The sequence below is a fragment of the Coffea arabica genome, chromosome 6e (genome assembly GCF_036785885.1).
Source record: "Coffea arabica cultivar ET-39 chromosome 6e, Coffea Arabica ET-39 HiFi, whole genome shotgun sequence".
Lineage (NCBI taxonomy): Eukaryota > Viridiplantae > Streptophyta > Magnoliopsida > Gentianales > Rubiaceae > Coffea > Coffea arabica.
Genome location: NC_092321.1, coordinates 7,735,843 through 7,875,485, shown reverse-complemented (window position 1 = coordinate 7,875,485; position 139,643 = coordinate 7,735,843). Strand labels below are relative to the sequence as shown.

Sequence of the window (139,643 nt, the reverse complement as noted above, 5' to 3'; positions counted from 1 at the left end):
CTTTCAAACCTTCACCCAGAAATACAATTACAAACTCAAAATAAAAATTTCTGTTGAGATGGAGTTTTCTATTGGGAAGCATGAAAGAGAGAAGAAAGAGAAAAAGAAATAAAAGAGAGGAAAAGAGGTAAATGAAAAGTTAAAATAATAGAAGGGTAATTTTGTCTTATAGGGGATAAAGTGAGAAATGAGTTATTATACTTAAGGGGATTAATTGTAATTAACCCTACAATATATTATATCAAGGTAATGTCACAGCCTGTTTGAGGGTATTTTGGACATGAAAACGCCGAAAAAAATTTTGTGTGAGTCGCGAAATCTCTTTCAAGTTACAAAACTGTAAAATAAATCGCCAAAACGAACCAGAGCTAAATCCGCTTGCTGAAACCCGCCATCCCCAAAAAATATATATATGGAAAAAGGGTCTGAGCAGCTGAAGATTTCGGCTGGCAGCTTAGCATACGACATGGATTTTGTTGTCCAACTTGAATTGGCCCAATACAGAAAAGCCTTTCTCAAACACGCATAAGAAGTTAGCGTATGTACCAATATAACGTAGGCCCATTCTCCCTTTTTGTATGTGGGGAGGCAGTAGTTGAGAAGTTGGATTCAACAAATGTTATATTCAGGCAAACTCTTGTTGACCTTGGGCATTTTTCTTGGGAATCATCAACTATAACGAGAAACTCTTCATCATCTCGCGAGAGGTATCACTACAAGATCACTTTTTGATAAAAAAAAAACAACTGCTAACGAGAATTTCACGTGCTTTGATTTTCTAGCCTCTTTATAAGCTTGATAGAACGATTGTTTTGGTCGGTCTAGTCTATCTTCTCTGGACATTATTAGGGGTCTTATCAATTGGACCCATTGAAGCAACATGCATGACGCTTTCTTAGAAGTATATTTCTACACACGTATGCTAACTCAATAAAAACATAATCAAAAGAACTTAATTACAATTAAAATTTTAGGATCAAGTACTAGTGTGTTTAACATAATTAAAATAATTTAATTCATGTTTTTGACTTTCTGTTGTTTAAGGTTAATGGGCTCTAATTACAAATCCAACAGCCGAACTTCGACTGGATGCGAGTGTGAAAAATATATAGGTGCTGCCTGTGTGATCTTGTGACAGACGCCTTCTGGTCGGGAAGGGAAAGAGCCCGCAGGGCCGCACAAGCTGCCCTTTCGATTTTTGATTTGGTCCCTTGAAAAGCCATAAAGCAAAAGATGCTTTATTGGACAAGGCCACGGGACCCATGGGGTTTCTCTCCACAAATCATTTAAGCCCGTCCATTATGTGGGGACCACGCGATCCTCGCTCATGAATATCCATCGTTATCAAGGATCAACCCTCCTGACCCACCTCCAATAAAGATGATTTGCTTATTAGCAAGTACTCCCTCAGTATACTTTTTATTTTTGAATGTCCCAAAATAATTGTCATATTAAAAAAATCAAATCATTTTTTAGTCTCTCTTTTCAATATAACTCTTCTTCCTAACCATATACATCTTATCATTCAAGTTTAAATTTTGAATTTGTGGGTTAAATTTGGAAAAAGAATCACAAACATCACAATCAAACCATTATTCTTAAAAAGTTAGATTCGCCGAACATAACTAAATAAATGGAATGGAGGGAGTTGTAGGCATTTTAATATTTAGGACTTTCTGGAATATTTCGCTAGCAGGTATGTAGGAATGTTATCGGAATGTCTAGCCGAGTTTTACCTTGACCTCCCATCCCCCTAATATAGAGTAGGAGTACATGTAATATAGAATGTATCGTGTCCGACAAAAAAAAAAAAAAAAAAAAAAAGTAATAGGAGCATTAGCCTGCCGGGAAAATGTTTGAAAATTATATATAAGGAATATTCATGAAAAATGCAAAAAATTTTCTACAAAAAATCACAAACCAAACAAGGCTGATTTTGTAATTCGACATTTGCTTTTTGGCTAAGTAATCATTTTTTTTTTTTTGGCCTAACACATTAAAAGCTCATCCACTCCTACACCATGACTGGATCACACAGGATTCAAAGGGAACTGAACTGAATCCCTCCAAATTAGAACAATGCCATGGGTTTTTTATTTGCTGCTCAAATCTTCCATCAAAATGAAGTCCGGAGAACTCCTCTTTTTGTGTGATTTTTTTTTTTCAGATTTTAAACTTTCTATTGTTGAGAAGTTTTGCTGCAGAATTAATAAATCGGGTATTAGCTAGCTGCATCTAAGACTTCCAAGTTATTGTTAGATTAATCTCTATCACGTGCAGTTTGTCACTTAAACAATGATAAGTCAAAAAGTTCTTCCCAAGTAAAATGAGCATGGCAGCCGGCAGGTGAGTTTCATTTACATAAGCACTTAGTTCCGACCTTTTCTGGACCCATATAAGATATGCGTCTACGTACGTGCAAATAAATGAAGTGCATATTACTTCATGTGAAAATTTATTTGTTGTGTTTATGATACATATTGTACTTGTTAATTGCTAAGATTTATAGACTTATTATGTCTGTAATTTTTAATGTCTAAAGATTGAAAGTTCGGAATCAGAATGCTAGAATGATTTTCTTTGTAAATCTAACGTTCTAGTGACAAGTTTTTGAGTAGACATAAAGGTTGGAAAGATCGAATTCTATTGTTTGGATAGGGTATTATTTGAAATACTATTTGGAATAATTACTGTAACACTTTTTGTGATGTGATGTATGTGAGATAAAAAGGTGATTGGAAATATAAAAAGGTGGGTTGGAAAATATGTTTATGATGCAAGCGAAATAATATTTGGAATAAGTTTACTATCCAAACAAACCGAAATCGGAACTAGGGATGGATTTACATACCTAGAATCAGTTTTCGGTTTGTTTGGCTTGGGCTTTATTTCCCCAAATTTATTTAATTATATCATCATTACAATTTCCAATACTCCTTTTTACCTTCTCAATTACCTTTTTATCTCACATACATCACATCACAAAAAGTGCTACAGTAAAAATATTTCTAATAATTCACAATCCAAACAGAACTTCGAATCACCAATTCAGAACTTTGAATCCATGTTCAACTTGATCATAGCATTATGTGGGGGCAAACTTAACATATTAAATAATAAGTATAAAAAAACTATCGAAACGATATAAGTTTAAATGCAAGATAATCAATATATACATCAAAACTTGCATACATAACCACCCTACAATTGTTCCCAATATGTCTTCATATTCTAATATCATTTCATAAATTTCTCAATTTTTCCCACTACCTTTTTAGACCGATTGTGCTATTTTATTTGAAAAATCTACTAATAAAGGGTATCTTTGCAACAACTTTCAAATTTCAAAGTTCTAATAGAGTTATTCTCACTTTTCTCAAATCCCTGGCAAAATGAAGAAAGATATAGAATTTTTTTTTTTGAGTTTCAATGTATGGAGAAAAAAAATATGAATGATTTTCAAATGGGTTTGTGTGAGAGTACATTGAGAAATGAGAAAAAGAGCAAAAGTAAAGTTGAACATTTTTTGGTTGATTTTGATCAACTATGAGAGATGAAATGAGTTTTTCTATTATTTTTAAATGTGTTGACCTAGTGCGGATAAAGTAATAAACAAAGTAGCACATTAGAGATGGAAAAGTTCTATGTTTTCAGACTCGGACCGGGTATCGACTCGGTCGAGTTCAGGGGTAAATGGGTTCGATCGAATTCAATCGGGTTGAACTGGACGACATCATAAATAAAAATTATTTAAAATTAAAATATCGTATGTAAAATAGCTAAGAGCATATTAATATTAATAAAGGTATATTCTATATATATTTATATATATTTGATGTTTCAAATATATTTAACAAGAAAATACAAAGAAATTAGAACGATCAAGTAGCAATTTATATTATTCAATGAACATTAACAAGTTTAGAATTAAAATTATGAGCTTGATTGAAAAATAACACCAAACTTTAAGACAGCATTTATAAAGTATGAAATATTTGAGGTATATTAATAATTTTTAACAACTTAAGGGTCAAAACATATATTGAAAATGCTTTGACCTTTTCAAAAAAATACTTTGACACCAAATCGATTCTTCCTTTTTTCGGTCAAACACAGTTTTTGACCTGGTTTGATCGAGTTTCTATCTATCCAGTTTTTTAGGATAACTCGGATCGAACACTTGGCCAGTTTTCGGTTCGACCGACCGATCCGATCCAAGTTTAAAAATATAGGTTGGGTAGTATGATGGGACGGATCGTAAGTAGGAGATTCTGAATTCAACACGTCCCATTTATTTTAAATAAAAAAAAGAAACACATTAGATAAATATTTTATTGAGAGGTTGTAGGAAACAATGTTCTCTGAGAATGGAGTAAAATCAAAATTTATATATGTAATTTTTAGAATTTAGTGTGGTTAATTAGGGAAAGCTCATTGTAGCTCCGTCCTTGATTACAACCCTATTGCGCAAGCTCAGCTTGTAATGGTATTATGGATACAATTTTCAGTAAATTCGAACCTCAAATATAGAAGTGCTAATGAAGGAACAAACATTAATATTGTTTATTTACGAAGTTTGTAAAGAGCAAATCGTACCTTTTTCTTGGTCAATTATCAATGAGAGGTTGATGGTAGAAAGCCAAAAAAAAAAAAAAAAGAGAGAGAGTCTCGTTTAGAGGTTGACTAAGTCAGCTCCATAGTTTTTCGAGACATCAATAAAAATTTAAGGTGGTTTTTAATAAATGAGTACGAGGGGCAAGAAGGAATGTTAAAATTAATTATACTCATATTTATTGCTTGGTAGATCATCATGAGAATCAGTCAATAAGAATGAAAGTGTAAGATCTTGCCTTTTACCACTCCTCAGTTATAGCTTGAACTTCCAAATTGATTAAATAATTTTATAATGAAATGAACTCGTTTAGCTCCCAAACCATATTAACATGTAAGGATCAAAGACCAAAATCTAACACCGAAGTTCATGATTCCAATTTTCAATTCAGATTCCGGAATCCGAACCAAACACGTCTTTAAAATCTAGTTTCCAGGCTTGCACTACTATATATAATCTACTAACAAAGCAGTGAGCAGGATTCGAAATTTAAACAAAATATTATTGCTTTACAATTTTTTAGACGCCGGCAAGACAAAGAACTAGCGGTAGCGGATACTCCTGCCGTTCACTTTAACATAGGGCATCGAAAGGGAAGTTCGCAGACGCACAAAGTAAAACCATCTCCCAATACAGGGCCTGATCACATGGGAGCAGGATAATCAGATGGGAGGGATGGTGGTGGGAGTAGGCGACTGGGTGTGGGGACTCTCTTCAGCTGGACCTTGTCGGGAGCTGCCTATCATAACCTGCCAAATTGAACCAGAATGGGAAAGTGGGCAAATCCATTTATGGCTTTAATTCATTGGCTAACAAAATCACCCCTTGCTTGCGTTCCAATTCATTTGTGGGCTCATCGTCTCTTTACTTTTCCAACCCTACAATGCCAGAAATGAGCAAACTCCTTTGCCATTCCGCTTAGGGAACGGGGACTGGTAATTTTTTATATTTGCACGCTTGATTTAGAAGCAAAAAGAAAAATGAATGTATTATCACTAAACTTTAAATGCATAATTTGTGGTAGATATAGTTTAGGTGAATGTCTCCTGCTAATCATGCAACTGCAGTCGGTCCTAATGTAAGCAACCCTGGCATTGTCAGGTTTGGCATTTGACTTTGAGCTATACTTTGTAGTGTAAACAGATAGTACTCGTACAATAATTGGAAAATGAGAGGGAACGGAAAGATCGGTTACTTGAAGTCGCGATTAGTTGAAATTTTGGTCATGACGTTCAAAACATTCTATTAACATTTTCAAAACCGTATTCCTTTCTTTTACCACTTAAATTGAAGTCTAGCATTAAGGAAAAAACGCAATTTTAGTTCTCAATATGAAGTACTTGTGCAATTTTAGTCTTTCAAATTTCGACAAAAATAAATAGTCCTCAATGTTTAGTACATATGTAGTTTTAGGTTCTAAATTTCGGCAAGATCAAATTTGGTCCCTAGCGTATCCAATTTAAAGCATATTTAGGTTATTTGAAAATATTTTTCAATTAGTGATAGAAGTTAGTCACGTATAGTTATGTGTCAGGTAAATTGAATTTCAAAATAAATAAGCAAAATAGCAATTGATTTTAAACAACAAGATTAAGGACAAAAAAATTCATGGACTAACTAATTAACTAGTTTAAAATGAATTTGTTAAACAACAAAACTGAAACTAGTCGCAGTACCTAATTCATCGATTTACAATCCATTTTCACCACTGCCCCGAACAAAAAACCTTGACACTTACTTTTTGCGTATGGTTTAACAATTTCATTTTTGTTTCTTGGTTAATTAGTTACTCATCTGATAATTACATTAGTTATTCTTATTGTTCAAAGTTAGTCATTATTATGCTTATTTTTTAAGATGTTTAATGTAACAAACATGAGACTATACGTGACTGATTTGGGGGATAATTTCAGAAACCTCTCCTAAGGTTTCTAACAATTTTACTGAACTCTTCTGAGATTTGAAAAATTACACATATCTCTCTTGATTTGATAGTTTTAGTAACAAAACTTTAAAATAATATTGACTTGGTCAAATTTTTAAATGAATACCCAAAAATGCCCTTGGATAATGAGTTTTAATTTATTTTTCTATACAATTATAAAATTATCTAGTATAATTATAAGGAAAATGTGTCAAATTTTTCATGTCCATACCTACTATTTGATATACAACTATAATAATAATTTTATTACTATGATAGGATACTTTTAATGGTATTTTATTATGAATTTAGATTTATATGATAGAAAAGAAAATGTTGAAATAATTTATTTAGAATTTGTGAATTTTTTGACTAGTAGGATTATTATAATTTAGTAATGATTTTGGACCATTTATTTTTTATTTTTTATTAATTTTAATACCACAAAATAGAAAACAAAGATCAACAAAAACATTGGATTACATATAAGTTAACTGATATAAAAAAAATCACTAGTTTGACATTTAGTTATAATTGAAACTAGATGTAATAGTGGTAGCTCTACAATTTTATTAGCAAATAATTTTTAAAAAAGGAATACGAAAGAAAAAAGAATGAGAAATAATTTTAAAAGTTATTCTAAGAATATGCACACCAAACAAGGGAATTTCATTAAATTATTTAAGGACAAGAATTTTCAAAGGGAAATATGCGTAATTTTTAAAACCTTGAGAGAGCTAAATGAAATTATTAAAACCTCAAGGGTGGTTTCTGAAATTATACTCTGATTTGGTCAATAATTGAAAAATCCACTGAATTGTCCCAAATCTATTTTGAATTGATAACAATGGTGATCAAATTTGTTTTTGCCAAAATTTTAAATACTAAAATCGCATCAAGTGTCAAACATTTGGGGTTAGATTTGTTTTTGTCTAAATTTTAGGAATAAAATTGCACAAATATATATAAAAAAAAAAAATTGGAGACCAAAATTGCATTTCTTTCACAATATTAAACTTATCTACCTTTTTTTTAAAAATGGATTTCCTACTTACAACCCCTCCCACTTTACCATCCAATCCAACCCTTCCCTCCTTATCTTTCTAGATTTTCTTTCCAATCTAGACAGCTAACCAAACATGAAGGCCTAATCAACCACAGTAAAAATTGGCAGCATATTGTTCCAACCCTTTTTATAAGCAATGTTCTAATTTTAACTCATATAAGAAACTATGTAACTTTTTCTTTTCCTCAGTTACCCAACCCAAGTGACTAAGTAAGTCTTGCCCATCTCCGAATTCATCATCAAGCCTACCAAGTTTATTGAGGAGAAAAGCCGCTGTTGTAACAGCCTGTTTGGATTGTTATTTTTAAAAATTTTTATTAAAAAAATATATTATAATAATGTGATATATGTAAAGTAAAAAGATGATTGAAAAATACATTCAAATGAATTTTGTAGATAAAAAAATATTTTAGTCTTTTGGAATAAAAAATGGTGGTAAGAGTAATTATAACATATTCTATGATATATGTGCATAAATACCATAGTCGCCAATTGGATATTTCGGCCACAAAAACGACCAAAAGCAAAGAACCGTAGGTACGCAACTTAAGTTTCATCCTTGCACTTTGCACTCCTTTGAAACTTGCATTATCATTCAAATTTGTTTGGATACAATATTATTTGAAAAATTATTTAGAATAACTATTTGTAGTATAATATTTTATTTAGAATAATTATTCGTGTTTGGATAGAATATCATTTGAAAAATTATTCAAATGTGTTTGGATAGAATATTATTTGTAGTATATATATATATTTTAATATGACATGCATGAGGTGAAAAGGTGATAAAAAAATATAAAAAATGTCAAAACACATATTTATAATACAAACAAAATAATTTTCAAAAAACTCAATATCCAACCAATGGAAAACTAAACATCTCCACCTCAATCCGTATTATTTGAAATAATTATTATAGTATTTTTTGTGATGAAATGTATGTGAGATAAAAAGATGATTAAAAATATAAAAAAGTGAATTAAAAAATATATTTATGATGCAAGCGAAATATTATTTGGAAAAAATTGCTCTCCAAACTAATTATAATACCAGCATTGTCAGAGAATATGTATGTAAGAATGCACCCGATAAATTAAGTAGGGAAAATCATACAAAACGTCCCTCACATTTTGTAAAATGACTTTTTTCGTCCCTCACTTTTAAAAGTGTAATTTTATGTCCCTTACATATTCATATCGGTCAAATTTAGTCCCTAACTAGGTTTCCGATCATTTTTTGGTCGGAATCCATCACGTGCAAGGCACGTGATCATTTTTTAAGGGTAAATTTGTCAAATTGTATTTTACATAATCTAATCTATAGTCCTCCACATTTTATAAAACAAATTTTTTCGTTCCTCACATTTTATAAAATGATTTTTTCATCCCTCACATTTCACAAAATTAATTTCTCCATCCCTCACATTTCAAAAAATGAATATTTCCATCTCTCGCTAATTATGTGTGTGAATACATTTTTTTTAAACACATGTATATGTCTAGTTATGGACTAAATTTGACCTATGTGAATATATAAGGGATATAAAATTACACTTTTAAAAGTGAGGGACGAAAAAAAATCATTTTACAAAATATGAAGGACGTTTTGGACAATTTTCCCAATTAAGTAAGCTAAGGACCAAATACGAAATGTACACAACTGACCCTATGTTTGGATTTTTTATTTTTTATTTTTTTGGCTTTTCTTGGTATCACCATTTTATCATCTTATAAAGAATGGTATCGGGTCCTAATCCTATAAGGCTCTGATGTAAGGCACATGTTTGAAGAATTACATGATCAAAATAGCTCGATAATAGTAATTTTACCACCAAAAAAAAAAAAACCCTTAAAATCTATGAAAGTGTTCAATTAGAAACCGCCTCCTAAAAGTGAGAATGGATAAGGCGGTTGTGGACTAACAGCCTCCCCGACCGCAGCTCGTCCTACATAACTTATATCACCACCAAACGTAGCATCACATACCGGAACACCATCCAATGGCGGAGCAACAGTAGAACCACTACTTCCGGCGGAGGAACCCGATGACAGAGAGCTTGAAATATTGCCGCCACTGTTACTAGATTCTTGGGCAATCACGGACCGACCCAGGACTTGTCTTTGGCTGAACCATGCAGAGGAAGGTGTCTCCGGCGAAGAGGAAAAGTGACAATATTTATCAACGTCGAGATTGGCATCATCCTCTTCCTCCTCGCTCTTTACTGAAGAGCTTGTCAAAGGCATTCCTGATGAGGAGGGAGGAGAAGAAACAGAAGCCGAAGGCGAAGTTGAGGAAATCATCATTATCCTTCTCTTTTTATCCCCACTAGCAATATTTAACCTTTTAGTTCTTTCTTTTTCAAGCATCATACGGGGTAATATTTCAGGGTCTTGAGCAACTTTACTCAAGAAAGCCATCATTTGTTGGGGTCTCCTCTCGGTTGCTTCAAGTCTCTTGTTCATCCTTGAGAGCTGTAGATCTAATTCCTTTTGCTCTTGCTTTAACCTAGCTAACTCCATTATTATTCCCTCATCATCTTCATCATCTTCAGCTCTACTGTTACTTGAGTTTCTACTACAGTGCTTCCTCCTAGAAATATTCTTGAGCAAATGCGTTTGCCCTCTCAAAAACCATTCATTGGCGAAAGCCCATCTATCTGGATCCACTTTTCTGAAACCCTGAAATTTCCATAATCAAGTTTACACACATATATTAGTAGCACTTTTCTTTTTAACTTTGTGGAAAGGTAAAAGCAGAAAGGGGACAGCCAGGATAAAAATGGAATCCACTTGTACTATGACCAAAAAAAAAAAGGACCCTTAACTACTAACTACTAAGCCACACCAGATTCTCATGGCACGTAACTGTTTAACAACATAACACAACCCTCAATTATAGAGACGAGGATATACAAGTACAAAACAAAGAACTTTCTTCCGCCCCCCCCCCCCCCACACCCACTCTTCAAAACAGAGAAAGAGTGGGATTTAATGAGTAGGAAAGTAGAAGGAGAAACTTGAACCCTCTTTATCCACTAAACTAAACTCTCTTTACTCTACTCTTAAGCCAAGAATGTTCATTTTTACGAATAGAATAAAGATTCTTGAAATTATGTAGGACTTTGACCGCATCAACAAAAATCTAAATTAACTATGACGACATCTAAATATTTACTTACATAAGTATTGAGCTGACGAACAAAGCTGGAGAAATTGTTGTGCTTGAAGTAAGCAGGAAGAATTTTTTGAGAGAAGTCCAAAGGGTCGATAACAATGAAACTATTGTTAGCTTTACCCCAGGCAATAAGTCCATCAGTGGAAGGATCGTTCACCATTTGATACGTCTTCATAACAAACGGGGCAATTATATTGTTGTTAGCAGCCTCCATCCCATATACCGATATTTTAACTGTTACCCCTCCAGAAGGGGTTAAAAAAGAAAAAAGAGGCGGTCGCCGGTGACGGAGGAGGTTGATAGCGGTGGCGGTGAGGAGTGAGGATGCAAAATTTGCATTGAATTTGAGAGAGGTGAATGGTGGAGGGTATATAAGTGGGGAAGGTGGCAAAACAGTGAACAAGTGGTAACGTGGAGGTCATTTGGGTTTGACGACGATATTTCTTGGGCTCAAGAATGGGGGCCCACTTGGGGTATCATCTTTTGATACACGTCAGAGTCCCGGCCGTTTAGATATTTTCCAAGCTTTTATGACTTCTGTTCTAAGGTCACGCGCGGGGAGTGAAGGTGGTGGACTTTTTGAAAAAATTGGCTTGGTCCCTTACAGAATATGCAACGTGTCCTAAGAACATGGCGTGATGCCAGAATTGCTAACCTGGAAAGAACACCTAGCTGAATCACCTTCATCATCTTAATTTAATTCTGGCATGGGGTATTAATTTCAAGGTTTAAGATTAGCCCATAGGCTTGCTTCAAAACGAAGATTGGCCAATAGGCTCTTGGGTACATACACCAGGGACCACAGTAACTCCCTGTTGTGTTTCTCCGAATATAAAAAAGAAAGATTTTATTTTTAAAAAAAATCCGTGATGATATGGTCAAAAAAAGTTTTTTTTTTTTTTTGGTTGATGTCATACTACATAAGAAAGAGATAAGTTTTAAATAGGGTTAACACTTTGTCCCATAAACCGCAAATATACACACTTTACGCTTTAATATTATTATAATGATTAAGGCGAGGTTATATTTTACAAGACCAAAATACTCTTGGCTAATTCTTGAATACATAACAATTGTAACCTAATAAATAACTATTTCTTTAACAATTGCTAAATTGATTTAAATACAACTATACATGCACTAAAACTTTTAGTAATAAAAGGCCTAAAAATTTACAAAAAATATATATTCTAAGCAATTGAAAGTGTTTATCGTAATACTGACAGCAATACTTATATTTACTTAAAAAATTAACGAGTGCATTGGAATTTTTTAATTATAACATATATTTATAATTTATGTCGGATAAAATGGTGATTGTAAAAATAAATATGTAGCGAAAAAAAATCTTAAAAATCTCAATTATTTCCCAAGTAATGTAGAACTCAAACGAAATGTGAAGCAAGGTACAAATGCAACATAAAAATAACAATTTGGAACTTATTAGCTTGAAAAATATGAATTTTCAACTATTTTGTGTTTGGTCATCTTTTGTTTTCTAATTTTTTTTTAGTATCATATGATGTAGTGTTCTTCTTTTTCTATTAAAGTGCTCTATATTTCAGCTTAAAAAGAAAAACATTATCAAACAACCACTCTGTATGGACATTATTATCTTTTTATCAAAATTTTGGTATGAAAAATTTATCATTAACATTTGACTAATCAATATAGGGGGCAAAGCGTATATATTTGAAATTGAGAGAGGTAAAGTGTTCAAGGCGTCAAGTTCAAGAGGGCAAATCGTAATTAATCCATTTAAATAAACGACATCATAATTGGGCAGGTGATTCAAAATTTAACACCTTATGCTTTTTTTTTTTTTACCCTCCCACCTCTCTCTACACTCTTTCCACCATCAACCGTCGAGACGGAATTTGAACCCTAAATTTAACCGCGGGAAAGACGCTAAAAAGCCCTCCATTGGCCAACACCGTATGCACTTGCCAAATCAACTTAAGAGGGATAAACTTCTTTATAAGACGCGCCGAACAGACAAGAAAGCAAGGCAGTGGGCAGGGAGGCACGAGTTGACGAGCCTTTTTGAGTAAGAAGAAAACAGAAATTGAGAGCGGGGGGCCAAACAGGCGCTGGGAATCCGATTTGCTTTCCGCTTTTCATTTTTTTTATTATTGTTTCTCTTTTGGGCCGATAAACACAGCGCTCTCACTCGTGCACCGGCGGATAAAGTGACATATTAGTATGTGGCACATTTTCCATCGGACACTTGTCCGCTTTTTTCTCCATATATAATTTGGGGTGTTTCTGTTTTTAGTGGGTGTTTGAGTCCTGGGAAACATATCCCTAAATTTAAATTGCGCTCCAAAGTCCAAATCTAATAATCTATTATGCTTGTCTTACGCTAAACAACCATTAAAACAATCTCTGCATACTAAATAAAGATAGGTTTTGCTTAAAATAGTGGATCCTATAATTCCATGGAGCGTGACGTTGTGGAGGCCAACGATTTGTCCTAATATTGGTTTTATATGTCCAAACGTACGATTTGGTGGGCAGAGCATTTCGACTATGACAGCGAAAGTTTGCGACTTGCGTATGTGTGGAAATGCAGGATTGGCAACCGGCCCATGAGCTGATTCACCTAATATATGGAACAACGATGTCAGATAAGTTAAAAATTATTATTAAGGAAACATTTCTCCTGTTTTGGTTGGTAGATTATCGTGGACGAAGCTATTTAATTAGTTGTGTCGTTAGCCAAAATCGTCCTTACACATGTAATCGTCTTAATTTAGGTACTAGCTTTTGTACCTTTAAAGTGGATTTAATATATATATATATTTCTTGATGCCGGTGGAGAGGAGGAGGTCTCCAAATCAAATCCCTTACTCACATTCCCTTTTTTTAGTACTATTCAACCCTAAATGAATTTGATAGTTTGATTACCATTGACATCAACTTTGTGTTATTGTTTCTTTTTTTTTTTTTTGTGGATAACATATCGGATATCCATGAACGTCATTTACACATGAAGAATAACGGGCAATCATTAAAATTGAGTTCAGTTGTTAATTGTTTAAAACCCCTAAACAAATTGTCGAACAGAGAACAAATCCAAAATTCTTGTCGTACTATTCAAAGCACAAATTCTTGTTTAAAACTTTCTTCTCATGCCATTAATTTTAGTATATTGGAGTAAGCAAAATATAGGTTAAATTACATATAATTCTTTTGTATTTTCATTTATTGCCACGTGACCCCCCTAACGTTTCAATATATTCACTTCACCCCTTATCATCTTATGTAAAGTGAAAACTTAATAGAAAATAATCTATACAACGTTGTTAATTGAAATACCAATAGTATCTTTATTCAAATGGTAAATGAATCAATGACTTAAATATCTTATGTCAAAGTATAAGGGAATTATGTAGGTAATCACATGAAGTAAAGTGGATATTTATACAAACTATAAGGAGGTTTTATAGAGATTAATATTTTATCACATGCATTTTTAGAGCATGTTTGGTATAAACATCATAACTAATTGTACATTCCGTCCATTTTCTACTTTACATAAAATTATAAAAGGGTTATGTGACCATTTTAAAGTTTTAGGAGATCATCTGGCATTATGTAAAATCATAGAGAGATTGTAAGTAATTTACCCAAAAACAAATCATCATCAACACCGGTCATAATGAATCAAATAAGATAATTAAGCTAATTGGTATTGAGTAAGCAATAGCCACGTGTTTTCATTAAAATTCTTGTACCCATCTTAAAAAAAAAAAAAAAGAATCATCACTTTATGGCGACTCCTCCCATGGAACCATTAAAAAAAAGAATAGTACTGTTCCGAAAGAGTCAGAGACCTGTTTGATAATTCAATTTAACACTTAAATTTAATGGAATCAAATCTTAATATATTCAAACTGTTTGATAATCAAAAGTTGAACATCTGAATTAATTAAGTGACACTGAATTTTCTAGGCAAAACTTGCTTTAAAAATTTAGTGATAAAATATTCATTTATTGTTGAATGTGATACACACTTAAATATATTATATTTAATATTTAATAATTTCAAATTTCAAATTTTAAATTTTAATTTTATCAAACGCATCTAGAGTCAGGCAAGGCTATGTCTATTTGTTTTTTTTTTTGGTGAAAAGGCTATGTCTATTTGTGATCCACATAATTAAAATGTAAATACAGCCAATGCAGGTAAGGAACTAATTGTCAGTGACTTGACTTGAGACAATTTTCTCGGTATGCTGCCCAAAGTGTCGGGGGCCAAGCTTCTGAAGCAACTTCCGCTGCAACCATGTTAGTCGACATAACCCCGCGTAATCCCCATGCTAAATCCCAACAGCTACCTACGCTATTTATTACCAGTCCATATTCCAAGTTTCATTTTCATCAACTTTGTGGTCTTCTCTCTCTTTTATTATTAGACTAAAAGCGAGTTTGATAAAATTGAAATCTAAAAGTTAAAATTTAAAATTTGGATATATTAAATTGTTAAATATTAAATTTAATATATTTGAGTGTATATCACATTAAGGGATAAGTAAAAAGATTATCACTTGTTTTTTGGATCAATTTTTGTCTAAAAAATTCAGTACTACTTAATTAATTCAAATATTCTATTTTTATTATTAAATGCAACTAAATATATTAAAATCTAAATTTATTAAATTGAAGTGTTAAAATTGAATTATCAAATAGGACCCAAGTCCTCATCTTCTCGCTCATGCCTACGACCAAGCATTGGCCATTCAACTGATGACACCTCTAGAGCAAAATCAAGCTGAATGAGGAAAGAAGTATGTGCTAATTACCTGATTACAATGAAACGGGTGGATTTTTGTTGGGTTGAGGCTTCACTAACTTATCAAAACTTGTTTAAGAGTTATTACGTGGCTAAAAAACTAGGGTTGTCTTGTCTGGTAGTCCAGTGGATGTGCTTGGCGTCTAAGTTTGATTAACAATTCATTTGCAAATGTTGCTAAACATATGATTCACTTTTCATTGGTTTTGCCCAATTCTAACAGCCCATTTGGCCGATTAATTGTACTAGTGAATATGAGGCTGTTAGGCTTTATTTGGATTGGGAGTTTTTACACTAAAAAAAAAAAAAAGAGAATGCTCGATATATATTTTTTAATAATTTTTTTATCTTACATATATCATATCGTTATAAAATATTTTCTATAACAAAAAAATTTAAAAACTTGCAATCCAAATGAAAAATCAATGGTTCCTTGAAATTATGAGAATACTAGTGGACACAAATAGTAAAATCCAACAAAAGATCAAAAAAAAAAAAAAAAAAAGCTGAAATTCATTACTTTAAGAGCTGATAAATTATGTGCTCCACAGAGACGCACATTGAAAGCGAATTTGAGGAAATGTCATACGATGAAAAGCCTAAAATTTGCGATGAAAAAAGTGGCCGTTTCATGAAAGGGACGCAAGGGAAACCAGATTTGTACAATAAACACAAGATTACGTTTGTCTTTTCGGTCCCATAGCAACGACGACATATTTTGTTGTTTTGTAGAATTTCAATTACTAAGAGTCCATCTAGATTGCTATTTTTTTAATTTTTATAAAAGATATATTGTAGCGATTTTATGTGTACGAGGCAAAAAGAATTTTTGTAGAAAAATGTATTATAACGATTTCGTATATATAAGACGAAAAAATGATTGAGAAATGTATAGGAGTCCATCTGGATTGCCATTTTTTTAGTTTTTTTTTTAAAAAATATATTGTAACGATTTCAGATATGTGAGGTAAAAAAAAAATTCATAGAAAAATGTACTAAAGCGATTTCATGTATATAACATAAAAAGATGATTGAGAAATATATTCACGAAAAATGTTCAAATTTTTTGAAGAAAAATAGCAATCCAAACGAGAGGCTCTCAACACTTTCTTGTAGACCTCGCTACACGTTAAAATAGGGAGTTTAACACAAAAATTGTAGTAGGGGATCCAAAGACGTAGTCATTATAAGTATTATTATAGGTGAGATTAAAGAAATAGAAGAGGAATTAGAATTCACGACCTCTAATTTGGAAACTTTAATATTAACAACTTGATCAAGACCCCTTTGGTAGCCACTGCTACATAACCATTAAAGTTAATTAAAGTCTTCCATCAAATTAGAAGAAAAGACACATTAATTGTCTGCAGAAAGAAATTCACAAGGTGACAAGATCATATATATACGTGAAAACAAAATTTCTATTTGAACTTTTAGAGCTACAACTTTTAGTCCAACCTTTATCGCAAATGCTCCTTTCACAGTTTCATGGTGACGACTTTGCTAAAGGCAAATAATCAAAAACAAGTATTTGGATAAAAAGGATAATTGTGGATGTGATAGAATACGAGGTAACATAAAGCAGCCCTTGGATTAGAAGCGAGAGCAGCTCCACAATTTTCTCTAGAATTTTTTCCCTTCCCGATCAACATACATACGTGGTAAAACCACCACCTAGTATTTATCACCTACGTCTTGGGTAGTGTTAAACTTATGTATGGCACTTGGTAAATTCTCAGCTTTCTTCAAGTACCCAATGGGGGATGAAACGAAGAGCATCCATAGAGCAACAATTGGTTAAACTAGAGATAAGAGATTCTCAGTTGGATGAAAGAGGAATCAAAGAAAATACGTAGTAAAATATAAACAAACAGGGCAACATCGACTGTAAATTAAAGTGCAGTTATGGTGGGAGCAGGGAGACGTTAAATTTCAACCCAAAGAAGTAGTAGAGAATGATGAAAAAGCACCTTTCGGACAAAAAAGGGATGGGGAATCATTGAATAGTCAAGATCACCCTGAATATATGCATTGCAAAGTTGATTAAGAAATTATACGTTTCCAAATTTGTATTGAAAATCCAGTGACACATCACTTGTGAATTCGATTGTGACCTGTGTGGAACCAGCAGTGCCCTTCTGGATCTAAATCTAATCCGCATTGATGCGTCCACCTATCTGCAGCAGCCAGCGGGGGGAGGTTTTGTGATGCGTTGTATATAACACAGCCTTTGTCAAGGGACGGGTGTGGGTTTGTGCGTGGCGTGGGTGCTGTTTATTTATTTATTTTTTTTTAAACTCGGTTGTACTGTATATATCTTCTTCTCATCTTGGTTGGTAATGAGACGGCATGGGTCTTTGCCATTTTCTGTCGTTTACCAATTGCCCTATGGCCGTCGTCTGGCTCTCCCTTCAAACTTTACAGACGTCGTCTTCTTCCTGAGGATTACTTTCCCTTTCGCTGACCCTCCACGACACCCGCAGACAAAAATGAGGCTGTGAGGCCAGAAAATGACCGTTCAACAAGTTTTAGTTCTTTTGTACTTGGACAAATCTTTTCTTTACTACTGGTCAGTCTAGCATACAATTTGTTCAAAACACAAGTCTTTACTTTTAGCATGGCGACTTGCATTTCTTTGCAAAAAAAAAAAAAAAAAAGAAAGAAAACCGAAAAACAGATTGGAGATCGAACCCTGTGGCCTCCTTGCAATTTGATCTCGCTGATTCCTCATCTTTTTGTTATATATAACCCGTTGATTTATAGATTTGTGTTCTGCCGAATTAATGGCCTCCTTAAAGAACTTCAATATTTGTGTAAATATTTTCCTGCAGATTCATCATGAGGGGGATGAAAACAAGTTGCCATAATCTCTCTTCTGAAAAACTACTTTGGCTATCCATAGGGACAAGTGAGATACGGTGCTTGCGATCAAAATTCGTTACTTCTGTGAGTCTAGAAATAACATACGGATATCTAGCGATTACCTCATGCACTCAAATGAAAATACACTTTAGGTTGAGTTGTAGTTTTATCTTAGGAGTCGGTGTAATAACATTGGCAAACTCCAAGGAACAGTGCCCATTATATGCACACAAAGCAGATGACAGGCATTTTCTCATACCGTCACCCATACAACATAACCAACTAATGGGGTGAAAACTTTCACCAGCACAAGCCCAAACCAAGGTTTCTTACAATATCTTTCAACATGCTGAGACTTCTGAGGCTTCAAGATACACTGCCAATAGTTGCATAACCCGTCCCATATAGCTATTGGCTAGCATTTCGATTGAACATCTAATTACTGCATTTCTGCATCGTTTGATGAGTCTTCCATAATCCACTCGGTAAGTCGGTACATCTAGTAGTATTGTCCCCCGGAAGTAGATCTCAAAGCAACCAACCTAAAATTTGCACACCAGGCAGGACCAAGAAGTCATAGTATCACCAATTTGAGCCTAACTCTGTACAAGTGGTAGTTTCTGTCGAATCTCAACAGTTGACTCAATGACCAGAAGGAAATAAGAAAACCTCATGGTCTTTAAGATGCTTTTGAAATTCTACCAAGCGATTTTGCAATTGCAGAATTCCAGCAGCCTTCTGGGATAGAATGGCATTCAGTCTAGAAATATAGTCATCAAGCTGATTACCGGGTTCATGAACTTCAACTAATAGACTCATCTCCTGCACAGAGAAACACAGTAAACAAGAGATGCAGCTTAATACTACACTGTATTTTAAAACTTATTGTACGCAGATAGGCAAAAAGCACTGAATAACCAACCTCCTTGACAATTTCCATAGTTTCCTCAACTTGTTTTCTATGAGCATTTATAAGATCTCCCTCTTCCTGACATCAAACAAGTAGAATTTTAACTTAGCAGTTGTTTATTTTATCTTTTGACAAGTAAACCAAGATCAAATATTGCTTTTACCTTTAATAAAGCAGTAAGATCATCTTCTGCGATCAAGCTACTTGGCTCAAGTTCAGATGGGTCCCCATACTTTACGTTTCCAGTCTTATCATCTATATTTCGTAGCTGATGGCTATCCAATTTTGGATTTATAGACCAAGATGCATGGTCAGAGATCCCTTTAGAGCCATCAAAATTATCTTCATTTGTGTGAACCAGACTACTCCATTGGGCGCGTCCACTAGGAACACGATCAATACTTGGACCAAATTGCTTGTGATTCTCTATATGCACTGTGGCAGCCAGATTGCTCTGTGCTTGACTGCTAGGAACACGCTCAATGTTGGAAGATAGTGAGGATTCCCTTTCTTGTTGTTTAGGCCATCCAAGTTTGCTGAGCTCTTGGTTCTGCAGCCCACCAAATACATTATCCTCAGAGCCTGACACAACTTGACTGATTGAGGACAAAGCCACTGGAGTTGAACTACGAAGATTTAATGTGGAAAGTGGTTCCCTCTTTGAGCTGTTCCCCTTAGATAGACTCTTAACCCTGATATGCAATTGAACCTTAGACCTTTCTAAAGCAAAGTACATTTTAACTTCATGAAACTTCTCTTACATGATGCTTTACCTGTCAGCATATCTTAGAGTGTTCAAAGTATGTTCACATGACCCTGAATTTGGTGAAACGCAGGATATCATCACTGTACGGGAGTCACCAACAAATGAATCTCTCAGAACTTCAGTCAGTTTACTCCCCCTGAATGGAATGTGACCCTGGTCATTGTCAAGAGCTCTAATGCATTCTTTTAGAGCAAGTAAGCTCTTGTTAATTTCAGCACCTTCCATTCTGCAAAAGAAGGTAAGATTCAGTGATCCTCAAATAAGTAGACAATATCTTGCAATTCTTACTCATACACATAGCAGATCTATCTAATCTAATGCTACCTAGTTTGTTTGTCATTATCAGTTGTATCAGCCCCACGTTCGCTTCCAGCAAGATCAATGAAAGATAGCTTGCCAACTAGTCGAGCTGGTTTTGAATCATTGTCATCAACCTTTCTTTTGATGGCGAGCTGAAGTATGGCATGCGAACGGGAGGATTCCTCATTTGCACCAGTGGTTCCAGTACTCCTTGTTGCATTTCCTTTCTCAATCAACTCCCTGACTGTCTCCACAGTGGATACCTTGTATTCTTGCAAACCTACAATACAGACCTGCTGCTTCCCGTCCTCCCTCATGCATAGCTTGCTGACACAAAGAAAGTTTCTCTTTAATGAAAAGCAAATTTAGTAAAACCTCTGCCTAGTCAAAATGTTATACAAAGTCAGAGGCTCACTTTCTATCATTTAGCAGGTCAAAAACCTTGCCTCCATATATCTCAAAGAAACTGACAAAAAGTTGAAATCCTTGATTTCGATAATTGTTTTGCATTGACTTCAGTATATCCTGAGAAGCTTTCAGCGGCAATGGCTGCATAGTGTAAGTCTTCCCACTGCCTGAGAAAAGCTCATGAACAACTTAACCTCAGCAATTAAACATGACCAATGAGCTGAAAGATTGAAAAGACCCAAAAACAGGACGGTTTGATAAAATATATGCTTATCTAAGAAACCAAGGTTGACCAAATAAAGAGCTGAATCAGCATCCTTAGCCAACACAGCAGCATAAACTATCACGTTTAACTGAACAAAGAGTTTATGTAAGTACAATATATTCAGCTAAACTTACATGTTTAACAGAACAAAGAGTTCATGTAAGAGTAGCTACAATATCAATACATCAGATCTCTGAACACCAAATATCAGGCTTTGGTTCTTACTCTTCTGCTTGATGAGAAAAGGCTTTGGCAAAACATTGAGGAACATTCCATGCTGGCAACCGGAGTAAATTTTTAATATCTTCAAGACAAACTTATCCAATATTGCCAAAGATATAATTATCAAAGGCATAATTATCTTAAGAATAAAAAGCTGAGGTCATTAAAACAAGAAACAGTTAATCTTCACTTTGAAAAGTGCAACGCTGTTTTAGTTTCAATATATAGAATGATAACTTGTTAGAGGGAGATCAAAAATCGTTCTTCAGAATCTGCGGGACATTTTAAAATTTAAGGATCTCCTGTGGAGTCTAGTTAATGATATATGCGTCAAAATAACTTTCTATGTTAAGTCATGTTATAGACACAAGCCAAGGAACTGCACTTCCAAAAAATTTGGAAAAAAAAAAAGAGTCAACTACTTGCCTGTTTGGCCGTACGCAAAGCAAGTTGCTTTTGTTCTTTGAAATATAATTGGGACTATGGGCTCAACAGTTTCAGCATAAACCTGTCACATTAAGAAAGGTCATTAACAGATTTACTTTTTAGAAGAGATAATAAGTCCTGTGAAGTACTCACCTCATCATTAGAGACTTCCTCATTCATCACAGCGTCAAAAAGAAATTCATGCTTCTCAACATACTCAGTCAGGTCAACCTGCCAAATGAGGTAACGAGAATTCCAGGAACTAAGATCGAGAAGACAGCAGCATTTACGAGAGGAAGGCTAACATCTGAACAGGTAAACTTGTGCAAGAAAATAGCTGTAGCAAAGACGAGCCAACAGAAACTTACTTTGAGCTTTGTCTCATAGACAGTGAGTGAATTAGCATTTGGATCTATTGTTATGATGTCTTCTTCTTTCTTTGCAATTTCTTTTTTATTGAGCGGCCTCTTACGCACCTGCATTTGCAGTTGCAATTTTTCACTGGTACTATAAGTCAAAGTATGGGACCCAAATAAAGCTATATTGTAAACTTAGCCACGATTACATAAGTCCTCTAAATGTAATCTCTCAACTAGAAAAGACCAGGTTACGAGTTTCTTTCAAAGAAAGAAAAAGAAGAAGGGCATACCACAACTTTGATCTTAGCAACATTATTAGCTTTCTCTTTATCTGCGGAGAAGCTTTTGAGAAGATCATTATCAGATAAACCTCGAGGATTCTTACTATATTTAGCTGAGATGCACGGCCCAGAATCATCAAAACTTCTACCACAAAGGGGTTGATTGAGTAAATATCCATCATTCTGGGAAGGAAACTGCAAAGTAGAGATTGCTAATATGTTAAAACCCACGAAATGTCAAATTACACGTAAGCCATGGCTCTGATGCAAATTTAATTTCCGACATAGAACTTGTCACATTCGTCTACCATTATGTCATACAGAACTTTTAATAGCTCTCAAGAACACAATAACTTTTAGGATTCCAAATGGTAGAATTCCTAATTTATGCTTCTCAGCAGCATAGACAAAAAACAGCCCACATCAGTTCACATAGACTTCATCCACTGGACAAGTTCATTCAGAAATGACAGGAAAGATAAGAACATGAGGGGCTTGAAAGAAGAAAAGTTTACAAACCTCAGGTATAAGTTCTGTATCGAATGAATGCAAATCAAGCAATCCAGGGCTGAGTTCACCTGGCAACACTTCAACTCCATTTCCATTCTTCCTCATGCTAGATGACCTGGAAGAAGCCGTGGGAGAGGATGGGTCCTCATCTCCTCCTCCACCATTTACACCTCTCTGCCCATTCTTTCCCCATTTTGAACCCTGGCCTCCCCCATTAGCGCCAAAAAACCCAAAATCCTGCAACATTACCAATTCAAATGCCAGCATTTAGGAATTACCAATTAACAAGGGGAGGGGTCAGAAGGGGATGGTGACAGGAAGAATCAAACGCTAGTCGCAAGATGATGAAAAGAGACCCCGAACTACAGGGCTATAGTCAGATTCTCGAGATGAGGGAGTTGCATGACACAAACATAACTATATAAATAAGTGATGATAGTCGGTTTGAGTAAAAACTGCTCAGAGAGCGGCAATTTATGCATATGAAAAACAAATGTAACTATAATTGCAATCATCAACCTTAAAGAAAAGGAAAAGGAGTATGGTATCGACGTCGATAAAAAAAAAAAAAAGGAACAATGTTTAACCTGAAGGGGAGGAATGGAGGAGTTGGAGGAGTGAAGATGATGAAGACCAACTGATCGAAGCCATTTGTTGTTGAAGGCAGTATCAATGAAGTTGTCGGAGTACTGACGCTGGTGGTGACCTCCGGTTGAACTAGATCTCTGCATTTGCCTCCCCACCACGTTCATCTTCTTGCGGATTCTCAGCTGCTGCTTCTTCACTGATCGAGTCGATTAGAATGGTTTTCTTTGCTTGAGTATTTCTCTATTGGGCTTTGACTGCAATAAGAAAACGGTAAGGTGAGGCAGGAAAACTGATTTTCAAGAGAAGTGGAGAACAGAAGCGTTAATGTCGGTCCTGCAAAGCAAAGGAGGGGCCGAGGGGAGGGGGGCAGGGTGGAAGACAGAGAGAGAGCTTTGGATGAAAAAGGAGAAACAAAATGGAGATGGTGGTGGTTGTCGAAAAGACAGAAAATTTGTTCAAGAGCAGCCTGGCTGAGCCTGGTCACTCATGTGAAAGCGTGAAAGAAAGAACAGGTGGAATCAAAGATGGAAGAGAGGAGGTTACTGGTTAGGCGTGCTGGGAAATGGAGGTGTTAAGGCCAAGAGGGGGTTCACAATTCAGTTTGGAGGCTTTTTTGAAAGGAAGGTATCATCATTGAAATTGAGTAGCTTTGAAACTTTTGAAAACAAAGACCGGGCGCTTCTCTCCCTCTCCCTCTCTCTCTCTCGCTCTCTCTCTCTTTCAATGGAGGAGATTGGGGACACCTGGGACCCTGGCCATGTATCGAGAAATCGCTTCTTCTTTTTTTTTTTTTTCCAGTCCGTTTGGATGCTAACGTGTTTGGATTATAATTTTCTGAAATTTTTGAAGAATATATACTAACGATCAAATATATATATGAAATAAAAAATAATTAAAAAATATATCTAAAAAAAGGAAGAAATTTTTTTTTTTATGAAAAATCCCCCTTCCAAGCGAGGTTGTAATAGTAGCAGTGGTATCTGGTATGTAAATTTAGTTGTACTATGATACTTACTGGTGATTCTCCAGACGTGGTAGGAGGAGCGTCTAATTTGACTTTAAAGCAAATGGAAGACGATAGCAATTCGCGCGCCTGCACAACACCCCCCCCCCCGCCCCTCTCCCTCGCTCTCCAACCCATACAAAAAAACATATACTCCAATTCAATATTAAAATTAATTTTAACTTTACTTGGAGGATCTAAGGATGCATAGAAAATTATGTAAATTGAGTTTAAAAAGGATAAAACTGGTATTGATACTCAAATAGTTGAGGGATAGGATGCTATATTGATGTGGTTATTAAAAAATTTTTAGTTTAACATTACAAATTTTTTAAATTTCGATTGAGGTTTTAGAATTTAGGAATTATTGAGGTTTTACAACTTCATAGCTTTTGAATAATTTTATAAAAAAAAGGTAAAATAAACTTCACAATTTTATGAGGGCATTTTGGGTTATTCGTTCAAAATTTTGATCATTAAATAGTTTTTGTTACGGAAACGATAAACTCGGGGGAGGTATAAGTAATTTTTCAAACCTCAAGGGAAGTTTTCTGAATTATGCCTATTGCTTATTCTATTCCCGACGGTGCAGTGGGTTGTACATCAAAGTCCAACGTTTTTTTTTAATTATTTCTCAAAATTCTGAGGAGCAAATTCTAGTAATCAGGTCTTGCAGGAGATTGGAATACATACACTTGACAACAATTCCCGTTTGATTAGGAATTTTTGTATTAAAAATATACTATAACGATTTGATATATGTAAAGTAAAAATATACTATAATTTAATTTAACTTATCCGAAGATCCATCAATTTTAACATGTTACTCTGCTTTCTTAATCGCCGCTGTTACCATTTTTTCCCTCTAATCTTTCGAGATTATATTTTATAGCACTGGAGCAGTGAAAGTATCGTATAGCGCTAAAATAAGTAAGTCAAAGAGATGTAGATCATACACAATATACATTCAAGAGTCAATAGACTTTAACCAACAACTAATTCATGCTAATTGCAGAGAAAGTGCTTGCAGAGTAAGTGCACCATATTTTAATTGCACAGCAAGTGCTTCACCCCGAAATGAATGAAATGCCAATTTTGTTTCTTTCTCCTCGCATCATCGATGAGTTTTTTCCTTTTTCTTTTGAAGAATAAAGACGAAGCAAGAGGAAAACGGAAAAGAAAAAGATAGAAGCGAAAAAAAAAAACAAACTACAAAACATAGTGCACGAAGTGGAAATTAAAAGAGATGGTTCAGAGTACACATTGAAGCACGCTTAAACTTTAATCCACACATACACAATCGAAGTGACCAATTGACATTCAACCTACATCACATGGACGTTTTAATTAATACTAGTAGTAAAACTGGATGATATACTTCTTGCCTCTACTGCGTGGACTTGTGCCCCAAGTCTCAACCATTAATTATCAACAGAGATTCATTTATTTATTTCTTGCTGCGTACAGATTAAGAGACTAAAGCACAGGCTATACAGTAAAAACTAGTGTGAATACCCGTGCTACGCACGGTGCTGACATTATTGAAAAAAATAATAATAAAATGGTGAACAAATAAATGTGAAAAAATTGTACCAACAAAATTAAAATGTAATATATATTTAACAATAGTTTGAAATATAATAGAATGTGTATATCATTCAAGAATTGTCTTTTTTCGGAAGATGTATCGTGAAAAAAAAATAAAAATTTATATTAAAAAAGGGAATGATATATTTCTACAAATAAATGTAATTGAATATTGTTAAAATGAAATACTTACAAATACTAAACATTCGATTTGATAATCTTGCTTGAAAGTGCGAACACTCTTCACACCAATCCACTTTTAGTATGAATGCCAAAATTGGTCATTTAATTAACTTTGTTAAATTTTGTGGAGTGCGTACTACAAATGAAAATGCATGATCTTTGCATTTTTGTAATAATGACTTGTACTTCAATTGCACTTGAAAATTTTTAGTCCAATGAAACTACTGAAAATTTTCCATTACTGAACCTTCCCATCCCACGTGTCCGATTATGAGCATCGAAGCGAGGAGACTGTAAAGTAGCTCACTTTTTCCCTCTAATTGCTTTTGTATTTTTAGATTTTTTCACATGTCGCTAACTGCTTCATTCCCTCTGCTATCACTTGTATATTTAAAATCAATTTTTAATATTAAATAAAAAGGAATCCATTAGTCTATAAAATGTTCATAATGTAGATAAATTATTAAATTTGGAAAAGGGCGTATGTTCTTATAGGCTTCTTTTCTTTTCTTTTTTTGGAGAAAATGAGTTTGTTCTTGTAGGTTTTTTTTTTTGATATAGAATTGTTTTTCAAAGATTTTGGTTCTTAGTCCCTGCTATGTTTAAATCATCTTTTAATATCCAATTCAATATAGTCTTTTAATTTGGCAGCCTCTATAATTTTTAATTTATTCTTTTGGTTTAAATTCAGTTAGAATTCAGAATTTTTCAAATACCAAGAGAAACCATATATTTTTTTAGTCACCGTCTTCAATTCCCCATCTAATGACCCTTGTGGATTTACCGATTATGAATAGGATAGATGATGTGATTATTAGAATTTAAAAGCTACCGCCATAGTGTTCCTATTCCGTTTTTCTTTATTTCTTTTGGGTCAAGGTAATCTCTAATCCTTCCAAGTGAAGTTTAAATATGATTGAAAAAACAGGGCCTTCAAGTACATTGCCAAGTAGCTTTAATGAGCGAGGCTATTGCAGGCCTAAAAATTGAGATTCTAGAAGATCACGTTGGTTAATTATTAGAGGTTTAACAGGCCCTACTCTGATGGTTCGAGTTTGTGTCTTATCATGAACAATAAGTGCAACTAAACTTTACAATTTTGTTATTCACACACGTTGTTTCCACTTTCCATTTTCGCTGAATTGCTGCTATTTGAGTAGCAACAACACGGTCGGTGCATAAATCATGCCTTTAATGGGTATTTTTTGAGCATGTGCTTGTGATTTTGTGTTTATACTTTATCCCACTGTTGAGTATCTTTACTTTACGGTGTAACAATAAGCAAACAACCGTGCATAGGATTTTGTAAAAAAATTTCAGAAATAATGGATGATTAGAAATTCAATGCAATATCATTCATGACAAAAAGCAAATCAAAAGCAAAACATACTTAAAAGACAGAGGGACAGAGGGGCAGAGGGGACAGACCTGGAAAATTAAGCTGGCAAGAATATACTTCCAATTCTCTGCAAGAAGGTTGATTTCCGCTGAAGTCCCTGCACATAATCTCTTTCATAACTGCTCACAAAAGAAACAAAATCAATATATTTACAAAATCAATAGAGAACAAAAAACAAATAAGAAACTGAGAGATATGGTGAGGGGAATTGGGGGTGGAATTCTTTGGAGGAGTTTTAATTGGGGTGGAATTCTTAAATTGGAGGACTCTTAATTGGAGTGGGAAACGTGGGATGATGATTAGAGGATTTGTAGGAGCGGTTGTATGATGAATTAAGAGATAGTTGGAGTGGACTCTTAATTGGAGTGGGGAACGTGGGATGAAATGTAGGGAGAAACTTGGGATGATGATTAGAGAATTTGTAGGAGTGGTTATAGGATGAGTTAAGAGATAGTGGGAATATTTTAAATTTAAATTTGATTGGTGATAAGGTGGGTTATGACCCACTACTTTTTATGTATTAAAATAAATACAAAAATTTAGAAAAAAGAATGAGAAGTTTAGAAACCATTGAGAGGTTTATGCTAAAATCCCTTATTGAATACATATAGATATAGATTTTGTGCGACTAGTCATGTGAGGGTTAAAATTTGGGTGCAGATTCTAAAAAAGCGAGCCTTAACGGTTACCATATAGTTTGAAATGATGACCCCATGCTTCACCTTTGTGTGATGGACGCGGGGCTGGACAACCGCTCCGGAAGGTGTAACACCATTTGTACATGGTGTAACATCATCTGTACAAGGTGTAACAATAGAACAACAGCGAGTAACAATAGAACAACATTTTTGTGGGTCCCACACGGCGTGAAAATCGAGTTACAAGACGTGATTTGAGCCGCACAAATTTTTGAAGCCTCATCCAGGCCGTGAACTGCCTGGGACCAGGCCCCTCGTCCTTGTGTGATCTAGTTAAATAAATAAGTTGACAGAGAGTGTTTTTATTGGCATTGAACCGGACTGCATTGCAATTAAATTATTGAAATGTTGCTCGTCAATTGCTGAACTTGTATTTTAAAGTTAAAATGTTTTTAATCTTCTTTTCTTTTCTTTTCTTTTTGTTGCTGCCATTCAATTTATCAAATGTGGGAAAACCAAGTTATAAAAGCTCCATTGTGGAGGCAATGGAATGATTTTGAGGCACGGTAGTGATTTCTGGCAGATGTGAATCGCATAAAAAATATGTGGCTCATACAATTGAAATATTTTTTTCTTAATTTTTTTTTTGTCAAAAAATTTGAAATACATACAGATACAATCATTGAAAACGAATAGCATATAATCTTTTACTACCATTTTTTCGTTGAAGTTTCCTACTTGATGCTGGTAAAAAACAATTTTAGAACAGTTGAAGTTCGAATTTTCTTTTTGAAGGTTAGTTCCAAGTTTCGGCTGGCCTCAAAACAGCATAATGGGCTCGATTTTGCCCGAAGTTTTGTAATTACTACTTTGTCTTCAAAATTCTCAACGGACTTCGAGCAGATTTATAGTCAGATTAAGCACTTTATCGTAAAAAATTTAGGGATTACCTGGCACATAATATTTTTGATTGGAAACCGGAAATAAGCAAATGCTTTATTAGCTATATTTATTCTCTTGCAACCACAGCGCAACGAGTTGAGATGGCCGAGTTGGTCTAAGGCGCCAGATTAAGGTTCTGGTCCGAAAGGGCGTGGGTTCAAATCCCACTCTCAACAAAATATATATTACTGTTGTTTTCTTTTTCTGCTTGGATTGGATTGGACTAGACATTTAATTCTCATTTTCGTTTGGGTCGAAATGCATTTTTTATAACAGTTGCTTTCTTTTTCTACTTGGATTGGATTGGACTGGACATCTGACCTTCATTTTCGTTTGGGTCCACATGCACAGTTGAGATGGCCGAGTTGGTCTAAGGCGCCAGATTAAGGTTCTGGTCCGAAAGGGCGTGGGTTCAAATCCCACTCTCAACAAACTTTTTATAGCAGTTGCTTTCTTTTTCTCCTTGGATTGGATTGGATTGGATTGGATTGGACTGGACATCTGACCTTCATTTTCGTTTGGGTCCACATGCACAGTTCAGATGGCCGAGTTGGTCTAAGGCGCCAGATTAAGGTTCTGGTCCGAAAGGGCGTGGGTTCAAATCCCACTCTCAACAAAATATATATTAATGTTGTTTTCTTTTTCCGGTTGGATTGGATTGGATTGGACTGGACATTTGGCTCTCATTTTCGTTCGGGTCCAAATGCACAGTGTCGCTCTTTTTGGGTTTAAATTTCGGGCAAACCGCGCGCTTTTCACCTCCCCATTCCCCTCTCAGCAGTTTGCGGTTTTACTTTTACACCCTTTCCTCTTCAATCATCTTCTATGGCATTGGTAATTGCCAGAAAGATCAAACCATACCCATAGGAAACAATAATAAGCAGGGAAGGACTCATTCCAAAAAAAAATCGAGAAAAGGAATGGCACAAGTACAAGCAGCAAGACTCAATCTCCGGATGCAGAAAGAGCTCAAGTTACTCCTCACCGACCCACCTCCCAGCGCCTCTTTCCCTTCCCTCTCCTCCTCCTCCGCCCCTTCTCTTACATCCATCGATGCCCGCAAGTCTTCCGCAATTGTGTCTTTATGCATACTATCATTGCTTCTTTCACTTACATCTACGTTTGCATTAATCCACTTAACATGGTGTATTTGTACAGAGATTGAAGGTCCAGAAGGGACTGTTTATGCTAAAGGGGTCTTTAGGTTAAAGATTCAAATACCTGATAGGTATTACTTTTCTTACTTTTATCCCCCTTCTTTTAGGTGGATTGTGATATTCTTTCTCTTTTATATATGGATAAATTCCGTCACCGGCGATAATTTAGATTGAGACTATTCCTTGTCGTGCCTAGGTACCCATTTCAGCCTCCTATGGTGACCTTTGCCACCCCAATATATCATCCCAACATTGACAACGGAGGCCGCATTTGCCTGGATATCCTCAATCTTCCTCCCAAGGTTTTTCCAGTTTTATTTGCATCCCTCAGTTCTTTAAAGATATCTCAATTCTCGACTTCTGCATAGAGTTCTAAAAATTGAAATGATGCCAGAATGCGTGGGTCACAAAAACTGGACACCAATTTTATAGCCCTATTCATTTCTTAATGCTTAATTTTCCCGTTCTATGTCGGAATAATTCATTTCCTCAAAAAGTACTCAAACGTATTGTTTCATTAGGTTGACCAATGTTTGCATCCAAAGGTTCCTCAGGCACAATCATGGAGATGTCCAAATTATAGCACCTGACTTTTTGTGTATTAGCACCAATTGACAATATTCTCATGTTTCCTCACATCATTTTAACTACAACTTGAGGAATAGCATCTTAAAAAAAGGCAATATGTATTATCTGGCTCTTCGGGAGGGATCTTTGTTAGCAGCCTAATTGATGATACTAGATGCTTCTTAGACCCTGCCCTCTGTTTGCTGACTTTGGTGGACCATGTGCCCTTAGTTTTCTCTCCTACAGGCAGATTTTTTAAAAGCATTATAGTTTAATTTGCTTGGCTGGTGATGTGGCTTTCAATTTTGCAGGGTGCATGGCAACCATCTCTGAACATCTCAACTGTCTTAACAAGCATCGGGTTGTTATTGAGTGAACCAAATCCTGATGATGGCCTGATGCATGAAGCTGTGAGTAATCACACTTTCAATTGCTGTGGAAAATGCTCGTTGTGAGCAGGTTACCTAGTTCTGTAATTTGTTCTGATTAACGTACAGAGCCAGGAGTACAAATATAATAGACAAGCTTTTGATCAGAAGGCAAGATCCTTGACTGAAAAGTATGCCAGGATTGGTGAAAGTGAAATTGCTGGTAGAGGGCAAGGTTCTCAGGCTGTCCTGAAGCCAAGCATTCAACTAGTAAGTTTTCTGCTCTAGCATCTCCATATCTGTGAGTTTCTGATTAGGTACTCATACACGCTTTATGCAGGCAGAAGTTAATGAAGGAATGGATACATCAGTCAAGGAAAAAAGAGTTGATGAGTATGAAGTCGGGCACAAGAGATTATGTGGAATCAGCAGGAAGTTGTCATTGGAGTCTTCAGAGTTAGATCAAAGAAGTAATGAAGGAAAGGGTGTAAATAAGGCCCCAAGTAGCCATCTCAATGAAAAACTGATGGAACTTAAAGGATTGCAACAAGATTCAATGATAACATCCAATGATCATAACCAAACTCATCAAGAGCCACCTAGAACGAGGAAGAAACTGTCACTCGAACCTTCTGTTGTGAAGCATGATAATCTCGTGGTCCATGTGGTATCAAATGAGTGTTCAGCCACTTCAGAATGCAAAAGCTTGATAACATCTTCTTCGAAATCTGGGCCCTTGGAGCAGCCTGATTTGTATTCTCAGAATAAAAATAAAGATGGTGATGGTATTTCAAAAAGTAACAGCACAGAAACCAAGTTGGAGAAGAAGCAATTCCTAGATTCTCTTGACTCAAACCAAGGAACTGGGGATGATGATGAGAAGCTACTTTCTGTTCCTCAGCAGTCTGACATTCAGTTTCACTCTCGTGAGTTGCACAAAAACTTTGCATTGGCCCAAACGATTAAACATGATGGCAGAGAACAACATGGTCAAATTGTTAATGGAGATGCTAATGACTTCACCAGGATAAAACAAAGGAAGCTAGGGTTGGCCGGCAGGAAGTCTGCTCTCTGGAAGTTAAGTTCGTATCAAGGTCAGCAAAAGGATAACATAGAGAACCTGGATCCAAATTCAAGCTTCCACATTGCGTGGGAAAGCAAGAATCGTACAATATCCTCCAGTTTGTCAGAGGCATCAGAAACTGGTCATTGTAATGAGAGGGGCATAGAGAACCACACCACATACTTACCTAACAAGTTGTCCAGGACAGTGCAGGGACAGCCATTGAAACCTCTTGGTGACTCGAGCATTAATATCAATAACCAGTTTGAAATGCAGTCTTCGAGACCATCTAAGATTCCTTCTGAGCAACCTGAGAGCTGCTATGATGAGAAGCAGCAGCTTGAGCGACCCAAGCAAGATTGTAGAGCAATGTTCTTGGGGGAGATGAATAGACAGGAAGAAACTTCTCCATCATGTAACACATACTCAGTGATTGTGTTAGATAGCGAGGATAGTGATGAGGAGCAGGGCAGAGTCGCTAGATCTAGGCTATCAATAGCACGGAGGCGCTTTTTAGGGAAGTCAAAACCATAAGTCCAAAGGCTGACAAACGATTGCTGTTCCTATTTTAGCTGGTGTAATTGCTCATGTTGCCTTGCACCTTCTAGCTTGTAATGCCTATTAAAGTTTTTCAAATTTTCTCTTGCCATGATTCTCAATGGGTAATATATCTCAGCTAACTTGCTCTGACTTTCAGCACTTCTGGGAAAATCCCGTGCACTTCCATCTTGGAGCCATCCACAGCATAACTGACATTCGTACTTCCTGCCAGTTCCCTTGTTCAAGGGCAACTACCATTTGTAATTCGCATTTACTGGCCTTAATAGGCTTCTCGCGGTATTACAGCATTACTTTTCCAATGCCTTGAATAGCTTCATCTGTCAGCATTTACTAAGGCAAAGCATGGACCGGTAGGTCTGAATGTCCGCTGAAAACCCATTTGAACAGAATAAAATCCATTAAACACCAAACTCCATACTTAGTTTTGGCGCTGTTCCTTACTATGGTATGCTTGCTTTTTCAACGTCTAGTCGTCTTTTTCCTGTAGATTAGTATCTGCTCTCCTGACGGATAAAAGTTTGTGCTTTTAAAATTTCTAATTTGAAACTTTTTTGCTCCTTACTGCAGTTTCTTGCAGCGCTGATGTTCCGGTCGCTGGTTAGACTCGTGAAATCAATGGTGGCGCAGCCGGCCGCTTCAATTACAACCATGCTCTATTACGGCGATCTTCTTCCTGATAACGACTCGCTGAATAGATTGGTTAGGCAAGAGTTGTTTGATCGTGACAATCTTCTGTTTAATGTACTAATTAATTTCTTGAGATGTTTGGCGTAACCGGATTGTCGATGGTAGTATTTCCACCTTCTCTAGCTTCGCAAATCCTTCTTTTTTGCTTTTAGTCTCTCATACTTTGTGAGAATAAAATAAATCCCGGGAAGGGAACTGGGACACTGCTGATTTTACAAGTCGCTTCAATTATTCTGCCCGCCGCTTTCCTGGGGTTCAATGTGAAAATTGGTTACTGAGGTTGCATCTATTTTGTTAGTTCATAATTATTATCTTTTTGAGATATTTTGAGCCCACTATGTATTCTTCTAATTAGTAGTGTAAACTGTAAAGCTCCATTTGATAATTTTGAGTGCTTCCCGAATTTCATCCGTCTATTTGCCAGCAGAAGATGAAGGAAAGCAGGTTCTCTGTGTTTATTTCAGAAAAAGTTTTAACTACTCTGCATCCTGTTAGTTCTGCTAGAATCTCCTTCCGTTTTCTAGTTCGTTTGTGCATTCACACTCTTTCGAGTCTCCTGGATTCGAATGCGAATGCGAATGCGAATGCAAATGCAAATGCAAATGCAAATGCTGCTGTACGGATTCAAATGCGAAGATGGTAAATTAATTATTAGGTTTAATTTTAGCTAGAGGTTATTGATCCACGTGTAACAATACTGTCCTCCTAATGAATCAAGTAGGGATCAAGAATTTCCCAATAAGGTTTTTGGATCAAGAACCCTTAGCACTTGCACGAATTTCATTGAGTTTGTTTGGACAAAGGAAATTTAGAAAAAAAAATTTTGCCTCACAAATTCCAATCACCTTTTTATCTTTCCAATCACCTTTTTATCTCACATACATCACATCACAAAAGTGCTACAATAAATATCACAAATAAATCATCCAAATAAACTCATTCTTTCGAACGAATAAAAAATGGCACGCGTTCTATTTATGTCAATGCTTCTCTCATTTATCAGCCTGTAGCGTGGTCAACGCCAATGGAACAGCAGGTAAATGTAGATTAATGTATCATAAGTGGATTAAGTTCCGCATACACATTGGTGTTAGATTATTACCTAACCAACCAGTTTTGTCAGAGTCTTCGCATCTAATCATAGCATAGCCAAAGTTTTGGGACAAAGGGTGAGAAGGTATACCTAACTGGACGCTTCCCAGCTGAAGTCAGTTGCCAGTAATATCCATTATTGAACCATTCCATTTCAGTTAGTGGTTCAGTCACAAATAAAACCATTTGTTTAAGAACATTTGTCTTTTCGGTCTGGTTGAAAGGGAATTATTCTGCTTTGAGCATAAAATGAACAGCATTCTGCTTTGAGCATAAAATGAACAGCACTTCACAAACAATTCGGATGTGGTAATATTCCCTTTGGATACCATAATTTGAAAAAAAAAAAAAAATTTCAAATGTTATTATGTTCGTATTATAAATGTAATTTTTAATTATATTTTTATTTTATATACATTACATCACAAAAAAAAATGCTATAATGTTATTTTAAATCATTTTTTCCCAAATAATCTCCCCTGGACAATCAAGAATGAAATTTTGAACTTGGCAAAAAGATGAAGCATCAAAACAGTTGTATTCGAGTATGGTGCATTTTGTTTGCTCTAGTGGCCCTCCTTTTTCTCATTATGTTCAAATTCTTTGTATTGCCACTATCCCTTTACTGTGTTTTTATGTTTTGAGTTAAAAAAAAAAATTATGTCAGCTTAGGGAAAAAAAAAAGTTACATCAACTTTCACAAGCAAAACAATTTCCTATAGTATTAAAAAAAATCAAATTAGTTTGTCAATTCTCTGTTTTTTTCCTTTGTCATAAATCTAAGATAACCAACACATTTCACGATTTTATACATTTTCGTCTTTATCAAGTTCAATTGTTTAAAGTTCAAATTAGGATATTTATTTTCAATCCTGAGGATAATTCAGCATATATCTTCTTATTGAAATCTTCTCCCTTTATCTTTTACTTTTCGAAAAGAATTCTACTATATTTATTTGACAACGAGTCGTGGGATGAGACAGGGGCGGGGATGTGGTAAGGGATAAGAGAAATTATTTGACAATGGAACGGGAGTAGGGAATTTTTCTTCCACCTCAACTCTGTTCCATTGCCACCCTTAAAAAGATCTCTATGAAAATGATATAAGGAAATGTGAAATAGATTCAGACTCGTTTGAATTGCTATTTTTAAAAGTTTTTATAAAAAAATATACCATAACATTTTTTGAGATAAAAAGAGTTGATTGAGAAACGTGCATCCAAACTCTCTCTATATGAATCTTCTTCGCAAAAAAAAAAAGAGAAACAGAAATAGAATAAGGGAAATTTGCCAAATTGATCCCTAACATTATCATAAAAAACTTTTTTAGTCCTTAACATTTAAAATTTGTCAGAATAGTTCCTAACATATAAATTATGAGCCAGTTTGGCCCTAATGCTCGTATTTGTTCTTTTTTCCGGCTAAAAATAGCACACCGACATAATTTCAAGGACAAAATTGGAAACATTCGGTAATCCATAATTTTCCACCATTCTCTTTCTTTCTGATGGCAGCTTGCATAGCCAGATTCCTGGAATTGGCTCAAAGGTTTTTGAGTTGGGATCTGACACACACGACCAAAAATATTGAGGATGAAAAGAAACGTACTGGTAGTGACTCTGATAGCATTGGTGTTTGTCAATTCATCATTTGCAGAATATTCCAGAAATCATCCCAAGGATAACCATACAAAATCGAGTCAACAAGAAGAGGATCAAGAACTAAGAAGTGCTCGAAGAAGAAATAGAGTTGGCAGTAGAAGAGGCCGCAGCGGAGGAAGAAGATCAGGAGGATCATCAAATTGTGACCCTCTTTATTCATATTTATTTGGAAGCTGCGGGCATGGCCTTTCTCAAGGTCTTCTGGAAACAACCCTTTCCTGCCTAGGCCAACTCCCTCTCCCCGCCCGACTCCACTGTGGCCGCCAATTGTGCAGCCTTTTCCTCCTCTTCCTCCACTCATTCCTTTACTGCCACCGCTACTTCCTTCCCCTCCACCTGCAGTGCTACCACCACTGCTCATACCTCCACCACCACCCATATCGCTGCCTCCACCCGTAGTCCCTTCACCGCCACCGGTTCAACCATCACCGCCGCCTGTATCACCTTCACCTTCACCCCCACCACCTGCAATTCCTTCCTCGCCCCACCATCCCCATCCCCTCCACCACCTTCACCATCACCACCTCTGCCCTTACCACCACCACCACCCTTGGTCCCATCGCCACCCCCACCTTCACCATCCCCTCCTCCGCCTGACCTCCCCATTATTTCCCCCCACCACCACTAGTTCCTTCCCTATTATAAGCTTCCAGATTCTCAAAAACCTTTGAGCCAATTCTAGGAATCTGGCTATGCAAGCTGCCATCAGAAAGAAAGAGAATGGTGGAAAATTATGGATTACCAAATGTTTCCAATTTTGCCCTTGAAATTATGTCGATGTGGTATTTTTAGCCGGAAAAAAGAGCAAATACGAGCATTAGGATCAAATTGGCTCATAATTTATATGTTAGGAACTATTCTGACAAATTTTAAATGTTAAGGACTAAAAAAGTTTTTTGTGATAATGTTAGGGACTAATTTGGCAAATTTCCCATAGAATAATAACGGAAACATGAGAATTTGAAATGGGTTGACTCTCTTGACCACGTTGTCATGTGGAAAAAGCCATCCGTCCATCATCCAGCATCCATGTGACTTTCCCTCGCTGTCCTGCCCCACCCGACTCACTACCATTACTCTTTTCTTATGCTCTCTGTTGAGGAAAAAACACAAAACGAAGAACCACAGAGAGGAATTTAAAAAAAAAAAAGAGTTCACTTTTTCATACAGCTAGTAATACTACTGACTACTGAACCATAATGGCGGATCTGCTTACTACTATTAGTACTTGATTTTCCTTATACGTTAAAACTCAAAAACCGCTGGTTCTTCTATTGCACCTATTCAGTTTAAATACTACTGCCAATTGCTAAATCACTTCTCATTTCCCATTCTCAGAAAAAAAAAAGTTGAAATTAATCGTATAATCGATTTGAAGATGCTTGACGGTTTACTAAACCGTGGCTTCAGCTCCAAATGGTATGTGCTCCCTTACCTTCAATCCGATCTCTATCCGTATTCATAGCAATGAGCTGAGGTTTCAGAAAATGTTTTATGTTTTTTTAGGTGACGTTTATCGATTTTTTATTAATGCGTGTTTTAGTTAAGTATTTTTTATTTGTTTTTTTTTTCTTTTTGTGTGTGAAGTAAATCGCTATTGAAGGCAACTCGGATGAGGATCGAAGTGGTGAGGAAGAGAGCGGAGGCGAAGCAGAGGTTTTTGAAGGAGGATCTTGCCAAGCTGCTTGCTAACGGTCTCGATATCAATGCCTATGGACGGGTAATACTTTTTTGTACCTTTTATTCTCATGTTTACTTATTTTCGTAATAGCATAAATTTGGTTGATTATTTTTTCTTTTATTGGAACTTCATTTGTTGTTTGATCAAGCATTAGTTTGAAAGATGATTTATGAATTTGGAGCCTTAATAGAGGGATTAGTTGATGTTGGAAATCTGAAATTGCTCTTTGTTTATTATCAGGGTATATTCAGATTGACTTGTAAAATTTTTTTTTTGGTTCTCTTGGAGTCAATTAAAAATTTTGAATTTCTAGCGGTTACGTTGTAAAATTTGTGCAGTGTCTATTGTTTTGGCCGCATCCTTGTTTTTGAAGAACGAAATTAGGATATCAGGATTCAATTTTGTTTCACCTTTCTTAGAAAAACATGCAATTTGTGGTTTCTTTTGTTTTGGTGGATTGTTTCTGTATTAGGTTCAGTTAAATTGATTGTGTGTGATAAATTGTGTCTAAAACACAATATGAAGGCTGCTAATCGAAGTAAATACTTGACTTGTGTGATGTAATCAGATGAAGTTGCCAAGTCGTGGCTAAATAGGTACAGTTTAGTTGCTTACTGGAAAGCATGCCTCTTGTATGGTTTCCTTGGCCGCATAATGCGAGTCCTGAACTAATGAGGATGATTCTGCTGCTCCAAGGACGAAGCTGTGAAATTAAGTACTGCTCATAAAATATGTCAATTTTGAGATTTAAAGGGATAATGCGCAGATGCTTTGCTCTGCCAACAAGCTAACATGGGGGGGCATACCTCATTTACAATGCAATCAATGCAATAGACTAACGATAACCAGTTATTTAGTAGCTCAATGTTGCCAAAGTTATGCAAACAAGTGGACCAAGATCTTGAAACTACTTAGCTATACATGTCAGCATTGCATACAATCCAACATTGTTTGTTTTTGCCCACAAGGGTAGACCTATGCATGAATTGGGAAATCTAGCAAATGGTTTATCCATCTGTACATTCAAAACTTGTACTTCTTGCAAGTTATTCATGATATTCAAGAATTTCAATTGTGTTGCTGCTTACCATATTAATTCGTGCTTTACTGCATAATTTGAAAGGAGATGGATCTGTTAATTATATGACGCAAGTACACTGGCATTCAACTTGAAATTTTTTTAGTGGATACTGTCCCATTGGCATGCTTAAGTATTGTGTTCAAATTTAGAAAGGGATATTATTACTTCTTGAAGTGGTTTTTGTCAGAGTTTATTACTTCAACAAGCAGTGCCTCTACCAAGGATTGATGTATAATGAATTTTTGCATGTGAGATTATGGTGAAATGAAGTAAGGAGTAACAGATATTTATCCCCGTTATCCAGTAGTTCAATTTTCTAGAGCAACAATCCAAGTTTCTCATCTGAATTTCATGTCACAACTCTTCCAATAATCCTTTAATTATGGTTATCTGGTAAATTAGAGTTAGAGATTGCATTTGTATCTAATGGGTTGATCTGATTGCTGTCTTTCTTGCAACTTGGGCACAGTGAATCCATTTGTTATTGCATGAATTAGTGAACTTCTAAGCATATCTCTTACAAACAACTGATCTTTTCTTATACCGTGCAGAGTATATAGTAAAATCAGTTGGTTATGGGTCTGATGTATCATCAGATATTTCCCAGTTACTTAAAATGAGTTGACACAAGTGTTTTCCTTTTGATGAGATGATACAGACAGAAGAATTTCTTGCTGGACTCAACCTTTTGTCCTGTTATGATTTCATTGAATACACGTGCGAATATATTCTGAAGCAGCTTTTGAGCATGCAAAAGCAAAGGTATCAGCTAAACTAAACTTCTCTGCCCTAAGCATGCAAAAGTAACTGTGCTACAATCTGCAGTTTTTGTCATATGAACAAGAGCTTGAAATTCACTAGAATTTATTGCAGTTCCTGCTGTCTTTACAAATTGGATGTTGTCTTTGATATAGTATGTGCATTTGCTTGGTTTTGTAGCTTACATGTTAAATTTAAAAGAAAAATCCATTGTGTTGGGGATATATGATCACAGGCTAGAATATTATGGGCAGCTATAAAGTGCAGCAGCAGAGATTTTATAATTTAGTGGTAGGATTTGATTTTGATCAGGCTGTATATGCACTCATCAATGTTCTGGCAAAACTTTCCTGCTGCAACTTTGCATAGATTAGAGTTACGCAAAAGAAACAAACATGCCAATGCGCTTTTGTTGATACATGATTTGCATTTCATGCGCACTTACTTTAATGGTATCATCTCGTGTCATTTAACTGGTACTTAGGTGGTACAGAAGTGTCCTTTTCTTGTATTAGGATTAAGAGGAATATTGCTTTTTCTCTCTTTGATAGGAAGTTACCAGGAATGATTAGGATCTCTGATCTCCTATTCTTGGAAGATGCTTCTTTTTAATGCTTTGTAATTTGCTAATGCTGTGAATTGTTCTCATTTCCTAATCACCGGATGACTCATTTGATTGCTTCTGAAGCTCACTAGTGGGACCAATCTTTAGTTTGGTTAAAGCTTTATAATTTGAATGACACAAATAGATGGTTTTATACTTTACAGGGAGGAGAAGAAAAGAAAGTTGAAAGTACATAATGAGGCAATGGCCCATAGGCAATATTTTTGGCAGAAGAAAGATGCATTATCACCTTAATGGGCTTCTCATTTAAGTTGATATAACGTGGTTGCAGCAGTCATCGAACCAATTCACAGTATTTAGGAGGACTACATATGTACTTGATTAGCTAAACAAAACATCCTAGCCAATTGAGCACAGACCAATTTTAAGTGCCAGATGGATTAAGGCAGAGTTTCAAAATAAAAACAACAGTGCATGTATACTCATTTGGTACAAAAAAGGTCAGTGACTTGGTGAAAACTCCATACTACTTTTTTGTTAAACGTTAAAATCATAATTTCAGGATCACCTTCAGAAATGTAGTTTGTTAGTAAAAATGTTGTATGCGGTGATATGTCTTTTCCTGGAGCCTCTGCATTTATTACATCTTATTCAAGGTCAAAACATCCTAGCTTTGTGTCCTGGTCAAGCTTAAAATTCTCTATACATTCTTCCCATTGAGATACCCGAACACAGTAGCATTTGTTTGATACTGACCATTTGATGGAGATGATTCATTGGATATATAGATATTCACTTTTAAATACCCGTATAAGAACTTGTTTTCAGGTATATTTGTATGTACTATTTTTTTTAGAACCAATGTAATTGACAAGACCAGTGGTCCAAAGAATTGAATGCTTCTAAATTGTCAATATTGGCGATTTTGAACAATTAATGTTGTGTGCATGAGCATCAGATGTCTCAATCCTTGTGTTGGGGAAGTTCAATCTGAAGGGTATCATGTAATAAAGAGACAACGTTTTCAGGCTTTTATCTTATGAAGTTCTACTCTTCTTTTTCTTCCTCTTCTTATTTTTTTAATATAATAAATCTCAAGTATTTACAATCTTCTTCCGAATTGTTTTCTTCCCAGAGAGTGCCCAGAAGAGTGCAGGGAGCCTGTGGCTTCTCTGATGTTTGCAGCAGCAAGATTTTCTGATTTGCCTGAATTGCGAGATCTCAGGAATCTATTTCAGGAGAGATATGGAAGTACTCTAGAATGTTTTGTTAATCAAAAGGTTATTCTCCACAATTAGTTGGGACGTTTTAGTTTCAGAGCTCTAGTTTTGTGCCTGACAGCTTGATTTCTGAATGATATAGTTTGTTGAGATATTGTCTTCAAAGCCTCCTGCCATGGAGAAGAGACTCCAGTTACTGAAAGATATAGCATCAGAGTTTTCAATAAATTGGAATTCTGGGGGCTTTGAGCAGAGGATGGCTGATCCACCTACACTAGTACAGGTATGTCACTCATTGAAATGAGATGGGGAAGAAAGACTTAAAATGTTAATTCTTTTAAAAGCAGCATCCTACCTAGCAGGGAAAACTAAATGAATGGGCTTTCTTTATTTATTTTTGTTTTCCACAAAATTTGGTATCCCGCTACATCTTCCAAAGATGGATGAAAGAAAGACAATTATATATAAACTGATCGTGTTTTCTGTGGCTGATGTCTTCCAGGCCAAACCAAATAAACATGGAAATTTCTCTGTTGCTGCTGAAGAACTTAATCTTCTTAATGGCAATGGAAATGTTGCAAAATCTGATGGACATGATGTTTCACTTAAAGAAACACGTGATCATACTAATGGTGGCCAGAAAATGCAGAGTGCTGGAGAGGGTAAGCATTCAAGAAGAGAAGATGGAAGTACTAATGTTGCAAAATATGATGTTTCACCTGAAGAAACATGTGGTCTAAGTAATGATGGCCAGAGAATGCACAACCGCAGGGGTACTAAGGAATCAGAAAGGGGAGATGGACGTGGAGTTGTAGCAAAATATGATAGGTATGATGTTTTACCTGAAAAAACACGTGCTCTTAGTCATGGTAGCCATAGAATTCATAAATACAGAGAGGATACAGATTCAAGAAGAGAAGGTGTTGCTGTTGCTGTTGCTGTTGCAACATCTGATGGGTATGATGTTTCACCTAAAGACCCACGTGGTCTAATTAATGATGGGCACGGAATGCGCAATGGTAGAGAGGATAAGGATTCAAGAGGAGAACAGTTGAACCTCCATTTCAGAGGAAGGTTGGGAAGTGGCACTGATAGACACATATCACCAACCAAGAAAGGAGAGAGTACTCCAAGACAAGTCAAAAATGACCTTTTATTTGAGCGAAGGCAAGAAGTGATGGTGGACAAACATGAATTATCATGGAAAAAGGATGAAACTTTGTTCAAAGCTGTAAAAGCAGGCCCTTCATCACGTAGGAAAGGACTAGACGATTTCAGTGGTGGATATTCAGGTCAGGATGATGGTTCCACTAGTATGCATGATGGGGAGAGCTCGGATGCTCCATCTCATGGAAAATCAGAAATGCCTTCAAGTTGTGGGGGATTTCCAGGAAGGAATGAGGATATGTCAGTTGCCCATGAGCAAGTCAGGGAGAAGAATATGGCAAACTCAAAGAGAAAAGTTCAACAGGAAGATGTAGACAGTTCAAAATCCTACCGGACTGCTCTACTTCCTCCACCGTACATAAAATCAAAGAGCAACCTCATCCCTCCATATGTTAAACCTAAAGACCATAAAAACAGACCTAGTAGAAAGTCTGAGCTAGCAGGTCCTTGCAGTGATGGGCATTCTACAGAACCTTCAGAGAATGGATCTAACAGGATTCAGATGGGGCCATATAATCCTGGCCATGAGGGACAAAATATTGGGCCTGGCAGAGTAAGAAGTCAACGTCATCGCGAAGATCAATATTATCAGGATGATAAAATAGCCTTGCCAAAACCAAGATCAATTAGGAGGAAGCAACACAAATCATCTTCCAATCATGATGACATGGCTCATGTTGAAGATGCTGTAGCTGTAAAAAGAAGTTCCAGTAGCAGGAGAAGGGACAGTTCGCGAAAGGGCTTGCAGATTTTGTTTGATGATGAGCATTCTCAAAAAGATGAAGAAGAGAGAATGATTGATAAACTTTTGCTACATTACAGTAAGAAACCATCAACCTATGGCGGTGGAAATATGAGAAAAGGCTCTCAAGCACATCCATCTCATCAGATAAGTAATGGTAGTGGTGAATCTTCTCATGATCGAATGAGAGATGGGCATGATTCGAACGCAGATGTCATACCAACCACCACTAGATCTATATCTTTGCCTCGTCAAGAAACGACTCAATCAGAGGCCAAAAAGGTTTTTACCCGTGCAAAGTCCTTTCATCCAGATGGCCAGGCTCGGCATGTGCATCCCAAGTTACCTGATTATGATGATTTGGCTGCTCGCTTTGCTGCACTGAAAGGCCGATAAAGAGCAACGGCTTTTGAAACACGCGAAATTGTTTGTGTTTACATCTCTATCTTTTATATCCATCTTCCCGCTGCCTACAACTGGCTTACTTCCAGGCTCGTTAGCTGCAATAGTTGGAGAAACCGAATTCATTGCTCAACCCTGATTGATTCCTCTTACTTATACTAAAGGTACAAGTACTTGCTCATTCTTGGTGCTGCCTCATTTTTCTATTAGTTCATCGCATGAGATGTTATACAGATTTGTGTCTAAAGTTGGTGCTGTGCCTGGTTGTAAGATTGTATCCATCTGATTTTCCCGATATGATGTGTTGGACGGAGACTAAGATGGAGCTTATTAGTTAATTCCTTCTTTTAGGCATCTACTGATCCTTGGTGTTTCAACTTATACCGCATAATTGATATGTTTAATATAGTCACTGTCTAGTACAGTTGTTTACATATCCAATACTTTGTTCCGGAGGTGTAGTGCGAGTGGGCTGTAGAAAGAGGGATGTTCACAAAGAAGGAAAAATGTTCGTTGCCCCAAATAGATCTCTTAATTGGTTGGTAGGAAATTAGTTCTTTTTGCTGGGAAGTTGTACGCCGTTCTTTTGTCACGTTCCCTAGCTGACCATGATGACGAGCTAGAACTTCCAAGTGCAGCAAGGCTGGCATGGTAGGGTGATTCTCGCATGGAAAATGAATAGGTTTTGTTATGGATCTGCGCTCGTAAGCCATTTCATAAGATATTTGGATTCCATAAGTGGGATTTGCCTGAGGCCCATTTTTTAATAACATACTGCTTCAGTTAACCTGATTATACCAGAATTTGAAAGTGAAAATTGTATTAATGGACAATTTAGTGTGTTTGGATAGCACGCACTTGTTCAAAAGTTATTTTCTTGCATCATAAATCCATCTTCTAATACACATTTTTATGTTTATAATAATTTTTTTATCTCACATATGTCATATCACCACTACTTCTACAGAAAAAAAATGAAAATCCTATTCAAAATTCCCAGCAAAGATTCCCAATTCCTTGTCACGAGCCCAAAGGCCACAGGTCAAGACTAAAATATGCTCAAAAAGGTGAATGGAGTAAAATAAGTTAAAGACCGAAGACAGCTTTGCCCGCCAAAATCTTTTGTCACCGTCAATGGTTCCAACAGCCCATTTATTAATTATTACAGTGCCATTCTCATTTCCTAACTTACGCGCACACAGACACAGAGTCACAGACTTGAACGCACACAGACACTCGGGGAAAAGAGATGAAGGGTACTTCCCAGGTAATAATGGGAGCAACACTAATTGTGGTTGTGAGCATTGGCATAGTACTAGGACTGGTCTTGGTCCTGTTGGCTCAGCTCTACTGCTCTCTTTTACTCCGCCGCAGACGGCCACTGCGAGCTTCCACTTCCAACATTCCCAACTCCAGAGCTGCCGCCACCTCTAATGATGGCTCCCCGGAACATGATCAGGACCTTTCGGGAACTCCATCTCTCAGTGCCTTCTATGCTCATGGCGTTCTGCATGCTCCAAGAAACTTCCTCTTCCCCGCAGTTTATGGCAACGAAAGCAATGAGGACCTCGAGAAGCAACGTGATTCTCAGATTCCTAATCAACAACCGACCTCTAGCCCTAATGAACTACACCGGCATGTCTTTTCTCTACCATCATCGCCTTCCTTTGTACCCCTGGCACCACCAAGACTCATTCATGAGGCACCTCTTGACAGTACAAGCACTCGCAACGATGAATTTTGTGGTGGGAGCAGCAAGGAAACTTATATATACATAAGCAATCCGATTTATGACAATGTTGGCAACAGGCCTAGCAGGGTGGCTACCCCATTTGAGACGCCTGATTCATCACCGTCTCGTCTAGACACCAACTGTTCTTCTGGAGAAGATGATAACGATAATGCTAAATCGACGACTGCGTCTAGTCCTTCCTCACTTCCAATGACCCCTCCATTATCTCCGATAAAAAAGCTTCCAGCTCAGGCATGTTCAATTTCTTTGAGGGACGCTCGTTCCCTTGCCACCTCCGGTAGTGATTCCAATAATGAGGGCATTTCGTCTTCATCAACTTCAGGGTCACCGTGTACTTCTCCTTCGTGGTAAAAATTTAGGTATCCGAATTCCCACGTTAGTTTTCCAGGTTAGTTTTTTCTACTGTTCACTATGTAGCTTTGGTCCCTTTCTTTCTCTTTTCGTCAGTGTTTACTTTGTTTAATGGAAACTTGTTATTGAATGAAAAAGATGAAAAAGGTACTCTTAAAAAGAGAAATCTGAGCCCTTATTCAGGCGAACGCTTTTGCCTCTAGGCTTGACCATGGCTCTTTTGCCGAGGCCACGCTTATATCCTAATCCAGAGTTGCCTTGCGAGTGTCCATCTCTTCGTCTAATAAGTACAGTTTTTGTTTTGTCTTGCCTACTTGTGTATATTTTCAAGAGGCAATCTTTTGTTTTACATAATCCAAGTACATTTCTACTGGCTTTGGAAGGAGACACCGAGCGCTTAATTCATCTTGTACTTGTGGGGATTGTAATGATGCACGTGAAATGATCGGTGGACCAAAGAACAGGCAACAAAATCCCTGTTTTTGATAAAACATCGTGTGCCGATTCCTATGAATTTGTGCCAATGTTGTATATGCGGGCTTTTGTCCACTTTGATGAGGATGCCTCTTGCCGTTAATCTCTAGGTATAGCACACCAGGCCCCAAGAAAAGTAGAAGCTTCATTGCCTGAGAGCACGAGAACTGATATATTTTTTTTTTTGAGTCCGAGGGCAGGGACTTTGGCCCTATGTTCTGTTGGATTCGAAAGATTTTGTTCCCCATGTAGCGATGAGATGTCTTTTAGATGAATTTCATGCATGTTGCTAGCTCTGCTAAACTCAAATTAGTGCTTCGATTGGTATACTTTCTTTTCGTTTCCTTTTTCTTTAATTTTTCCTTTTCTTTCAGTACGTTTTGCTCTTTGTCGAACTGGGTGCTTGACCCAATCTGCAGGGAGTGACTTGTAATCCTCGATAAGAGGCCCTGTTTTGTTCTTTGCACATGTAAGACTAAAGATCGTTGCAAGGAAGGGCAAATAATGCCCATTCACAAGATGAGAAAAGGGCCATCATAACTAGGCAGAAAACTTTGATTAATTAAGAAAAATGGGAGAGGTCATAGGAAATGTCCAATTCTCTGTTACAATTTATTCTCTTGTTTATTATTGAAACCTGGCTCTAATATCATCCATCATATTCACCGAAGATTAGTGCTCGACTTGGAAATTAATGTTATGCGCACAAGTATACAAAGCATCCAAAGCAATCAAAGAATTTGTAGCTTTCAAAAGTAACACATGAAGATGCAGGAACAACCCCCCCCCCCTCCCCCCTCTTCTCTCTTCCTCTTCTGTCCCTTTTATCTCCTCAGGAAACAATGGTATTGGACAGCAGTTATGCACCACGATGCTAGTTTTAGAGTTTCCACCAGTATCAGTGAGTTTTCGCTTCTTGTGAAGGGACCTGTAAACAGTGTCATGGCAAAGAAACCGCATTAGAAAGATATACTGAACTTTTAACAAAAACAGGTACTATATAAATACAAGGAAAAACTAGTAACCTAGAATCATATTGGATGCCGAGTAAGAAATAAAATGTGCTCCCGTAAAACAAAATTTCTATTATGCCCCCAAATCTATCAACATATGGAGACTCACCCAGTCTCACTTTACAAGTTTCCTTGCTGCATTGACTTCTTTTAACTGTTTCTCATATTGATGGATGAGATGAAACAACTAATGGGTCACAGAAGATCACTACAAATAGTTTTATGGGGTATCAATTATGACATTCTAAACATTTCATTGAAGAATGGTCAACTCACCAGGGGGTTGTTTTCACTTCACTTCCATTTACCTGTTCCCCAAGTCCCAACATTTCGCGTCCACTACTTACACCAAATGAACAAGTTTATTGCGAAAATTCCCACTGCCAACATTTCCGAATCTTTCTTGTCCTGTGTCTAAAATTTCTACGGCGCAGACCCAAGTTTAGCAAATTTTAAAAAGTACTTTCAATGTTTAGATTAGCCTCACAAGCCAACCAAAAAAAAAATTGACTTCATTACAGAGTAATAGCGAAGTTTGCAATTAATCTAAAAAGGCCTCGTCTGCCACTGAATTTCCTCGACTTACCATGAAGAATGACCAGCAACATGAGAGATGCACAATATTAGGCTAAAAACTTACGTTTTCCTACAATCATGTTTGTCTTCATCCAGAGCAGCAAAAGAGCCCTCTTCTCTGATCTGCAGATCTGCTTTGCAGTTTCATTCCAGCTTGTCGTATATGGACTGCCTTTGCCAAACTTTTGGCTGCAAATGTATGAGCATTAGTCAGCAGCACCAGGCGATTCTACCTCGCATGACCACCGGCTTATAATTTAATGCCTGGTAATATGTATGACATATTTCATACGTATTTCCAAGATGCTAGAGAAATTAGTGAGAGAAATTACCTATTTCATAAAATAGCTCATTCACATTCTGTGCAGTTTTTGCTGAAGTTTCAAAGAATAGCAAGCCATTTTCTCTAGCATAATGCTCCCCTTCCTGAAAGTTATTAACGAATGGGAGAACTTTCATTCAGTTTAAAATCAAGGAAAGGGCTTTGAGGGCGTGTGAAGAAGAGGGAGGAAAACTTATCAGATAGAAAAGCATGCTTAATAGACGGACAACAAATGTCTAAATAACTATACCAACAATCATCATGAAGCTTGAGTAAAATGTTCTAACCAAAGAAAGAAAGGAAATAATAATAATAAGAATAGTAATCATAATAGGACTTTTGGATGCTATCCATGTCTACTTGAAATGAAGTGAAGCTATTGATTGGAAAACCAACTACAAGTACCTCATTTTCCACCGTTCTGTCTGAACTTAAGTCGGCCTTGTTTGCCACCAAAGCCACAATCATATTGGAATTTCCTACAAAAGTATATGATGAGTTAAGATGAAAGAACTTTCAACAATCAAAAACATGCAATAATACCAAATGTAAAGCAATTAGATTCCAAACTGCTTCATATACTATTCAGTTTTGTAATGCAGACTGCTTTCACGAAATTCAAATACTGTTCGATTTGTTTCTTTGCAAAACATTTTGTCAGGAAAGGTAAATAAGTTTACAAGGCTGGACAAATTAACGAAATAAAAAAGTGATGAAAGATTGGTTCTGACAAACGGGGCTATGTCTCAGGGTTAAATCTTCCTCTCTTTTGATGAGTAGCAATTTTGTGCTGATACGTAATAGTTATACTTGGGCGTTCCTGAGCCTTCCCACTCCAAAAGCTAGCTCAAGAGGTAAGGTATTTTCCTCAACACTTGCACACCTGCACCTAGTCCTTTCACAACCAATGCAGAATAAACGCAGTAGTTTTGTACTCGTCAACCCTCTTCCTTTCCGGGGTTTTCTTTCAGTCAAAAGGGAAACTCATCGTCGGTATAAGTTCCAATTTCTTGTCAAGAAAAGAATAAAAGCAACAGGAGAAAGGTTTGGAGATGATCTTACCGTGTCGCTGCAGTTGTTGAACCCACTTTTTGGCCCGTTCAAATGAATCCTGAAGCCACAATTTCAGCACATGTCAGTCTAAATAGTAATTGCTAGTCAGTGATGTTATCAATTATATTCAGATTAAATTCCCACTGGTTTCCTCGTGTTCTTTTCAACTTTATGTTCCCCTCCTCTTCTCTTCGGAAACAAAAGGGAAAATCCCATTAACTTTGACAATGTCAGTACTAGTTAAAATTGCATCATCTTTGATAATATCAGTACTTGTTCTTCTCCATAAGTGCAATCAATAACAGAAAAAGGGTAAAAAAAGTGAGTGCCAATACCGCGTTTGTGATATCATAAACTATAACAGCAGCAGCTGCACCTCGATAGTACATTGGAGCTAAACTATGATAACGTTCCTGTCCTGCTGTGTCCCATATATCAAATTTTATGGTAGCTTCGTTGAGTGACAAGACTTGAGTAAAGAAGGCTGCTCCAATGGTTGATTCCTGAACGTCATGGTTAAAAGCTCACTCAATGGCGTCAAAAGACATAGTTACAATAAAGAATGAGATAAAGCATAATTGAATGAACTGTACCTCAAAATCATGGAACTGGCCTTTGACAAATCTTAATGCTAAACTGGTCTTCCCAGTCCCCATGTCCCCAAGAAGCACCTAAAAAAAGGGATGAATAGGTTAATTCTGCAGCATACCTAGTCAATTAAGTATACAACAAGTTTTCTTATTGTGCAGTGCAGAAGACCAAGCTGAAGTAGAGAATTTCTCGGGCAAATCATGACCAGACGAACTAAAATTACAGTAGATAATCAAAAGCAGAAAACCAGAGGGATCGCAATACACATAGTAAAAGAAATTGAAATTTCAGAACTTCAGTGAATAAAATTCGTGAAAATTTCAAACTCCGGGAGGTATAAGAAGAGTTTTAGTGATCATCCCAGAAACATCCGGCAAAGAAACATAATAAGATTACTGCTATATTTGAAACATGAACTGCATGAGAATCCAGTACTAGCAGTAAAAGAGAAAGGGAAGACATACCCACCAGCTTGGATTGTATATTCTTGTTCCCCGTTGGAGCCATCAACTCGGTTATTTCCACCACCGGAAGAATTTAGTTTACAACAAAAGAACAGAGGAATCAATCAGGAGAGGAAGATTTACACTGGTAATCCTTGTACAGCAGTATATTCTTTTGGGGGGACGATAACCAAATGTCTAAGATTGGTTAAAGAAACCACGGATTTTCCTTAACATCTAAGTAGTCGAGCTAGCCCGAAGTAAGCACAACGCTAGAAAACCATCCCTGTCCCTATTAGTAAAATTCAAAAGAAAGAACGTTAGGTAATGAAGCTCTGTCGTTGACTGGTAAGTTTTGCTGATTTTGGTTTGCTTAGCTAGAGGCCACGTCATCAGGCCTCTTTGTTCTTCTCTATCACGTAGCAAAAGGACATGGTGGTATTCAAGATTTGTTGTGTTAATTTCTTGATTTTGGTTAATCAGATTTTGATTTAATAATCAAGGTAGAAGTTTCATAACTTTTATTTTATATACTCCCTCTGTCCTACTTTGATAGTCCTGATTGTTTTTTTACACAGTTTAAGAAAAAGCAGTTAACTTTGTTGGAACAATCAATTTAGGTAGCTATTTTCCTAAAATACCCTCACATTAATTAGAGTATAAGTTTATGAAAACTTGAATTGATGGTAAAAAAAGAATCAACTCTCATTAAATGGGATAGGTTTATAGTAACAACAACTAACATTGAATAAGGGTATTTTAGAAAAATTAAAATATAACTACATTCTTCAATTGGAAACTAGACTATAATTTGAAACAGACAAAAAAGAAAAACATGACTATCAAAGTGGGATGGAGGGAGTATACTTTTTTGTGCTAGGAAGGGTCATAAACCCTTACTTTGTGGCACCTGCCGACATGTGGAGACCCATGAAGTTTCATGACTTTTGAGCTTCATAACTTGGCATATAACCAAATTCTCAGTTTTGCACCTGTCCAACAGAGAGAGGGCCTTGGGCCTTCAACCCTGGTACTATGTTACTTTATCCCTCAAAGCGGCTTTGATGCAAGTTTCCAGAAGAGACATGGCATTTGTATGGTCCACGAGAGCAAGGCAGCAGGTTTTCCCATAACTATTGATTTTTCTACCCAGAATACTGCCACTCCTCGAGCTATTTAATCTATGTTTGTTGTTCCCGTCCAAAAACCAAAACCCCACTTTGAAAGGAAACCAATCCAACGTTCTTCAATTCAAATTGCAGTTTATTTACAAGATTCTAGCACCTTTTGAGTATCAACAACTTGAGAAAGTAACTAGCTTTCAACAACCAGACTAAGCCATTTTATTGGCTTCGTTAATCCTCATCCAGCTAACGCGAGGTAAAAGTCTAAAAACGCAAAACCAAATCCATTTGAATTGAATACTAATTTATCATGGCCGGGTAACGTAGCTGCTGGCCGGCCGCTGCATCGGTTGTCTATCAGAAAGAAAGCATATTTTCCTGTTTGGTTTTGATGGCTGATTTGGCGGTTAGTGGTAAGGATGAGTTGATGGCATCTTCTATCCATTTCAACAGGTCCTCCATTGTATATGATGATGGACCATGAGCTTAAGGCGGGGTCCGGTCCCTCCCCTCTGTCAATGCCTGAGCGAAAGGTGGAGGAGTCCAAAATTATATACTGTATTCAGAAAATCATCCCATCCCATTATTGTTATTGTTATTACTCCTAAGTCAAGATGAGCAGATTATAAAAAAGAAAAAAGTTGTACCACACACACTAGTGTGGGCTCACATTAATTAAAAGAAAGAGATGTAACATAACCTCGAATTAATTTGCTAAGAATATTCTACAAATTGAGAAAATTATCTGCATGACGTTGACCACCACCGGGATGACAGGATCGAGTAGTTTCTAAAAGCTTTTTAATCCCTTTCTTTCAATTTTTTTGTTTCCCATTTCTTTTGTTGTCTTGTGTGATTAGTGAACATATGCATTATGGTTTCACTTTCACACAGTTAGAGTGAACCTCAAAGTCAAGTGATAATTACGGGTTGAAATCGTTAATTACGTTTAGCATCTCCTTTCGAATGGTCGCCCGCTGGGAGATGTAATCTGAAGAAATCGTTAATAGAAGAATTAAATCGTCTACTACTTTTATGGCTCTATACAAACCCCTGGTGAATGTATGAACACTTGTGGTCTTTTTAACGAAAAGATGGGGAAAAAAAAAGTTTGGTAATGATCCATTGATTGATTAAAGTGATATTTAGGGGTGGAAACCAATTTAATTAAAACCAAACATCTATTCAAAATTGTGTGATTATTGTAACAAACTTGATTTTGTGTTCAAACTTAATTTGTTTATTTGTCAAGCCAAACTCGAACGAATTTTTATCCAATTGAACTTGCGTCGAGGCATTCGACTAATTTAAAATCTGTACAGTTAAATTTCAATACTAAACAAGCTAAGTTCAAAACCGGCTTTCAAAATTTATCGAATAAAAAATACTATTTAAATTTGACTTAACTAATTGATTCAAACAAATTTTCATCGAATCAAATTCAATTCGAATACGAGTGAGTTTAATTCATCTTTTAAATCTGACCATATCTACATAATTAATCTGAAATCTGAATTTCCACGTAGGCCAGATTGTTTGCTAGAAGAAACGCGTGGAGGTGATGGACAATCTACTAGCGCGAACTGTGGACTGTTGCTTATTCTGGTAATAGACAGAGAGTAGTATTGAATAACTATTACCCCTGGAATTGATAATTCATAATAGTCTTTGTTGATAGAGAGAGGATCATAGAATCTAATACGTGTTCGCAGATCCAAACATGATGTCCCAGACGGAACATCATCTCTTCATGGACCAATCTCCCCATTGCATTCCCACGTGCTTGCTTGGATTTTGTTCCTTGCCTTATAGTTACAACTGGTGTGTTAATTAAGCCCAACCATGGTTAGTAACTAATACTAGTATGTGGGCTAAATTAAAATTACTTCACTAAACTTTCAATGTTCGTTAGTCTTATCCTATCCTAACCACAATTAGGTGTCACCTGTATTTCAAAGGGTCACATCCGATGAGAAGTAGAACGCAAAATATGCTAAAATTACCCATTGCACTCACAATTCGCAAATTACTCCCATGCGTCTTATCCCTCCATATAATTGGCAGAAACGGGGGTCTTGTTTGGAAGTCAAATTTTTTGTCATGTTTGTTTGCTACAAGTTTTTTAAAAATTTTAATTACAATAATCTCAAAAAACTTTTTAAAATTTTAAACTATACACTTCAAAATATTAAAAAAAAAAAACACACTTCAAAATTTTTTTAAAAAACTTCTACATAAATTACAGTAAAGTTTTAGATAAACACTCAAAAAACTCACCTTTCAAACGGGGCTGGGGTTTATGCAGTGCACTCGAATGCGAATTCTTTTATTAATAAAAAAATTCCACAGATTGCTTTACTCAGCGAACCTTTGCTTTGGCAAAAACAAATCGAATATGCACTCGCTCCAAAGAAATTTACCTAATTAATAATCAATGCACAGAAGTACCTCTCGGCTGAGAGATTAGCATGACTCTTTTTATCTCTATGGACCACTTAACTCAATGTCCCATGTCCCAACTATCTTTGGGCAATTTATGCAGGGAGTGACAAGAATATTGGCAGTGTGAGACCTGTTTCGATACGATGAGATGGGGTCATCTGACAAGTACCAGTCGAGAGGGGCTGCACTACAGCTCCATTCCCGTTCCCAGGGATGGGAAGAACGTTTGAAGACCAGTACTCTAGTTCTGCGCACAAAAAGCCAAGAATGAAATCAACAGTCGCCCCTCCCTAGAAATGCAGACCAATCAAGAAAAGTAAAACGATAACGAATTTTGAGGAGGTAAAGTGGAAAATCCACTAAAGAGAGAAAAAAAAAAATGAGAAATTGATAAATAAAAGAAGAAAAAGAAAGGAGAAAGGGGCCACACCACAGCACTTGTTGATGGAGATAATTCCTTTTTGTTAGTATTCTATTTTTTTTTTTCCCCCACCCCCAAAACCAAAAGGGGATAAACCTTTTTTATATTTGAGAATCAGATCTCCTCTTCTTATATCATATACACCACAACAAGACTCTCTTGCCATATGGTTTTCTTCCATTCTCTCTCTCTCTCTGGTAGTAATTAAATGGCCTCCTCCCACCACCCCCGCGGCCCAGCTGGCGGTGGCATCACGGTGGAAACCACAACATCCCCCAAGAGTGCCAACGGCCAGAATTCTTCGTCTCCAAAAGGGCAGCAGCAGTGTCTCTGCTCGCCCACGACTCATCAGGGATCGTTCAGGTGCAGGTTTCATCGCTCCAATTCTACTGCCTATTTCAAGAGATCAAAGTCCATGCCTGTCCATCACAACAGCGCTTCTCTTTCTCCCAAATCGGTTGAATCCACATGATCAGGGAGCCCTTGTACTAGTATTAAGTCCTCAATCAATTAATTGCCTCCTTGTGTGATATGCCTCTGTTTTTGCATAAACTTCTTGGCAATTTCATGAAAAAAAAAGGGCAATATTATATAACTGCTGCTTTTTCATGGAGCCGGCATATATATATATTTATATATATATATGTGTGTGTGTGTGTATGACTTTTCTTGTATATTCTTACGTCTAAGATTGTTGATCAACCGGCAAATATTACCCTAGTTGCCTTTTTACATCCTCGTTTCAGTTTATATTTTTCACATTCTCAGGCATGGTTATTATATAGCACAGTCAGTTTTAATATGGATCCTGGATTTCTGCATGAATTCTTTAACTGCAATCTCCGTGGAGTCGGATGTTAAAGGTGGAGTACCAGATGCACGCACTTGGGATCCACTTGCCAGTTTGGAGGTTTTGTAAAGTACGACGATGGATTTTGTCCTTTATTTCCACTTTATGTTATACTACTACTAACCTCGATTCAGATCCTCTCCGTCGTGTGTGCCTCCCCCATAACTCGACAAGCAGCTTCCTTCGCCTGAAGAGAAATTTCATTATTTAGCTGTCATCGCACACCCATAATTGCATTTAATTTATTAGTTGTCTTTCTCGTTTCTATCTAACTTCTGATGATTATTTTAAAACGGAAAATTCTAACGCAAGGAGCCATCGACGAAGAAACCTCTTTACATTAAAATACAGGAGGAGGAGTCCATCTCATGTGCATTTTGCTGCACGTACAACGCAATCAACAAATTTAAGAGGAATTGCAACTAATATTTATTATGTTTATATATAAGTTAGAATCTCAAATTATTTATTGTGTTTTTTAAATTAATATTTTAGAAAATGAAGAGATGTGGAGGTTTTATTTATTTATTTATTTATTGAGGAAATGGAGAAGCCCCACATAAAATGGATGCCACCATCCAGCACTTAACCAGCTTCCGTTCTAAACGATGAAAGTCAAAAGCTTAATGAGATTAATGCGCCGTGACAAGGCCAATGGGGTAAAAATTAAAAAAAAAAATAAAATAAAAATTCTAGAGCAGGATCAGGATAACGATAATGATGGCATGGCAGCCGGTACAAATATCTGAAGCAAATAAATAATAACTATTGCACCTAAAATTCACTTGGCAATATTCTATATTTATTGATAAATGAATTGAGCGAGTGGTTCCACTTCCATCAGGGTCGGTATGGGAACTTAATTCATCTTTACGTTTTTTCCCCTGGCCATGTTAATGATTCAAAGATATCCCACAGGGTTGGTTCGAGTTTCTTAAGCGATTGGAGGAGTGGATGTGGTAATTAATTGATGGTTGCAGCAAATAAAAAAACTTAAATCTCTTTGGATGTCACAATCCATTGGATAAAGTTCAATTGAATTAGGTACATGCTCAAATCATGCCCGATAGAGATGTCGTAATATCCTAGTCATTTGATACCACCTTTTTCTTTCTCGTTTTCCTTTTTTCCTCCTTGGGGGAAAATACGCCAAATACTTACTGGTCCTTAAGAGGATAAGGTGAGATGATTTAACGTCAACCGTATCACTCATTTGGCTTCTGCATTTTCGTCCATTTGCTTACAAAGCCAATCAGTGCATTGGGTTTGTTTGAATATAAAAGATGACTGAAAATGTGTTTATGATGCAATTTTTTTTACAGTAATGATAACATTTTTATAACTTAATCTATCATAATCTAAAGGTGATAACATTATTATAACCTAATCTATCCGAATCTGGAAAGTTAGTAGACCAAAAGGGTGCTCTAATAACATTCTTGTAACGTAATCTATTCTAATTTAGAGAAAAAAAAAACATTCTTATAATGTAATCCATCTTAATCTAGGGGGCTAGTAGACTAAAGGGGTGCTTTGACACTTCTTTTAAATTTTTTTCATTGTAAGTAGAATTTAAACCCTCACCTATGGTTCAAAGAGAAACTTAGTACTTTTTTTTTTGTGGTCACTAAGCCAAAGTTCAGTGGTTGTTTATGATGCAATCGAAAAAGTTTTTTTTTTTTTTTACCGTCCAAATAAACTCTTTGCTTGACACCTCCATTAAATTCTAGTTTCCTAATTTTACCTAAAGAAATACTAGCATTTAAGGAGAGCACTCTGGATTGTCATATCACCGCTCTCCACTTTGGAGTATTTAATGTCTGGTGCGTCATTGGGAACTTTTTTTTTTTTTTCTCATTTTGGGAATTATTTTGCTGGACAAAAGTATATAAAAAAAAAAAAGAAAACGAATGACGGCCTTTTTCAACTAGTAAAAGGATAAGGGAAGATCAGCAAAGATGACTGTCTGGCGGAAATGAGTCGAATTGCCGCAGGTTTGTTAGCGGCTGACGTGTAGTCCGATGATTATCACTTGACTGAATACTCCGAGGAACCCGCAAAGTAGACGCAAACTCATTTGCAATCCAAGCCGTGGACTCAATTGCAGCGTATGGATACTTGTTTGAGATCTTATTTGATGGACTAATTTTCAAGCCTTTGTATCCTCCATCCGTATCTGGATGCACAAAATTTTATTCAAGAGACTAAAATTCAGTACAATTAATTAATTTGAAAGTACAGCAACAAGCATTTGGTTGAGGATCCTGGGGATTGAAGGAACGAAGTGTTTGGACAGAGGCAGCAAACTTGTATACATGATAAGTATACATGATGATATAAATCTCCATCCTGTGAACCACAGAAATGTTGTTTCATTACATGTGAACATCCTCGGACTGAACTGTATCCTTTCTTCTACTCAGCTTCCAAAACTCCTGCACAACCTCGCCCCCCACACATATTTAGCCTGATGCTGTCTGCACCTAAAGGAGCCTGGATGATGGGTGGGCGAACATAGGCATTGCAGCTTCGCCACGTTTGCTCCTCCTGAAGATTCAGACACTCTTGTTGTTCTTTGTATATAGTCATCGATCTCACCAGATTCCAGGAAGCCACGCCTTCTCCTTTGCACCTCCAAGTTCCTCGAGTCTGCAAATGAACATCCCCCGTCCTGATGGCACATCTTCTTGCTTGAATCCTCCTGATATCGTTTTCTCTTCTGTTCTTGCTCTTGTATTAATTTGCTGGTAGCTTATCATACGGTTTTGTGAATTTTGACGTCGTATATAGCATAGGAGGGATGTTAGGAAGTTTCGGGTGCCAAGTAAGCAAGCTGATTTGTCTTTGTCCGACGAAATGAGTCACAGTTGCCCGACTCGCTGAGCCATGGCCTGATAAGTTAAAACATAGTTGTAAACTTGTCCTGACCCACTACCACAGTTGCTTCTAGGACTAGATAATCACTTCTTGCGTCATAAATGCTACTTACTAAAACTGTGTAAACTTGGTTTTTTCATTTCAGTGTATATGAAACTAATGATCCCAAGTTTATCATGGAAATCTTTTTAACTGCAAGAGTGAAAAGTCTCATAATTGCCTGAATGGACATTCTTTTACAGCGAAAGGAAAAAGTTTCTTCTTCTATGTTTTGTTGCGACTGTCTAGGGAAGAGCTGAACTTTGAGGGGCCAATTATTTGCCAGCGAATCAAACCAGGAAGGTTTCTACTTTCTCATTAAAGCATGATGTAGGGGAAAGTAATTCTATATTCGGAAAGGCATTGGACATAGTCTTCTTTTGGTGGTTTCCTTCGCAAGTGTGATAGTAACAGGGACTGATATTGTGTTGGATCATATGTATGTACACGAGGGCGGCTTTTTGTTTAAACGGCCTTTCTGGTTTAGGGGACAGGGAGTGGGGTGATGCTGATGCAGTTCCTAGTCAGGGGTTCCATAAAAAGACACAGAACTGATGCCGTTCCAGGTAAGATGTACTTGCTCTTTACCACACTTGACTTCTTGGTAGGTCACATTTCACATTTTGAAGTTGCCCCTGCAAGTGCAAGCTAGTAATGGGTCGAGGATTGTTCAGGTCTTCTTGTAGAGCAGAGAAAATCAATGGAATGCAATTAGGAAATCACATCATTTTGGGTCAAAAATTATCTGGATACAATGGTTTGTTGATGCCCATGCACAATATCTTTCTTGCTCTTCATATCAGATAAACCAGTTCCTTTTTTTTTTGTTTTGGATGGCTATGTAAAAAGGAGTTCTGTAACGAGATACACATTATATATACAAACTTTAGTTTCTTCTAAAGCTAGGATTTGGTCACCTTTTAGCTACAATTTGCCAAATATTAGCCTCCCCTTCTCTTTGGCAGAATTGTAGGCCTGTAGCTGTCTAATCTTTACAGTTCTTAGATGCATATGCCTGAGTAAGACTGGACGGGTGATGTCTAATCTCTAATCTCTCCGGTGATCTTAGTCGAGAAGGATTTAAGTAATCAAATTTGTTTTCAAGTTACAATTATGCAACATTGTAGAAGGCAAATCCTTCGACGGGATTACTGCTACCGACTCTTCCTTAAACATTACAGAATTTGGTGGCTTCCTTGTATCAGCTGGGTCTCATTTGTGTTATTCATCGGCCCAACACTAGAAGTCTTTCCCGGCCCATCATCTGTATAGTAGTTTTGTATTCAATCCAGAAACTGTGAACATAAAAACTTGCCCAAGGTTCTTGCAGAGACTGGCAACCACCAGGGTGCCCCATCTGTCACATGGCTCTGTATTCCCGAATCCGAGCCCGTTCTCAGATGGCGCTTTCCATTTGCGATATGACACAGAAGCCCCGTTCTCTAGTTCCCCTTGTATTTTTAACACCCGAAAAAGGGGAAAAAAAAAAAGCAAGGAGGCAACAGCCACCAAGTAGATAGGACTAAACTTTCTTGACTTAAAGAAGTCTGATGCAAATTCTTAATCCTGAAAATTTTTGAAAAGTTTGCTTACGGAATGGAGCCTCAAAGATCTAAACGACGATGCCTAACTGTGACTGCTGCAAAACTCGTACCAATCCAACATCTGGAAAGCAAGCAAGCATATGCCATGTGGTAGATGTTACAAAAAACTGAAAATTAGGTACCAAGACCATTTTCCCCTGGTTTATTTTTGTTTTTGTTTCCCTTTTCTCTTCTCCGTGTGGTGTCGCAAAGAAAGACCTTTCTTTTCTAGTTTTCTTTGCACTAACTAACGAGGCAAATTTGGAGTTGGAGGGGGTATTATCACTTGGCTGACTAATTTGACTTCTAGAAAAATGAAGTGGTCGATTCTTCAACTAATGTCCACGTCTTACCAATCATACCGTCCCACCTTTTCCCACTCCTCTTCCCCGCCCCACCATCATGGCTTCCTTTCTTCCCACAGGAAATAATATTCAAGCGAGTCTGGGTCAAATGTCAATGGAGCCGGCAGCCGCGTCAAATTATAGACACCGTGCTAGTTTGGCGCGTACCTTTTACCTCACTCCTGCTCCTCTCCAGCTGGTATTTCCCAGAACCTTCATTTTCTTGTTTTTGCTCTCTAACCAACTCCGTACCCACGCTCCCCCCCACGTCCATACACCCCAGGTATGGATACATATGTATATATATATAGGACCTCCCGCACTTTCTTCATTCGTCCTCCCATCCTCAGTTTCCCATTTCGCCAATTCTTTCAACTTTTCTTCCCTTCAACCTCACAGACAATTCAATCTTTTTTGCTCCCCTTTGGAATACTACTCTGTTTCTTCCAATTATATACAGGATGAACTCCGCCAGATCGTTTGCACTTCCAATTATCGGTTTCATCATGTTGGCGCTTTTTGAATTGAGCCGTGGACAAAGCATCACGGCCCCTTCCCCTGCACCGATCGGCCCTCCTTCTAATGATGGTGAGTCCCTTTTCCATATTCTTCGTCTTCTTCTTATTAAGTCCTGATTGATATGGTAAACGAATATCAAGATTCGATTTTTGCCTTTTACTTTTAGCATTTTTCAGCTACTGGTAGTTGTTGTCTGCATAGGCTCTAAAATTTTTTTTTTCGTGATTGGAGGTGTTGGTAATTAAGTCTTAATATATTCTTAATGGTTTTGAATGCAGGCACTGCAATTGATCAAGGTTTTGCCTATGTTCTTCTACTGGTGGCGCTGGCTATTACATACTTGGTTCATTGAGCTTATTCTTTCTTCTCGGCCCCAATTCTTTTTTTTTTTTTATAGAAATTACTAGTAAATTCTTTATGTATTTTCTCCATTTGTTTGGACGGAGATATATATCATTTTTTGTACTTCTGTCTACGCTTGTAAAGAAATTGGTTCTGAGGTATAATTAAAAAAAAAAAAAAAGCATTTCTGGCGATAATTGTCGTAATTGTTTTTGGAGAAATTGCCCAATTCCTGACGATGAATGAGTTAACTAAGGCATCAACAAGGCTTCTTGGCTATTCAATCAATGATCAAGAGTTTCAAGTTGCTCTCTTGCCATTTTGGTGGACACTTCTGTTAAATTTGTCAAGAACTTTAATTCATTCTGATCGTTTTATACCTTGGAGCTCCTATCTTAATGGCTGGATCATTAGATAGACGTTTGCTCTACAATTTCCTTCAGCACATGAATCAAAAAGAGTAATGCACTCCTAATAGTTGGGTGAACCAACAGTCATCGCACGTATCACGATGCTAAAACTAAGTTGTTAATCATAGAATAATTATGTGACTGTCCATGATCAGTTGATTTGGTTTATGTAAAATCCTGAAACCAAATTGAGAAGTGTATCGTATTTATCGACGAACTAGGAGATATGACAAAGTTGCATTTCGCTTGTTGCCTTGAACAACAAAAAGAAACAAAATTGAAGATACAAATGCAGCAAAGCAGCATATGCGGGTGACAATTTCAGTTACAGGAGTCACTGGTTTCTTAAAAAAGAATCAAAGATGTTTTATTTATCTCCGCAAGAAAGTTTGTACAAGAGATAGGGGAAAAAAAAAACCGCTAACTATTTACACTGCTAAAGCATTGAAATGACAATCCCCATCCCAAAGCCCAGGTCCCAACCCTGCATTGAAAGAAAATACGATCTATGGGCTCTTCAACCTCCAAGCAAAACACGCAGCTACTATCCTGAAGAACCATACCCCGTCTTCACACCCTATCAAATGTATTCCGTTAAAATAAGTTGGACTCTCATCTCAAAATCAATTGGCAATCATGGAGTGGCTCAAAACCTTATATATATGGCTGGCAATTCTTAAAATATCAATCTGGGATATTCAACTAACACCCCTCGCAAACGTGACTTGACAAATGGGTTTAAACTAGAGCAAGAGCCAAGTCACAGATGAAATAAACGGAGTAACAAACAAACCCACGAAATGACAAACAAACACAAGGCCCAACTCTGATATTATGTTAAAATAAGTTGGACTTCTGTGTCAAAATCAATTGGCAATGAGTGGAATGACTCAACACCTCATATATATATATATATATATATATATATATATATATATATATGGATAAAAATCTTTGGTATATTCAACTAGCATATTCAGTCATCGCTTGCATAACAACCATAAAATGAAAGAAAGCAGAGGAATACTGCTTCTTCCCCAAATTAAAGGGTGCCAGGCACTATACCACGTAATCGTCTCAACAACTTGAGAGCAGATTTAACAGTGAAGTTACCAGAAGCATGAGCAGCCCAATAAGTGCCATCTTCCTGATCAGCTAAAGGCACTAATAGCTCAGGAGTAGCTTTTCGTTAATTCCTTTACTTCTCTAGTGCATTTCCTACCTACAGGCCATCTCCACTTGCCATTTGATATACACTTAGCCACACGATCAGCTGAAGAAATTCCAAAAAAATGCAAGAGTTTCATAGAATATTTCTAGTACAAATGGTCCACTCAGTGCCAACTTTCGTACCAGAAATTTATACTTTTCCCGTTTCCAAGAACCTTCCCAATGTGAGGTTGAGCCATAGTTTTCATCTGCAAAATCTTTCTCCTTTCCCACGAGCAGTTTCAAGGTATTTTCAAGCACCAAATGATGTATTCCTGAGCAAAACTGCACATACCCACTTAACCCATAAAGAATCTTATTTGCTGCAAATATTCCATGTGACCTTTAACGCCAAGCACCTATTCCATAATGTCAAATCAACAATACCCAGTCCTCCCTCATTTCTTTTGGGGCGCACTGTATTGAGATTTAATATCCCTGCACCAAAGGAATGCTATCAATCTTCTTTATCACCGTCTTGCTTAATTTCTGTTCCGTCTACAACAGGCCTACTCTTCCAAAACATGCGATTTTGAATGTGCCAATTCACCACTTTGATAATTAGTTATTCATCTTGAACATTAGCATTCTATTGTATGTGGTTTGAGCCCCTGGAATACCGAAGGTTTCACTTGATCCATCAAAGCCTTTTTGTAATTAAAGGGCCAAATCGGCAGAAACTAATTGCACGGTTATAGGAGTGATATCGAACACTTTTGGAGTCTCAAAATGGAAAAAAATTAGTACAATTAGTTGAGCGTTTCAATTGATGTACGCAATCCTCTATTTTGACGACACATTTGTTATTCTGAAGGGCCAAATCAAGAATTAGCTCCGTTTGATTATTTAGATGTCAATAAGAGCAACCTTTGAACAGGATCTTTTTGGGCATCTTTTTAGGCTAAAGTTCAACCCCAGAAGCTTATTAGTGTGTGTGTGTGTGTTTGTGTGTGTTTTTTTTTTTTTTTTTTTTTGGGGGTAAGGACGCGGAAGCTGAGTAGAAAAAGCTCTAGCTGTGTCAAATTGCCCAAAACGATCCTCCTTTGTGCAAATCACGTGCTTCTAGTTGAAGGTCAAAAAGGATATATTTATATATGGAGGACCCATACAAATACAACTTGGATAAGCAAGCTGCTACAAATTCCTCACCTGCTTTATACCAATTGTCAAATCCCAATCTTTAATAAATTTCCCTGACCAAACACAATTCTTTAATGGTTGGCCGGTCAAATTTGATCGAAGAAAATTATACTCCAACAATGATAGCAAATTCTGGTAGTCAATTTGGACTAATCTAGTCATCAAAAACCACCCCACCATTATTAGTTAGATAGGCCCTCCTATATGACAGCCTTCTACGCTGATGCGTAACTTGCTTCTAGGCTGCTCTGTACAGCTATGGACGTCACAGGCAATTGGCCGCGCAGGTCGAGCAGTACACGAAACATCTATCTGGGACGGCCCTACGATTACAACGAGCTCGAAAAGTTCGCTGCAGCTAAGGATAATAATTCCCCAGGATTCAAGAAGCAGTCCTTGAAGGCATTATGGAGAAAGTTGCTGAAAGAAAAGAGGAAAATACTTGAGCCTCGGGTGCAGGTGAAGTCCCCTTACGATGCACAAAGTTATATGCAGAACTTTGATGATGGGCAGATGTTAGATGATGAACCAGTTCAGAATGATCTCCTGTCTCGATCTTTCTCGATGCGCTTTGCTGATCCCTCCAAGCATTTTTCATGAAAAGGATCGACGCGGACGTGTAAGAATACTTTGATTAGTACGTTTTAGTGGTGGCTTAATATATACTGATCATATTCTGTGGAGAAGGCATAAGTAGTGTGGTGATCAAGATGTTGGTTTATGGCAATCTTGAGTCGTATCTTTATGCTCAATGCATCTATTTGGTGGAAACTCAGTTTCAACTGATCGAGTATGGTTTCCACAGAAACTCAGCTCGTAGGCTTGTTCTTCAAACATGGGGAGTTCATGGGGTTGTATTGTATGGAGAAGAGTGTTAAAAAAGTGCATAGATGGTAATACGACTTTGAATTCCATTTCGCTGAACCGTATTGTATGTACCTTGTCTTTTTTTACAGATAAAAGTAGGAGATGGAGTTAATCTAGAGCAAATAGAAAATCAAAAGACCTGGTTAATCAGAGGTAATTGCTTGCTTGTATATAATGGATGACTTTAGCAAAAGATTTTCTGCACACCATGGGTATAAGGAAAATCTCTTTCAATATATTGAAATCTAGATTTCTGCCACAAGCATGCATAACTAAATTTGACAAAGAGTTTCTGAGATTATTAGGTTACGTTACTATAAATCTAAACCTATTTGTGTAGATAAAGAGAGTCATTCATCTTCCATATTGAGAGGCCATTGAGTGAAAAAAAGGTAAGGGTGCTAGGCCATTATTCTGATAGAAGATATGTTTGAAGGAGTTAGAAATTGAGGAAAAAGGAAAGAAAAAGTTGCAGTCAAAATCTGGGCAATTACTCTTCTGAAGTTAAACATAACATATTACCCTCTGGCACTGTGGTTATATTGACTTTGACTCCAAATGTGCAAGGCACTAATTAAATGACATAAATACCAATATTGATATCCAAGAAGTTTGGACTGGCAATTCCATAAGGCGATTTGATGCAGAAATGAATTTCAGGTTACTTTTTTTAAATAACGTTCAAGAATGTTAAAAGTAAGAATTATGAACTAAAAGCGTAAAACATCGTCAACTAACTCTTTTGATTAAAATATCATCAACTAATCATGAATCTCGGTCTGAATATGGGTTCAGATTGTACGAGTACAAACCTCACATGAACACATGAACCCAAAATCCATGATTTTCTTATGGGATTTGGGTTTGAATACATACATTCATGATTTTCTTAACCGCTGAATCCATTTCGGCCCACAGATATCAGTCATCATCAGACTTCCCTTGAGGGAACAGACGGCTAAACAGTTTAAGAGTCGTCACGCCATAAATGGTAGCTTAATGGTAGTCCAACCAGGTTAGGATCCGTCTCCGTGATTTGGGCCCAAATGAATGATAGCCCAAATGAATTTCGCTCTGTTGGTTAGGGCGCTTTTTAAATCTCCACTGCCCAGCTTCGGACTAGTCAAGTTTCCAACTAATATTGCAGTTTTTAACGTCATTTCCATATTGTTATTTTATCGAAACTAAACATCAAAAAATTATCTCTGGTTCCGTTTAGATTTAAAATCTTTTCAAATCCCTCTAGTTGTTTAGATTACTTAAGAGCCATTTGGATTTGTAAATCACTGCTTATTATAATATTTATTTAAGATGTATCCTAATAATTAATGAATAACAAATCTAAAACTTCTTAAGCAATTCAAACTATTAGAATGATTTGAGTGAATTGCAAATACTTTACCAAGTACTTTCATGCTTCGTTTGAATTAAGGGATTTAATGAAAGATTTGAAATCCACCCAAATCTCTCTAATTATTTGGATTTTTTTAAGAGGTATTCAAATTTATAATTCACTAATTATCAAAACATATTTTAAATATCATAATAATTTGTAATTTATATATTTAAATACCTCCTAAATAATTCAAATAATTAAAGGGATTTGGGATGATTTTAAGAGAAGACTAACAAATTTCATTCACTAGCTTCAAAATAAAAAACGTAAAAATTCTATTTTAGCCGACGCAGTAGTGACGTGAGCACGTGAACCAACTATACTATCACTGCGTAAAAGATGCAAGAGGTGCCATAATCACCACACCAGCGGCTCCAAAACTTCCAGTTCAAACAGGTAAAGGTATACCGTCAAATAAATCTAGACAAAGTGTAAACAAGCAAGGTTATAGTATAAGAAAATTAAAAGAAACTAATTTGCCCTCAACTGGACTGAAATTGAACGCGTGAGACCCGTGATCCAACGGGTACACAAGACTTTGGCTTATGATTGAAGGGAGCTTCCAGGAGCAGGAAGTCATGATTATTGATTCACATGCAAAGTTCAGTACAAAACATACTATCCGTATAATTTGGCCCAGTCCATGTGTTCCAACTAATCTGGGAATTGTGTCAGTTCAGTGTCCTACAACATTATTTTCACTTTGCAATAGCTTTAGCAATTCGTATACCTGCTACCATGCTTCCATGCTATACCTCAATGGCTGCGGAGACCAATGAAAAATTAGAGGGTTCCTCTGTGATTCCAAAGATAAGGTTCACCAAGCTATTTATCAATGGAGATTTTGTTGATTCTGTTTCAGGTCTTTGCTTTTCCTGAATTCTTATGGGCTTAAGTTTCTATGATTTCATTTTGTATTGTCGGAATTATAAGTTTTCATATTGCTAGTAGTGTTTACATTCACAAGTTTTATGGTTATAATTTTTGAATATGTTACTGTAGTATATGTGCCTCTAAGCAAGCTCAAGCATATGATTATGATCAATCAATGGTATTCTTATATCAGTTGATACAGTATCGGTTCTGATCATTTACAGGGAGGACGTATGAGACGATTGATCCAAGAACAGGGGAACCAACGGCAAGAATTGCAGAAGGTGACAAGGAAGATGTTGATTTAGCTGTAAAGGCTGCAGCGAGAGGCTTTCGACAATGGCCCCTGGCCACGTTTGCCAGGCCCCGTATCGTATGTTCTTCTGTTCCCTTAGATCTTTCCTTTCCTGATTGAAGGCAAAGTAACACACATTACAGCCTTTTGAATTTTGATTAATTTCTCCATGATGATGCAATCAGGGGAGGAGAAAATTGATTCTGAAATTGGCGGACTTGATTGATGAAAATGTAGAGGAAATAGCAGCCCTGGATGCACTTGATGCTGGGAAGTTGTTCCATTGTCTCAAGGCCGTTGACATTCCCCTTGTAAGTTGTAACTGAGACTCTGCGGTACTATGCAGGAGCAGCTGATAAAATCCACGGAGAAACTTTGAAGATGACGGGGGAATTTCAAGGTTGCACCTTGCGCGAGCCAATTGGAGTTGTTGGAATCATCATTCCCTGGAACTATCCCTGCAATATTCTGTTCCTTAAAGTCGCACCAGCATTAGCTGCAGGCTGTCATAAAGCCAGCTGAACAGACTCCGCTTTCAGCTCTTTACTGTGCTCATTTAGCAAAGAAAGTAAGATCAAATTTTGGTCAGCTTTATTCACCTCAGGAGTAATGTCAACGGAACGGTGTATACAGATCATAGCAGGCTACTTATCCAACCTTTTTTTTCTTTTGGCCTTAATGATTGATTATCCTCGTACATTTTCAATGTACAGGCTGGCATTCCAGATGGAGTATTCAATGTTGTACCAGGATATGGACACACCGCTGGTGCTGCCGTTTCATCTCACATGGATATTGACAAGGTTCAATTTTCAACTTCTAAAGAATTGCTTCCTTTTCCGGGAAAATTTTTGGTTTGAAAATTACATGTTTGCACGTTGACATCACAATTTGAAGAAGTTTTGGTTTTTTCTTTTTTTTTTTGGGGGGTCTATAGGTTGCTTTTACTGGGTCCACAGGAGTAGGACGTTTAGTAATGGAAGCTGCAGCTAAAAGCAATTTGAAATCAGTTTCACTGGAACTGGGGGGCAGGAACCCTTTCATTGTTTTTGATGATGCAGATGTTGATACTGCAGCTAATCTTGTACTTCAGGGCAGTCTATGGAACAAGGTGAAGACTGTAGGAACTATATTGACTGAATTATCTACAGAAAGTAGGTGTGGTAAGAGTTAAATTCTTTTTCCTGGGCGAAGTATGTGTGGCAAGTTCTCGTATTTTCGTCCAAGAAGGGATTTATGAAGAATTTTTCAAGAAATTAGTGGAGAAGACAAAAACTTGGGTTGTTGGTGATCCTTTCGATCCTCGCTCAGATCAGGGACCCCAAGTAAGATTTTGATCATTTGAAACTTTCTTTTCCGTTATGGAAACCCAGAGAGCTTCTTAATTCGTACAGGTTGAAGCATTTTTGTCATCAAGGAATGATTTCCTCATTGAATAATTGTCAATTTCCATTTACAGAACCTTTATACACAATTTTCTGCAACAGCCTAACAAGATCCTTCAGATGCTCTAAAATTCAAACGATTTTGCAGGTGGACAAGAAACAGTTTGATAAAATACTGTCATGCATCGAACTTGGTAAGGCAGAAGGTGGCAAACCTTGCGGCGAGAAGGGATATTAGTTGCATTGAGCCAACAGTCTTCTCAGATGTTAAGGTAAGCTTTGTCTTTAATTAACTTATAGGCTCTCTCTTTCTCCGGATGTTTCAGAAAAGACGCCTTGATTAATGTTGTAGTTCTTTTTGTTTCACTCTTTTTTCTGCATGCATCTTGGACCTGTAATTTCGCTCCTGAAGTTCAGGTAAAATTCTTACATGGGCTTTGGCTCCAAATGGAATATTTTGCAGCAAGTTCTAATGAAATCTAGTTCAACAAATCAGCACTATGACCATTTTATCGGACTGTTGATTTTGTTTTTAAATTTGGGGGCGTGTTGCGAATCTGCAGGACTGTTGAGGAGGCGATAAAGAGAGCCAATGCCACAAAATATGGACTTGCGGCAGGCATTTTGACCAAGGACCTGAACATAGCCAACACCGTGTCAAGATCAATCCGGGCAGGAATCATTTGGATAAATTGTTACCTGGCTTTTCATGTTGACTGTCCATTTGGTGGGTATAAAATGAGTGGGTTTGGCAGAGACTTTGGCATGCAAGCCCTGGATCAGTATCTTCATACTACGTCTGTTGTAACTCCTCTATATAATTCTCCTTCGCTTTGACCCACTGGGGGAATGGCTTTCCTGTTGCAGGAAACGCGAAATGCCTTCCTTGAGATGATGTAATTGTTTTACGGATGTTTAAATTTCTCAGTGATGTTTACGGATGTCATATGGGATAGATCAGGACTTCTTTTTAAGGGGATAGGATCTCAAAAGAATGATTAACTATTATTACAATGGTCAATTTTTCAAGAAATTGTTACTGAGAACTAAAATGGTATAATTTTTTTTCAACCGAATAACTTTTTTTTTTATAAAAAAAAAACCAACTAAGCACTAAGGCTCCAGTTTAATGGTTAATTTTTCAAGAAATTGTTGCTGAAAACTAGAATGATATGTCCAACTATTTTGTTTTTAGTCTCACGTCACATGCACATTCAGATAAGAAATATTACATTAATGTTGACTGAAAACTCTTATAATAGCAAAATATAAATTGAATTTTTTCCACAATTGTAAAGAAAATTGGTTTAGAGTTACAATCACATTAAAAAAGAAAGGGGTTTATCACGACAATTGTGATTGTTTTGGAAAAATTGGCCAATTCATGACGATGAGTTTGTAGGCATTTAGGCCCAAGATTGCTTTTAGGTAAATGGAGGCATTAATCAGTCCCTAGTCCCTAAACCCGTCTTTGAAAGATGTAATAATTGACACGCAACGCAACGCAATTGATTTTGTTAGTGATACTTTTCCAAGTTTCCGACGGAAAATTCAAAGTTTTATCTTTTGGCATCTCCTTTCTTGTTCCCTCAAAATCAAATGTCACAAAAAAAAATGATTTCTACGAATCTTCTTTTGTCTTTTCCACTAAAATTCCAGTCACAAAAATATAACTACTCCTATATTGTATCTAGAACAATAGTGCCGTGACGCCAGAGCAAGGAAGGAAAAATAGGTATAAGAAAGATGCAAGAAAGAGGTTCCCGTTTAGGCGTTGGCTCATGCATGAAGGGGAAAACTTGAAAATTAAGCTTCCGAAAGTCATGATTCATGTGCAATCAATTAGACTTTGGCTTATGCAATTAAGCTTCCAAAGGTCGTGAATAAATTATACCAAAGCTTTCAAGAAGTCATGATCTGCGTGCAATTAAACATTTAAACAGAACACGCTATCCCTGTCGTTTGGCCTCATCCACGCATTACAAGTAAGTCAAGGGGGTAGCGCCAGTTCATTGTCATCCATCGGCTTTTTAGAGTAAGATTGTGGTAGTGCAACATTACTCTCACTTTCCAATAGCTTCAACAGTTCACATACCTACTATACCATTTTTCCATACTGTACCTCAATGGCAGCTGTTTGCAATGGAAAATTAGAGGATTCCTTCATGGTTCCTGAGATAAAGTTCACCAAGCTATTCATCAATGGAGATTTTGTTGATTCTGTCTCAGGTCTTTGCTTTTTTTTTATGAAATCTTTTGGGTCTAAGTTTCTTTGATTTATTGTTGTATACCCGCAGGAGCTGTAACTTCTTGTGGGTATTGGAGTTTACAAGTTAAGATGAATGGTTCTGGATATTTTTATATTTTACCTCTAAGCAAGCTCAAGCATAATCAACGCAATGATTTTATTGTTTTATCAGTTCCTTTTTGATGTAACCATTACGGAATCACTAGTATCAGGTCTTTTTTTTTTTATCATCTATAGGGGAGACATACGAGACAATTGATCCAAGATCTGGGGAACCAACAGCAAGAATTGCTGAAGGTGACAAGGAAGATGTTGATTTAGCTGTAAAGGCTGCACGAGAGGCTTTCGACAATGGCCCTTGGCCTCGTTTCCCAGGCCCCGTATGTTCTTCTATTCCCATCCAATTTTTTTCGTTTCCTGCTTTAAACGAAACACGGTTCAACTTTCTGAATTGTAATTCATTTCTCCACCAGTTTTCATCCTCAGTTTTAAGTAGTTGAGCTCATGTCAGTACTCGGTAGTGAATCATGCTATTACTTAGAAGTTGAAACCCTCTCGCGCAAACAACCTTAATAGTTTGATGATGATGCAATCAGGGGAGAAGAAGATTAATGATGAAATTCGCGGACTTAATTGATGAAAATGTAGAAGAAATAGCAGCCCTGGAAGCACTTGATGCTGGCAAGCTGTTCCATTGGCTCAAAGCCGTCGACATTCCAGTTGTAGCCGAGACTCTGCGATACTATGCAGGAGCAGCTGATAAAATCCACGGAGAAACTTTGAAGATGACAAGGGAACTTCAAGGTTACACGTTGCGCGAGCCAATTGGAGTCGTTGGAATCATCATTCCCTGGAACTATCCCAGCAATCTTCTATTTCTTAAAGTTGGACCTGCATTAGCTGCAGGCTGCACAGTTGTCATAAAGCCAGCTGAACAGACTCCTCTTACAGCTCTTTACTTTGCCCATTTAGCAAAGAAAGTAAGATTGGATTTCGGTCAGCTTTATTCACCTCTAGAGTAACATCAATCAATTGTGTACAGAAATTACCACAGGCTATTAATGTAACAACCTTTTTTTTCTTTTGGGCTCAACGACTGATTATCCTCGGACGTTATTCAATCTGCAGGCTGGCATTCCAGATGGCGTTTTTAATGTTGTACCCGGATATGGGCATACCGCTGGCGCTGCCATTTCATCTCACATGGAAATTGATAAGGTCAATCTTCAACTTCTGCAGCTGCTTATTTTTCCATGGAAAAATGCCGTCTGAAAAATTAAGCCTGCTAGGAAATTAAATGTGTTTGTGTTTTGACATCATAATAGCAAGCATTTTCGGGCTTTTTTTCCCTCTGTAGGTTACTTTTACCGGGTCCACAGAAGTTGGACGTTTAGTAATGGAAGCTGCAGCTAGAAGTAACTTGAAACCAGTCTCACTGGAACTTGGAGGCAAGAACCCTTTCATTGTCTTTGATGATGCAGATGTTGGTACTGCAGCTAATCTTGTACTTCAGGGCAGTCTATTTAACAAGGTGAAGATTGTAGCAATTATTTTAGCTAAATCATCTACGGAAAAGTAGTTCTGATAAGAGTTAGTAATACTTTCTCCAGGGCGAAGTCTGTGTAGCAAGTTCTCGTATTTTTGTCCAAGAAGGGATTTATGAAGAATTTTCCAACAAGTTAGTGGAGACGGCAAAAACGTGGATTGTTGGTGATCCATTTGATCCTCGCTCAAATCAGGGGCCCCAAGTAAGATCGATCATTGAATCTCTTCTTCTTTATCGCGGAAAGCCTGAGAGCATTCTAGGGCATACTACTAATTCATACACGTTGAACCTTTTGATCCTCGCTGAGATCAAGGACCCCAATTTAGTAAGATTCATCTCTAGTGATTACAGTCCTTCAGAAAGAATGCAAGAAGGCATACTTGGGCTAGTAAAAAGAGAAGAAACAGAGTTTCTACGTAGTTCCAAGTGCCAACTAGATCATACAACTATCTCTATCTGCTAAACTCCAGAGAAGTCCCATCTCCTACCTTGCTTTTCTTTGTCGTGATAATGCATCCGGCCAACTCGATATGAAAAATGACAGACAAAAGCAGAGAGCCAGCGGCCCCTGCAGAAAAGGTGTTTTTTTTTTTTTGTTTCTTTTCTTTTGGGGGAGGGAGGGTCACAAGACTCACAACTCACGAGGGTGGGATGGCCTTGTCATGTTCAAATTTTGAATTGACTCATAGCTAATCATATCAAGAGGAAAGCCTGGGAGCATTATAATTCATACACGTTGAACCTTTGTCTCCATAAGGGAATGATTTCCCCATTGAACAATTGAACCTTTTTTTCTCCGTTAGGGAATGAATTCCTCATTGAATAATTGCCAATTTCCATTTGCAGGATACCAATCCTTCACTGTTATTGTAAAGTCAATAGTATGATTTTGTAGGTAGACAAGAAACAGTACGACAAAATTCTATCATACATTGAAATTGGCAAGGCAGAAGGCGCCACATTGTTAACAGGTGGCAAACCATGCGGCGTCAGGGGATATTACATTGAGCCAACTGTCTTCTCAAATGTCAAGGTAAGCTGTGGATGTAAATTACAGCTTGCGCTTTCCTTGGATGTTTCAAAAAGGACACCTTGATTTCTGATTGTTTCGCTCTTCTTTCTGCACACCTCTCAGGACGATATGCGAATAGCAAAGGAGGAAATCTTCGGACCGGTCATTTCACTCATGAAATTCAAGTAAGTTTATAAGTTTTACTTGTGCTTTGCCCTGCCTGCCGCCAATGTACTAAAATTTTCGGGGCACGTCTGCAGGACTGTTGAGGAGGCGATTAGGAGGGCCAATGCCACAGAGTATGGACTGGCGGCAGGCATTTTGACCAACGACTTGAACATAGCCAACACGGTGTCTAGATCAATCCGGGCAGGTATCATTTGGATAAATTGTTACCGGGCTTTTGACATTGACTGCCCATATGGTGGGTACAAAATGAGTGGGTTTGGCAGAGATTTTGGAATGCAAGCCCTGGATCAGTATCTTCAAGTGAAGTCTGTTGTAACTCCTCTCTATAGTTCACCTTGGCTTTGAGTCGTCTAGGAGTCGAGTCTTAAGACTGCCGGGCACATTTCCTGTTACATGAATGAACGAGAATTGCCTTCCTAGTTGGAACATATGTTTATTCTGAATGATGTTTTATATTTTATTTCTTTATTTATTTGGGGATAAATTACCTGGCATAGACATAAGGAAAAGTCTAAAGTAACGATAGTTATGGTAACGAAACTATTTTTACCTGATATAACAGGTAAAAATACTTTTAGCGACCATTTGATGACCTGTTGTACTGGTCATCTAAATGAAATAGTACCTAAAATGCTAGTTAGTAAGTTTTGCATAAAAAATAGTAAGTTAACTCGATATATTAGTAACTTTTATGTCTCAAAAAGTAAACTTGAATAAATATGGAACTAACTTTGTTTTTTATGAAATAAAATATTACTCTATATCTGAAACTTAGTTTTTGGAGGGTAAGTTTAGTTCAAGTAATAGTAAGTTTTTATAGATTAATAGTAAATATTGTTGATAGAATAGTAAATTTGGTTAATCATCAAAACTTAATAGTTTGTGGCATAAATTTACTATTTTACTTAAAGAAACTTACAATTGTACGTATCATTTATAAATGTTATATGTTTGAAGCATTTTAAATATACTATGAAAACTTTTTTTTTTTTGCATATGACCTTATAAAATATGTAAGAATAATTTGTCATATGTTAAATTTTTTATTACGGGAAAATAAACAACTAAGTTCCCAAAATATTTCACTTTTATTGTTTAAAAAATCTCAACTTGTTGGTTAAATTCAAAATAATTCTATTGTCAAAAATAGTTTTTCTCAAATTAACTTTCATGATTAGATGTGAGATACAAATATGGTAAAATATCTCTCATACATATGTCATGGATATTTCAGACTTTTAGTTAAAAAAATTTTTGTGTTAAAATAACATTTATCATAGTGTACTAATTATTTTAGGACCATTTTATAGGTGAACTAAATTTAATTTAAATTATACAATAGATTATACATGCATGTGATTTTCATTTATAATTATTGGATCCCATTCTTATGAACAATCTCCCAAGGAAAAAAATCAAGATCATACTGATTTTCTTATATTAATTGTTATACTAATTTTGTCATTTTTATTATTATATTATTTCTCATTTTGTTTAGGCTTTTACTCTTATTATTTCTTGTGTCTCAGATGTAAATTTATTAAAACTTTATCATCTTATTATATTCATAGGTGTTAAATTATAAAAATTTTGATATATAAACAAGTAATATTCTATATATAACTAGTAAGATTTGTTGTTATTGTTATTCGAACTTTCAAACCTTTCAAAAATTGAAAATGATTAAAAACTTATAATACGACAAAATTTTATTTCATATTTTACAAGATTATGTGAAAAGTCAAACTATTTTTCATAGTATTTTAAAATATATAAATAATTTTTTTAAATTATACCTATAATCAGGTATTATACAGGTATATTATGAGTACTTACTAACTAAGGTACTAAGAATTAATTATTAATAAAACATCTTATCATTATTTCAAATAAACTTCCTAATACTAGTTTGAAATATGTTTTAAAATAAAATAGCACATGTGTCCCATAAATCAGTAAGTTTGGATTATTAATCAATTTACCATGTTATTAGTAAGAGTTACTATTTATGTATAAAAGCTTACTATTACTTGAATTAAACTTACTCTCTAAAAAGTAAGTTTGGGAACGAAATCTGTTATCCTATTTATGTCTTAAAAAGTAAATTGAAATAAAAATGAAAGTTACTTTTAAAAAAATAAATAAATTACTACTCTATATTCGAAACTTTCTTCTTGGAGAGTAAGTTTAGTTCAAGTAATAGTAAGTTTTCACGGATTAATAGTAAATCCTGTTGATAGAATAGTAAATTTGGTTAATCATCAAGACTTACTAGTTTGTGGCATAAATTTACTATTTTACTTAAAGAAACTTATATGAAACAAGTATTAGAAAGTTTATTTAAAATAATGCTAAGATTTTTTTATTAATGATTGAAACTTAATATTATAGTTAGTAATTGTTGGTAACGTAAATGTATAATATATGATTGTATGTATCATTCATCAATGTTATGTGTTTTAAGCATTTTAATAAATGTATGTATCATTTACAAAGGTTATGTGTTCTAATAAATTTATTTTCTAGGTCACAAGCATAAAAGTTAAATTTGTACTAATGTGGCATAATCTTTGAAAACTATAGTAAATTTACCCATAGATTAAGTTTCGTGAGATTCAAATATATTTTGTATCATTTACAAAATGGATTTATATGCATATATTTTTTTTATCAAACTTACTTTTAATTGGCAAATAGCATGTAAATTATTATAAAATGTCATTTTATAATAATCATAATTTTTATAGGTGAATGGTATATAAACTGCTAAAATTGCCAATTTATAAATGCTAAAATCTAGTTACTTTATGGCATATATTAGTTTGGTCAACTAAAAAATTAGCGTAATTAAGTGTACGTTGGTTGTTGATTTGAAATTTGCACCCTTGTCACTATTTCGTTATTTGTACCACAAGTTTTTCTGATCAAAGTAAAACAAAGTCAAATATATTTTCATTTTGTATGTTGTATTTATATTTAGTAAAAAATTAATAAACCATGATTACATTTCATAATTTCTAATGAAATTAGTAACATTTTCTAAATAAATTGGAATAATTTGTAAAATATGTTATTTTTTTGACAATATAATTAGGGGTGGCAATCGGGTCCAAATCGGAGTGACAGGTCGGGTTGAGATCCAGGTATAATAGAAAACTGGTTGACCCGAACTTGACCCCCCAACCCGAAACGGGTCAGGATATCTGACCCGAATCTGAAAATTCCAAGTTGTCGGGTTGGCGGGACGACCCGAATGACCCAAAACTTAATTTTAATTTATTAATTTACCACTGTAATTTGTAATTCACACAAGACTAATTACATAATCAAGTAATAAAAATTTAAATAAATAATCCCAAACCAAATCAAAAATAAATTAAAAACATCGTAAAAGTGTTTTGTTCCAAACCAAATATAAAATAAATAAAAGCAGTATAAAAGTAAAAAATAATATAATAAATTATTTTTCTAAATATAATAATTTCAACTTCAAATAAGTTAAATAAATTCATTTAGGATTAAGTGATTAATGCCTTTGAAACAAAAAGAATAACGTAGTTTAGTTAGGTAAAATAATTTTTAATTCATAAACAGGTGATCGGGGGGTCGTATCGGATCACCCACGGTTTGACCCGAATAAGACCCATTTTCTTTTCGGGTTCGTCGCATTCGACTCGATTCTAACCCGACCCCGCAAAACCTCAATCCGAATCAATATATATCGTGCTAGGTTCATATCATTTTTTCAGGTCGTATCGCAAATTGCCACCCCTAAATATAATCAAAAGAAATTTCCATCATAAAGAAAGGATGATGGCATACGTATAAATGTAAGCAACTATATACATATCACACAATAAGTTTAGGTTTGATTTGTTCAAAACATAGGTAATTTATTCGTTAGTAGATATAAAATGCATATTAATTTTCTACAAATGGAAAATACAATTTCATATATACTAACTATTAACAGAAGATGTAGTTTGAACACGATCAATTGAACGCATATTTCATTTGTTTAGATATCATTTATTTTGTTACTTAGGTTGAATTTTTACATTTGAATAGAGTATTGATATCGGAACTTCAATTATTCTTAATGAACTTCAATTAAGTGTCAATGACAACAATTACTAAAATATAGTTGTCTTAAATTTTTTTGAAAAAGGACAAAAAAAATGACACTTTTTTGTGAAAATATCAAATTGTTAATTCAATTCAAATTAATTTTTTTTAATAAAAAATATTATTCCTCAAACTGGTTGCTTAATCCGTATCTATGCCCGTACTAGTGTCGAATGGATAACTAAAATAGGAAATTGCAACAAAAATTAATTTTAACAGGAAAGGTGCAAATAAGTAGAACTTTTGCTAGCTTTAACCCAAAATTTTTAAAAAAAGGATAAGCTTGTTTGTAGTTTTGAATTCAAAAGTGTTGTGGTTGTGATAATATTCTTTATTAAATTTTGAAACAGTTAAGAATTCAAGAGATAAGTACCAAGGTGACTTTTATTAGCCATTAATTATAGTTAGAGTAGGAAAGGTTGATGCACTAGTAACGCTTGGATTTCTTTATGCCAAAGAATTCATAGTACCTAAAGCTGGTAGCCTTTTTCCGGATTCATTGAAGGTATTTACGAGACCCCCACAACTATTGTTTCCTCGGTTACGATGAACGGACAAAGAAAGTCGAAACTAGTTCCCACCAACAAATCCAAAATTCCAAAATTCTATCTTGTGCTTCAGAGCTTACAGAAGGGCAGCAGGAACAGAGCATAAGAAAACCAGAAAGCGTAGCAAGAAGCAGAAGCACTTAGTTATACTGGTCATCTAAATCATCGTCCTCGCCGTCGCCGTCGTAGTCGTAGTCATTTACCATAATCCATCTAGCACCGGGTAATGTGTTGAGGATCATGTGCTCCCAATCTCTTATACTTGCACCAAACCTGTGAATGCGAGAAAAATCCCTCTCGCTTGTGCACCAAACACAAGCGACAAAAATCATAATAAAGTAGGACTCACCATATGTAATACAAACTATCTATTTCTTGTTTCTGCACTCTACCCAATAGCTGGACTTGCAGAATCCCTCCAATGCAGAGGACAGGTTCTGGCAGCTTGAACTTTTGCAAACAATTCTCCTATAACGCAGTTAATTAGTAATACTGAATCTGGACCAGCAATATTTCATGACAAGATTCTTGTGCAGCTAAAGACACTTCTCCCTCCATTTGTGCTTCCATACCAGCAATACAAATCCCCCATCAAAAATCTTACAGCCTTTGCTGGATATATGGGGGAACCAAACTGAAAGTACACTGATAATGCAAATCAAGTTTTTCTACCAATAAAGAGACAGGTTTTAAACAAGAAGTCACCGTCAACCCCCTCCTCCCCAAACAAAAATGAAAAGTCTTCTAAAATAACCTTGAAATGGTTGAATATGGATTTCAGTAATCACACAGAGTTTGGCCATCAATTTATACGTTAATGTCTCAGGGACTGCAGAATCAATTTCACCCTTGCTCGACCAGTAAGAAGGTCTCTGATCAATCCTGTCACTTGGTTCCGGGGTATTCTGAATGCTTTCATCTGGGTAATTGTCAGTGCTTGAAGCACCAAGTGCCTCAGACAAGCATTCTTTTCTTGGGAAGGAGGCAATACCTTGAGCCAAAAATGCATATACTTTATGGTCCCGTTTCAGACATGCCCATTCAATAGGCTCATTGGTCCTGGATTCCACAGGTTCTACAATGTTACTAATTTCAATAGCACGAGTAACAGTGGACATCTCAGGGAACACCTTTAAACAGAGTTGCTTCCATATTCCATTCACAATCACTGCATAAGGTTCAAAGCCCTTAAAAGAAACAGAGATAAAAGTACAGACAGCTGTGAAGCACCTCAATTTCTCTAGTTTGATCAAACACAGAAAAGATTGACAGACACGTCCTCAAATTCTTTTATTTTTCCCCCACCATAAGGCACAGATTGCCGCCCTGCACATAAACTTCTTTACTTTGATCACACAGAGAGAAGAGTTGACAGACAAGTGCTCAAACTCTTTTCTTTTCCCTGATCAAGGCATACATTGCTCAGTAACTTGTACAAAAGTGAAGCATATCAAAGGTCATATTGAGCAACACGGGAACCATATTCAAAACTTCCATTGTCATTTTGTTTGGACCTCTACTAATGGCTTACTGAGGAAATCACGGCACTTAAATCAAGTAAGCCAGTCCAATTTGAAGTAAACAACAAAATTCTACATGTCTCACGACATTTTATATAAAACTGGTATTTCAAAATAGGATGAAACGGCTCATTTTGAGCATCAGTAATAATCTACTCACCAATTTATTTAGTACTTGGACTAAACAAAGGTCCATCTAATGCAAATTGGCCAAAACAAAGAATGGCAACCTCAGATCTTATATAATTTACTAACTTTTAATAACTGATACTTATGCACCAGAATTAAGGCGGCAGGTTACTAGATATGGATATCTAAGCATGACAAGATTACATGGCCAAGAACTGAATTTAGAGCACAAAGACTTTGGGTTCAGAAACTGAAACAATCAAGAGGCTAGTAACTTGATTTGAGACTATGATCACCTGCAAATCAAGGGCTCTGAAATCACTATCAAAAGCTTCGGTTTGAATTGAAATTTCTCGTTTACAAACCCAAGAGCACTTGGATGTTGAAAGTATTCACATTAAAACAAGTAAACACCAATCATTGCAAACTAAGGAGATTGTGTTCAGATTTACAATCAAAACGCATTACACTACCTTCGGAGAAACGTAAATCATCCTAAAATTTTTTAGCAAAGTCCATCTGAAAAATCTGTACCCTCTCAAGAATAAAATTTCTTAATGGTCTTGGCTGAAATCTGGTTCATTCACTACAAAACCATCACAAGATTTGTATTAAAAAAAGGCCACAACAACACATAATCATAGCAAATAGGTAACATAAAACTTAGGCGTGAAGAAGAAAAAAATGTACCTGATTTTCGTCTCCTAACAAGCTAGTGTTTCGTACATGACTTTGGATTAATGAAGGATTGCATGCCCACATTAATGCCTATTCAAATGCAAATACAGCACAATTATATTGCATGTCTCGAGACAAAAATAAAAGCAAGCTATATATTACCTGACCAGGAGGAATGATCTGAAACCAGTTACTATCCATTAACTCCTTTTTGGCCCCTTTACAAGATAAGGCAAAGAAAGTCTTACAACTCTAGCTATTGTATCTGACAATAATTTCACCTTGTTCTGCAGCCGTTGTTTAAAAAAATGATACAAGTTTAACACTCCTAAAATCTCGAGTGGATACTACCAGAATAAGATATATTCAAAATCACCTTTTGAATACTCGATTAATAATTGAGTAAGCAAAATTGTGGCTCTCAAAGATAGACTGCTCCTTTCATTTAAATTTTGGAAGAATTATTATGAAGCTGTTAGGTTGGATAGCCAAGAACAACTACATAACGATAGAACAATAGCAGAATATGTGCTATTCTTCCTTCAGGTAATTATTTATGGTATTTTTCATCCTTTTGTAGTGATGAAGTAAATGTTAAGGGTTATTTTGTATGGTCATCCACGGAATAATTCAACTGGAAGTAAATACATTTCAAAATGTTTCATTATTGCATAAAATTGATTATGTCATTTTTTTATTTGTTTGTTCTTCTATACTGAAGATGAAATAAATGAAAGTACAAGTAGGCACATTGATTGCGTATTTGTTTAGCAAGATGTACTTTGTACCATGCGTTTCCTGTCTTAGGAAATATATAAGTGAGCTTCTCAAATATTGAACGAAGTTGATTTTCTCAAAGAACATGCGACTCAAAAAAAAATTTTTGCAAATAGGATTGGTCGAAAGTTGCAGAAGAGAGCCTAGTACAACCTACAAATGCCTGAAAGAGATTGCCTAGTTCTTATGCAAAGGAAACCTATAAGCAGCAAAAACTTGTCTGCAACATCAGTTTTCCGTTCATTAAAGAAGACAAAATTCCTTCTTTTAGAGGAATTCAAGAAGGCAAAATTGATTATGTCATTGCGTATTTTGCCTTCATGCTCTTTTATGAATGTTCTTACAGATATCGAACCATTTGACTGCTTCTGAAAGTTGACCCTAAAAGACTAAATTATGATTATGTATATATGCCAGGAACGTGCTTACGAAATTATTAGAGACAAAGTCAATGGTAGTTATCAAAAAGCTTATTATCATCAAAAATATTAAAATGTTTAAGAATCAATTGTATTTTGTCCGCCAAACTGAAAATCAAAACCACCAAGTCAAATTTCTCTTTGGCATTTCACCGAACATCTTATATGCATTCCCAAATTAATCACATTTAACTTAAACACCTAGTCTCAAGTCCTTTCCTAAATGTTTCATATGGCTATTAAGCATATTTTACCCGTAAACAATCAAAACTACAACCATTTCCTAGATGTTTCAATGGACAATTTCAACCCCAAAATTGCAATAAATTCTTCAAATTCTCAGCCCTGATTTCATAAGAAAATCTTGACAAACAAAACAAATGAAATATAAATAAATTACAGCAATATAAACAAACGATTTCAAGAGAACATGATGGTCTAATCTCGTCACCGCTATTTTTCATATGCTCTTTGGTTGGCTACCACCGTTGCTAACCCTTTTGTTGTGTCTGATAGAGGGGAAACCCTTTCTCCTGAACCTGTGCTATCTATAAAGCATATTTAGCTTTTCCTCCGCGCCTAGGCAGGCCAATTGATTGACTGAAATGAGAATCAATGCTTAGTAGAAGGCAGAAATAGAGACTGAGGCATGAAACCTACCAGAAGAGTTTAGCCTGAAGATAGAATTGCTTAGCCCGCTTGATCAATTTTCTAAATTTTAGCAAAAGCTAATCCCGTTCCATAAGATGATGATCGTACTCCTTTTATAAAAAGAAGGGAAGCAACTTTAGAGAGATGTGGAAACCCAAACCGTTTTAGAAACCGATTATTTTCTTACTTTAATATGTAATTTTTTTTACTTTTAGTATTAATAAGTTTTAATTAAACAAAAGTAACATTTGTCAAATAATAAGTAAATTAAATTATTGAAAGGGTAAATTTCTATTTTTGACTACAACTTATCTTTTAGGCATATACTTACTCGTTTTAATTAAAAACTTACTAAAGTTAATATTAATTATTTTAATATAATATTTAAAAAGTCGCTAAAAAATTCGATTTGTCACTAAAGATAATAGAAACCTGTAATAGTAGGTTTCCCTAACATCGTTACCATAACTATAGGCACTACAGCACTGTCCTAGACATAAAGCCAACTAAAAACAAGTACAGGGTTCAGGCTTTTAAAGTTTTATGGGCAAAGCCACAACCCTAGTTTTGGTTGTTTTGATTTAAGCACACCATCATATTATTGGACTTATCCCTATGATTGCTTATGACTAGCCCCCCAAAAAAAGAGACAGATTTTCCAACATTTTTGGGCTTCTTGATTGTCCCCATGTGGTTTAGCAACGACCAAATTTGGCTCGAGTCGATTTAAGAACCAAATTTGGTGCTTTGTTTAAAATAAAACAAATAAGAAAGGTTCACATCAGGAATAAAAGCATTAATAATGTTAAACCAAAAACAGTCCATTTGGCTCAAGTCGATTTGAAGGATTGTCAATTTGTGATGTTCCTTCAAATCAGTTTTCTTTTCACGGCATTTATCCCTCTTATTAACCAAAAACAAATAAGGAAGAGAAATAGATGCGAGGTAGCATGGACCTGGCTAGAAACGAATAGTCCACTTAGTAGCAAGAGCTTTCCACACGACACATACTTCTTTCACCTTGTAATTAACTACTATTACATTGACCGTCCCTAATATCTTCTTCAGTATAATATACATTTGATTTATTAATCTTCATCCGTATTATTCTTGGGCATTTGCTGGACTTAAGCAGACGAATAAATTAGATCAATGGGATATGATCTTACGACGGAAGCATTCGCATTTATTTTACTCACTGATTAGTGTTCTGTTGCGTCTGTTAGTCTTGCGTCAAGGAAGGAAACATATTGCCCTTAGCTTCTCTTTTAATATTTAATAAAGAAGGTTCTTTTTTATGTTGACCCAATGTCATGGAATACAAGACTTGAATTGTGTAGTCGTTGAAGAAAAAAATGGAAAATTGAATCAGTATAACTATTCTACAGTACTATACACTATAAAGCACCCAACCCCAAAAAAAGAAAAAAGAAAAGAAACATTGTAATTTTGGAACAAGCGTTTACATCATATCATTTATTCAATTCCATTTTATTCGAACTTTTGTTTTTCTCAAATGTGGAGTCAACTTAGGTAGGAGTATTGAATTAGGCAACGCATTATCATCACGCAACAGACCAATATATATACTTATCACCAAAGAGGTATTGCATGAAATAATAGTCCGTCAAATGAGGGGGAATGCCTTTTTTTTTTCTGACTGAATCGATGGATGCAGGAATGTGAGTGCTGGTACGGGGGTACCATCGCCTGCGTGTGGGGGTGTGGCCGCCGGATTACGTGCAATGAATCTTACTTGTATAATTTGAAACCCCATTTTAATTGGTCAATTTGTCAACTTGCTCTCGCCTGAGCTCGATTGGACGGCGGCTGCAGATTTCCATAACCCAACTGGACGGTCGACCCATTTTCGACTCCAAAGTCCCGTAAGGAAGATAAAATAAAGGGAAAAAAACTTCAGCGATCACTAAACTATTGATCAGATCATGTTTTGGCCATCAAATTATTTTTTATCAATGATTGGTCACTAAACAACATGATCAGTAAACTCGTGATCATTCGATCGATAATTGCTCATAATTTATGAAATTAGCAGTTAATCTGTAAAATAGCGTCGCGTAGATGTTTGACAAAATTACCCCCGCGATATGCCACGTGTGCATTGCTAATTTCACATATTAAGAGCAATTATCGACTAAATGATCACGAGTTTACCGATAAAGTTGTTTAGTGGTCAATTACTGATGAAAAATAATTTGATTGTTAAAAGAGGTTTTTGCCCCAAAATAAAGGAAGATAAAATCAGGAGCTTCTTGTATTATTGTCAACGTCAACCCTGTGAGCGTTGCCCCATTTAAGAGATTTGGCAATTTGCAGCCCATTGAAAATGCTCGAGCATGGGCAAAAAAAAAAAATTGTCTCTTTTAACTTTTAAGAGTTGAAGGAAGGCGACGTAAACAGTTGCGTAGACAGAAAAACCTCTGGCTCTATTCTGATAAGTGGCACATCAATGGGAAAGTGAACTTGCTGATGGTGATTTCACAATCTTCATTTAGGACATTTTACTTAATCGTAGACGAAATGGTTTTTCTTGAAAATGAAAGTTCAATATTAATGTGAGGGACGCAATAAGTACTAGTCATACCATAAATGTTAAAATAATACTAATAATAATAAATGCTTATGCCAAAGTTTGTTTTGAAATTAACACAACATGTAACAATTAATTAACTCAATATATGTAAATGGCGGTTGACTCTTTGGGCCTATCACATTAATATTCAAATTTATCTCAAAATTTATTTTTCAGAGCAGAAGATTTAAATGGGAAAAAAAAATTCTTGAGTTGTCTCGTATGGTTATCTATAAAAAAAATTTCAAGTAAGGCATCGTGGAATTACAAACTTCGGTGTATTTGGCATTTCTCACCTGAATAGCTTATATGCATGATTGACCAATTTTTTTTTCTATAATTTCACTGCAAATTAGCATTTTCATTTATAGGCAATTTTTGTAATTTCTACCCATATTCTCCAAGCGAAATAGGAATGCAATAGACTGTAACTAAAATTCCTATACTTCATGATATTCAATTAATTCACTTTAATATTTTTCGTCGTGCGATGTAAATAAGAGATAATCGTCAAGATATATATAAAAAAAAAGGTGTTCAATCAATAATACAAAAAGGTTTCCAATTGTAAGTTTTTCCTTTTATCATAAGAATTTTGACAACCATGACTTATGATATCCTGTATTAATTGCAAAATGAGAAAGTGAATCGCCAATTTAGTGCTTATGTTAGAGGTGGATCTTAAATGATCGTCAAGCAGTACAGCCACCAAACACCGGACGCTTGCCCAAGCATGTCTTGTCCAGAAGAAGATATCGATCAATATTCAGTCGGTCCAAAAAAATTTGTTTAAGTCGGCTTGTCGAGCATCATCGTTATATTATTGTTAGTTTAAATTATGAGCTGATATTAATTGCCCTTGACGAACCAAATCCTGTCTTTCTTCTTTTTTTTCTGAAGGAAAATATGAATTTTACTTTGATTTCGAAAGTTACGCATCACTAAGATTTTTTTTTTTTTATCTCTACAAAATTATATTCACATCGTGTGTGTTATGCTACTAAAACCCTTTTTAAAATGATCTATTGAATCTCAGAATTTGTTACAATTGTCCCCTTACCAAAACTCCGAATGGGGTTAAATTGATGCAATCATGCCTTAAAAAAATAAATAAACTGATACAATCACATTATCTGGAGGAAGGACATGTGATCCCTGGAACTAGTAGCCGCCATAAAATATTACTAGCACTGTGAATATCATTTCTTAATCTCTACCGATCATCAAATAATTTGATGTGATGGTATTATAAACTAAAGCTTCCGGTGTGCTACTCAAATATATCGTAGACCTTCTCTTTTTTTTGTGGTTGGTTTTAAATCAAAAGACAATTAATAACATTAGATGTATACATAAATAAGTCTCTCTCTCCCTCTCTCTCTCCCTCTATCGCTAAAATAACGAGACAATTAATATTAGAAGCGATCAGTTTCCACCCCCATGTAAATGTTTGTCTCGCTAGAAGATATAGTATAACGATTTAATGTATATGAAATAAAAAGATAATTAAAAATTATGTCAAAAATATTCCTATAGTTTTCGAAAATTGTTATTTGCACTTCATATTTTATTGTTTATACTCCTACCATTTGTTATATTATATAATCTAATATATAAAAATTATATAGCAAAAATGATAGTGGAAGTGTATATAACATTTCTCTAATTTTTCTGCCAAAAAGTATAATCCAAACATGACCTAAAAGTCAGAGAAGCCCCCACATGCATTTATATATTTCCCGACTTTAACAAATTGGAAGATGATGAAAGTCAAGACGCAACTACTCATGGATTAATGTACATGGAGTCAGTGGGGGTGTTCGCATCAAATCTAGCAAATTGTTATAGTTTTTTTTTTTGGGGAATACTATCGGCAATTGATCCCGTTGACCATGGCACTGTTTGATAAAATCGACACACGTCGGTAAACTATTGGGATTGCTTCTATTTAAAAAAAAGGAAAAAAAAAAAACTAATGGGATTGCAATATGGATTAACGCTATTTCTTTTTAGCCTAATTCCTGTGCTTTTAGTACTATAAAGCATGGTATCATCAATTTGCGCAGCTGTCTAATCAATATTCTCATAAATTCTTGTGGCTTTCCAGTAATCTTCCCTATCAAAAGGAATAAAAATCCGTTTATCGTCACAAGAATGTAATTAATTAGCAAAACCTTGATGATGAACTAAGTTCACGCCCCTTCATCCTACGTCTCACTTTGGATTTGTTTCATGAGATTGAAAGTCTACGACGAAGATGAATTTTCCGGTTTATAAATATGAATCCGGTCACGAAAGTATTGTAATATAAATCTTAGAAAAAAAATTGCGTTTAACATTCAACCACTTTACTAGCCATCTGTTTAAACATAATCTTAAAAAAAAAAAAATGTTTCTTTGGTCTAGACTGTCAAAATCAATGAGAGATGATATATAAATTCCTAATTCAACGCAGAACACCCAATTAACAATCCGCAAAATGAGCCAAGCTGCAGCGTCCATGTACAAGGAAATTCGAGGGTAAAGTGTAGACCTTTTCAGCGGTCAATAGCTTTTCCGCAGCCAACGTGATTAAGGTTTTAACTTTTAGGTGAAAAGTTTCGCGTCTTCTTCCAGATTCCCATAGCTTTTGGGGTACAAATAAGATTAAATGAGTTGAATATTCAACCGGTAAAAAAAAAATTCAAATTTACTTGATTATTCTAACAAATTTGAAATTATATTTATTGGACGGTGAACTTGGAGAACCTTTTCCGCTACTATGTTCAGTGTTCGACCTAATAATTGAGGGCACAAAGAGTGTGGGGAGGAGTGCAAGGATTTTGAAAAAAAAGGTTTATTAAAGCTAAAATTAAAACTTCTACAAACATTAAATGCTTAACTCAGATATGCTTTTATTAATTTGTGATTGATTCAAGTGTTGAAGAATTTAATTCGTTTTCTAGGCCTCATGCCTTGGGGGGAAAAAACGATGATAAAGAACAATACAGATCGGGTTAACCAGACAGAAACGCACTAGCTAGATTGCCAATAATTAATAACAATAATAAAGCTGATCAAATAATAATGCACATATGACATATGGGAGGAATATTTATTGAAGATTTGTAATTGTGAGCAAGCAAATTAATATTTGGAGAAATAATAATGTATGACTATCCAAACAAACCCCCAGGAATTTGTCCGCGATGACAACAGCAGGAGGGCCCCAACACCGAGTGGCTCTGCTGGCTGCCTGTGACGTATTCTAAATTTTTAATTGGACTAGCACAAAAAACCAAAGACCCGGTTCAGTGACGCGTGGGGTTTGGGCTCTCTCGTGCCTTGCTCTGAATTTTTTTTTTTTTTTTTGTGTATATATAGTCGTCCAAGCGTGGGCTGTTTCTTTCAGTGGAGAGATAACGTGGGAGACGGGGGGGAGTTATTTACAAAAAAAAAGTGAGGTGTTGATTCTGCTTGAGAGATGGCTGTCCAAAGTAACGGCAATGGAAGCTTGGATTCTCACGTCAAGGTTCCTGTTCCTCAGATAAAGTTCACCAAGCTCTTCATCAATGGAGAGTTCGTTGATTCTGTTTCAGGTTCCTACTTTTTTCTTCCTTATGTTCTCCTATCATTTCTTTCACGCTCATTAATTGACCAATAAAACAGAGGTCTGTTCCGATGTTTCCTATGTGCATGTGTTTTACGTTTTCGTGAGAACGGAAACTCTTTTTCTATTGCACGAAGAAGAGTGGCGGATAGGGAAAAGGGAGCTTCAGTTATAGCACATGGCATTTGAAGAAACTTTTTTTCCGGAAAGAAATTCGTACTGCTGCAACTTTGCCGGACAAATCATCTGTTTTCCGTACTGGTTACAGATTATCTGAAAGCAAAGCTATTAATCTTAGTCATTGATTCAAACTTTGGTGTTTTCTTCTTGGCAATCCTACTATGCCTCGATTTCTTCCAATCTCTTTGGAGGGCCAAGAATAGTTTTGTCATCCATCATCATCATCATAAGTAATAAAGCCCATCCTCTGATGCACGTAATCTGTTCTTCCCGGATATGAATTTCGGCGTTAGAAAGGTGCAACTCTTTACTAGTTACAGAGAAGAGGCTACAGCATACATTTCATTTCCTTCCAAACTGTCACCTACTAAGGAAAATTATTTCCAAATAATTCATTCAGTAGAAGATAGTTCAGAAGTCGATGAGCCAAACAATAACCATTTCTTTTTAACCTTTCGTCTGCTTGCAACAGTTGATTCTCAATATTGCATTGCCGATGCATATACAAAACAAATCGGAACCTACTTCTGGAATTCGAGACACGTATCCTCAAAAACAGAGATAATATGATTATAGGTTTTCCCGATCTCCAATTGTGCATATCGATCGGCTGGTGCGGCGTAGTCAATAAATATCTACCTCTAAACATGTCGTTTGCAAGTGTGCATACCATTTGCATAATAGGAAAACCGAAGACCTTTGATGTTGATATTGCATAGGTTCTCGTTCACGTGGTTAGACCTTAGACGAAGACTAATCTTTCTGGAAATTTGATCACACAGGAAAGACTTTTCAGACAATAGATCCAAGAAACAGGGAGGTGATTGCAGAAATTGCCGAGGGGGGCAAGGAAGATGTCGATTTGGCTGTCAAAGCTGCCCGAGAAGCTTTTGACAACGGCCCATGGCCTCGTTTACCTGGCTTTGTAAGATTCTTCTCTCCAGTGCTTCCTTTCTTTCAATAGTGTTTCAGTAGTTACAGCCCGTAATCACCTTAAAATTCATCTCTGTTTTTTTACGTGAGTCAATGATACGCATGATATCCAAGTTAATTACTGATGACAAATTAATAATTTAGAAGATTGAGTATCCGGACCAAGCAAACTAACCTGCCGGATCAATCAAGTTAAAGAATTTGTTTATTGGCCTTTCTTCCATGATCAAAGTCTTGTCAAAGATAAAGACTTTTAACCGAAATAGTGGTCACGAGAAATATATGGTTTGCTTTGGATGATAGAACTTTGATTTTTCTTTACAGAAGAATATTTGAACACCTCAACGTAGAATTAAATCATTGATACCCGCTCTACAAGGCAATTATAACCGGTGACGCACATCTAAATGCCCTGCTTGTTGCCTGATTTCGATGTAGGAACTTTTACTCTTAATTGCCACGTTTTCACTTTTGATTAGTTGTACAATTTGTTGTATCAGTTTTTAGCCTATGAAATTTAAGCCGGAAGGCGGTAAGTAAACCACCCGCCTTTGGGTTGGTGGCCACCACCAATGCATGAAACCTATCATTGCCTCCCATCAATTTGTCACATTAAAAGTCGCTCTGTTCAAAAAATTCAGACGGATGCGCAGTGCACCCGTCTGGTTCGGTGATGATTCAGTTCCCTCTGAGCTACTTTCAGACCTCTTGATGTCCTTCCCCTCTCTCTAGTATAGGATATACAAAAAAAAAAAAAAGAGGAAGGCGGCAAGTAGCAGCTAATAGTTGTAATATTTTAATGGTATCCGGCTGCTTCATGTTCTTAAGCCTATTTTTCCGCTGGCAAATGCTGAGAGAACTCAAAAAGTCAACTCTGTGATCAAACTCTTTAAACTAGGAGTAGTTTTTTTCAATACTATCTTTATCTTATTACCGCCTAAGCTGGGTGCCACAATTCCTACACTTGTGGTTTCTGGGATCCACCAAATAAATATAAATTGCCTACTCTGCGCTTAAAGAATAGTACTTTTTATACTCACTATCGGCATATTAGTAGATCATGTGTTCTATTCAAAAATTACGTTGTGATGTACTTAATGTAATAAAATTGATCCTAAGTTATGTATGAATTATGATAACTTGATATATGATAGATGTAAAAATAGGAGTACTAATTTAAGCCATGCGTGTAACACTTGAACACGCATATTTGTTATACATGGGACCATAGGCTGAAATATCTTCCCCGTCGAGTTTTGACTCACTCCGGATTTACATGGCCCAGAAAAGTATACATTTTGTCTCAATCACCATTAGTATCAGTCATCATCACCAGAATGCGATGCTTTGCTTTAATTTGGAGGCTTTTGGAAGTTCAGCATCTATATGATGTGAATATTTCGTCCTAATTTTCCACAAATCAATTTCCGTTCGCTCTGGCCATATTTTCAAGATTTAAGCAATCAGTTGTTTCTTTAAACGTTTTTCTTGGTTGAACTTGCAAGTCTCAATCCAGAAAAGCTTTTTACATTTGTCCATTTTACAGCTCAATGGCTTTGTGAGCAATTGAGAGTGTGTATGGTTTGGACTGCTTGAAACTAAGCATTCTTTCTCTGTATGCGTTGTTACCAGGAGAGGCGCAAGATAATGATGAAGTTTGCAGACTTAATAGATGAAAACAATGAAGAATTAGCCACCTTGGAGACAATTGATGCTGGAAAATTGTTTTTCCTTTGCAAGATTATGGAAATTCCAGGAGCAGCAGAAACAATTCGCTACTATGCTGGTGCGGCGGATAAGATTCATGGGGAGACTCTGAAAATGTCGACCGCGCTACAGGGATACACATTGCATGAGCCCATCGGAGTTGTTGGACACATCATTCCCTGGAACTTCCCTAGTCAAATGTTTGCTATGAAGGTTGGCCCTGCATTAGCTGCTGGTTGCACCATGGTTGTCAAGCCTGCGGAACAAACGCCTCTGTCAGCTCTCTATTACGCTCATTTAGCGAAGCTGGTAATCTTGCATTTTCTTTGAGCTTAGTGAAATTAAACGAGACAACAATCGAGTGACCCATAAATTTTTTACGAATTCTGCTACTTGAAACAGGCTGGAATCCCCGATGGAGTGCTTAACGTTGTAACAGGATTCGGACAAACAGCTGGTGCGGCAATTAGCTCTCATACGGACATTGATATGGTAAGCTTTACTTGAATTGTGTCTACGAGTATCGTGCCAAACTCCATATAGGAAAGGAAATGTGAGAAAGCTTATTTCATTTGACACACGTGCCTGTTATGTTCAGGTAAGTTTCACGGGTTCTACGGAAGTAGGGCGGCTTGTCATGCAAGCTGCAGCAACAAGCAACTTGAAGCCCGTATGTCTAGAACTGGGAGGCAAGTCCCCCATTTTAATCTTCGATGATGCAGATGTTGACAAAGTAACAGAACTTGCACTGCAGGGAACTCTATTTAACAAGGTAGTCTTTCATTAATTTCTTTCTTCGTCTGTGTGATCTGTTTTTCGATCAAAGATGAAGAATACTGACTTACTTTTGTTCTTCCAAAAAAAAAAAAAAAAAATCAATTCCAGGGTGAAATATGTGTTGCTGGCTCTCGTGTTTTTGTTCAAGAGGGGATTTATGACAAGTTTCTACTGAAGTTGAAGGAGAAGGTGAAAAATTGGGTGGTCGGTGATCCTTTTGATCCAACTTCTCATCAAGGACCCCAAGTATGTGAATCAGAAACTGGTTTATGTCCAGTAGCAAAATCTAATCGCCATCATCTCATCTGTGGATATCATCCTCACAATGTTGAGAGACGAGTTCTCCATGGTTGTTACATTCTCAATTTTCATTTCCCGTCTGATGCAGGTTAACAAGAAGCAGTACGATAGAATACTTTCATACATTGAGCACGGGAAGAAGGAAGGTGCCACCTTATTCCATGGTGGCAAGCCTTGTGACAGGAAGGGCTACTACATTGAGCCGACAATATTCACTGATGTCACGGTAAATCTCTTGAATCAACAACTTTCCAGATTTGACTGGCAAAAGCATTTTGGATTCCTGTTGCAATTAATCAATTATTTTGCTTGATGCATTGCAGGATGAGATGAAAATTGCACAGGAAGAAATATTTGGGCCTGTTATGTCAGTGTTCAAATTCAAGTAAGTCAATTAGTACTAAGCCTTCAAAAGCCTTATTCCTTCCCTGGACCCGTGTTAATGCTAAGTAATATTTCATGCTAAATAACACACACAGGACCGTTGAGGAGGCAATCAAGAGAGCAAACGCGACCAAATATGGACTGGCAGCGGGCGTTATGACTAACAACATTAACATTGCCAACACCGTCGCAAGATCAATTCGTGCGGGTGCTATCTGGATAAATTGTTACTTTGCCTTCGACAGAGACAGCCCTTATGGAGGCTACAAAATGAGTGGTTTTGGAAGAGACATGGGAATGGATGGCCTCAAGAAGTATCTTGTAGTTAAAGCTGTTGCTACTCCCATTTACAATTCACCTTGGCTGTAAACATAAACATCCTGTAGCATCGAAAAATTTTTAAAAACAAAAAAAAAAGGCGGCGAAATGAGGATACATCCTCATACGGGATTAAATAATGTCAGTTTGAGAATGAATTTCTTGCACTTTCTTATTCGTATCCTCCTGTAAAATTATTTACCTGCGATGCTGATAAAAAAGAAGAAAGTCGAAAATTAAATTGACGTCTCTCTCGCCCGAGTTCTGATGGATTAAGTTGCTCGTTAAAGCGGTTAACTAAAGCTTGGAATATTGGTTTCTCTATGGCAATTTCCAACCTAAGCAAAACGAAAATTTTCTTTTTGGGTAGAAATGGCAAAAAGACTATCATCTTTTCACATCGGTTAGGCAGGAGACAGGATTTCAACGTCGAAGCAAGGGAGAACAGACTCTTCCGAGAAAGGACAAAGAAGAGACTCCAGCGTTCTCCTTTTCTTCTTTTTGGGTGGGGGCCACCGTATTTAAAATGAGGATGCTGTCTCAGCAATCCCAGACAATCCAAGGATGTTTACCTCGATAAGATTCTTTAATAGTTATACAACGAAAAGGAAACTCCAATTGTAAGCCCAGTTGATTGTTTCCCTAGCTCGAAAGTAAATTATTAGCTAATAGTTATAGGAAAAAGCCGCCGGCGGCCTGTGCTAGTAGAATAGCGTTGCCTCCTCTTTTTTTTTTCTTTTTGGGCCGCCGGGAAGGAGGGGGGTGGGGGGGTTTGCTGCTGAGGTGGTCCCTCGAAAGGAGGGTTGAAACTTTAAACCCAGCTACTACATCGCAGCATGAGTCCTTTTGCCTGCCAAAAACAGTAGTGCTTCCGATTGAGATAGCCCATACTCAATCGACGTGCTTTGCTAGAAATTCCGAAAATACGGCTTTGTTAATTTTAACAAAGAAGAAAACAAAAATAAAATAAACATGCATCATTTATCGGCTGAGTAAATGCTTAAGGTAAGCAAGAAACATCACCGTCCGACATAACAACAATAATAATTAACATCCAACGGTTGAAATTCTCAACGACAAATATCAACCTAAGGTGACAGATTGTTCATTTACAAAACTTCATTAACGTTCAGCCTATATTTATGCCATTTATTTTCTTAATCCCCTAAGCTTAACCCCCAAGACTCTCTCCACCTTAGCCAATACAGCCTGATTAGGCACAGCCTTCCCATTCTCGTACTCCTGAACCACCTGAGGTCGCTCGTTAATTTGCTTCGCTAGCTCAGCTTGGCTCATCTTTTTCTCAATTCTCGCCTTTTGTATGGCCTGCCTCACCTCCGTCAATACCCGCCCCAAAGCCGCAGGCTCCTCAGCTTCGTCCAGCTTTCTTGCATTTACAGCAGGGGGGGCTGCCTTCTTATTTGCTCCGGCATCCGCTTTTTTGATTGTTTGCACCTGACCACCTGTTCTCAAAGCTTGGTTCACCGCCTTGGGGTCCCTCAGGTCTTGAGCCTTGGGTCTAGACTTTTGCAGCACCACCGGCTCCCATTCCTGCTTGATCGCCCCCTGAAATCTGCTCGGCATCCTTCACAAAAATAGCAGGTTGATCTTCTTCTTCTTCTTCTTCTTCTTCTTTCTGCCTCCTGTCTTTCTTTCAAACTAACCATCAAAAGCGATTTCTTGAGGAGGGCCAGGACGGGTTTTATATGGGGTTGGGATTCTGGAAGAGTCGGCTAGGGGAAAAAGGAAAGGCACGAGGTGATGGCTATGGATCTTGAAGGTTCGCGAAGGTACTACTAAACTTGTTGTCCAAGGATGGTGTGGTGGTGAATATCCAGTTCTCTGATTGGTGAGTTGGCAGCTGTTGATTGGTTGAAAAGAAGCCACGTTGGTCTCTGCATGAACTTGGTGCCCAAGTAAAACGGTAAAAAGGGTTGGCCTCTTTGGCTCTTGGTCAACGATGGATATTAGCGAATGAGATGTGCCATTTGTCCACCCTAAGTATTTTAATGCTGGAGCTTTTTCTTTTTCTTTTTCTTTTTCTGTTAGAAGAACGACAAATACATCTTCAAGTTTATGAAATTAATGAAATGATAAGTGTGATGTATATTCATCTCCCTAGGAGATGCATTAAGCATTCATCCTTTGGTACATTCATTGATAAATTTACGTATTTGAAATATTAAATTCATATATCTATATTAATATTGACAGGTGTGCCTTTAGTCTTATATCACTTAGAGGGTTCACAAGTCTTATTTGAAATCTTTGGGAAAATATATGAATATAATCTCTTTTTCTAATCCTCTTGTCTCTACATTTCTTTACTTCATTTAGTAGTTTATGTTTTATTAATTTCATAACACGTTATTAGCGTAAGTCTAACTTTGAATAAATGTGAAGCATGAGTATCTAACTTTAGTCAATCAAGTACAAGTTTCTAATTTTGAATTATCAAATACAAGTCTCAAGTTTGAATGATTGTTAAACACATGTAGAAACCTGTACTTGATTGCTCAAACTAGATACACATGTTTCCCTTTTTGCTTAAAGTTGGATATTGGTGTTGATAATATGTTGTGAAACTAGTACTAATGAAATAACAAAATATAATATAATTGAGAGAAGTAGTCAAAAGTAGAGAGAATGTTTATTATATTCGCTCGAGTGCTCAAAAGATGAATAATATAACATTTTTCTCTGCATTTTTTTTTACTTCATTTGTTAGTTTTACAACATTCAATAATTAAAAACGGGTATTATCGAACAAATTTCTTTAAATTTTTCTTTGAGCCTCTGACAACAAGTTATTCTTGTTTAATTATCTATCTAGAGGTTGTTTAAAGGATTTCACTGCTCAACTCAGCTCATGAAAATAGATATTCTAGTTTCAAATACTACTAATAAAAATTGAAAGTTAATACATACATCCTAGTTGAAGTTAAGGTTGTCGGGTCGGGCCATCTAAGTCGGATTTTAACAACCTCATGCTCGATTTATTTAGTCAATAATATATTTGGATTTCAAATAATGAGTTTTGGCCTAATATGTGTGAAGTTCATGCTTAACTCACAATATATTTGAATTTTGAGTTTAATTCAAGTTTAGCTCATATTCACTTATTACTCCTTAATTTCTTTAATATAATTACTATACCATTAAGTAGTAAAGTTAATTTGTAATATACAATATTAAAATTACATATAAATTAGTTTAAATTTCATTAAGAGTTCATAAATAAAAATTTTGTCAACAATTCTTTTAAAATACTTGAAAATAATAATAATACATGATTAATAGTCAATACTAATAGAGTTTTCTCTTTAAATATAATTATTTAATGAATCTAAATCTTTTCAAAACCAATATTAATTACTAATAGTCTACTCATACATTACGTATTTAAAAATAAGATATTTATAGTTATATACATTAGAATACATAGACATGCACATATATAACAACGGGTCGGGCTCTAATCAATTTGATCCTATAAAACCCGAAACTTAACTCACATTTTAGTCGAGTTATGAATGTATGTCTAAATTCTACCCAACCCAAAATTATAGTGGTTGGACCCCTTTTCTTTTGGGCCAAACAGGTCGAGTCAGAATCAGTTTGACCCTCATTGATAGCCCTAGTTGAAGCTCACAGAACGCGTTTGCATTATTCTGGAAAAGCCAATGTGTCCACATCTAGAAGATTATACACATTGCAAAATTCTTGAAGGCAAAATTACCCTCATTAGGAAAAATTACCATATGTCTTTCCGTTCTCCTAATGTCGGGTCTACACTTCTGGCTCCACTTGATCCAAGGGAAAAAAAAAGAAGAAGAAGAAATATATTTCAAACCAAAATCAATTGTCTAATAACTTTCGAAATAATCAAATTTCATTATTTTAAAGTTTTCCGTATTTTCTCTACAAGTTTTCCCTTATTCAATTATCTGTATAAGATAATCAAGAAATTACATGAGGTTAAACACACACACATGCAAAATTAACCTTGATTAAAAGTTTACTACTTCGTTTATCTCTTTCTATGCAATTATATTCATCCATGTGGATTCCAAAATTACACATCAAAGATTACAAATACAAGACAAAACAAGGATCTGAGCTTGAACTTAGCAAAAGGGTATCAAGGTTACGTCGTGATGTAAATTGTAAACTAACCCCTTTATACCCAGTGAACGATTATAGGCCTCGTAAGAGATTAATCTACCTAACCGTGCCTAAGCCAACAAATGCAATTAGTCCTAGATGCAAACACATGTTATTCTACAATATATATATATATTTTTTGATATTGATACTACTCTTATTGGGAAATCTGCCTAATTGGCCTCAGACTATTGCTTAAAATGACACAACTAGATGCAAAATGTTCTCGGGTTTGTACCATGTTGGATGGCATTATAGTTGAAAACTGAATAATTGTCAAATAAAAAGAAATGATGTAATTTGGTGAAGCATACACTTACACTTCGGTTTAATCATATAAAACTCGTGTGAATGATATAATTAACATGTAATTTGTGATATTTCAGGGCACTGGACTAATTCAAGACGTACGTAAATTGGTATGGAACACCATTTACTTTTATTAATATATCATGAAATACTACTTAATCAGGCAATCAGAAAAGAGTTAACGTGTATAAAACTAAATTAAATTGACATCTTTTTTTTTTTTTCCTTTTTTTCTCTGGTACATAATTAAATTGACACCTTCGAAGGATGGATGGCTGGATTGGTTCAAAGAGCCAAATTGCCCTAGAATTTCCCCATCTGACGCTCGTTACTGGGCAAGTGGAAATTTCTCCGCGGTCTACCACACGCCACTGGTAACAGTAAAATCCGAAAAACGAATCGAACGGCCACGAATACACCGCCCAGTTGAGAACCTCCAAAATGTTACCCATTTCGGAGCCAAAACTTGGCGCCAATTCTCTTTATCACTCTCTCCTTTCTCTGATTTAAAATCGTCAGTGGCTCTCCTCTTCTCCCTAATCGCTGACAACCAGGGGGAAAAAAAAATGCAGCGTCAGAAGTCGATTCTTTCATTTCTCAAAAGACCGTCGGCGGAGCAACAGAACTCCGGCGGCCGAGCTCCTCATTTTCCTCCCAAACATCAGAATCAGATTGGAGCTGGTATTGAATTTACCAAAGCTATTTCTACCTCCACAATTGACGATTCGGTTGATGACGTCAGAGGAACAGATACTCCGCCGGAAAAAGTGCCGCGTCAGATTTTCCCCGTCAACGACATTGAGAGCGGAAGCAAAAATTCGCTCTTCTCCAGTATCATGCACAAGTTCGCGAGATTCGATACTACGAAAATATCTTGCAATGAGTAGGTTTCTTATGCTTTTCCTTTTCCTTTCCCTTTTTTTTTTGGTTTTTTATTTCTTTCTTTTAAATGTTTGACTATGAAACTGAAATACTCATCGATGATAGGTTGGTAAAGTTGAATTAATTTAATTGTATGTTGCTAGCATTAAGTAGCTACTTTTGTAAACTTTTGCGGTAAGAAATTGATGGCCTCTGAATTAGTAATTTTATAGGCCTCTGAATATATGGTCTGATAAATGACTCGTGAGTGTACATCTGTCTATATTCACTATTTTTGTTCTTATTTCGCGACTATACTGTGACGTTCCGAAGTGTTGTACTAGCTGGTGTACTTGGAAGGTGAAGAGAAACTGTTTCTCTTTTGAGGTAGATGTAGCAGTGTATATAACCTATATGAACTCGATAATTTACTACGATTATCTTGATAAAAATGTAGATCATTTGATAGTCGTTGCACTAGCTTATTGAGGAAATTCAACTGTTTACAGAAAGGGACCTATAACTTCTATATACCCTCAATGCAATTCTTTTTAGGTAGCATTACTGCATAAAGTTAACTATATCAATTCGTTAATTAGCTATTTTACTTTTTCCTTTGTTTTTTGCCAAGCAGCATTTAAATTCTTTGTCTGCTTATGACCCACATATTGCATATTGACTGCAAAACGGCAGGAAGGAAGCAAGTGTCTCAAACAATATTTGTTCTGTTCTGGATAAATCTAAGTCGCAGAAAGAGTTTGAAGATGGAAACTTGATTTCTAAGCAAATAGGGAGGCAAAGTATTTGCCATACTAATGGGACAACAAAGCAAGAAAGTGAGGGATGCCCATTGGTTGTTGGAACTGATGACATTGATGTTCTTGGACCAGACACGCCAGGCATGCGACCTTCAGTCCCTCGGTTAAAAAGGTTACATGATGATATTTGTAATTTCGAGCAAAAGAGTGGTTTCTCCAAGTCAAATGCTACCAAAAGGGTGAAATTTCTTCAGGATTTAGATGGTGAAAAGAAATATCTAGAGGATTCTGAAATGGCTAGCAAGTTTGAATGGCTTCATCCTTCAAGAATCAAGGATGCTAAGGGAAAAAGGCCAGGTGATCCTCTATATGACCAAAGAACACTCTTAATACCACCAGATGCTCTAAGAAAGATGTCGGCATCACAAAAGCAATATTGGGAAGTTAAATGTCAATACATGGACGTGGTGCTTTTCTTTAAAGTGGTCAGTCCATTCGAACCCATACCTTCATTACAGTGCACTAAGGATGTTTTTTTTTCCTTGTTTCTTTTGGTGAATCTAATTCATTCGTCATACTTCATTTATTTCAAAGAGTCACCTAACAGGTGAGCTTCTGCAATAGGTTAAATGGGTGACTGCTGAATGATTTCTAAACTTCAAAATTTTTGATGATTAATTTCATATTCTAGGCACTTTCTCAAAAATCAAAGACTTTCAGTTTATAACTTATCAGAGATTTCCAGTGGGATTTCATTGTGTAATGAAATAAGACTAATGATTAAGAATCTGTAACTTCTGAGTGAACTGTAGTAGGGTACAGGGATCATCTAACTTCAGTTAGATTTATAAGATTGATTTACATTACTTGCTATTCTTTGGTTTATAGATTGTCCAAACTAATTTTTGTGCCATACTGCTGTGTGATTATCATGCTTCCAATTTATATCCATTTTTTATGAATTTATTCTGCAATATGTGAATGAAGAACTCTGTTGAAGATAAAAAAAAATATGCCCTTCATGCCTGTCTTTTGCAATATTCTTTTAAAACACTCATATTTCTATTTCAGGGAAAGTTTTATGAGCTCTATGAACTTGATGCTGAAATTGGTCACAAGGAACTTGACTGGAAAATGACATTAAGCGGGGTGGGTAAATGTCGACAGGTAATGTCCCGATCTACAGTTTATAGTCATCCTGTTATAGAGTTTTCTGAGGCATTTGCAGTGGTAGGTGTTTGGTTTTACTCAATATCATATCTATACTGATCCTTTGCGCTGCTATTAGGTTGGGATATCTGAGAGTGGGATTGATGACGCTGTTCAGAAATTGATTGATCGTGGGTAAGCAAGTTCCTGTTGTCAATGTGCATTGATATGTTAATTTAAGCATCCTGATTTGTGTGGTTTCATATTAATTTTCTTTGGTAATTGGGCCTCTATTCATTATTCTCTACTCTATCTAATTTCTTGTTTTATGCTTCTTTTATCTTTTATAATTGTCAAAGGGGTTGGTAAGCAAGTTCTGTGGCTAATGTGTATCAATACGTTAAATCAAGCATCCTGATTTGTTTAGTTTTCAGATTGGTTTTCTTTTCTTGTGGAACATCTATTCAGTATTTACTAATTTCTGGATATACTGGTGCTTTCATATCAATATATTTGTGTAGAGATCCTATTTGTTTTCCTGCTGCATTCTGATCCTGTCCTTTTTTTTACTCGTCATTTCTTATTTAAAGCTACAAAGTTGGACGGGTTGAGCAGTTGGAGACCTCACAACAAGCAAAATCGAGAGGTTCTGCTTCTGTAAGTTTGAAATGGACCTGTGTTTGTGCAGTTCCTTTATCCACATGGACCTGTGCCTGTCATTGTATAGTCTCTGGCAAACTGTAGGTGATAGTCATTCAAATCTAATCATGGCTTACAATGCTGGTTTTAGGTTATTCAAAGGAAGCTAATTGGCGTTCTCACACCATCCACCACAACTGAGGGCAACATTGGGCCAAATGCTGTACATCTTCTTGCAATAAAAGAGGTTGGCTTGAAAACTTTTTCTTTGCTTTCCGTACTTTACCATATTGTTCTTACTGATGGTGTAAGAAAAAATGTGTCATGAGCTCTCAAATTTGGTAAAGTTGTACAAGTAAAGCTAGATAGGGTAGTTTCATTGCAAATAAGAATTATGAAATGATTAACATCTTGCTGCATTCTGTATCTAGGATTGCTTTTGTCCAGATAATGGTTCAACTTCTTTTGGGTTTGCTTTTGTCGACTGTGCTGCATTAAAATTTTGGGTTGGTTCCATCAGTGACGATGCTTCTTATGCAGCTTTGGGGGCTTTGTTGATGCAAGTATGCTCCTTGGTCTTAATTTTCTGTTATATGCTCTATGTGCAATATTTAGTGGGAATGATTGGTCTTCTTTTTCTTTTGGTTTGACTTTTAGGTGTCACCTAGGGAAGTGATCTATGATAGTCAAGGTAAGTCTATTAAATTGCTTTCACATCCAATTTTTACTTTTCTTTTAAGGAGTTTCTAGAAACCAGGCAAAAAGCTGTCATATGTTAGAAATATTAATCTTGCTGAGCCCTAGCCTGATGGTCATTTACTCAAATCTGTTATAGGACTGTCCAAAGAGGCACAGAAAGCATTGAAAAAGTACTCGCTAACAGGTGACAACAGTTTAACCTTTTAAGTTATCGTCAGCAAATTGGCACATTCTTCTGTACTGCAATTATCAGTTACAACTTTTCTTTTTAGTGAAACTGCTTGATGTCTCTTTCTTTAGTTTTGGCTATTTACAAAGGTCGCTGTTATTGATGATTGGATCTTTTGGATAAGAAGCCTATTTAACTTTGGCTTGTAGGTTCTACTGTATCAATGTTGACTCCAGCTCTGCATGCTGATTTTGGTAATGCATCAGAAGTGAGAAACTTCATTCAGTTGAAGGGTTACTTCAAAGAATCTCTTAACAGGTGGGATCACATTCTTGAGGGGATTATGCATCAGGATCTTGTGTTATGTGCTCTTGGAGGACTCACTAACCATTTATCCCGAATGATGGTAGGCCTGTGAAAGTTGTTTGTAGTACAACCTTCAACATCAATGTCTTTTGTTCTGAATTAAGTTATTTTGTTGAACAGTTAGATGACACTTTACATAATGGAGACGTTAACTCGTATCAACTCTACAAGGGTTGTCTAAGAATGGATGGGCAGACACTTGTCAATCTTGAGATTTTTAATAACAATGCTGATGGTGCTCAGGCAGGCAAGTGCTCGTGTATAATTTAGTGTATATCAAAGAGTTATGTTAGAAAATAAGACCTGAAGGTTATGCTTCCTCCTATGTTAATTTAAGCAACATTAATATATAGGTACATTGTACAAATATCTTGACAATTGTGTCACTGCATCTGGTAAACGGCTTTTAAGGAACTGGATCTGTCATCCTCTGAGAGATGTCGAGAAAATCAATCACAGGCTTGATGTTGTTGAGGAGCTTATAGCACATTCAGATATCATGTTACTTGTGGCTCAATATCTTCGCAAGATTCCAGACTTAGAGAGGTTGCTTGGGCGTGTTAAGGCAAGCATTAACTCTTCTGCTGTGCTCTTGCTGCCACTGATTGGCAGCAAAAAATTGAAACAGCGAGTAAGCTTTCTCAATAAGTTTTTTTGCTTGTGTATGTACTCTTGTTGTTGTGCCTGCACACTTGCATCATTTCATCGGTAGCTCAAGATTGGTGGTTTCTTTTCGGCTAACTCTTGATGAACAGTGCAATATTATTTCTGAGAACGCAGTAGTGCAAACTGCAATTCCTAGTTAGCTTGAGTCTTTATGAAGTTGCTAGTCAATGATAATACTTTTTCCCCATCAATGCTTAAATTAAGTTCTCATGCTATTTATTCTTTCACATCTTCTAGACAGTGGAATCAAAAAAGCATTGTCATGAGAATGCCTTGTCAGGGACAATGTTTTCGTTTAAGACTTGTGCTAAAGTGCAAAGACACTTGGTTCCCTCAATGGGGGAGATCATGGGTGGTCAGTGACTGTCTGTTTTAGGTGCTCATCAAGTAGTGTTTACGGGCAAATATCCTCTCTAATCTTTGCCTTGTATAATCAAGATCTATCCTCAGTACTCAACCAATATGTTTACTCAAAATTTTGTCTTCTTGCAGGTTAAAGCGTTTGGATCACTTGTTAAAGGCCTGCGTATTGGAATGGATTTGTTATTGCTATTACAGAAGGAAGGGTTTATGACATCTTCATTAGCAAAAGTTCTTTGTCTTCCTCTGTTAATTGGTAATGATGGGCTTGATAAATTTCTTGCACAATTTGAGGCAGCAATTGACAGTGACTTTCCCAATTATCAGGTCACAACTTTCTTCAAAAGTTTTGACCATCTTACATGCCATGAATTGTGCTGCTTGCTTTCAATTGATTTGTGCTGTATTTTTCTATTTGCTACCTTATAGCTTCATGATTAGGCATCTTTTTGCTGTAGAATTATGAAAGTGGGAGTGCTGGATGCATGTGCTCAGAAGTACATATGCTTTACTTTTTCTTGTTTTATCTGTAGAGTTTTGGTGTTCTGTACTGTCAAAAAATTTTAGAAGCCAGTTATTGATATAGTAGCTTTTAGTAGGAATACCTAGCTGAATTTTCATCTTCCATAACACGGGCTATATACTTTGATATGGTCTCCAATTTTTGGTCCTCAAGATGCAATGTTACTTTTCTGGAGAAATGTTACAGGGGAAGTGTCTGCTGATATTTAGGCAAGGTTTTCAAGTTTTAAAATTTAGTAGTGTGTCCCATTCTCTTTGTTGGTCTTCATCTTAGTGTTTATCTGCAATATGATAATTTTAAAATTTACCTGTTTGGCAATTTTTTTCCTGTACCCATGAGCTGGATTTATTTCATGAATTGCATATAGGAGAATAAGCAGCCTGATTTGTTTCTCTCCTTGCATGGTGACAGGACCATGATGCTACAGATTCAAGTGCTGAAACACTATCAATTTTAATGGAACTTTTCCTAGAGAAGGCTATGCAATGGTCTCAAGTAATCCATGCTATAAGTTGCTTAGATGTACTAAGATCATTTGCTGTAACCACAAGTTTTTCTTCTGGGGCTATGTGTAGACCAAAAATTTTACCTCATTCAAGATCTGTAGATTCAGAGACAGGAGGACCAATACTTTCAATTGAAGGTTTATGGCATCCGTATGCCCTTGGTGAGAATGGAGGATTGCCTGTTCCGAACGACATGCATCTTGGGGGCAACAATAGTATTTATAATCCCTGTACTTTGCTTTTGACTGGACCTAATATGGGTGGGAAGTCAACCCTTATACGTGCAACTTGTTTAACTGTTATACTAGCTCAGGTTCAACTTTCTTTTCCCTACTGTTTGTCAACTAAAATATGCTTGATTTCCTTGCTATCCTGATGTTTAATTTTTGCTGATTTTGCTTCTTTGCCTAAAATTTGTACTTTGCAGCTGGGCTGTTTTGTGCCTTGTCAGACTTGTGTCCTTTCACTTGTGGACATCATATTTACACGGCTTGGAGCCACTGATAGAATTATGACAGGCGAGAGTATGCTCTGCAATTGGACTCTACTTGATTCTTGATTGAGTTGTTCTTGATCATTAATCTGAAAGTTTATTTTGTTGGTCTAATAATTTATCTTTTGGTTTTATATTCTTAAGGTAGCTACAGTTCTACAAGGAAGCTTGCTTCTTACAATGCATGATGCACTTTGATTGTTTTGTAGGTACCTTTCTTATTGAATGTACTGAGACAGCAGCAGTGTTACAAACTGCCACACAAGATTCCCTTGTCCTCCTTGATGAATTGGGTCGAGGAACTAGCACATTTGATGGCTATGCAATTGCATATGCTGTGAGATTCATTTTCACTTGCTATTTAGCTTACCAGCTGCAATAAATCTTGCTTTTATATTCTCAAGACAAAGTAAACTGCAAAATATTCTTTGTTAACAATCTTAAGTTGACTCTAAATGGTAGTGACCTGGGACTATGACATTAAAAAGAAATGAAAAATTTGGTGATTTGATGTTGCTCAGAGCCTGAAACTTTAAAAGTTGACTGCAAATGATTCTGTTGTTGAAAATTTAAATTGGAGCTGGTTTTAGATCTAGTTATCTGTTACTGTAAATTATTTTACTGTGGCTGACTTGTTATTTGTAATATCTTTCCAATTTTGTCTAGGTATTCCGTTATCTTGTTGAAACAGTGAACTGCCGTTTGTTATTTGCTACACATTATCATCCTCTCACGAAGGAATTTGCTTCTCATCCTCGTGTTTCACTGCAACATATGGCCTGCTCTTTTAAGCTGAAGTCCAAGAAGTCATCTCCGGGTGAGCAGGAACTGATTTTTCTATATAGGCTAGCTTCTGGACCATGTCCTGAGAGCTATGGTATGCAAGTGGCGAAAATGGCTGGGGTCCCTGAGATGGTTGTTGAAAGTGCTTCAGGGGCTGCTCAAATCATGAAGAAGTTAATAGGAGAAAGTTTCAAGTCAAGCGAACAAAGGGCTAACTTCTCTACCCTGCATGAACAGTGGCTCAAAACTCTGCTGGCGATATCCAGGGCACCTGAGACTGATTCTGACGATAAGTTTGATACATTGTTTTGCTTGTGGCACGAGCTCAAGAGCTCAAAGAAAATGGGAGCAATTAAAAATATTTAACACAACAGTAGAAGAAACTCTCTGTTTATTTTGACTTGCACAGGAATGTTTCCATCATTTTTAAAACTAATTCGTACATGCTGAGTGACTCGTTGAATATTTGTTTCCAATGTGTAGCCGTGAGGAAGGATGCCGGATGGATGTACAAAGAGGACAGAGGCAAACTCGAATGCCGGTAGCACAAAGTTTCTTGAATTTGTTTCTGCTGCATGGCATGCTGGTCATTGTCACAAAGTTTCCTTCTTCATTTGTCTAATATCTCAAAGGCGACCAAAAGTAACGCAAAAGAAGAAATCCTAAATGCGGCAACAGTAATGGGCCAATCGACGACAAATTATTGTGGGCCAATCGTGATGATAATTTTTCAGTTGAAAAACAGATCAAAGCGCAATTACGTCCTCTCCTCCTTAGTCCTTTAGGACGCGAAAAAAAACTTCTATAAATATATATATATTCACATTTATCTTTAGTAAGTCACACCACTTTTATATGAATGAAGATCACTGAGATGAAAAATATCTGGTTACAAAACATCAGAGATTGAGAGAAATTGTCTACGTTTCATTATTATCTTTGCAATCGAACAGCATCTCTATTCATAGGTTAGATTTACAATTAATAAGGAAGGTACAATGAACCAAAACAGTACACAAATTAGTAAACTATATCTAATCTGAACTAATTGACTGTTCGAAACAATCTCCAATTTACATACAAAAAAATCGGTAATAATTCATGCTTAATTGATTATATGCATTAACATACATAATTTATTGCCAAGTGTAACAGAAGAAGGAAAAAGATTAGGAGAGGTCGGTGGCAGACATATTCAAAGCACGCAGTTTTAACCATACAAACCAAATAATAACTTCAGTGAATTATCACAGCCATTTCTTTAGCAAACATTCCGCCTATCTTTCTAACATTTCACAATGCATCCTTAGTCCTTTACACAATTGATCTACATGGTTAAAGAAGTAACTTCATCCGCTGACTTAACAAGACACATCCCTGTCACCACCATTATTTCCAAACCGTTTTTCGAACTACAAGAGATGTTTTATCAGCACTAAATCTGCAAAACAGGATTAATGGAAGATCAGCAAGAAGGAGAAAACAACAACAACATGACTAAGATAAAAAGAAAGGAGCTGGGATTGTCTTGCATGTTGAATGCCGAGGTTGGAGCTGTTCTAGCTGTGATTCGACGAATACCTGAAGCAAACCCCCAATTTCACCACCCTTCTGAAGAAAATTATGATTCCACGATACTCCAATCTTTAAAATCATTAAGGTCACTCATCTTCAATACTGAGCAAGAATGGCGGAAGATTGATCCGTCTCTCTACCTGTCACCTTTTCTTGATGTAATACAAAGCGATGACATTCCTGCAGCAGCAACGGGGGTGGCTCTTTCATCCATCCTGAAGATCCTCAGGCTTGATATATTTGATGAGAAGACTCCTGGGGCTAAAGATGTTATGGATGCAACTGTGACTGCAATCACGGCTTGTCGCCTGGAGAAAACTGATCCTGTTTCTGAGGAGGCTGTCATGATGAGAATTTTGCACGTCTTGACTGCTGTTATGAGGCATAAAGCTTCTGTTTTGCTCACTGATCATGCAGTTTGTACTGTGGTCAATACATGCTTTCAGGTTGTCCAACAGTCGGCCCATCGTGGCAACTTGCTTCAGCGCAGTGCAAGGTACACAATGCAGGAACTGATCCAAATAATATATTATCGGTTGCCAGATATTGAGGTGAATGATTGGGAGAACTCTGAATCAGATACAGAAGATAGCAATTTGGATTCGGGGTTTGGAATTCGCTCGGCTGTGGATATCTTTCAATTCTTATGCTCTTTACTTAATGTGGTTGATATTGCAGAGTCAGAGGTTTTGCATGCTCAAACAACTGATGGAGACGTTCAGCTTTTTGCCTTGGCTTTGATCAATTCTGCGATAGAATTGAGTGGTGACAGCATAGGTAAGCACCCAAAGCTTTTGAGGATGGTCCAAGATGACTTATTTCACCATTTAATATACTACGGGACGTACTCAAGCCCACTAGTTTTGTCAATGATCTGCAGTACTGTTCTGAATATCTACCACTTCCTTCGCAGGTTAGCATATCCAAATCAAGCACAAACTTAATTCCTGGGCTTCTATAAAGGTCAATCAATAATTAACCGAAATGCCTCGGCCAATTGCAGGTCCGTTCGTCCACAATTAGAAGCTTTCTTCTCATTTGTTTTGTTCAGAGCTGCAAATCTTGGAAGCTCTCCCCAACTCCAAGAACTTGCAACTGAAGCAATCGTGAATTTCTGTCGGCAATCTGCCTTCATAAACGAAGTCTATGTGAATTATGATTGTGATCCTATTTTTGGGAATGCGTTTGAAGAAATAGGCAGGTTGCTTTGCAAGCATGCATTCCCAACTGGTGGCCCTTTGACAAGTTTACAGGTCCAAGCATTTGAAGGCCTTGTACTTGTCATTCATAACATTGCAGAGAACGTTGATAAGGAAGATGATACAAGCCCTTCTGGACCATATCCAGTTGAAATCACTGAGTATACACCTTTCTGGGAGGAGATTTCAAAAGATGATGGTCTAGAGGATTGGGTGACCTTTGTTAGAGTAAGAAAGGCACAAAAGAAGAAGCTACTCATTGCTGGAAATCACTTCAATCAAGATGACAAGAAAGGGTTGGAGTATCTGAAAATTTCTCACTTAATCCCTGATCCTCCTGATCCAAAAGCCTTCGCTTTGTTTTTCCGTTTCACCCCAAGACTTGACAAGACCTTGATTGGGGATTATCTTGGTGATCCTGATGAATTCCATATTCAAGTCCTCAATGAATTTACAAATACATTTGTATTTACAGGTATGATATTGGATTCAGCTTTACGGAATTATTTGGAGACTTTCAGATTACCGGGAGAGTCTCAGAAGATTCACAGAATACTTGAAGCATTTTCAGAAAGATTTTATGATCAGCAGTCCTCGGAACTTTTTGTGAGCAAGGATGCCGTGTTTGTTCTTTGCTATTCTCTCATCATGCTGAACACTGATCAACACAACCCGCAAGTTAAGAAAAAGATGACAGAAGAGGAATTCATCAGGAACAATCGAGAAATCAATGGCGGAAGTGATCTCCCTAGAGAATATTTATCTGAGCTTTTTCATTCTATATCATCCAAAGCGATCACACTCTTTGGTCAATCAGGTACACCTGTAGAAATGAATCCGAGTAGATGGATTCAGCTAGTCAACCGAGCCAAACTCATGAAGCCATATGTATTGTGTAATTTTGATCGTCGATTAGGAAGAGATATGTTTGCTGCTATTGCTGGACCCTCAGTTGCAACTCTTGCAGCAATTTTTGAGCAAACTGAAGAAGAGGAAATTCTCCATGAATGCATTGAGTTATTGTTTGCAATAGCTAGAATAGCTCAATATGAATTAGAAGACAATCTTGATGAGCTTATTTGTTCGTTTTGCAAATTCACTACCTTGCTCAATCCTTATGCATCAGCAGAAGAAACCCTGTATGCTTTCAGCAATGATATGAAGCCAAGGATGGCGACACTTGCAGTTTTCACTATTGCAAACACTTTCAAAAATTCCCTTCGAGGAAGTTGGAGAACTATTGTTGAGTGCTTGTTGAAACTCAGAAGGCTTAAGTTACTTCCACAATCTGTTGTCGAATTTGAAATTGCTTCAGATGCATCTATTGGAACGAAGCATGATAAAAATGAGTCAGCAGCATCTATTTCAACCCGTAATACAAAATTCAACCATATACGCCGTTCCTCTGGCTTAATTGGTCGATTTTCACACTTCTTATCATTGGAGAGCGTGGAAGAATCTCTAAACCTTGGAGTCAGTGAATTTGAACAGAATCAAAACATTATCCAGCAATGCCATATTGAAAACATTTTCACCACCAGTTCAAGTTTACCCGATGAATCATTACTGAATCTTGGGCGTGCTCTTATATATGCATCAGCTGGGAAAGGCCAAAAGTTCAGCACTCCTGTTGAGGAGGAAGAAACTGTAGCATTCTGCTGGGATTTGATTGTCATCATTTCTTGTGTTAATATGCACAGATTCTCAACCTTTTGGCCTCACTACCATGATTATCTGCTTGGAGTTGCCCAATTTCCTCTGTTTTCACCAATCCCATTTGCAGAAAAGGCCATTGTAGCTCAGATGAAAATCTGCCTCAAGATCCTTTCTGCATATCAACTTGATAAAGTCTCTGAGGAACTCATCTTTAAATCCATAAATCTAATGTGGAAGTTGGAAAAAGAAATTCTTGACACTTGCTCAGAGTTTCTAGTAAAGTCGGTGAGCAGAATCCTGAACGAGTACCCTGCAAATTTGCAGAGTAGCCTAGGATGGAAGACAGTCCTGCATTTGTTGTCAGTCACTGGACGTCATCCTGAAACATATGATCAAGGAGTTGAGTCACTTATCAATTTGATGTCTGATGGAATGCACATATCGCGGACTAACTATGCCTCCTGTATTGAATGTGCATTTGGTTTTGTTGCACTCAAGAATAGTCCAGTGGAAAAGAACATAAAAATTATGGACCTCATGTCTGATTCAGTGAAATTGTTGGTTCAGTGGTTTAGAAGTGGGTACTCAGATCCGGGTAGCAATGTTAGTACGGGAAGCAACGCAAGCACCTCTTCCACGGAAGACACTGCAAGATCAGGCAGCTCTGCCAGCTTCATCATGAACTTATTTGTCAAACTAGGTGAAGCCCTTCGAAGGACATGCTTAGCCAGGAGAGAAGAAGTGAGAAACCATGCGGTCATTTCTCTTCAGAGAAGCTTCATCCTGGCTGAGGAACTGTGTTTTACACCGGCAAACTGTATTTACTGTTTTAACAGCTTGATCTTTGCCATGGTTGATGATATACACGAGAAGATGCTGGAATATTCAAGGAGGGAGAATGCAGAAAGAGAAACTCGAAGCATGGAAGGAAGTTTGAAGCGTGCAATGGAGGTCTTAGTGGAAGTTTATTCGCAGCTTTTGAAACCGATATCAGAAAGTCCTCATTTTAGGCCTTTCTGGATGGGACTGTTGCGAAGAATGGATACGTGCATGAAGGCAGATTTGGGAGGGTATGGCAAATCAGATATGCAAGAGGTAATACCAGATTTACTAAAAAGGATTATCTCAATAATGAAGGAAAACGAGTTGTTAATTCCCAAAGAAGGTGATGACCTGTGGGAGATAACCTATGTTCAGATACAGTGGATTGCTCCGTCACTCAAGGACGAACTATTTCCTGGTGCACCGTAGTTGGGAATTCATTTTACCATGTTCCATTTTTTACGCTGGTTGATTGATCCAGCCAAATGTATCTAGGATTGGATCTATTTTGTTCGTTAGATTTTCAATGCAGTGTTATTTTATTTAAGAGAAAGTAGAAAGTTATCAAACCAAAGAAATTATCATGCCCAACCAGTTGTGTTTATGCCGTTACCCAAAGCTGCGCAACCAAACCATTTGAAAGAGAATGATAACAGATCAGAATCGAGTTAAACTTTTTGCATTTGTTTGTAGCATGACCAGTTTCTGTGTGATAAACTTGAATTTGTCAGACGTTAAATTACAACGTAGATAAATAGGGTAATACAAAGAAAAGGAAACGGCTAATGATGCACATCTTAATGGTGCTGATGGGCAACAAATGAGTTCCCTTCATAAGATGTGAGTGAGGCTTTAATTCTGACGAGAATGTGCTGATAAAAGTCAAGTAGGAACAGAATATTGCCAGTGGTGCAAATCCATTTGGGCTGCCCATCACCTGGAAAAATGTTACAGTATTTTGATAGTTTAATGTATGACATATAATAAGGCGATCAAGAATGTGTTTTCACATAGATTCCCATTTTATTGTTTCATATCAAACAAGAAGTAGATGCTGGTGAAAAACAAAATTGAGCTAACATGTTGGGGTAATTAGGTAGATAGAGAATAGAAAGCTACTGTACCTAACCAAAAATACCAGATTTCATACTAAACCCTAACAGTAGATACAGAAATTCATTGTCATACTTGCAAGATGGAGTAATTGCAAATTACCCTTGCACCAAAAAAGAAACAAAAGGTATATGGCGAGGTACTCAAAAAGAGCCAAAACTTTCCCAAAACAACCACTCTGGCAGTTGGCCATCGATGCTGAAGTCCAGTAGAAGGGTGATTTTCGGTTCCAATGACCTTCATTTCTCATAAACGCTCTCCCTCCTGCAAATAGAATAAGTACAGTCATATGCGTGTCCTTTCAACATGAAACTGGTCTTTGAAAATTTAAATATCAGGTGAAGTCTTAGTAGGACAAAAGCAACACTTAATTGGTGATGCTGCAATTATGTGTTTGATCACAATGAGCAGATTACCTCACAGCGCTGCACATAAACTGCATAAACAAGTGTACTTTTTAAACAGACTTTTTGTGATAAAGATACAGAAAAGCTACCAATTTACTACAAGGTTTTGAGCATCATTGCACCAAAACTAATCCAAAAATTTCAAAGACAATAAGGAACCTTCTCATATTGTTAATTTAAACTAAAGACAATCTTATGCCTATAAAAACAAAAAAGATTAAAGGTGCAAGACATCCGATGACCCTGATCATTCCAGATTGCTCTTTTACAAGGGTAGTTCAATATTTGACAAGCTTACAACCCTGTACAAATATAACTTGCTATGCTGAAACCTCAAGCAATTCTTTCTCTAAAGCTAAGACTGGTCATCAATATCCCTAAATTTCATGACGAGTACATCATAGAGACAATGCCAGGAGGAATTGACATTTCAACTTCTCCTCTTCTGATATTGATGCCCAACTCATTGCCCTCATAATAGCAGCAAAAAACTATAGAAAGTAGAATTTTGAATTTTCTACAATTTGTAATCAACCTAACAACTTCATCTCTTTATCTTCGTAAGATATTCTTCCCTTTCGGAAGAGTTAATTATATGAAAAAGAAAAGGTTTTACTAGAGAATTGTCAAAAAAAAAAGGAAGAAAAGAACCACAAAAAAAATTCTCTGAACTTCAATCTTTACTACGGCAGAGGAATTGATTCTGATCAATAATTTGATCAGACAAAATTCTATGGTACACAACGAAACAGGCTTGGAAATCATATGCAACAGACCACTTGTCAAAGGAGTATTGATTTTGAGAAGACAAAGTTCAAGTCTTTTCATAGGCCGTATAGGATTTTTCCAACTTGGAACAAATAGAAAAGCAATCAGCTTCAATTAATGAAGATTACAGTTTAATGCCAAGCACAACTCTTACATGCATACAACTATCGATAGAAAAGGTACTAAAGTTTCCAAATAATCAAAAACTAGCAGCAGGCAAACAGGAACTGAATAGGTAGTGTCAAAGCAACACTCATCCACACTCTTATACTAACACATGTAGAAGCCTTGTAGACAATAGTATTTAATCAGGCACACCTGAGTGATTTGCTGAGCATTACCTGTATCACACCTGGATATTCTCATTCTGAACATCGTCATCATCTTCCTCCTCCTCGTCATCATCTTCTTCCTCGTCATCATCCTCCTCTTCAACCCCTTCTCTTATTTTAGCAATCTCAGCCTGTGCCCTCTCAACTATCTGCTTCTTTTGCAACTCCAAGTCCCTCTGAAAATCTCTCCTCATCTTCTCCAGCTCCATCATTTGTCTCCTCTTACTACTCTCAATCTTCTCATAAATCTCTCCAAACCTCTGAATCGAGTCAGCCAACAGTCTAGCCGATTCTCCATCCTCCTCGTCCTTCCCTAGTCCCAAACCCTCCTCTTCCTCCTCATTCTCCTCATCAGACACTCCAGGACTATCCCTCATCTCATCCAACACATTAGACTTATCCAAATACACCCGCGGATTCATAAACACGTACTCCCCAGAATCAACCCCACAACCCAACCCAACATGCCCTCTCATCCTCAGATTCAATAACACATCCATTTTCTTAAAAAACACCCACTTGCTCAAGAATCCACCTCCAACTTTCTCCATTTTCGCCCGCTCTTTCTTGTATTTCTGCTTTAATACATCCAATTGATTCCTGCACTCCATCTCATTCCTCTCCCTTCCACTCATCTCGGAGACTTTCTCGGCCAGCTCAGCCCAATCCTCAGCCCTCAAACTCCTCCTCCCCAGCTCCAAATACCTCTCCCCCCAAACCTCCAACAGCACAAAGCTCTCCTCTTCATTCCAGGAATCCCTCGAGCTCCCACCACCAAGATTGGAACCTTTTGGTGCATTCAGCCCAGCGCGAGGGGCAAGCTCGTAATTTGGGACCAAAGATTCCAACTTTCTTTTCTTTTTGCTTCGCTTGGGCTCATCCTCATAGAAAGATTGATAATAATACCCGCTTTGAGCATTTTGAAATTGTGGGCTTTCTTCGTCATCCTCAAATTCGTCATCTTCCTGGGCAAAGATGGCGTCGTTTGTGGTGTAATGGGTGTTGAGCGGATAAGAGTGAGGGTTTCGAATTGCTGGCTTTGATCGAAATGTGGGCTTTGTTAAATACGGACCTTCTTCATCGGAATCATCCATTGCTCAAACGATTAGATTTAGATTAGATAAGAAAAGAGGAAGAAACTAATTTTATGTAAGCCTCGAATATCATATCAATTTTTTGAGGTTTTGATTAGGGTTTTGAGGATCAGTGAAAGGCGGGGAAAGGGATAAATCAGGAAGGATGATAGACAGAAGATGACGTAAGCTTTTGACTGGCGTATAGGATTTGCTATTTTACAAGTATTTTTCCATTGGGTGCAGTGGGTGACTTGCCACTGGGTATGCTTTTTACAAAAATATCTTTCTTTTTTTTAAAAAAAAAATTAAAAGATATTTTTTAACTTTACAATTGAGAAAGATAAAATAGGGGACTCAAGTATTTGAACCAAAATCACAAAATTGCTACGATGGAATAAAAGCAAACTGATGCTTTTATTATTATTTTCGGATATCATGAAAGTCCACTTAATTATTTTCCTTCGGGGAATACAATTTTGCAAGAGCTATATATCCTAAGCAGGCATATATCTATTCTTATCTATATATACAATTTGTTATTTTACACTTTCATTAAATAGTAGTATTGGTTTCGAATAGGAAACTTAGCTTGTGCCGATGCCTGTATTTGCAAACATTTCTAAAAACGTCAAAAATATTACTCCCTCCGTCCCGTTTTGTTAGTCTTGATTTTTTTTTCACACAGATTAAAAAAGTGTAATTAATTTGGTTGGAAACATAAATTTAGATTAATAATTTCCTAAAATACCCTTATGCTAATCACGAAGAGTGCCAATTAATATCAGTTACAGCTAATGGTGCCAATAAATATCAGTTACCGCCAATAGTGCACCCTGATTGTTTCAATTACCGCCAATAGTGCCAATAAATAACAAAGATAGACTTTTCATTTATCTATGTATTGGAAAAGCTCAATGTATTCAATGTAGTGGGTTAGTATTTAATAACAATGTATTAATAACAAGATATTTAATAAGGGTATTTTAGACAATTTGAAAGATTACTACATTGCTTAATGGGAAAGTGAATTACAACTTGGGACATACAAAAAAGGAAAACAAAACTAACAAAAGGAGGGAGGGAGGGAGTAGTACTTTGGTTGAAAAGTATTCAAGACATGTTCTTTTTGGAATGCACCCAAAAAGCAAAAGAATAATAATGCCTTGGCTGTGAATAATAATATATTTTGGTACCAAAAATTGTAAAGTTACTTCCATTGTTGTTACTATATAACCTGACATCGATGATCAAAGTCTTCTGGCACAACAGGTCACGATCGGATTGCCTGAAAGATTTGCAGACAAAAGAACAGGAGGGTATACAAGTTTCCCTTTTAGACACCAAACCCCCCGTCCATTTAACCTCAGGAAAAACTCGGACCGGTATACAAAAAGGCGACACGCTTGTAATGAAATATGAGCAACAATTCTATTTGGATTATAAATATTGGATAAAGACAAATTAAACAAATTCAAAAGTTAGACAGAATACTTATTAACATTTGATAAGTTCACAAATTCTGAGAAGGACTTTTCATTGGCTTAGAGAAGAAAAAAGAGATCAAGACTACATGAAAATGAAACTATAGTTCAAGTTAAAATTGATCTAATAATCAATTGAATCCAGAATATGGTATAACGTATTTATCAGATTAATTTTTTGCGGAAAAAGGTGAAAAGAAATTTGCACTTATAATTTTTCTGGTGAATAGTAACGATAGAAAATGGAAACTTTTCAACCCCGTATCTTGACAAGGAAAGTGTTACCGACATCAACAGTAACTAAACTTCTTGGTTTTGTGCCAAATTTTCCGATCCCCTCCCTCGCTCCCTCAGAAAAGAAGGATATGTACGCGCCGCCGCCCAGTAGTTCATTCGGTACTGAACCAGTGAATCAAGTCCGGGGTCCGTGATTCTGATATATTATAAATCGAGATTTGTGGTGTCTCCTCCTTCCCATCCAACTCGTCATATGCTCTGCCAGGCAAAGCTATGTACAGTGAACTGATCGATTCACAAGCTTTTTGTAGTAGTCAGTTCGATCCTTTCTCATGCATGATGAATTAATTAAATGCAAACCTTTCTCCACACACACACACAGATGAATTAAATGCGTGTGTGTGTGTACTCTTATAATTAGTTAAGGAATCATTCCACGCTTAGATGATCTTGAATTCTGAATTAATTGCTTAAACATTAACATTTTCTGTCTATGAGATCAAACTGGAGATTTAGTTAGTAATGAAGGATTGGAAATTGGACTTGTATCATATGATCCCTAGCTAGCTAGCTAGTTGCATGCATACTTGCATGGTTGCGTGTGATGTAAGAGATGGAGCAAATATTAACAGCATGGACATGCATGATCCAACACGGCAGCAAATAGCAAATATTAACAGCATGGACATGCCTGGCTACGGCGCTATTTAGAGCAGTCACGTACGTACTGGTACAGTAGAGTAGTATATGCACGGAGGGGGTACTTGGTCATGACTTGAGCGAGCCGGATGCTTGTTGTAAAGAGCACAATACTGATCACAGCAGGCAATGAATTTGTTCAAGGATCGTTGCCCCGTCAACCCCTAACCTTTTTTTTAGAATAGTTTATGGTTTCCCTTGTTTGGCTTCTTATGTACAATTGCCATAAAAGCGAACAAGTAGGGAATAACAAGTTGGATGGAAAAGAGAATATTTAGTTGAGAAGTGGAGAGTAACGTCGTGTTCTCCTTAACTAACGCCAGAGCATCACCCCATTTTGTTCATCTATAAATAGCTAATCGTGTCTGGCTAGCTAGATTGTACTGATTCTTGTATAACTAGTGGCAAGGATTCTGACATGGTTGGGAAGAGGCTAATTGTCCTGGTTCTCGTTTTGTTCTTAACGTTGGCGGTCGCAATATATGCAGAGAGTAGTAGGGAGTCAAAGAATATTAATGACGGCGATGTGGAAGTGGGAGCGGGTGTGAAGAAGAATTTACCAGAATGGTTTGTTGGTGGTGGTAGCTCTGCTGCTGCTAGTTGGAGTGGGAATGGGGGTCTAGGCGGTGGTGATATTTCGAAGGGCTACAGCCTCGGCCACTCCTTCAATTTCGGTGGTTCGGGTGGCGGAATAGGAGGTGGCGTTGGCGAGGGTGGAGGTATTGAAGGTGGGATTGGTAAAGGTGGTGGTACTGGCGGTGGTTCGGGTGGCGGAATAGGAGGTGGGACTGCTAAAGGTGGTGGAATTGGAGGTGGTTCGAGTGACGGGATAGGAGGTGGCATTGGTAAGGGTGGAGGCATTGGAGGTGCATCGAGTGGCGAAATAGGAGGTGGCATTGGCAAGGGTGGGGGCATTGGAGGTGGGATTGGTAAAGGTAGTGGTACTGTTTCAGGTGGCGAAATAGGAGGTGGCATTGGCAAGGGTGGGGGCATTGGAGGTGGGATTGGTAAAGGTAGTGGTACTGGAGGTGGTTCGGGTGGCGGAGTAGGAGGTGGCATTGGCAAGGGTGGAGGCATTGGAGGTGGTTCTGGTGGGGGCATTGGAGGTGGTTCGGGTGGCGAAATAGGAGGTGGCGTTGGCAAGGGTGAAGGCATTGGAGGTGGTTCGGGTGGCGGAGTAGGAGGTGGGATTGGTAAGAGTGGAGGCATTGGAGGTGGTTCGAGTGGCGAAATAGGAGGTGGCATTGGTTCGGGTGGGGGCATTGGAGGTGGTTCGGGTGGCAAAATAGGAGGTGGCGTTGGCAAGGGTGGAGGCATTGGAGGTGGTTCGGGTGGCGGAATAGGAAGTGGCGTTGGCAAGGGTGGCGGAATAGGAGGTGGGATTGGTAAAGGTGGTGGTACTGGAGGTGGTTCGGGTGGCGGAGTAGGAGGTGGGATTGGTAAGAGTGGAGGCATTGGAGGTGGTTCGAGTGGCGAAATAGGAGGTGGCATTGGCAAGGGTGGAGGCATTGGAGGTGGTTCTGGTGGGGGCATTGGAGGTGGTTCGGGTGGCAAAATAGGAGGTGGCGTTGGCAAGGGTGGAGGCATTGGAGGTGGTTCGGGTGGCGGAATAGGAAGTGGCGTTGGCAAGGGTGGCGGAATAGGAGGTGGGATTGGTAAAGGTGGTGGTGCTGGAGGTGGTTCGGGTGGCGGAGTAGGAGGTGGGATTGGTAAGAGTGGAGGCATTGGAGGTGGTTCGAGTGGGGAAATAGGAGGTGGCATTGGCAAGGGTGGAGGCATTGGAGGTGGTTCTGGTGGGGGCATTGGAGGTGGTTCGGGTGGCAAAATAGGAGGTGGCGTTGGCAAGGGTGGAGGCATTGGAGGTGGTTCGGGTGGCGGAATAGGAAGTGGCGTTGGCAAGGGTGGCGGAATAGGAGGTGGGATTGGTAAAGGTGGTGGTCCTGGAGGCATTGGAGGTGGGATTGGTAAGAGTGGAGGCATTGGAGGTGGTTCGGGTGGCGGAATAGGAGGTGGCGTTGGCAAGGGTGGAGGCATTGGAGGTAGCATTGGCAAGGGTGCAGGTATTGGAGGTGGGATTGGTAAAGGTGGTGGTACTGGGAGTGGTTCAGGTGGAGGAATAGGAGGTGGAACTGGTAAGGGTGGAGGGCTTGGCGGGGCCATTGGAGGTGGTTCTATTGGAGGTATCGGTGGTGGTTCAAGTGGGGGTATAGGGGGTGGAGGTGCAGGAGGTGGTACCAGTGGAAGAATAGGAGGTGGGGCTGGAGCTGGTAGTGGTGGTTCAGCAGGGGGTATAGGAGGTGGTGTTGGCAAAGATGGAGGTATTGGAGGTGGGATTGGTAAAGGTGGTAGCACTGGGGGTGGTTCGGGTGGAGGAATAGGAGGTGGAACTGGTAAGGGTGGAGGGATTGGAGGGGCCATTGGAGGTGGTTCAAGTGGGGGTATAGGGGGTGGAGGTGCAGGAGGTGGTACCAGTGGAGGAATAGGAGCTGGGATAGGTGGTGGGGCTGGTGCCGGTAGTGGTGGTTCAGCGGGGGGTACAGGAGGTGGAGGTGCAGGTGGTGGTACCGGTGGAGTAATAGGAGGTGGGGCTGGAGCCGGTAGTGGTGGTTCAGCAGGGGGTATAGGAGGCGGAGGTGCAGCAGGAGGCATAGGAGGTGGAGGTGCAAGTGGTGGGGCTGGAGCCGGTAGTGGCGGTTCAGCAGGGATTATAGGAGGTGGTGCAAGAGGAGGATTTGGAGATGGCATTGGCAAAGGAATTGGTGTAGGTGGTGGAGGTGGGGGCGGTGTAGGAGGTGGAGGATTTAGTGGCGGTGGAAGATTTGGAGGAGGTGTTGGCGGAGACTTTGGAGGAGTAGGAGGAGGTGGCAGTGGGGGTTCAAGCATAGGCGTTGGCAGTGGTAGTGGGATAGGAGGAGGATTTGGCGGAGGAGGAGGAGGTGGAGGTGGGGGTGGGATTGGTGGAGAACTCTAGTCTTGGGGGGGGGGCTGAAACAGCTAAATTATTTATCGGGCCAAGCACAATGGGAAACGTTTATGTTCTTCGCAAGTTCGAATTAATTTCTTGTTGTAAACTTGTTCTTCGTTTGTTTATGTTTTGTTTCGCATCTCTATTGATGTTTTATCTCTTCTGTAATTCATTTTCCCCTACTGATAATTAATCGCTCCAGGAGAATGTATGCCCTGCAAAATGAATTTTGTTTCAGGACAAAGCTGAATAACGAAACATAGATAAAAGTAAAAAAATTAAAAATAGTAAGTAAAGAGAAGGGAATTAAATGTTGAAAGCCATGGAGCAACAATGCTAGGAAAAAGTGAAAGTAATAACGGAAAATGGGAAAGCAAAAAGAAAACATGGAAAAAAAAGAGAGTAAAAAATCGTTCCAAGAACTCCTACTAATTTCCAACAGCATCATCATCTCCAACAACTTGCCATCGCCCGTTCTTTTCGTTCTCGTCCAAACTAACTATTTGTATGGCGATCCCTGTTTCGCTACAGTTGCCATTCCTCACCACTAACTATTTGTGTAGCTCATTTTCTCCTTTGTGTACCACTAACTTGTGGCTTTCACGGGGATTAGGTTTGTCCAAATATCAAAAGTCCTTTGGGCTTGAAAAAAAAAAAACATTTTCTCCTACCAACTGCAGGAGATCCACATCCTTCCGCCGCATCCCCGGTCGCGTAGTGACCCTGCAATTTTGTCCGGGCAAAGATCAATAAGAGTATGAAATGAGGCAACTCCGACAAATAGGACAAGAAGCAAGCACCCACATCAAACCCCCCCTTTTTTTTTTACAGCAGATTCATAACTTGTTGTCATAGTTTCTTTTGGGCTGTGTGGTTGTCTAAAACTAAGCTCTTTGAAGTAATGCGGGCATCCAACTAACAACTTCAATCAACACTTGTAGGCAGCAGTGGGGGAAAACTTTTTAACTTCAATCATCAATTGTTTAAGCAGTTAAAATATCTTATTCAATCTCGGGATACCGCCTTAAATAACCGCAACCAGAGAGTGAAATAGGTCGAGAAGAAAGAGTCTGAGGCCGGGTTGGACGGCATACATCTTGGTTGGTCTTATGTATAAATTTGATTTTAGCTGCAAGACCAAAACCCTGTGCAAAAAAACCAAAAGTCCACCTTTTATTTTAAGTTCCTCTCATATATATGACTTACATACCCGGCGGCTCAACATTCTTGGAAAACAATCAAATCGAGGGGGGCGTCAAAGAGAGAATTTGCCATTCAATCTTGTGAACTAATCGAGACCAAAATTGAAAAAAGATATAAAAATGGAGAGGAATAACCAATCGATAAAAGAACACGAAACCATTAACTGTTTCAATAGAGGTACGCGAAAGGGTTGGGGGCGATCAAGTGATTTCAAATAGTAATCTCCTATCCAAACACACCCGTATCCACGTATTTCAGAGAGGTTAATGGAAGCCGCGTGGATTTCCATTTGCAGAACACCCCTGATCAGGCTGGGGAGTTCAAAATACTAATCCCTAGATTTATCGTCTGGTCATTTTATTCATGTTGCACCTCATTGAACGATCTTTTCGCGTGTAACAAAAAAAATTCCCTTTCTTTCCAACAGCATTTTTGGTCAAATAATTAATCTGTTCTGGCATCTACTGCGATGGCATCCGTCGCGGATGTTATTGTTGCTGACCTCCTCCGCAAGTACTCTGAAGCTGCTTAATTTCCATAATGGATAACACATCAGCCTGTTGAAAAATCTCACTGAAATTGTTGTACGATATATGCGACGACTATAGCTAGCTGCTAGCTATGAAGTTTTGACTTCCTGTAGCAAGTATGGTACCCAGTCGATCATCTCAGAATTTGTTTGAACTCGTTTACGTGTGCCATCGAACTGCAGATAAAGAAAGCTTTTCGGAAGAAAATTTGGATTGGTTTAACTAAAACGAATCCAACCTTCTCAAGTGACAATACGCAAGAAACAAGAGATCAATGAGTTCCAACTCATTGCTTGTATTTGTAAGTAATGGACATTACTGTGAAGTGAATGTCGATCACAATTCACTAACTCAAAAGTAATACTCAGGCAGTGAGTCGGGAAATTCATCCGGGGCAGTTAACTTCTGAAATGGGCTCCATTAAACTTTTTCTTACTTTGTCTTTTCCTTAACTACACGTCATTGCACCTCAATTTTGCACCAAGAAATGTGGTTGAAACTTTCATGAGCATCGTGCTACAGCAGGGAAAACTGGATGGTTTTATTAGCAGTAGAAAAGAAAAAGTACTCGAACTTTGACATGGTCAAAGCCGTGTCTACACCTTTTATCGTGCTACCAATGACTACCAACAATTCCCTCAACACTTTTTTTTTAAGTGAAAATTCTTAAATTTCATATCTTCTTCTATTTACGATTCCTTCCATCTTATCATCTGGTGCAACCATCTTTCCATCAGTAGAAGTTAATTGAATATTGAGCAAAAAAAATAATAATAAAGCCATAATCATATCCTCAAATTAAATATTTTTGTTTTTCAATCATTTTATTCAAGGGTTAAAGGTACCAAGTCTCCATAATATTTGGTGTTATTTGTACTTTCTCCCCTACCTATTTTTTTTGTTGCACTTTACTCCCTCTGTTAAGCCACATCATCTTTTATAGTTAAAGAATATCAAAAGTTTCAATTTTGTCCTACCTATATCCATTTTCTCCATCCTTCGTTTCCGTGCCCAAGCTTCTCATCTCACCTTAATGCAATTTTTTTTTTCTTTCGAGAAAATCAAGAACTAAACTCCCAAAATATTTTACTTTTATTAAAAATAAAAAATCTCATCTTGTTAACTAAATTTGAAACTTTTTTATTGTTCAAAATATGACTCCTCAAATTAAATCTCACAGTGTTAATTAAAATATGACCCCTCAAATTAACATCAATAAGTAGAGGTGAGATATAAATGTGATAAAATATATCTCATATGCGTGTCATGGACATTTGAAGATTTCAATGAATTTTTTGTTGTTGTTAAAATAGCATAGTATTATTTTAAATTCTACAATAGATTCCAAGGGCATGTGATTATTTTAAGTGGTTGAAATTCATTTTTAATGGCATTTTCTTGAAATGAAAAAAAAAAATCAAATCTCATTTTCAAGTATTGTTTCTACTAATTGTTATTTTGAGATCATTATCTCCTTATTAAGCCATTGTGTTGACCATTAGTTGGGGGTGGGGGGGAACTGCAACAAAAATATTATTAGGGGAAAAAGTGCAAATAATACCAACCTTTAGTGGGGTTTAGCGCTTTTAAGCCTTTATTAAAATTTGGGTGGAGGCAGATGAGAAGAAATTCTCACGTATGCCGCCGGAGTAAAGATGGAATTCAGAGAAGAACCAAATTGTCGAAACAACAACGCAGAGAAAGAGAAGATTGGGTGGAATTCTAATCCTCCAAAACAATAATCTAAGCTATTGAAAGCCTAGCGTATGAGCTATTGATCCGCAGCAAAATGTACGTGCATAACACGCCTTTGCCATCCACTTGTTCTCTCGCGGTTGCGCAATTCCAGTGGATTCGTAGGAAATTGCAAACTTTTCGTGTGCCGTCGTCCCAGTTAATAGTTTGTCACAAATTTTCTTGTCTCCACTTTTACTTACCAACTTTGCAATGATGAAGGCCGTTGAAGAAAGAAAAGAGAAAAGTTGATGAATTATCATATGAAAGAATTACGTTTCAAACTTGAGTAAAATCTCTATCTGTCTGGCCTGAATGTGTAGCACGCCGTCACTTTGATGGAGTGGCCACGCAAATCTCATGCTAACTGAGGAAGGTCGTATGTAATAATGGATAGAAAGAGAAGCACTCGACAAGTGGTAAGCAACAGCATATTTTTGCAGATTTGAGGAACCAACCAACACCTTTACGCTCGTTAGTTCTTTTTCCTGGAAAGACACTAATTTCGAATTTTGTATGCTCTTAATTCTCAGAGAAATGGAGGTAAGATGTTCAATCAATGGATCAATTCATGCAAAGATCGTACCTTCTTATTTGTAGTATGAACTCTACAAAATTAAATATAATTATTTAATCCACTAATATTGGTTTTCGTACTTAAGATTAATTGGTGTGAAAAATATGCATACCTTCATACAAAATCAAATGTATAATATTTGTAAGTATTTCATTTTCAGATCAAATTAAACATGCTATTACATTTATTTCTATCCACATATCATTTATTTTTTAATATACATTCCTATTTTTATTTCAAGATTCAACTTCCATAAAAAGGTAGCTCATAAATAATGTACATATTTTATTATAGTTTGAACTATTGCTAAACAAATCTCATATTTCAATTATTTTGGTACAAATTTCTTTTTTTTTTTAAAAAAAAATTCACGCTCTCTTTTAATTCTTTTCAATAATGACACTATCGTGCGTAGTAGTAGGACTGTGTATTTTTACTAGCTCTTCAGTAATTTTACGTTGATATCTCTTCAATTGTCTGGGATAATACTATAGATCCGGTGTCACGTACACAAAACATGAAGTATCCCAACAAAAGCGTAGAGGAATAATATGTCGCCACGTAGCCATCTTAGTAACTTTTCGGATTAAATCCATCCGCAGATCGGTTCCAACCCTCGAGCCGCCCTTTTACGTGTTTTTGTCACATGTTCCAATTTATCAAGTAAATCTCAGTCGCTGAAGCAATAGTTGCAAGCCACCGTTGAAATATATACTTTTCCTATGGGGTCACGATTATGAAAAACTAAAAACAATAATAATTCTTTAATTTTTCTTTTTGTATCGACACATTTCACCCATTTAAAATAATAAGAGACCAGAATAATTTTTCATGTCAAAGTATTTTTCCATGTTACTCATTCCGAGCATCTACATATAATGGGTTAGCTTCACCTTTTTTCTTGTTGATTTAAAAAGCACACACCGTTGATTCAATCCCCATTAAAAAGCTTCTTTTCTTTTTTTGTTCCCTTCAATAACAAAATATTCAAAGGAGAGCAAATTTACACAGGACAGCAAAAAGTAGGAAAGAATAGATGAAAATTTGGGACACACGACAAAAACACATAAAAGGGCTCCATAGGAACTGGGGAAAGAATAGATGTAACTTTTTTTTTTTTTTTTAATAGATACAACAAGTTCTGAAAAGTCTAAAATTTTGAGGAATGCGGTCACTTAATACTTATTTAGTTATTTTTCAACAAAATCCTCTGGTAAGAAGGGATTGTTCCGGGATTTCTGGTAACGTACGTGTTACTAGTAATTATTGTGAACCTGAAACTATTAAATTCATGTCGATCAAAATTAACTCAAACATGCGAAGACCTCAGAATCAACACGTACTACTACATTCACATAGCTTCGTAATCCGGTTAAATCCTTCGCTTTGACCAAAAAAACTAATTGAGCAATGCAAAATGGAAATAGATGAAAATATCAGAAACGAAAATGCGGAATTAGTTCAAATTATAATGATAGTATGATGCAAAATATTCATATAGGTTATCAATATTTAGTTACAATTTACAAACATTCATAGTTGGTTTTTTTTTTTTTAATGTTGTGAGTATTTTAACTCTTTAATTTGCTCGTTCCATCTAGTATCTACCATTTGGTACATTAAACATTCAAAAGAAAAAGCAAAGACAAGCCAAAAAAAAAAAAAAAAGTCAGTAAAAAATAGATGTATATTATATTTTTCACAAGAAGAAAAAAAAAAAGAAATAATAGAGGTACATTTTGCCCGTATAGTAATTGCCATTGTAAAGTGGAGTTAAGTGGTGAATCTAGTCTCAAGGAACACGGCAGGTTTATTCCAGCCGATCCCATTCCTATTTTCACTCCAACCAAAGCCTAATTCAAGGTGCCACTGATTTTGTGCTTATCCAAACCAATCAGATATTCTGCGTTCTATAAGGAGATTTAATCCGCCAAAAATGAGGTGGTATTGCATAGGAATGTATGTGTGTGTATATTTACATTCGGATATTTGAAAGTTTTCTGAAACTAGGCTTCCCTCCGGAGTTAATATCCTCGCATTGCTTTTCCCTCTCGGGTAAGATTGGCTTGGGAAAGCATTTCCAATACAAGCTTATCCATTCTCTCTTCCACCCTTCTCTCCGGAGTTAATAGCCTCTTTTATCCTTTTTTTTTTTTTTTCTTTTTTGTGAATACTTCCAGAATCTGTAACCTGTCATCCCCGATTTATTTATTACGTCACGTAGATTACCAGTACAAGTAATTTACGTGACGTATATCACTTATTACATTCAGCATTCTATATCTATATATATTTTAGGAACTTTTTTTTTCAAATATAGACTTGCAGGCTCGAAGCGCTGTAGAATTGCAACTCGTTAGACAGCTGAATTTACCGCAAGGTCAGCACTTGCACGTGTATTTTCCCCCCTCTTTTTCTTGGGGAAAACTTATAATAAATGTTTCATCATTTCTTTGGAAGCGTTGAATTTTTGTAATTTTTAATGATGGTTTGATGGGATGATCATCATCTTCTTATTCAGGTGGTCAAGCCATTTCTCTTTTCTTGGTGCATTCAGGGCTTCAATCCGGCGAAGGAAAGCACAGGATTTGTGATTTTGAAACATCCCGACTGTACATTTGAGTCTCCTCCTTGTTTTAGTAGTTGGCTTGATTTTGGTAAGCAAATCAAACCTTGACAAGCCAGGGATCTTAAAATTGATTCGCGCTGTAGAAAATCTTGTTTATTTTCTGAGTTAATGTCATGCATGCATCATCCACATTTATGAGTTAATCTCATATATTCATTGTGCTATTATTGGTCTCTGAATTTTTTTAAATGTATCAAATCTGTTGCACATTTTTTTTTTCAAAAAATAAATTTGAAAAATACAAAAATTGCAATGAAAATTGTAAGCAATAACAAGACAAAGTTACAAAAACTTCAAGGCTATCATATTTATTTATGTTATCTTTTCTACTCCTTGAAAAGACAATAGAAAATACAAGAGAATAAACTTCATTTACCTTGAGATTATCGACTCGAGAAGAATATTTTTTAGATACTGATAATATAAATATTGGCTTTTTAGAATTACGTTTGACAAGGGAAAAATAACAAAAGAAAAAAATGAAGGAAGGTTCAGAATGAAAATTGGGGAAAATATTAGATGGGAAAGAGAAATAAAGGGTGTTTCTATCTCCATCCTAGCACATATGCAGTCGATATGTGACAAAAAAATGATCATAAATGTAATAAATTTTAAAATTAAGTTACTTTTGGTATATATTTTGAAAGAAGAGTTATTTTGGTAATAAAATCTAATGTCATGCATTATCCACATTTATGAGTTAATCTCATATATTCATTGTGCATTATACATAACTCTGGTAAACTCAAGCATCCATCTGTGGTAGTTGTACACTATCATTAACTCAAATAAGAATGGTTACTCGCAAAAGATAAGGGAAACTTTATGGTGCACCGTCATTTTTGCTTTTTCTCGTTCTTCTTTTTTATTTTCAAAAAAAAAAAAAAATTTCATCCATAAATACTCGACAATTCAATTCAACGTATACAGCGTATTAAATATTTCTTTATTGACACATTATTTTGCATAAATACTCGGACAATTCAATTGAAGTAGATAAAAACTAGTATCAATTCAATCCGTTTTAGTGATTTTCTTTTCTTTTTCTTTGTGGGGAACTTTATTTGGAAAGTCATTTTCCATGAAAGTACTCCTGGTGGACGACGAGACAAGGAGGCGAGTCTAGGGGGCAATTATGTCGGAGCCGAGCCAATGTGTTGCTCAAAACAAAATTGCATGACGTGAGGCTCCAAACGTAAGCCTCAGCGAAGGGGTTTTGGAGTGGGGAAGGTAGTTTTCCCTTAACATTACTATGTTGGAGCACTTTTTTGTGTGCTGAGGTTGTTGGTTGTTGCCTGTTCGGGGAAAAAATGTACCATCGAATAAAACCTTACCAGAAAAAACCAAAACCAATCCGAGAGGGGGAAAAAAGAAAAAGGAAGCAATATAGAGATAAAGAGAGAGGATGGAAAGTTATAATTAGTCATTTTCGTCTTCCCTATTGCATGGTTAATAGTAGACATGGTAGATTATAGGACCGCCCTTTATTAAAGTTTTACCTAATTAGACAACCACCAATAATGATCCCTAGAATATGTATCAAATCTTTATATTTGGGGTCAATAAGAGAGTCTTCGTTAACCAGTGAAGGAGTATCCACAGGTTGGAAATTCCGATTTTTCTTCTGAAATCTGAAAGGTTCTGTCCTAGACAAAACTCAGTGTGCTTGTCAGAAGGGTACTCTGCTATTAAGATTGTCCCCGATTAGATGTCAAAAGTGTTAAACAGGGACCTGATGGGATAACAATAAATCTTCTTTCTGAGGTTAGATATGCCGCTAATGTCAGTTACAATTGGTTTCTTGTAATTTGCTTTTGCAAGTTGCAAAATAACACAGTAATGGTCAATTTTTGACAAATCAATGCTGTAGTATTTATTGCCCGCGCTGGGTTGGTCTGCTGGTGGAAGTAGCCTCCTTAGGTGAGTTTCACTTGGGTTCGATTCCAGACAGCAACCTAGTTGTTATTTTCTTCCGCATTGGTCGGATCCGCTCTTCTGGAACGCTATGGGATTAGTCGGGTGTAGACCCGGATACCCACAGGCAAAAAATAAAAAAAAATGCTGTAGTATTTATTTTGTCAATGCTTGCATCATCTCCCACTATTTTGTTTCTTTAAATACATGCATTGCTATTCAGTTTCAAGCCCCGTCCTGAACTCTTCCTCTCTTCTTGAAGCTGTACATATCATATCAAGGTTAAGCAGCAAAAATGTCGATTGATAGTAGTTCCGCTCATGGGGTGAACTTTGCTGAGCCGCGAAGTTTTCCGACTGTCTTTAAATCCAACTTCAAAGAGACCCTCTTCCCTGATGATCCATTCGGCCATCTCAAGAATGAGCCCTCTTCACGCAAAACATTGAAGGTGATTGAATACTTTCTGCCGATCTTTGGTTGGTTGCCCAGGTACAATTTGGCTCTATTCAAGTATGATCTTCTGGCTGGCATCACTATTGCTAGCCTTGCAATTCCTCAAGGAATCAGTTATGCTAAGCTCGCCGAGATTGATCCCATTATTGGGTTATGTAAGCGCCCTTTCTTTGTATAGATAACTACTACCAAATGGATTGGATGGTTCTTTTGTTGCTCTGTTTTGGCGGTTCCACTACTAGTAATGGAATTACTGGATTTGTTATTGCAGATTCGAGTTTTGTCCCGCCTCTTATTTACGCACTATTTGGAAGTTCCAAGCATCTTGCAGTTGGAACAGTAGCAGCTTCCTCATTGATCATAGCTGCATCAATAGAAGAAGTGGTACCTGCTTCGGAAGATCCCATATTGTATACCAGTTTGGTCTTTACATCCACCCTCATTTCTGGTCTGGTTATGTTGGCGTTGGGCTTATTTAGGTGAGTATGTATTTACTGACAAGCAGAGAAACAGACTGGATTCGGTATAACTTGTAAAAAGTTGAGTGCCTGAGATTAATACATAATTACCGATGGGCTGTCGCGAAATATTCTGCAGATTGGGAATTTTGGTTGACTTTCTATCGCATTCGACAATCACTGGTTTTATGGGAGGGACAGCAGTACTTATCTGCCTCCAGCAGTTGAAGGGCATGCTTGGTTTAAAGCATTTCACCACCCACACCGATTGTGTTAGTGTCGTACGTGCAGTTTTCATGAACAGAAAAGAGGTTTTTCCTTCACATTCACTCACTCTTTCCATAGCATCTTCTGCTACTTCTTTATTTCCTTTTGAACTATCATCATTTCTAGTACCTAACGTTGTAAGGAAGCTTCATTTCAATGACCCTCCGTTGTTATAGCCTAATGTTAGTTCGCGGAATTAATAGGTAACCTTGTCCTTCTTAGTACACTAGGAAGGGAGGTCATGGTCAAACACATCCAGATTATGAAAAAGGAAAAGGAACAGGAAAAAAAAAATACTACTACTATTTATGCGATGCATAATCTGAGGATTAACCTGTTATATTTGAACAGTGGCAATGGGAGAGCACACTTGTTGGAATCATCTTTCTTGCTTTCCTGCAATTCACCAGATTTGTGGTAATGTTCTGTCGCTTATATGTTTTTTTAGCTTCTGTTGTCCATGCATAAAAAATATACTGATTGAGAGAAACATTTGTCCCTCTGCAGAAGCAAAGGAGACCGAAGCTATTTTGGGTGTCAGCAATTGCTCCCATTGTTACCGTTATTGTGGGAGGTCTTTTCGCTTATTTTGGTCATGCGGACAAGCACGGCATTCCTATTGTGAGTTTTCCTTTCCTCGTAATACTAAAAGATTTAATAGAAGTGAAACATAGGGTGATAGTACTACAAAGAAAGAAAAAACATAGTAATTGCTAATAGACCACAGGAGAACAATTATTATTGCACTTTTAGCCCCTCAAATTCAAGAAAACTTGATAGGAAGAATTACGGAGCATAACTAAGAAAGAATTTTGGGATTGCTAATCAACTTGACTGTTTCCATCATTTCGATTTTTAGAAATATAGTCCTAATGCAGAATTATTAGGAAAATACTTTAAAATTGCGAAGGGATTGATCTTTCTTTTTTTTTTCCGCCCCCCCCCCCCGGGCCCCGATTATGGTCCTGGACGTAATAATCATCTGCCTGGTAATGACTGCTTAAAAGATAAAGCATAATTTAACTGCAGTTGAAACATTTAATTTGATTCCTTCTTGATTAACTTGATAAACATGAATAACCCCTTTCTTTTCTTCAAAATTCCCTGCGTTGGAATTTGTATTTATTACAGGTCGGTGCTCTGAAGAAGGGAATAAATCCTTTGTCCATTAATCGCATAACATTTGATCCTAAATATATCGCTGGACCTCTAAAAGGTGGAGTTGTTACAGCAATGATCGCTATAGCAGTAAGATATCGAAATTTGAGTGCCGTACCATTGACAAATGAAGTCAATCCTGTAATTATTTTTCTCAAACAATCGGAACTATGATATATGTTGCAGGAAGGAATTGCTATCGGAAGAAGTTTTGCGATCATGAAAAATGAGCAAATTGACGGAAACAAGGAGATGCTGGCTTTCGGCCTCATGAACATCGTTGGATCTCTCACTTCATGCTACTTAACAACTGGTACCATGATAACTTCTTTATCTTTACTTTTAAAATCCCACAAACAAGTTTTGTAAGATGGAATTTGTTTAATCTCAAATTCACGACATACATCCTAATTTTTTGCAGGACCATTTTCAAAGACAGCAGTGAATTTCAACGCGGGATGCAGAACCCAAATGTCAAACGTGGTGATGGCCATCTGCATGATGCTGACCCTCTTGTTCTTGGCACCCCTATTCAGTTACACACCCCTCGTAGCGCTCGCAGCCATTATCATGTCAGCAATGTTAGGTCTGATCGAGTACGAGAAGGCTTATCACCTCTACAAGACGGACAAGTTCGACTTCGTTATTTGCATGGCTGCATTTTTTGGTGTTGTCTTCATCAGCATGGACATGGGACTCTGCCTTTCGGTAACGTAACCTTGGTCATAGCTCATGAGTCACCATTCATTCAGGACGTCCATCCATGGTTACTTAATTAGTTACCTACCAAATACGAATCCATCAAAACGTATTTGAGTATTTTGTTGCTTTTGCAGGTGGGGCTGGCTTTAATCAGAGCGCTTGTGTATGTGGCAAGGCCTGCAACTTGTAAACTCGGGCATGTACATGGTTCAAATTTGTATCGCGACGTAGAGCAGTATCCCAATGCGACTGACATTCCAGGAATCCTTGCTATACAGTTAGGGTCCCCTATTTACTACGCAAATTCCCAGTACATAAGAGAGAGGTATGGCATCTCCAAATTATTTGTTTTACCACGCTAAGTAATTACTACTTATTATTATGTTTTTAACTTTTGTACTCGCTAATGCCGGCAGAATTTGTCTTTTCTTTTCTTTTCTTTTCTTTTTTTTTTGGGGGTGGATTGCAGAATTCTGAGATACCTCAAAACTGAACAGTCGGATGCAACATTAAAAGGAACTGGTCACATTGAGTATATATTACTTGATTTGGGAGGTACGCACAACAACTCGCTTTGACCCGTGGTCATATATATTAGCTGTTGAGATTTTCACGTTAACGTTTCGAAAGCAAATATTGCAACCTACTCTACAAAACAAAGATGATTAATGTTTTGGCAATGCTGCTGCTAATGATCAAATATAACTAACTCTTTATAGGTGTTTCATCCATTGACATTACGGGTGTGGAGGCATTTGTCGAAATCATGAGAATTCTTGAATCAAAAGAGATCAAGGTACGAATGGACGACTTGAATGAATTTATTTTTAGGAATCCTTAGGATCATGATAAAAATAATAATTGGTTTTTTTGTTTTTGGGGAAATGCAGATGATCTTAATAAATCCGAGGCTTGGAGTGATGGAGAAATTGACAGTCACAAAGTTCGTGGAGAAAGTAGGGAAGGAATCAATCTTCTTGTCGATAGCAGATGCAATTGAGTCTTGTAAGTTTTCGATGAAGAGTTCCAAGGGAATGAACGTCGTGGATGTAAATGTCGCATAAACTGCATCCGGCGACCGAGGGAGGATTAATACCTAAACCAAATAAGTTGATGTAAATTGAATTTTGTGTATAATACAGACTCTGGAATTTGGGGCATATATCCTTAGAAAACGTGTACATTGGCAATTTTAGGAAAGTTTTCATGTAGCCTCGCTTCCTTTCTTTTCCTTTCCTTTCCTATCAACCCGTAATGATGCGTCTTTTAGAAATGGGCCTGAATGCAAAATGTGCATTGATTGGATCAGCATGCTGTGGACTATTGAATGAAACACATATTGGGCTTGCCCGTGCGATTCGGTACACCAAAACGACACAAATTCCAATATCTAATTCGAGAAACACAAAAGCCGTTAGCAAAGAAGTAGTCACGCACGTAGCTACTGCAAGTCTGCAATTAGGATTTAGGAACGGTTCTGTCTTTGGACCCTAAATTTCAATAATTCCTCACTTTTAATTTAAGTAAGCAACCGACCAAATAAATTTTGTACCAGCAGCCAAACCGCTGAAATTTCAAATCTCTGCAAATTACTCCAGTTAATAATTCTTCTAGGCTGTAATCCGTTCGGTTGACTTGCAGGTGAGGGGGATAGTTATGTCCGCCGGTATGGGTATACCTCCGGTGATCAAGTTAGTCCGGATACAGGCAAAGGATGGGGATGAATAAATAAACGATTTTTCTGCCACATTCTTGCGTTGTTTTCCAGCAAAAACTGCTGACGCCGAATCTCTTGAGAAATGCGCTTTTCTGCTACTCTATGTTATCCGTTCAGCAGTAGCTCTTTTCTCTTCAGCCGGCATTTCTGCAGCGGCTGTCCCTGTTTTATTGTCGTACTTGTACTCCCAACTTCTAACTGTTTCTCTGTAATATTTCTGCAGCTGGTTTTGCGTGTAGGACAAAGTTCTAATGCTTTAGAAAGAAGCCCAACCGATTCTAGACCCTGCTCTATTTATCCTTCCACATGCCAATTCTCCAGGTACTCTTTTTTTTTTTTTCCTTGTTTGTTTTGCGGTGCATTTAATTGCACAGTTTGATTTTTTGTGCTTGTGTGATGTGTCAATTGTTAAATATTAGTTGAAATGGTTTGGGCAGCTTAATGAGACTATGATGATTAGCGAGGTAATCTTTAGTAAACAGTGAAGCCTTTGAGTTTCATGCCACAGATGTTTCCATTAATTGGGCTATTAGTTGGTCTCAGCTGCAAACGGGAAAGACTTTAGCTCAGTTTCATATTTTGTTTTTGGATGAGAAAATTGGAAGAGAAGAATAATTCAGAAAAAAAGAAGAAGAAGAAGATAGATGGAAGAAATAGAAGAAAACGAAGCGAGAAAATGGAAATGGTCCCAAGAGTATAGTGTTCAAAATGTTGGGCTCTCGAAGTTTAGAACTAGCCTTTGCATTTCGCAATCCACTTTAACCTGACGTCCGGGCTCTGGCTATTAACTTGCAGTTGAAATATGTATTGTAAAAAAGGCTATAATCCCAGTTCTGCAATGATTGCATCGTAATTCTTAGATGCTTATATTAGCTGAAAAGTATTGAGCTTGAAAGCATCTCTAGCTACACAGAGAAGATAAGCTATAAATCTGCAACGGGTTATAATTAAGCAAACTCAACAAGACTTATCATATTTCCTTCCAAATTTGCACTGCTGCGCTGCTAGTGTTTGTTCTTCTGCATACTGCTTATCAAGATAGATGAGATTCAATGAGACAGTTCGTGTGAAGGGCTTCCTTGCTCTGGTCTTTGGGGTTGAGACTTGGTGCTAAAATATGTTAGTTTTAACTTTGAGAAGAAGCAAATGTGATGAACTGAAGAATCTCGTGGTTACAGAGGTCTGGTTATATGCTTCTGGCTCTTCGTACAATCCCCAGCAGCTTTCGCAACATTTTCCTTTTTAACTTTTGCTGGAGTTAGTCATTACAACATCTTGTGCAGTCATTTATGGCCAGCTTTCATCTTTAAATGTTGGTAGCAAAGCATTAGGGGCTGTGACTTTCATGCATTAAATCTTAAAGTAGTGTTAATGAGGAGAATGATTCTCCACATCAATGGCACACAGGTAGGATAGTAAACCATGGTGGTTGTACTATTGTCCAGCACTACTATCGGCTGAAGTTTGCACAGAGGATGTAGGCCATATCCATGTCATAGCACCAATTACCACCATAGGGAAGTTCCAGCTGTGTGACACCTTGCCTTCTTCTTGATTCCTTTGGAGTTCTACGTCCCCATTGTGCCATTGTCATAAAACACTCGGGAAGTTCCAGTTGAGCTGGTCATACGTAGGTTAACCTAATTGAAAAAAATCAAGGGTTAACACAATCACATTGTTTTGTCTATTGTGTATGATGATGGATTTAAAAAATTTTGATCGGTTAAAAACCTGAGTAGTTCTTAGTATGTTCACTTGAAACCAAAGATACCGATATCTTGGCAGCATTCCAAGTAAGTGCTGCTGTACTGCACTTCAGTGCAGCTTTGCAAGTGAGCAGTTGGTTTGGTTTGGCAATCATTGGCACCATGAGTAAGTTATAACTGAATTTAAGTTTCACTAGATATTGTTAAAGTAAGAATCTTGAAATGGAAACTGCACGTAATTGCATTAGTGTGCAGTCCTTATTTTGGCCTCTGACTTTTCAAAGAGGGCTGCACTGTGATCCCTTTCCACGATGGGCATGGAAGTTGGTACGACTGCTAAAATACCAACTCAGTGCTCTACTCAAATTGCTGCATGCTTTAGAAGACTATTTCTTCGTAAAATGCTAGTTTAGGTTTTTTTGATCATTTGCATCTGTTATGGAAATACAAACTAACTACTGGAATTCAACTGAATCTTAGCTGGTCAAAATGACAATTTTGATTGGTTGCTACACTAATCAAACAAAGTTTAATATCCTCTAGCTTAAGACTGCTCAATGACCTGTAAAAGATGATGAAGATGTAAACGAAATATCTTAATTGATTAATTCTCTGAACAACTTGGTATTGAACTGAGGTATTTAGACCTCTTGTCATTTCTACTAAACTGATTTGAAATCCTTAGTTGGATCATTGCGTTTTACTTGTTCATGCTAGTGTTAATTCTCTCTTAGGTATTGCAGAATATATCTCAAACATTTTGTTGTTCTTCCAACAATAATATGACAAGAATGCTGGTCTGGTCATCTGATCATGCTAGGAACATGTAACGTGACACCCTATTTTGTGTTTACTTTTACTGGAAAGAAGAGGTTCTCACTTGGAGTTCTGCTTACTCCTGCTTGATTGAGTAGGATTCTTCTTCTGCAGGCCAAGTGCCGCCTGAGATCAGTCCATACTCTTCGTGGAGGAACAGAATACGAAAATTATAGGAGGCTCAATTCTTCCTGATGGTGCAAAATCAAAGGTTTGAAGATGTGGTGGCTACTATGACATGTCTACTTCAATGAAGTATCTTTAAATAGAATGCTCTGAAGCTTCACATATCTAAACGTCATAGGCTATCCCTGATAGCCAATAGCTCCAGGACACTTTCTTAACTAAAGCAGCATAATAATGTTGGATGTATTATTTCAACGTACACATTTTTGCATTTGGAGATTGTCGTTTTGGTCCATTCTCTTTTAGCACTTAGTTAAGAATGACATAGAGCTTCATATAGATGTGTTTAAGGTGAATGTTGGCAGTTTTGCTGCAGAGAATAAATTGGGGCGGTGCAAAACCAGGCTCATAATATAAAAAACGCTAGACATCGTCATGAAGCAATGTGCTGAAAGTGAACAGGTTCACGACTTAACTCTTGTCTCTCTGACATGGTCTAAATTTTAGTTTTCCATGGAGTAAGAAGAAATCATTTTTCTCTCGTTCATAAAATTAGGACGTGTGAATTTTATGGTAATTTTTCTGTACCAACTAGGTAACCAAATTCCAGAAGCTAATGCTTACAAACTAGTATTAGTCTTTTACTCGTCAAAAGAGCCCAGTGTTAATGTGAATTTAGAGTTTTACCTTTGAGGATCTCTCGTTCTGCCTTGTCTAATTTTCCATGTTATAAAGCTGCCAAATCATTACGGGTTGAAGACGGTAAATGCCACCTGTGCAGGAGCAAGTTCAGGTGAGTTTTCAATTGCAATGGAAATTTTTTTTTTTTATCAGACTTCTTTTTTTCTTCTTGTCATTCACATTTCTTTGCTCTGGAAATTGTTGGAAATATTGCATTACCCAACACATTTGCTAGAACTTCTTCAACTTTGACGGCTGTAGGAATTCTGCAACTTCAAAACCTGGTTACTGTATTCTCATTCTTTACAGATGCAGCCACTCTGTAATTGTACCTATAGATGAGAGTGACATGTATGTTTATTTTCCCTACTTCTGCATCTCCAATAACCTTCTGCTATCATTAGTTTCGGGTGTTACCTCTTTGCCAACCTTGAATTCAAATAGAAGACGGTCAAAAGATGTTGAAAATTGGTTTTTTCGAATCTGCTTTCGATAGTCATATACTCCTTTATTTGGCATCCACCTTGTTCCTCTTGTAACCACTTTAAAGTTGAGAAAATCATTTCTCGTCTTCCAGCCATATACTAGAAGATGCCTTTCAATGATTAATCTCTCAAAGCATGTCTTTTGCAATAGCCATCCTTTTTGAGCTACAAATGTGATAGGTTGCCTAATTAATTTGCACTTTACATTTTTCTCCAATTAGGAAGCAGCCCTTCGCCAGGGCGTGGTCAAGTCTAGTGGCCTCCATGTTATTGATTCCTTCACTACTGTGGAGGACCAGACTAGCACTGATTTTGGCAGTTTAGTAGGTGGGACCAAAAACTTTGAAACATTACTGAAACTTAATCCGTTCATGGTTTCTGTTTACTGTACACCTGTGAAGACTAATTTGCACTTACCCTTTTCCGTCTTATGCCGTTGTATTTTGTGCCACATACTCCTGCTGCTCTATCAAGCGCAACGGCCATTTCTCTCTTTTGTCGTTTTTATTCGGACATGTGAGTTTAAACAGAAAGGAAAGGAAAGGAAACCATGGTGGTGGCATGACTTGTCGGACATGCAACACCAACTTAAGAGCTTAAACCCAGATAGCGAATTGAAGCCTGTCAAATATATCCTTTCATTGGGCAAGCTTTAAGCAAGAACAGTCATCCTTGTGGTAAATTTAGATGGAAAAAATATTATATGGAAGCATAAAATATAATACCCAGTTAGTGTGAAAAGTAGTTTTCCCGTTTCCTGTGTTCTACCCCGTCACTAAATTATCAAATAAGATCAATAAGAATGCATGGGAGTTCTTTTCTGTGGGTGGGGCGGGGAATTTGGGGAGAGCTAAGAATAATCCAGTGTTGTTCCTAGAATAAAATTTGCTATTATCAGTTGAGAGTGTTTTTCAATCATGCCCAATCATTGGATTCCCTCTCCCTAATGTGCACAATTCCGACAGGGGGAAAAAGACGATAAGAGAACGGGGCATTTGTCTTAAGAATAAATCCAAGAACTGTTAGTCTTTTAATGTGATCAGGTATGTCGTCTTAGCTGGCATTTGCAAAATTGGGCTTTGCATTAGGTTGTTTAGGCTTTTAATGCTGGGTGCATATGATTTTATCAGAGTCCTGGGACTGCCGACAAGTTAGATGGACCTACATAATTCTCTCGGTTCTTTGCTGCCTACGAATGACTTCACTTCACGTAAGACAATAACAATAATAATTAATGTCTCTAAATCTAGACATCTAATTTTACTGCAGGTACTACAGTAAGAGAACCGAAAACTGAGAGTAAAATGAAAAGAAAAGGTGGAGCGTCTTCATTGATACAGCCGCGGTGCATGGCTTTGAGAAATTTAAGAACCACCAGAAATTGTCGAACAAGGGATTGATTTGCCGTCAGCCGCATAAAACATGTATTTTTCGGTCTGAAAACCGATCGGATTGGTCCCTGCCCCTGGGGGGTTGACTGAGCCGGAACATACCTATAATCACGGGAAAATCAGATCCCTTTGAAAAGTATAAACACAGGCAGCCGATGACAGGTAATAATCAGCCGTTTGAATACTTCTGCACAGCTGATCCTTTTTTTTTTTTTTTTGGTAATACCTGTATGTATTTATTGTATACTAAATAAATATAAAAGGATAGATGGAGGTAATTAGAGTTGTATGATCGGCAATGACCAATTGCTGCAACACAGAAGTTTGCTTCTGCTACCGGTTATTCTAATAGGGGGAATTTAGGACCAAGTCATAAATAGGGGATTAGTTTGAACTCAAATTAAAGTACCCATCTAATAATAAGGGGAGCAGAGGTTGAAAGGGACGGTACAAAACCATCATGTTTGAAATGAACGTCACAACTTAGGCGAGAGGCTTTTCTTTCGGCTCAACAAAGATATACTCCTTACTAGTATATAGCAAGTGGTACAGAAAATAGGAAAGTTGTCTGTGTGTCTTGAGAGTGTAGTAGACCATCCATCCAGCTTGTTAATTAGCTGGAAAACAAAAAGATCTATACGTAATGCAAAGATATCATCGACCCCCCCCCCCCCCCCAAAATAAAAAAAAATAAATAAATAATAATGATGAAAAGAGACCGTGATAACGCGGAAATGATAGTAGAGGCTTAGGCTGAAGCTGAGGCTTCCCCAATTGGGAGGGAAGCATCTTCTATCCCTAAATGCGAACCTAATTCTGGGTTCAAACAGGGATAGAGAGGTAGATTAAACTTTAAAGAGACAGCAGCATATCATATGGGAACGCTTGTCTTAAAGAGGGACCACTTGGACCTTTGCTTATCTTAAATTTGGTGCTCTCATATATTGAGGCTTTTCATGCTATCACAAACAAATGCCTCCAACATATTTTTATTTGGTTTTTTCAACAAT

The 139,643-nt window shown here is 37.0% G+C and overlaps 15 protein-coding genes, 1 long non-coding RNA gene, 3 other non-coding genes and 1 pseudogene across 37 annotated transcripts; 13 read left to right on the top strand and 7 right to left on the bottom strand.

Annotated features, from left to right (window-relative positions):
• Positions 1-9,387: 9,387 nt before the first annotated feature.
• On the bottom strand, positions 9,388-11,124 carry LOC140009428 (heat stress transcription factor C-1-like). Its single transcript, XM_072054900.1, has 2 exons — positions 10,784-11,124; positions 9,388-10,283 (listed from the first exon to the last, which is right to left on the bottom strand). The coding sequence occupies exons 1-2, from the start codon at positions 10,991-10,993 to the stop codon at positions 9,477-9,479; spliced, it is 1,017 nt and encodes a 338-aa protein (XP_071911001.1). The 5' UTR covers positions 10,994-11,124; the 3' UTR covers positions 9,388-9,476.
• A 7,465-nt stretch (positions 11,125-18,589) lies between these two features.
• On the bottom strand, positions 18,590-24,281 carry LOC140009427 (kinesin-like protein KIN-13B). Its single transcript, XM_072054899.1, has 12 exons — positions 23,471-24,281; positions 22,893-23,120; positions 22,383-22,568; positions 22,102-22,209; positions 21,887-21,964; positions 21,730-21,815; positions 20,828-20,983; positions 20,437-20,739; positions 20,120-20,338; positions 19,510-20,038; positions 19,359-19,424; positions 18,590-19,258 (listed from the first exon to the last, which is right to left on the bottom strand). The coding sequence occupies exons 1-12, from the start codon at positions 23,633-23,635 to the stop codon at positions 19,079-19,081; spliced, it is 2,304 nt and encodes a 767-aa protein (XP_071911000.1). The 5' UTR covers positions 23,636-24,281; the 3' UTR covers positions 18,590-19,078.
• Positions 24,282-29,318: 5,037 nt separating this feature from the next.
• Positions 29,319-29,399, top strand: TRNAL-AAG (transfer RNA leucine (anticodon AAG)). Its single transcript has one exon. It is a non-coding gene; the product is annotated as a tRNA-Leu (tRNA).
• A 174-nt stretch (positions 29,400-29,573) lies between these two features.
• Positions 29,574-29,654, top strand: TRNAL-AAG (transfer RNA leucine (anticodon AAG)). Its single transcript has one exon. It is a non-coding gene; the product is annotated as a tRNA-Leu (tRNA).
• A 104-nt stretch (positions 29,655-29,758) lies between these two features.
• TRNAL-AAG (transfer RNA leucine (anticodon AAG)) lies at positions 29,759-29,839 on the top strand. The gene has a single exon. It is a non-coding gene; the product is annotated as a tRNA-Leu (tRNA).
• Positions 29,840-29,997: 158 nt separating this feature from the next.
• On the top strand, positions 29,998-34,040 carry LOC113691401 (uncharacterized). Of its 3 annotated transcripts, none has more exons than XM_072054898.1 (7): positions 29,998-30,196; positions 30,382-30,451; positions 30,577-30,682; positions 31,259-31,357; positions 31,445-31,585; positions 31,656-33,384; positions 33,507-34,040. In XM_072054898.1, exons 3-6 carry the CDS (start codon positions 30,596-30,598, stop codon positions 32,910-32,912), a joined length of 1,584 nt encoding a protein of 527 aa, XP_071910999.1. In that variant the 5' UTR covers positions 29,998-30,196; positions 30,382-30,451; positions 30,577-30,595; the 3' UTR covers positions 32,913-33,384; positions 33,507-34,040. The 3 variants fall into 3 exon arrangements, with proteins under 3 accessions (XP_071910999.1, XP_027065327.2, XP_071910998.1); XM_027209526.2 differs by having other exon boundaries at positions 29,998-30,282; XM_072054897.1 differs by having other exon boundaries at positions 29,998-30,451.
• A 3,350-nt stretch (positions 34,041-37,390) lies between these two features.
• Positions 37,391-44,428, top strand: LOC113695122 (uncharacterized). Its single transcript, XM_027214098.2, has 6 exons — positions 37,391-37,798; positions 37,967-38,099; positions 39,800-39,903; positions 41,601-41,745; positions 41,828-41,968; positions 42,188-44,428. Exons 1-6 carry the CDS (start codon positions 37,758-37,760, stop codon positions 43,988-43,990), a joined length of 2,367 nt encoding a protein of 788 aa, XP_027069899.2. The 5' UTR covers positions 37,391-37,757; the 3' UTR covers positions 43,991-44,428.
• A 131-nt stretch (positions 44,429-44,559) lies between these two features.
• LOC113695123 (uncharacterized) lies at positions 44,560-46,655 on the top strand. The gene has a single exon (XM_027214099.2). The coding sequence runs from the start codon at positions 45,246-45,248 to the stop codon at positions 46,098-46,100; it is 855 nt and encodes a 284-aa protein (XP_027069900.1). The 5' UTR covers positions 44,560-45,245; the 3' UTR covers positions 46,101-46,655.
• A 439-nt stretch (positions 46,656-47,094) lies between these two features.
• On the bottom strand, positions 47,095-51,028 carry LOC113695124 (ras-related protein RHN1). Of its 2 annotated transcripts, none has more exons than XM_027214101.2 (8): positions 50,598-51,028; positions 50,132-50,209; positions 49,874-50,041; positions 49,548-49,596; positions 48,891-48,964; positions 48,496-48,589; positions 48,228-48,352; positions 47,095-47,502 (listed from the first exon to the last, which is right to left on the bottom strand). In XM_027214101.2, exons 1-7 carry the CDS (start codon positions 50,634-50,636, stop codon positions 48,252-48,254), a joined length of 603 nt encoding a protein of 200 aa, XP_027069902.1. In that variant the 5' UTR covers positions 50,637-51,028; the 3' UTR covers positions 47,095-47,502; positions 48,228-48,251. The 2 variants fall into 2 exon arrangements, with proteins under 2 accessions (XP_027069902.1, XP_027069904.1); XM_027214103.2 differs by having other exon boundaries at positions 50,594-51,027.
• A 9,624-nt stretch (positions 51,029-60,652) lies between these two features.
• LOC113694869 (uncharacterized) lies at positions 60,653-61,261 on the top strand. Its single transcript, XR_003449495.2, has 2 exons — positions 60,653-60,840; positions 61,050-61,261. It is a non-coding gene; the product is annotated as an uncharacterized lncRNA (long non-coding RNA).
• Positions 61,262-66,826: 5,565 nt separating this feature from the next.
• Positions 66,827-69,685, top strand: LOC113697420 (aldehyde dehydrogenase family 2 member C4-like; annotated as a pseudogene).
• A 1,018-nt stretch (positions 69,686-70,703) lies between these two features.
• Positions 70,704-74,167, top strand: LOC113697419 (aldehyde dehydrogenase family 2 member C4). The gene is made up of 9 exons (XM_027217023.2): positions 70,704-70,917; positions 71,174-71,316; positions 71,533-71,916; positions 72,065-72,154; positions 72,294-72,467; positions 72,547-72,684; positions 73,378-73,515; positions 73,618-73,679; positions 73,755-74,167. The coding sequence occupies exons 1-9, from the start codon at positions 70,815-70,817 to the stop codon at positions 74,026-74,028; spliced, it is 1,506 nt and encodes a 501-aa protein (XP_027072824.1). The 5' UTR covers positions 70,704-70,814; the 3' UTR covers positions 74,029-74,167.
• A 4,215-nt stretch (positions 74,168-78,382) lies between these two features.
• Positions 78,383-82,699, bottom strand: LOC113694685 (F-box protein At4g00755-like). Its single transcript, XM_072054896.1, has 6 exons — positions 82,540-82,699; positions 80,846-82,458; positions 80,696-80,773; positions 80,479-80,591; positions 79,111-79,758; positions 78,383-79,001 (listed from the first exon to the last, which is right to left on the bottom strand). Exons 5-6 carry the CDS (start codon positions 79,472-79,474, stop codon positions 78,871-78,873), a joined length of 495 nt encoding a protein of 164 aa, XP_071910997.1. The 5' UTR covers positions 79,475-79,758; positions 80,479-80,591; positions 80,696-80,773; positions 80,846-82,458; positions 82,540-82,699; the 3' UTR covers positions 78,383-78,870.
• A 5,803-nt stretch (positions 82,700-88,502) lies between these two features.
• Positions 88,503-93,478, top strand: LOC113697392 (aldehyde dehydrogenase 1). Its single transcript, XM_027216988.2, has 9 exons — positions 88,503-88,701; positions 89,675-89,817; positions 91,458-91,841; positions 91,935-92,024; positions 92,131-92,304; positions 92,418-92,555; positions 92,698-92,835; positions 92,933-92,994; positions 93,089-93,478. The coding sequence occupies exons 1-9, from the start codon at positions 88,587-88,589 to the stop codon at positions 93,360-93,362; spliced, it is 1,518 nt and encodes a 505-aa protein (XP_027072789.1). The 5' UTR covers positions 88,503-88,586; the 3' UTR covers positions 93,363-93,478.
• A 795-nt stretch (positions 93,479-94,273) lies between these two features.
• Positions 94,274-95,042, bottom strand: LOC113695571 (multiprotein-bridging factor 1c-like). Its single transcript, XM_027214703.2, has one exon. The coding sequence runs from the start codon at positions 94,893-94,895 to the stop codon at positions 94,461-94,463; it is 435 nt and encodes a 144-aa protein (XP_027070504.1). The 5' UTR covers positions 94,896-95,042; the 3' UTR covers positions 94,274-94,460.
• A 3,027-nt stretch (positions 95,043-98,069) lies between these two features.
• On the top strand, positions 98,070-106,317 carry LOC113694809 (DNA mismatch repair protein MSH7-like). Its single transcript, XM_027213689.2, has 17 exons — positions 98,070-98,667; positions 99,339-99,888; positions 100,475-100,570; positions 100,692-100,747; positions 101,143-101,209; positions 101,343-101,438; positions 101,623-101,754; positions 101,849-101,882; positions 102,027-102,074; positions 102,269-102,465; positions 102,546-102,672; positions 102,779-103,056; positions 103,584-103,778; positions 104,386-104,793; positions 104,908-105,004; positions 105,183-105,310; positions 105,640-106,317. Exons 1-17 carry the CDS (start codon positions 98,351-98,353, stop codon positions 106,120-106,122), a joined length of 3,309 nt encoding a protein of 1,102 aa, XP_027069490.2. The 5' UTR covers positions 98,070-98,350; the 3' UTR covers positions 106,123-106,317.
• Positions 106,318-107,213: 896 nt separating this feature from the next.
• Positions 107,214-111,459, top strand: LOC113695788 (ARF guanine-nucleotide exchange factor GNL2-like). Its single transcript, XM_027214941.2, has 2 exons — positions 107,214-108,244; positions 108,335-111,459. The coding sequence occupies exons 1-2, from the start codon at positions 107,214-107,216 to the stop codon at positions 111,435-111,437; spliced, it is 4,134 nt and encodes a 1,377-aa protein (XP_027070742.1). The 3' UTR covers positions 111,438-111,459.
• A 533-nt stretch (positions 111,460-111,992) lies between these two features.
• LOC113694544 (trihelix transcription factor ENAP2) lies at positions 111,993-114,946 on the bottom strand. Of its 2 annotated transcripts, none has more exons than XM_072054895.1 (2): positions 113,615-114,946; positions 111,993-112,385 (listed from the first exon to the last, which is right to left on the bottom strand). In XM_072054895.1, the coding sequence occupies exon 1, from the start codon at positions 114,720-114,722 to the stop codon at positions 113,643-113,645; it is 1,080 nt and encodes a 359-aa protein (XP_071910996.1). In that variant the 5' UTR covers positions 114,723-114,946; the 3' UTR covers positions 111,993-112,385; positions 113,615-113,642. The 2 variants fall into 2 exon arrangements, with proteins under 2 accessions (XP_071910996.1, XP_027069180.1); XM_027213379.2 differs by having other exon boundaries at positions 113,638-114,945.
• Positions 114,947-117,618: 2,672 nt separating this feature from the next.
• On the bottom strand, positions 117,619-119,341 carry LOC140010026 (uncharacterized). Its single transcript, XM_072056402.1, has one exon. The coding sequence runs from the start codon at positions 119,279-119,281 to the stop codon at positions 117,767-117,769; it is 1,515 nt and encodes a 504-aa protein (XP_071912503.1). The 5' UTR covers positions 119,282-119,341; the 3' UTR covers positions 117,619-117,766.
• Positions 119,342-126,363: 7,022 nt separating this feature from the next.
• LOC113697597 (probable sulfate transporter 3.5) lies at positions 126,364-138,922 on the top strand. Of its 15 annotated transcripts, XM_072054894.1 has the most exons (17): positions 126,364-126,510; positions 126,652-126,787; positions 128,936-129,281; positions 129,398-129,605; positions 129,724-129,895; positions 130,203-130,268; positions 130,359-130,472; positions 130,983-131,099; positions 131,196-131,322; positions 131,431-131,717; positions 131,846-132,036; positions 132,181-132,266; positions 132,431-132,507; positions 132,602-133,352; positions 133,652-133,749; positions 135,869-135,960; positions 136,065-136,537. In XM_072054894.1, exons 3-14 carry the CDS (start codon positions 128,969-128,971, stop codon positions 132,773-132,775), a joined length of 1,932 nt encoding a protein of 643 aa, XP_071910995.1. In that variant the 5' UTR covers positions 126,364-126,510; positions 126,652-126,787; positions 128,936-128,968; the 3' UTR covers positions 132,776-133,352; positions 133,652-133,749; positions 135,869-135,960; positions 136,065-136,537. The 15 variants fall into 15 exon arrangements, with proteins under 15 accessions (XP_071910995.1, XP_071910992.1, XP_071910988.1 ...); XM_072054891.1 differs by lacking the exon at positions 135,869-135,960 and adding an exon at positions 138,512-138,922 and having other exon boundaries at positions 132,602-133,749; positions 136,065-136,161; XM_072054887.1 differs by lacking the exon at positions 135,869-135,960 and adding an exon at positions 138,512-138,922 and having other exon boundaries at positions 132,602-133,749; positions 136,049-136,161.
• Positions 138,923-139,643: the final 721 nt, after the last annotated feature.

Excerpts from the sequence above, each read along its gene's own strand:
- LOC140010026 (XM_072056402.1), bottom strand. The coding sequence starts at position 119,281 with ATGGCCCCGCCAAGCCCTCCACCCTTACCAGTTCCACCTCCTATTCCT.
- LOC113695124 (XM_027214101.2), bottom strand. The coding sequence starts at position 50,636 with ATGGCTCCAACGGGGAACAAGAATATACAATCCAAGCTG. Across the intron at positions 50,210-50,597 it reads AGAATATACAATCCAAGCTG|GTGCTTCTTGGGGACATGGG; the intron begins GTGGGTATGTCT and ends CCCTTTTTTTAG. Across the intron at positions 48,965-49,547 it reads TCAACAACTGCAGCGACACG|GAAATTCCAATATGATTGTG; the intron begins GTAAGATCATCT and ends ATACTTTTGTAG.
- LOC113694685 (XM_072054896.1), bottom strand. The coding sequence starts at position 79,474 with ATGTCCACTGTTACTCGTGCTATTGAAATTAGTAACATTGTAGAACCT. Across the intron at positions 79,002-79,110 it reads CCATATTCAACCATTTCAAG|TGTACTTTCAGTTTGGTTCC; the intron begins GTTATTTTAGAA and ends TTGCATTATCAG.
- LOC113695123 (XM_027214099.2), top strand. The coding sequence starts at position 45,246 with ATGAAGGGTACTTCCCAGGTAATAATGGGAGCAACACTAATTGTGGTT.
- LOC113695122 (XM_027214098.2), top strand. The coding sequence starts at position 37,758 with ATGCTTGACGGTTTACTAAACCGTGGCTTCAGCTCCAAATG. Across the intron at positions 37,799-37,966 it reads CGTGGCTTCAGCTCCAAATG|TAAATCGCTATTGAAGGCAA; the intron begins GTATGTGCTCCC and ends TTGTGTGTGAAG. Across the intron at positions 38,100-39,799 it reads ATATCAATGCCTATGGACGG|ACAGAAGAATTTCTTGCTGG; the intron begins GTAATACTTTTT and ends GAGATGATACAG.
- LOC113697419 (XM_027217023.2), top strand. The coding sequence starts at position 70,815 with ATGGCAGCTGTTTGCAATGGAAAATTAGAGGATTCCTTCATGGTTCCT. Across the intron at positions 70,918-71,173 it reads TTTTGTTGATTCTGTCTCAG|GGGAGACATACGAGACAATT; the intron begins GTCTTTGCTTTT and ends TATCATCTATAG. Across the intron at positions 73,516-73,617 it reads CTGTCTTCTCAAATGTCAAG|GACGATATGCGAATAGCAAA; the intron begins GTAAGCTGTGGA and ends CACACCTCTCAG.
- LOC113697392 (XM_027216988.2), top strand. The coding sequence starts at position 88,587 with ATGGCTGTCCAAAGTAACGGCAATGGAAGCTTGGATTCTCACGTCAAG. Across the intron at positions 92,025-92,130 it reads CTCATACGGACATTGATATG|GTAAGTTTCACGGGTTCTAC; the intron begins GTAAGCTTTACT and ends TGTTATGTTCAG. Across the intron at positions 92,995-93,088 it reads ATGTCAGTGTTCAAATTCAA|GACCGTTGAGGAGGCAATCA; the intron begins GTAAGTCAATTA and ends TAACACACACAG.
- LOC140009428 (XM_072054900.1), bottom strand. The coding sequence starts at position 10,993 with ATGGAGGCTGCTAACAACAATATAATTGCCCCGTTTGTTATGAAGACG. Across the intron at positions 10,284-10,783 it reads TTCGTCAGCTCAATACTTAT|GGTTTCAGAAAAGTGGATCC; the intron begins GTAAGTAAATAT and ends TGGAAATTTCAG.
- LOC113695571 (XM_027214703.2), bottom strand. The coding sequence starts at position 94,895 with ATGCCGAGCAGATTTCAGGGGGCGATCAAGCAGGAATGGGAGCCGGTG.
- LOC113691401 (XM_072054897.1), top strand. The coding sequence starts at position 30,144 with ATGGCACAAGTACAAGCAGCAAGACTCAATCTCCGGATGCAGAAAGAG. Across the intron at positions 30,683-31,258 it reads TCCTCAATCTTCCTCCCAAG|GGTGCATGGCAACCATCTCT; the intron begins GTTTTTCCAGTT and ends TCAATTTTGCAG. Across the intron at positions 31,358-31,444 it reads ATGGCCTGATGCATGAAGCT|AGCCAGGAGTACAAATATAA; the intron begins GTGAGTAATCAC and ends ATTAACGTACAG.
- LOC113694544 (XM_072054895.1), bottom strand. The coding sequence starts at position 114,722 with ATGGATGATTCCGATGAAGAAGGTCCGTATTTAACAAAGCCCACATTT.
- LOC113697597 (XM_072054893.1), top strand. The coding sequence starts at position 128,969 with ATGTCGATTGATAGTAGTTCCGCTCATGGGGTGAACTTTGCTGAGCCG. Across the intron at positions 131,323-131,430 it reads TTCATGCTACTTAACAACTG|GACCATTTTCAAAGACAGCA; the intron begins GTACCATGATAA and ends AATTTTTTGCAG. Across the intron at positions 132,037-132,180 it reads TCCCAGTACATAAGAGAGAG|AATTCTGAGATACCTCAAAA; the intron begins GTATGGCATCTC and ends GGTGGATTGCAG.
- LOC140009427 (XM_072054899.1), bottom strand. The coding sequence starts at position 23,635 with ATGAACGTGGTGGGGAGGCAAATGCAGAGATCTAGTTCAACCGGAGGT. Across the intron at positions 20,339-20,436 it reads GATAATGACAAACAAACTAG|AATGGAAGGTGCTGAAATTA; the intron begins GTAGCATTAGAT and ends CTTCTTTTGCAG. Across the intron at positions 19,259-19,358 it reads CTATGGAAATTGTCAAGGAG|GAGATGAGTCTATTAGTTGA; the intron begins GTTGGTTATTCA and ends TTCTCTGTGCAG.
- LOC113694809 (XM_027213689.2), top strand. The coding sequence starts at position 98,351 with ATGCAGCGTCAGAAGTCGATTCTTTCATTTCTCAAAAGACCGTCGGCG. Across the intron at positions 100,571-100,691 it reads GGGTGGGTAAATGTCGACAG|GTTGGGATATCTGAGAGTGG; the intron begins GTAATGTCCCGA and ends CGCTGCTATTAG. Across the intron at positions 105,005-105,182 it reads TAGAATTATGACAGGCGAGA|GTACCTTTCTTATTGAATGT; the intron begins GTATGCTCTGCA and ends ATTGTTTTGTAG.
- LOC113695788 (XM_027214941.2), top strand. The coding sequence starts at position 107,214 with ATGGAAGATCAGCAAGAAGGAGAAAACAACAACAACATGACTAAGATA. Across the intron at positions 108,245-108,334 it reads ATCTACCACTTCCTTCGCAG|GTCCGTTCGTCCACAATTAG; the intron begins GTTAGCATATCC and ends GGCCAATTGCAG.